The sequence below is a fragment of the Haemaphysalis longicornis genome, unplaced genomic scaffold, assembly GCF_048455015.1.
Source record: "Haemaphysalis longicornis isolate Haplotype H1 unplaced genomic scaffold, Haemaphysalis longicornis Haplotype H1 scaffold_11, whole genome shotgun sequence".
Taxonomy (NCBI): Eukaryota; Metazoa; Arthropoda; class Arachnida; order Ixodida; family Ixodidae; genus Haemaphysalis; species Haemaphysalis longicornis.
Genome location: NW_027526214.1, coordinates 60,136,342 through 60,280,520, shown reverse-complemented (window position 1 = coordinate 60,280,520; position 144,179 = coordinate 60,136,342).

Sequence of the window (144,179 nt, the reverse complement as noted above, 5' to 3'; positions counted from 1 at the left end):
CTGAAGGTTTACAAGTACAGAGTGGGACCTTCGCCTCACGAAGTGAAAAGGGGGTGTTATAGGATGTGTTCGACCTATTACTGTCTCTCAAGGACTTCTCACTAGATGTTGTGTGTTATGAAAGTGTTTGTGTAGCGTGCTGACCTGGACACTATTTGGAAGTGTTGTGCGAGTGTGTTAGTGTGGTCCTCCAGTGTGTCCAATTGTACTAACCAGGAGCAGGCTGTGTGTCGCTAGTCCTTTTAGTTTTTGTATTTGTGTCCAGACTATGGGTGTGTCTGTGGATGGTGAGGACGGTTAGAGGAGAGTCCTGTCGCGGACGCCATTTTGTGATTATGCTGAGGTTAGGAAGAACACATGATGCGGACATAAATGCCAGGGAAAAAAAATGCGACGCGGGTTCGATGAACGAGGAAAACAAACGTATATGTAGGATGACAAGTTAGGGAAAGGGTGGACGCTAACCAGGAGACGTACACTTACCAAAAGCTACAACCTACAGTTCGACGTCATTAAACTAGCGTAAAGAGGGGCATAGTCCCCACAAAAATATCATACAAGGTTCTTGTGACTAGAGCGAGTCTCACGTGGTCGTTGCACGGAGATGTTGCGGAGCTTGAAGGCGCGAGCGATGCAGACGTCTTCAGAAGTGACAGCCGGAAGAAGGTGCAGGTGATGAAGATGCGAGCGCCAGGCAGCGAATACACTGTGGCATCGTCAGAAGAACATGCGCACCGGAGGCGGCGCCATGGCACGGAGATGCCAATGGTGACGTGGTGTCTGGACGTTCTTTGCCAACGGTCGCAGAACACCTGGGTCCCCGCCGTCCTAACGACTGCCTTCCGGAACCCTCGGACTCCACTCGAGCATCTAGGCCGCCAGGCAATCTGTCTTCCGAGCCGGCTACTTCTTCCTCCTCGTATTATTCTTGCCTTTTTTCTGGTCCCTTCAGCGCGGTCCAGAATGACGATGATTTCTGTGATCAGAATAAAGTGAAAGCTTGTGCTGGTCTTTTTCTTCTATAGTTTCGTTTTCATTTTTGGCACCTCACCACAATACTCCTCACTTTGAGAAAGTCGCTGGGGGAAACCACACGCACTTTTTACGTCCAGAAATCAAAAACAAAACAAAATCAACGTGAAGGCTAAACGTCTTACACACTTTCTTTCACTGAATACATTCACCTAAATGTTGCACACAGAGTCCTAAACAGCAGCGAGTCCGAAAGTTCTTCTAACCACTTTCCTACAGTGGAACAATCGGCAGGGTATAAAACAAAAAATGTCCACAGTAGAATATTCTTTTCCATGCCAAGGTGAGCACCCGTTTTTTTTTTTCAGGCGATTAACTTGTTATTTGTCGTTTCTCTTATACATCTAGCAGCGCTGGCCATGGAATGCTTTCCTCCACAGGTACTTTCGGAGTCCGGGTACTTCCAGCTTAATAGTGCACCCTCTTAATTTGCAAGAACGCGTACCTCAAGCTGTCTGTCTTTGTCTCTTAAAGTCTGTCTTGAAGATCGTATGCTTCAAGTAAAACAGCAGATTCTACGTCTGGAAGCTTTGATGTGGTCGCTAGTAAAGCTTGCCCGTCCTGCCAGGGGTTTTTGACACCGGCTCTGCAGAGCTAATCTCACGCAGCTTTACCAGGCTTGCTTTACAGTGAACTTGCTTGCGAAGTTTATTCCTAAGGCATCTCTTTCTAGGCTTGACATTTGCACTGCTACTGGTCGTGGTCATCCCGTTTTCTCTGTGCTTTCCCCTCTACACTTGCGCGCTTTCTTGGCGTCTAGCGGGAGTACTTCACCATTTTTTTTTTCACCATTTTTTTTTCACCATTGGCAAAATTGCTTGCTGCACCTTTCCCAGGTAGTTCCCGAAGCGAGGAATTGGGTTTGCTTGTGGCTTGGCCATCTATACTGTACTCTGCACCAGGACCTCAGACAATACTTTGTCCTTCCTTGAATAGGACAAGTAAGGTTTATCAACCCAACTGCCAACATGGCACGTCTCTTCTTCTTCGTCACTTCAAAACTCAGAAAAAAATCTCTCTTGGTCGATGTGAGCTGACCTAAACGTGCTTTAGAAACTTTCACTTTGCTTAGGGTCTGCTCCTTCATTAAAACAGGTTACAGATGCCTCCTTTGGGTGGACGTCACCCAAATGTCGCTGGAGTTCGGCCACCTGCTCTTCATGGTCAGCAATCTGCTTCTCTTGGGCTGCTTTGAGCTCCGCTGCCTTTAGATCTTCCAGCTGCGCGTTTACAAGGTCATCATGGGCTTCTCTGGTGCTTCTTTGAGCTTCGATGCCCTTTCCGTCTCTCGCTGCGCTCTGCGTTTATCGCGCTCGGCTTCGACCCATTTTCGAAGTGCCTCTCTCCGGAGCCCTAACTTCAGTCCCTCAGCCGTAAGCTTCTCCAACTCTTCGATTCCCACTGTTCGCAAACTCACACTCCTGAATCCTTATTTCCGGTCATGGTCTCACTCTCCACGATGTTAGAGGAGAGTCCTGTCGCGGACGCTACTTTGTGACGATGTTGAGGTTAGGGAGAACACAAGACGCGGATATAGATGCCACGAGCAAGAAAATGCGACACGCGTTCGATGAAGAAGGAAAACGAACATTTATGCGGGACGGCAAGTTAGGGAAAGGGAGGTCGCTAACGAGGAGACGTACTCTTAATAAAAGCTACAACCTACAGTTCGACATCCTTAAACTAGCGTATAGAGGGGCTTAGGGGCCACACAAAATTATGATACAAGGTTCCCGTGACTAGAGAGAGTCTCACGTGGTCATTGCGAGATGTTGCAGAGCTTGAAAGCGCGAGTGACGAAGACGTCTTTAGAAGTGACCGCCGGATTAAGGTGCAGCAGCTGAAGATGCGAGGGCCAGGCAGCGAAGATACTGTTGCATCATCAGAATAACAGGCCAACTGGAAGCAGCGCCATGGCACGGCGTTGCCAAGGGCGACGTTGTGTCTTGATGTTCTCTACCAACAGTCGCAGAACACCTGGGTCACTGCCGTCTCATCGACTGGCTTCCGAAACCCTTGTACTTGACTTGAGCATCGAGTCCGCCAAACAATCCATCATCCGAGCCCGCTACTTTTTCCTTCTTGTTTTCTCTTGCCTTTTTCCCGGTCCCTTCAGCGCTATCCACAATGACGATGATTTTTGTGATCAGAATGCGGTGACAGCTTGTGGTGGTCCATTTCTTCTTTAATTTCGTTTTGATTTTGGCACCTCACCACACTACTGTCTCTTTTCGCCTAATGACGCACTCGCTTCCCAGAAGCCTAGGCCCGTTTAAAAGAAATGAGATTATCTGACCTGGGGTACCGGCGAAGGACACCCGACGCCTTGTTCTGGGCGTCTCGCGCACGCCTACAGTCCTCATTCCACCAGGGCCTCTTCGGGTTGCACAGGGCACCAGACTCCTGGGGAATGAACTTTTCGGCGCCAGCGAGAATGAGCGCAGTGAGGAGTTGGTCGGCTTCTTGAATGTGTATGTGCGTTGTGGATGTGTGGGGTACTTTGGATCTTTCTGTATATGTACTCCAGCTCACTCTAGCTTCATTGAACCTGTTATACTAAGGTGTATGGTTCGGGCCTTTACCTATGTATGTTATTGTGGTTGGGAAGGGGTCACTACCATATGGGTCAGTGACAACATCCCATTCAAGAGATGGAAAAAGTACTGCAGAGCCGATTGACAAGTCGAGGTGTGAATAAGTGTTGTGTCCTAGAATAAGGTATGTAGGCTTTTTTTATTGAATAGACGTACTCCCGAAGATTTTAGATATTTTTCGATAAGGCGACTTCGGGCATCAGTGCGAGCAGAGTATCAAAGAGAGTTATATGCTTTGAGGTGGCCTGAAACTATTGAAAGGTGTGGGTATCTGATCTACAAGGCCCTAGAAATCTGATCTGGAGAGCTGGAAATCAGGGGAGATTTGTTATGAGCATATTGTTACTAGCGTATTAAAAATTATGGTACGATTGGCAACAGCCTTAGAGGATGGTATGTAATTGGATAGCGTGACACGCCAAGGACTTTCTTGCAATGATGGCCACACCTCCGGAACATGTACCACAACCATCCCTGTCCTCCTTAACTAAAAGGTAGTTATTCAAAACAAATTGTATTTTTGGAATTTAAATGTGTTTCTTCTAGACATTTGACACTTGGCTGATTATTGTGCAGTATCTCGTACACATTGTCAAGATTATTGTAAGGGCTCTATAGTTTCTTTGAATTAGGTTGTCTCTTCCCATTATTTATGTGAAATGTACAAAATTGTGTATATTTACACAATAATAGGGCTATAGGATTGTCCTTTTTGGGCCTTTGTGTAGTCAGAATTCGGAGGCCGCTCCACGCAGGGCGTTGCTCGCAGGACCGGCCCGACCTCTATCTCCTCGTCAGATGTCAGAGGCGCCCGATGGACCCGGCCCCTCTGACTTGGCCGCCCTTCGGGGACCCTTCGTTTGACCCGCCACCGCCGTTGGCGTCGGGGGCGCCAGAAGTGGCATGGGGGGTGCGGTGGTGGTGGGAGCCTATGCAGGTCCCCCGGTGTGCAACCCCTCGGCACTCTTCAACGAACTGGAACTAGGGGAGGCAAGAGCGGGAGCAGCACCGCTCCCGACAAATGCGGTATACACCACAACCGCTGCTGCCTCAGCAAGCGGCGTGTTGGCGGGTTCGGCTGCCTGAAGCAAACCAGCGGGGGTGCAGGAGGGGCCGAGGTCACAGTCAGTCGCTGAACTGGGTTCCTGTGGAAACCAGACGCCAGTCATCACCCCGGCAGGCTCCAACAGCGTACATCCCCAAGGGGAAACAGGCGCACCTCTTTCGCGCCTCTCGGAAGGAGATATTCTCAGTTACCTAATGTATATTATGTTTTTTTTTCACTTGAAATTATTAACTTTAGCAGGAATACGCCGCATGCGGCCTCCAGCACTTCACACAAGTTAGGGTGTCAGATGGGCAGTAGTCGATCGGATGATCGTGTACCACGCATTTTGCACAAGTCGTTCGGTCACGGCAGGAGTTGGTACCCTGCCCGAACCACCAGCACTTAAAACAACGCCGCGAGTCGTGAGTTAGGGACGGATAGAGCACCGGATAAAGCCTGCATTTACATGTTGTGGAAAACGTGCAAGTTCAGAAGCCAAGATGGTGTGCTTGGTGGGAAGCTCCTTTTCGTTTCTGCGGATGGTGATACGTCTCACGGCAGTGACGCCATGATCCTTCAACCGTCAAGGACATCCGCATCGATATCGTTCAAAAAATCTGTCTCGGATATTCCATCCTGCGAGCTGTTGAGGCTGCGATGCGGTGTGACCTTGATGTCTTGATCCCTGATTACCCTGATCAGCCAGCCTAGTCTGAGCTAGAAGCAGTGTGGGCAGCTGTTTGTCATTTACCTCAATCAGAAGGTCACCAGTCCTTTCTTTGGCCTTTTATGATTTTTCCTATTATGGCTTCAAGATATTTTGCGATCAAGAAGACTGACTGCGAAGCAATAGGGTGAGCTGGACTGAGTGATGCCATGACAAAATATCGGGAGTGTTGGTCTGATTCAGGAAATGTTAAATATGGCACTGGTGGAGCACATTCTTTGGTGGGGCTCTTTTTAGCAGGACGATAATTGTGCTTGGGAAAATTATCAAAACGCATACTGCATGTAGAAAAGCAGTTTACGGGGGTACTTTCTTCGTCAGCCTTACCCTGATGGCAGAAGAGGTTCCGGAGCTCCCTGCCTGGTAAACAGACGAGGAGCCTATCCGCCGGAGCTTGTCCTGGGCTCGGACGGCTGCTGTTTGAGGTTTCTACCCTTCACCTTAAAACCAACGTCACGGTTGATCAAAACTTATGCAAGGGGGCTAAGGGTCCGCGGGGTCGCCAATACCATCACCGAAATAGCGCAAGATACCTTGTGCAAGGGAGCAGGAAGAGTGCGGATACTGCCCTGGAGACTCTCCTCTTGTACACATTTAGTGGTAGTCTCGGCACCCAGTGACCTCTGTTGCAGTGCAGCCAGGGATTGCAGCTAGAAAAAGACAGTTGAAAACGTTTTCAAGTAATTCTTTCCCAGACGTTTATCGCCAGCAGGGGCTCCACAATACACAACATTTTATTCAAAATAGGTCAAATTCAGCGTGTAAAATCAATGTTTGCAAATGTGGAGTTTACAGGTACCTCCCTCATGGAATTTATGCAGGCACATTTGTATTTCCGTTTTCAAATAAGACCGCCTTCTCACTATTTCACCATGGCAGATTGTCAGTAAGGACCTCTGGTATTTCGGTAGAAAAAAACGGCTTTTTTTCTTGGTTCTATATAAAGGGCACTTGGCTCATTTTCAAAAAAAGTTCCAAAGTATCTTCTAGAACACTTATGTAGGTTCCCTCTATACCCTGCTCTTTAAGCGCTTCTAAAACGGCTACTTTGAGTCCGGAATCAAAAGCTTTCTTGTAATCTGTAAATGACATGTAAAATTGTTTAGTGTAGTATAGGGATTTTTTTATAACTTTCTTGATGGCAATGACGTGCTTTTGTGATTTATTATTATTTCGTAAACCGAGCCTCCTCCCTAGGTTGAAGAGAAATTAGGATGTCACCTGTGCCGTTAATTTCTTAATGCTTCAAAATTCTGAATAGAAGGCGTAAGCCAGCCAGTCAAACCCATATAATTAATTTACTCCATACAATATCCTCTTTCTAAGGGCCCCAAATATATGGAAAGTATTTTCTGCATCATTAAAGGTTTTTGTCAGCCTACCCGATTTGCACGCAAACAGCTCATCGCTTTCGTAATATCAAAATTTACACTTATTTCTCTATGCTTCAAATCGTTGCTCGTTGTTAAAAAACGTTACGTGTTTGACCCTTCTACAGATTTTGTTCACGAAATATTGTTGCAATTTTCGCGTCCCTAATAAGTGCCTCCCAGCGCTCGACCCACACCTTGATGAAACTTTTTGCTCTCCAATATTTTTACAAACATTCGCAGCTTCATCCCAAAACACGACAATATTTTTTGATCTGGGGACGTAACATGGCAGCAACCTTTTAACATTACAGACATATGGCTTACGCCTTACGTAATAAACAATGACGTACTAGATGTCCTACCATATCTTGAATTGTTTCGAAACAATTGCAAAGGGCACGGGAAGTAGAGGCATGTACGTCGCCATCAACCATGTAATATCATGCGCACATGCACACATTGTATCCAACCTTAAAATCCAAGGCCTGGATGCCACGCCTGCACATCTGCACACATTGTATCCAACCTGAAAATCCTAAGACCTGAATGCCACGCCACACCTCACTCATTTCTAGTAGGTGTTTGCTAGAGGCCCCTTGATAGTAACCCAGACTCCTTTTTAAAGCTGAAGAACATCCTCAGTGAAATAACGACTCAACTTCCCAACGTGAATGTAATTATATTTGTGCAGTTTTATTTTGCTAATATAGAATGGTCAAGCCAGCCTGCAGAAGAGGCTACCTCAATGCACTCGAAAGAATTCCCTCAGGTATACTTGAACTTTAATTTCCCCAACTGTTCACAGAACCAACCCGTGTAACCCGCATGTGCCGAAATATTCTCCACCTTGTCTTAACAAGTAACCCCAAGTTGGTGTCATCCCATGTGTAACTCCCCAAAATTGTGACAATGAAGTCACTTACCTCAACTTAGTAATAAACCTCTTTGGCCTCGTACAGTTCAAAAATGATTACTTGAAGCACAACGGCAAATTTGAAGCAATTGATTATAAACTGACAAAGTTTTATCCATATTTTGAAATTGCCGTTTGTTATCTTCACTTATGCGAAAATTCCCATATCTTCAGAGACACACTAAGAGAACTATTTTGCACACACATTCCTAAATTAGCATTGGTTTGCATTTAGCACACCCCTGGTTCAATAAAACACTGGAACGATTAGAAAACAAATAAAAACATCTCTTTCGCGCAGGTAAGTGCCGTAACATCCCTCATACATAGAATAAATACAACGTCAACAAAAATGCTTATCATGAAGCCATACCCCAGGCCAAACACTCATTTTTTTATCCTGAAAAAACGAACATGCTCAAAAACAACCCCGAAAAATTCTCGAAAGTTGAAACCCACCGGACGCACACACTGTTTCCAAATCAAATGATAATGGTATAGTCCTCACCAACGCTGAATGTCTTCTCGTGTTTATGTCGCCTTTCAATCAGTTTTACTCCAGAAACTGATGGGATTTTCTGTTCGCCGTGTAAACATTGAAAGTGCCTTGTCACCACTAACATTTTTTCCGTGATGCATTTCAACTCTAATACACAACATCAAACTTTCATCGGCAGCTGTTGTAGATGACATTATATACGTCCAGCCTTCTAAAAACAATGAACAATTGTGGAGAAAAACTAGGTGTAATATTTTTTGGTCGGTATCAGCAGGCAGGCTGTCCCCTGACTGGAAACTTTGAAAAGTAGTTCCAGTTCATGAACCGGGTAACAAACACCCTCAATAACATAATAGGTCCATACCTTTATTCAGCGTACCCTGCAAAATGGTTAAAGATACCGTGTACACTCATATCATGAAGTTCATTGATTGTGACTATGTTTTTCACTCTGCAGTATGGCTTCAGGCAAGGTTTTGTGTGCAAAACGCTGCTTGCTATGTTTATTCATGACGTGGATGTAAAGCATTACTCTAGCTTTCATACTGGCGCCATCTTCCTTGACTTCTGCAACCCTCTGATAAAGTTCCCCATGAACGCCTACTTCAAAAACACACAGTTTTGCATCGAACTGCCCATATTCTAGCCTGTATTTCAGAATTTATAAGTAAACGATTAGAATCAGTGCTTTTAAAAGATCAAAAATTTAAATCTTAACCCCTAACCTGTTTGGATTACGGTGACTCGGGATCTTTAATGGTGTATCGTTCTTTTGCTGTTTGTCGTTCACAATAATGTGCGACATTCGGCTACAATTTTCAAAATGATCCGCGGGTTTTTCCACTTTATTTATAACCTCGTTTTTTGGCGGGATTTATTTCACACAACGCTCTAGCTCTTGCTCCGTATTTACAATCGGGTCTAGCCTTTTGCCTATGTTAGCTAGCCTTGTTACATTTATACTGTAATGTATTGTGCTATGTTTTTTGGGGTGACTTGGGATTGGTTTAATTTGATGGCCTGGGTTGGTCTCGACATTTCAGCATGGCAATAGACATTCTGATGAACATGCTTACACCCTACCACGATACAAGCCCTGGGCACGGCAGCACCAATGGAAATGGGTCGCTAGGTCGGCCGCACAGGGCCGAACTCCGTATTTCCTCTTCAATGAGAGTTAACGGGTTAGGAACCATGATTGGTGTGAGGCCATTATGCCTATACCTCTAGGGAGGAAGTGGAAAGCATTTTATAGTCCCCTGGGATGGCGGCGCTGTCGTCGTCGATTGATGCGATCAGGCATACCATTGCGCTGCTTTGAACCAGTCAGGGGTGTCAAAGGTGTCAGGTACTTGGTAGGTGTGTTGACGGGTGTTTTTAAAGGTGTGTTTTGTTCAATAAATATTTAGGGTAGCCGCTCCTGTCCTTTAGGAGGTCTTGTCCTAGCAGTGTAGTGCTCCTCTTGTTGGTTTAGTGTACGAGATTCCAGCGCATGTTATATATCTCCAGGTGGTCACAGTAATTCGCCACCCTCCACAACGGCGCGCATCATCGCCTACGTTGCGTCGGCGCCTTAAACCTCACGTTAATAAATCAATCAATGAACCAATCGATTCATCAATCATTCAATCAAATAATCAGCCTCTATATGGTTCACGAGAAGATAGTCTTTTAGCGACTGGGTCTTGTGTCGCCAATCACATGGAAGCACTTACTGGATATATAAATTGTCTCATTCAAAAGAAGCCTCGTTTAGGCAGAAAACAAGACATCTCGTGGTGGCGACACATAAGGAGCTGCCATAATATATAGGCCTTTCAATACCCGTGTTTTTCTTCGAATAAACATAGTCTGAATACTGATGCAAAGCTTGACTCCAAAAAAGGTAGGGGAATTCAGCCACGCTGTATTTGCAATTGTTCCGCTCAGAAAGGCATCTCTTAGGAAAGCTTTTCGAATGCCCTCTACGTGACCTTCACCATTATCGGTAATAAGCTGTACAACTCAATTCAAAATTGTACCATAAAGCCAAGACCCACTGCCCAAAAATACACCCACCGAAGAAAATACTGTCCCGTGGTGTTAGGCAATATACCCAAGCGAGCAAATCATCATCATCGTCATCATCATCATCATCCACTGCAGGGCAAAGGCATCACCCACTGCAGGGCAAAGGCCCCTCCCATCATTCTCCAATTAGCCCGGTCCTCTGCCAACTGTGGCAAATTTTCCCCCACTAACTTCTTGATCTCTTCTCCCCATTTAACTTTTTGCTGCCACCTGCAACACTTGCCTTCTTTTGGGATTCACTCTGTTACCCTTATAGACCAACTTTTTTCTTGCCTTCACATTACATGCCCAGCCCACATCCATTTCGTCTCCTCAATTTCTACTAATACGTCCGTAACACGCGTTTGTTCCCTCACACACTCCACTCTCTTCTTGTCCCTTAATGGTACTCCTGTCATTTTCTGCTCCATTTCCCGCTGAGTCATTCTCAATTTAGGTTGACCCCTTTTAGTGACCCTCCAAGTTTCTGCCCCGTAGGTGAGTACCCGTAAGATGCAGCTGTCATACCCTTTCTTCTTCAGCGACAATGGTATGGTGCTATTCATTATCTGAGAATGTCTGCCGTAAGCACTCCAACCCATTCTGATTCTTCTAACTATCTCTGTCTCATGGTTGGGATCCGGGGTCACAACTTGGCCTAAGTACATATAATAATTTACCACTTCCACTTCCTCGCCCCCTATCCCAAGTTGCTATGCTGTCCTGAGGTTATTGATCATTACTTTACTTTTGTGCATTATATTTTCAGGGCCACGGTTCCACTCTGTGCTGTCCAGAAAGCATGTTTTGCAATTCCACCTCCGAGTTACTTAGCAAGGCAACGTCAGCAGCAAATCTGAGGTTACTATGGTATTCTCTATTACCCTTACTCCCACCTGTTCCAATTCCAACGTTCTCAATACTTCTTGTAAACATACTGTGAATGACATTGGAGAGATTGTATCTCGTTCTCTGACTCCCTTTCTTATAGGCATTTTACTGCTCTCGTTATGGAGGATGATGGTAGCTGTGGACCTATTGTAGATATTCTCTAGTATTTTTTACATAATGCTCATCGACCCCCTGGTTCCATAGTGCCTAATGAGTGCTAAGGTTTTGACCCAGTCAAATGCTTGCTCATAATCTATGAAGGCTATAAATAGGGTATCAGTATACTCAGCGCACTTCTCTATCACCTGTTTGATCGTGTGAATATGGTTCATTGTTGAATAACCTTTACAAAACCGTGCTTGTTCTTTAGGTTCACTGAAATCTAGGATTGCAGATATTCTGTTAGCGATTACCTTGGTAAGTACCTTGTAGAAGAGTGACAGTAACCTGATCAGCCTGTAATTTTCCAAATTCTTCATGTCGCCTTTCTTATGTATTAGGATGATGTTCGTGTTCTTCCAAGATTCCGGTACCCTTGCGGTCATTAGGCATTGCGTATAAAAGTTGGCCAGTTTTTCAAGTACTTGTTCTCCACCATCCTTCAGGATGTCTGTGGTTATCTGATCCTCAGCAGGTGCTTTGCCCCCTTTCATTTGTTTCAAAGGCTTCCTTACTTCTTCAATCGTTACTGGTGGGATGTCTATCTCCTCTGAACTACTGTCTCTTTCGGCATTATCCTGGATGTCCCGGCCACTGTACAGCTCCCTATAGAACTCCTCGGCCACTATGACTATTTATCCCTAGTTGTGATGACATTGCCTCGCTTATCTTGAAGTGCATACATCTGATTTTTCCCCACGTCAAGACGCCCCTCCACTGCTTTCAGGCTACCTCCGTTCTTTACAGCATATTCGAATTTCTCCATAATATACTTCCGTATGTCAGCTGTCTTACGCCTCTTGATTAACTACGAAAACTTCGCTAGTTCTATACTGTCAGCTGAGGTGGAGGTTTTTATTGTTTGCCGTTTCCTAATAAGATCTTTGGTCTCCCGGGAAAGTTTACTAGTATCCTGTCTAGCCATCGTGCCGCGACTACTACCGCACACGCCGTGATAATGCTTGTAAGGTTGTCGCTGGCTTCCTGTGTCGTAAGCTCGACTTCTTCCGTAAGAGCTGAATATCGGTTCTGCGGTGTAATCCGGAATTATTATACTTTACGCCTTACGGTGAGCTCATTATTCGGGTGCTTTCGCACTAGCTTGCTACGGTGCCTTCTCAAATCTAGCTTAATTCGAGATTTAAGCATACGGTGGTCACTACACCTTACCCTTCCGAGCACTTCCACGTCCTTTACGATGACAGGGTTATCGCATAATATAAAGTCTTTTTCATTTTTATGTTCCCCATTCTGAGTCTCCACGTCCACTTCCAGCTTTCCGTTTACAGAACAAGGTTTTCATTAAGCGTAGGTTATGATGATGGTTTGATGTTTATGGCGCATGGCCAACTGGGGCAAAGAGCGCCAAAACAATAGTCGTATATGAGAGGTGATACCTTATACACTAAGTAAAATCAGCAAAAGCAAAAGTAAAATCACAAAACGACAATGAGCATGGCTGGAGTATAGGGCCAGATTTCATGATGCGTGATAGGAAATGAGGTTTAAAAACTTGACTTCTGACAAATACTCAAACACACGTTTCACGGAAACAATGGCTTCGTCACCTAGAAAAACGATGGATGTAGGGGAACATGTTGTCTCTAGAGTTCTCTGAAGTGTTTGTGTCGTGTTGTGTGAAGTGTCTTGCAAGTGATTAGTATGTGCACTACGGATAGGGCCTCTCCGCGCCTGCTGCACTGGGGTCTACAAGATCCCGTCAGTAGATACGAGTGCGTCGCATGGGTGTGCCCTATCCGCAGCCTACCCAAGGCGACTTCCGTGTGTTTGTTGTGTGAGTCAGATGTGTACCGTCCCAAGTGTGGCTTTATTACATGTAGTTTGTTGTCTGTCTGTTCATCCCAGTGTGTTTGCCATTTCCTACGAAGGTATTGTCGAATTTATGGCTTAATGTCACTCTGTGGTAGTATGGTTATATCTACTGTGTCCCTCAGTGCAGCAACTGCGGCCTTCTGATCCGCAACCTCATTGCCAGCAATTCCAGCATGGCCTGGAACCCAGCACAACACCAGAACAAGTTTTTGGGCATATATAGACATGGTAGTGTTGAAAATCCATACGGACAATTCTGTTTTTGCATGGCTTGTAGGATGCCAATGCGCGCACAACGCTCAATGAATGTGTATATATGATGGACTTCGAGATTTTGCGTTCAAGAATGTGTTGTGCAATTAGTAAGATGCCATATGCTTCAGCTGAGTAAATTGTGGTGTATGTGCTCATGGTTCAGCATGCACCAAAGTTTGGTCCATGAGCAGCGCAAGACACTATGGTTGCAGTTTTTCATGCGTCACTATAAAACTCTGCACATTGATAGTTGTACTGCAGGGAGAAGAAGTGCTGCAAAATTGCAGTTTGTGGTACCCTGGTTTTATCAATATTCATGAAAGACAAGTCACAACACACAGGTTGAAGCTGCCAGGGTGGTAAAACATCAGTAAAGGAAGATGTGTAAATGTCTGAAAAGGAGATGTTGAAATCCTAAGCTTCCTGTCTCACTCTAAATGAGAATGGCAAAGGAACGGACGGGCGATTTACAAACACTAGTGATGTGGATGCATCATTAAAAACAGGTTTAAAAGGATGGTTATTCATCGATGAAATTTTGAAAGCTTAGAGCAAGTCCATGTATGTTCGTTGGTCCTCAAGGCACCATTTGTTACATTCAACGTATAGACTGTTTGCCGGGCTAGTGAGGAACGCACCCGACGCAAGGCGGAGGCCCAAGTGGAGTACTCGGTCAAGCATTTTTAGTGCGGTTTTTGATGCCGACCCATACACGACGCTGCCGTAGTCTAACCGGGACCCGACTAAGGCGGTAAAGACCCGGAGAAGTAGTTCCTTGTCTGCACCATAGGATATTGTGAGAGCACCTTGAGAATGTTTAGTGTTTTTAGGCATTTTTGTTTAGGTGCTTTGACGTGAGGTATGAACGGGAGCTTGTTATCAAATATGACACCTAAAACTTGTGCTCCCTTTTAACAGGAATAGATGCACGGCAAAGAGAAATCTGAGGGTCCGCACTAAGCCCGCGCTTGCGGGAGAACAGAACACAAGTACTTTTGCCCGGGTTCAGTTTAAAACCGTTAAGGTCCGCCCATCCAGCAAGCTTCTTAACACCGAGCTGTACTTGACGTTCTCAAATTGACAGGTTACAGGATTTAAAAGATATTTGAACATCGTCTACATAATGGAACAGGAAATGGTTGGTGGCAATGCCTTACGGAGGGAGTTCATCTTAACTATAAACAATGTGCAGCTTAAAACTCCACCTTGCGGCACACCATTTTCCTGCACATGTATCCCGCACAGGGATGAACCAACCTTAACACGAAATGTCCTCGTGGACATGTAGCTAGAAATGGTATTTAACATGTTACCTGACACACCAAAGGACTTCAGGTCGCTAAGGATGCCGTATCGCCAGGCTGTGTCGTAAGCCTTTTCAAGATCAAAGAATACCGTAAGGCAGAACTGCTTATGAGCAAATGCATCTTTTATGAAGGATTCCAACGCAACAAGTTGATCGTTGGTGGATCGCCCCACCCTAAAGCCTGCCTGGCAGCTCTCGAGAAGACCGTTGTACTCAAGGAAGTACACGAGCCTGCGATTTATCATCTTCTCGAGCAGCTTGCACAGGCAGCTTGTCAGGGCGATGGGACGATAACTGGCGGGAGAGGAAGGTTCCTTCCCTTCCTTCAGGAACGCCACTACTATGGCCTCCCTCCAAGAGTGTGGAATCTGCCCCGAAAGCCATATTTTATTGTATAGGTGTAGGAGTGTTTCAAGAGTGTCTGGGTGTAGGTGTTGTATCATGGTGTATGTAATATTATCTGCCCCTGGAGCTGAAGGTTTACATGTGCTCAGGGCAACCCTCAACTCATAGAGTGTAAATTCAGAATTGTAACCAGATGTTGACCTGTTAGTGTCATGTAGGGACTTTCTTCACACGCTGTTTTATGTTTCAGGAAAGTGTTTGTGTACTGTGCAGAGCTGGAAACGTGTTGGAAGTGTTGTGCAAGTGTGTTAGTCTGGTCTTCTAGTGTGTCCCCTGTCGTACTGACGAGGGGCAGGCTGTGTGTCTGTTGTCCTTTAAGGTTACGTATTCGTGTCCAGACTTTGTGAGTGTCGGTGTATGAGTTAATGGAAGTGAGGAAGGTGCGCCAACTCTCCCTTTTCGCCTCACGACGCACACGCTTCCCAAGAGCCTTTGACCGTTTAAAGGAAATGAGATTATCTGGCGTGGGGTACCGGCGAAGGACACCCCACGCCTTGTTCTGGGCCTCTCGCGCCCGCCTACAGTCCTCGTTCCACCAGGGCCTCCTTGGGTTGCGGGACGCACTGGAAGCCTGGGGAATGGACTTTTCGGCGGCGTCGAATATGTGTGCCGTGACGAGTTGGGCTGCTTCCTCCACGTGTAGGTGTTTTATGGTTGTGTGGTATAGTTTAGATGTTTCTGTGAATGTACTCCAGTTTGCTTTTGATTCATTAAACCTGTTATGGGAAGATGGGCTGCATGGGCCTTTACCTATGTACGTTAAGGAAGTGGGGAAATGGTCACTACCATATGGGTCTGTGCCCACAACCCACTCAAGACATGGAAAGAGAACTGCGGAACCAATCGCCAAGTCAAGATGCGAGTATGTATTGTGTACTAAGTTATGGTATGTAGGCTGTTTTTTGTTGGAAAGGCATGCTCCGGAGGATGTAAGAAACTTCTCCATCAGGCGTCCCCGGGCATCCGTTCTGGAGGAGCCCCAAAGAGAGTTGTGCGCATTAAGGTCGCCTGTTAGTATGTATGGTTCGGGCAGCTGGTCAACCAGTGCCTCGAAATCAGAGCTCAGAAGTGCAAAATCAAGAGGAATGTAAATGGAGCATACCGTTATCAACCTATTAAATATTATCGTACGGATTGCTACAGCCTCGAGGACAGTGTTCAGAGTGACAGGGTCGCAGGCTAAGGATATCCGGGCAATTATGGCCACACCACCAGAAGAGTGTGTGCAGTAATCCCTGTCCTTTCTGAAGACCATGTAACTATTCAAGAAATTTATGTGCTTGGAATTCAAATGTGTTTCCTGAACACACAGTACACTTGGCTGATTAGCATGCAGTAGTTCGTATACATCGTCAAGATTTTTAAGAAGGCCTCTACAGTTCCATTGAATTATGTTTTCTCTTCCCATTATTTAGTGTGAGAGCTACTGGAGTGTGTGTGTTTGTTTATGTGTCGTCTTTCGGGGCTGTGACTCTCGCCTTTTTTGGCTTGTCGGGAGGCTTTGGCGTCGGGACGCGTTCCCTGCGCTGCGTTGCAGGCAGGAACGGCCCGACATCCATGTCGTCGTCGGATGTCCGAGGGGTGCCCGACGGACCGGGCCCCCCGGTCTCGGCCCCCCCTCGGGAGCCCTTCGTTTGAGCCGCCACCGCCGAGGGCGTCCGGGGCGCCAGAGGTGGCACGGGCGGTGCCGTGGCGGTGGGAGCCGGTGCGGGGCCCGTGGTGTCCATCACCTCAGTACCCTCCAACGCACTGGAGGACGGGGAGACAGAGGCGGGAGCGGCACCGGTCCCTACAGAAGATGTTGTCACCACAACCGCTGCTGCCTCAGCCACAACCGCTGCTGCCACAACCGCTGAACTGCGTCCCTGTGGACACCAGACGCCGCTCCGCCCCCCGGCGAGCAGCGTCGGCGTACCTCCCCAGGGGGAAAGAGGCGAACCTCTTTCGCGCCTCTGGGAAGGTGATGTTCTCAGTTACCTTCACATTAATGATCGCCTTCTCCTGCTTAAACTTTTCGCACATTCGAGAGTAGGCGGCATGGGGTCCCTGGCAGTTGGCGCAGGTGAGGGTTGACGATGGACAATTATCAGAAGGATGATCATGCTGAGCGCACTTTGCGCAGGTCCGACGACCACGGCAGGAGTTGGTTCCGTGCCCGAACGGCTGGCACTTAAAGAAGCCGCGCGGGTTTGGAATGTAAGGACGAATTTAGCATCGGATGAACCCTGCGTTGATATGGTGAGGAAGTGAGGAGCAGTTGAAGGTCAGGATAATGTGTTTCGTGGGGATTACCTTATCATCTCTCCGCATCGTGATGCGGCGCACGGCTGTGACACCCTGATCCTTTAGACCTTCAAGAATGTCGGCATCTGTCTCATTAAGAAGATCGGCATCAGAGATCACACCCTGCGAGCTATTCAGGCTGCGGTGGGGTGTGACCCTGATGTCCAGATCGATCATTTTCGTCTGACCAAGAAGTGTGGTTGCCTGCTGCTGGTTTTTTACTTCAACAAGGATTTCACCTCTGCTTGTTTTTTGACATTATAGGTTATCCCAATTATTCCATCAAGGTATTTTGTAATCAAAAATACTGATTGTGAAGCAAGAGGGCGGGCTGTGTCAAGAGATTCGATAACAAGAAAACGAGAGTATTTGTCTGGTTTTGGGAAGCTCATGCTTGGAAGTGGAGGGAAAGATACTTCGGTGCGGCCCCTTTTCACGGACCGATCACGTTTGGAAGGGGGTTTTGAATTTTCCATACGGCATAGAAAAAAAGCAGGGGACGGGGGTACTTTCTTCTCAAACCTTACCCTGATAGCCTGAGAGGTCCCGGAGCTCCCTGCCTGGTAAACAGACAGGGAGTCCATCCGCCGGAGCTTGACCTGGGCTCCAACGGCCACAGTTTGAGGCTTCTACCCTTCACCTTTAAACACATCACCACGGTAGGTTACAGTTTATGTTGGGGGCTCGGGGTCCGCGGTGTCGCCAGCACCGTCACCATGAATACTCAAGGTGCCCCGTGCGGGGATTAAGCGTAGGTTATTCCGTTCTGCCAACTCAAGTAGTAGGTCCACCTGCAAATTCTACAGCCCATACTATAACTCCCAAATGCCTTCTCTTCAGCCTGATTCTTGCCTACTTTACCATTGAAGTCCCTAATAACTATGGACTACTGTGTTTTGAATTTACCCATTGCCGATTCCACATCCTTATTGAAGCGTTCCACTCCCTAGTCATCGTGGCTTGATGTTGGTGCATAGCCCTGTACAACCTTGAGCTTGTACCTTTTATGGAGACTAATTATAAAACCTGGTGCCCTTTCGTTAATGCTATAGAATTCTTCTATGTTGCCAGCTATGCTTTTATTGACTAGAAATCCTACTCCCAGTTTCCTTCTATCAACTAGACCTCGGTAACAATAAGAACTGTCCTTTTTTCGAAACGTAAAGGCTTCACCTGTCCTCCTAACCTCACTAGGCACTATGAAGTCCTATTTATTGCCCTTTATTTCCAGAAACAACAGGTCTAGACTCGCTTCACTCGATAGGGTTCTCGTGTTAAACGTTGCCAGGTTCAGGTTCCAATGGCGGCCTGTGCGGGTCCAGGTATTCGTAACACCTTCTGCTGCGTCACAGGTCTGACCACCGCCGTGGTCAGTTGCTTCGCAGCCACTGGACACTGAGGGCCGGGGTTTTTTTGGCGTATTCATTTGAGGTAACCGTTCGATGATGGCTAGAGCTATGTGCGGGGTGCGGTAGCCATGTCTGTCATTGCTATGACGATGTACTACTACCCAGATATGAGCAGAAGTGGGAGCCGGGTATGTTCTGGGGTATTGAACCGGTGGTGGGAAGAGCACGAAGGCGATGTATGACTTTGTAGGAGTCAACGCTGCATCGCCGGCTCTGTGTACTCCAACTCTGCAAATATCTGCAGAGAAAACTGCCTCAGAACGCAGTAACACCTGCTTACTCTAATGATAATGTCTTACAAAGTGTAACCTAAATGGTCTAAATTGCATTTTAACTTCGAGAACCGGAGAAGTTGTACTTTTTAAATACTCAGTTTTGCCTAATCTCTGAAAGATTTCATTATATTTAAACCAAATTAACACCACGATTTTACTTCCCCGAAAACCGTAATAAAGAGTATTTACAACATGGTACTGGCAGGCAAGTTTGAACTTGTCAACTTACAACCTTTTTGACCCCAAGAAGCAATGTAAATATTTATTGGGTATATACCGGCTGGACAAAACGGCGTAACTCGGTGTTTTATTGCGGTTAAAATTCCTCAGTGTAAACCGGGTTCCGCATCTCGTCACTGTAGGCGTGTGGACTTGTGCTCTAGAAAAGTGCAAACGTTCTGAGAAAACGTTTCAATGAGAATGCATCGCAGCACTATATACTGTGAAGGAGAGAAATTAAAACGACAAAAAGCAGCATTTATTTCACAATGTACTCACATCTTCGTGCAAACGAGAAACAAGGAATATTCGTTCACGGTGTGTTAAAATAGTAATTTTTTTTAAAAAGCAGTGCCTTTAGCTATTAATATAAGCTCCTCACCTGTGTTTAAAAAAAGGTAAAAATATTCACAAAACAACTTTAAAAGTGATAGAATTTCTGAAACGTCACCCGTTAATTTTATAAAGTACAAACCCGAGTTGAAATGTATCTGCTTTCTTCATCTAACAATGATGCGAAGCATCAGAAATCGGGTCGCCTTAGAGTGCGAAATTGCTCTCCAGTTTTAGGAACAGAGGGAAACCCCCAAAACGCTCGCTACGTTGAGCGAAACATTGTTTAACTACAGGCTGGAATTAACAGCAGTTACAGTGAACACGAAATATGCAGACTCCTTAAGGCCCTCACCGTTGGCAGCGCAGAAGTGAGGAGAAATAACCGCATTTGGAAGCCGACCTGAGTTTGTGTAATCACCCTTCTTATTACAAAAGTCACGATCCCTGCGGTTCCTGAAAACCATGGCAACAGCGATGAAACCAAAATGAGAATGGCTACACTACTGAACTAGACCTGCGAAGGATAGAAAGAAAAAAAAACAGAATTGGCATCGGCAGCCAAGCTAAGCTCCGATGGGGGACCTGTTTTGCGACGGAATTTCGATCGTTTGACTAGTGTTGCCAGACTGCGTCGCGGAACCTGGGGCGGCGAATTACACAAAGAACAAAGGAGGAGGACTCAAAACGTTTTATTGAGCAAAAAAAAGAAAGAAGAAGGTGGGTGGCGTCCTCAGTTCAGGAAGCCGCGCGCTTCCGCAGCCCGGGTGGCCCGGTTGATGAGGCGTTGCTGGTCCTCCTGGTGCAGCCTGGTCAGCGCGCGTTCCCACCGCTAAGATGATGGGGAAGGAAGGGGATCGGGATGGTGCGGGCAGAACCATACAAGATTGGCTGTTGTGACGAGGAGGTTGCAGGAATGGCAGAAGTAGGATAATGTGGTAGGGGAGATGTGCGAGGGTACGGTACAGTTGAAGTATGTGGCTCTCTGTAGCCTGCGCCACGTCCGGGCCTCTGCTGTCGTGAGCGACGGGTGGGCAGGAGGGTAGTGGAAATGAGTGTGGCGGTAGTGGGCAAGCTGGTTGGTGTATCTGAGTGGCAGAGGGTGGAGGTGCGGATGCCAAGTCGTCTGTCCTTGGACGAGAATCCCGGAAAATGAGTTCACGGGCAGCGGCATGTGCCGCCTCATTCCCTGGTAGGAAGGTATGCAGTGGTGTCCACGCTATCTGGATGGTTGGGGGAGTGTTGAGGGATTGAGGTATCTTGAGAGCCTGGTAGGGAATGCGGAAAAGAAGGTAGTAGCGGCCGGCCTGCTGAGTGACTGTTAAGATAGTGAGGTGGCCCGTACTTGTAGTGGTGGTGGCTGCCAGGGCTATGGTGGTTGCTTCTGCTGTTGCAGTTGTGGTGTTAGGTAAGATGACCGAGGTGAGTATAGCACCTGCAGAATCCGTGACTGCTAGGGTGGCAAGAGATGTGAAATTGCAGTGCACGATGTCGGTGTATCTGTTGCCTGGTTGGCCAGAATAACGTTTGTTGCCTGGTTGGCCAGAATAACGAAGCTACGTTTAGGTTGCGCGAGATGCGGGAGTGTCTCTGCTGGTGGAGAGGTTGGTCGATCCAGAGATCGGAGAACGGTTCTGCCGGTAGGTGTCAGAGCCAGGAGGGAGAGTTTGTTTACCTGCTGTGCTTCAAGGGGTTCAGGGAGAGTGTTATGCACTCCTAACTGGAGTAGCTTCTGGGTGGGTGTGAAGGCAGGAAGACCGAGGCCGATTTTGTACGCCCGACAGATGAGTACATCACTCTTGGAGTGTTCTTGAGGCTTTAGCTGTACATATTGGGTGCCGTACGTGATGCGGCAGGTGTCTTGCTCACGAAGACCGTGCTGGTGGGTGCAAATTCGCTTAATGAGATGAATAAGTTGTGTGACTGTACGATGTAGTTGGGGTAAGAGGGTAGCACCAGAGCCGTCAGCCTGAAAGGTTACGAACAGTATTCGGAGTGTCGAAACTTGAGGTACAGGGGTGCCTAAAATGAAATCTGTCGGATCCAGAGTAGGTTGTGGGGGGCGTCCTCTAGTGCGGGCTCGAAAGATAAAAAGTGAAGACTTTTGAGGTGCGCACTTAAGCCCGCGAGTGGGGAGGTACGTCATCATTTGCCTGTTGTAAACTGTCTTGCTGGTGCCAGGCAGAACCATAAAGTGAGGTCATCTGCATAGAATGCATGATGGAGGTCCGGAATTTCGGCGAGGAGCTTAGGGAGGCCCAAAAGGGCGACATTGAACAATAAAGGTGAAATGACAGAGCCCTGGGGTGTCCCCTTTGCCGGTGTTGCAAAAGTTGGTGTCTGATGAGTACCGAGACGGATGGAGGCCGTTCTGTTGGTTAGAAATAACTTGTCGTAGTTTTACGTGGGCGGGTCGCAGTGGGTTTCTTGAAGGTCTTGCAAAATAGCCTCGTGTGTCACGTTATCAAAAGCTCCCTGAACGTCTAGGGCCAGGATACAGCTGGGGTTGGTTTTACTAAGTTGGCCGATAATGTGCTCCTTGATTTGAATTAGGACGTCTTGAGTGGAAAGGTGATTACGGAAACCGAACATAGTGCGGGGGAAGAGGTCACGGTTGTCCAGGTAGTTGGTCAAGCGGTTGTGTACTAGATGCTCAAAGAGCTTGCCTAGGCATGAGGTCAGTGATATTGGACGGAGGTTGGTCGTTGTTAGAGGCTTGTGAGGTTTGGGGATCAGGATAATGTCAGAGTGGCGCCACCGAGGAGGTACAGTACCATGCTTCCAATGATAGTTGAAGAGAGCCAGTGTGTCCTCTTGGGCCTCGTCATCAAGGTTGCAGATTATATTATTGGTTATCTTGTCTTTTCCTGGGGTCGTGTTGCGTGTTAGTCTGCCGAGTGGTTGTTGCAGTTCAAATGAAGTGAATTGAGCGTCCAGTGAGTCATTTGAGGGTCCAGTGAGGGCCTGTTCAGATGGGGGTGGGTAAGTTGTTGGGTGCCCGAAGAGGTGGGTGCGAATTGAATCGAGCAGCTTTTGGGGGGGAAGGTGGTGATTATGAATGAGGCGTATGATTTGTTCCTGTCCTAGTTTGTGAGGGGCTTTGTCGCCTAGGAGTTTCCTGAGAATAGGCCAGGTTCTTTTGGTAGTGAGCGTGCCCTGAAGCTGATCGCAAAAGGTACGCCAATTTTGATTTTTGAGGATTTCGGCATAAGTTGCTGCCTGTTGAGTAATTTCGGCTATTCTTTTTTTGAGGGACCGGTTGTGCTTCCTTTTCTTCCAAAGATTAACTAGACCGTGGTGGGCTGCCCAAAGATGCTGTAGGCGGGCGTCTGCTACTGGGTTTTTGTCGGTACAATGGACAGGGCCGGTGTGCATTCGCACCAGACTTTCAATGGCTTCTGTCCAGGCTTGGAGGTTTTCTTTGATTGGAGGAAGAGATGTAGGGTCTCTACGGAAGGCTGCCCAGTTTGTTATGTGGGCTTTTCCGGTTTTGCCACCCGTTTGGAGGTTGGGAAGCTTGATTTCTATTATATAGTGATCGCTGCCAAGGGTATCCGTACGGAGGGACTAGCTTAAATGGGGAACGTTCCGGGCCAAGGTGAGATCAGGTATTGTGTCTCTAGAGACATTGTTTCCAAGGCGGGTGGGGGTGGTGAGCTCATTGTATAGGATTAGGTAATGATTTTGTGCTGCATGAAGGAGGGATCTTCCTTTGTTAGAGGCTTGATGATATCCCAATGAGGGGGGGGCGTTGAAGTCCCCTAGTACAATGAGAGGGCTTTGCTGCGACTCTCGGCTTGCTTCATGAATAGGCAGGTCAACGGTCTTGAGGGATGAGAGCGGCGGACTGTACACGTTCAGGATGTAGGCACGTGGGAGATTTGGGCGGGGAGGGAGAATTTCCATAAAGGTGTGGGCGATTTCTGATGCAATGAGGTGTTCTTGTGCAGTAATAGGCTGCGCTACTAGAACAGCTGTTCGGTGGCCTGGGTGTTGTGTATACGAGCAATAGCCGCGAAGCTCGGGTTTTTGGTTATCCACTTCTTGTAGCGCAATACCTTCGATCGGCTCGGGTGCGATGTAAAGGTTCGGTTGCGCTTTTTTGCTGTTGAGGGACCTGCAGTTTCAATGGTAGATGTGCAGCTGAGAAGGGTCAGACATTATCCTCCGGGAGGGCTGTGTCCATTGCTAATGAGTAATTGTCGCGTGTGGGGGCCAGTTTGACTTTCTTGGTTTGTGGAGTAGTGGTAGAGGGTGTTGTGGGGAGGGTTTTTTTCTAGAGCATTGAGGTGGCAGGTCAGGGCATCAGTGAGTCGCTGAATTGTTGCCGTTGAATTCGTCATTTGTTTATTGAGTTCGGGTAGGCCTTTTAAAGGTTTAAAAGGTTTTAAAAGATATGTGAGACCCTAATGGCGAAATGACCCTAGACCAACTGAAGTGTTTTAAAAGCAAAATCAACAACGATAGATCAGAATATATTTTAAGAGAGGTGTGTGACTACAGAGAAATTGATAAGTTCTACCAAGAGGAACAATACTAGATAAAAGGCAAGTTGACGTCATTCATTTCCTAAACATGTAACTTCTTCTTTTGGGCGGCTTTATGGGGTCACGCTTAAAATGCATGAGCTCTTGGTCATGCTTGCGAAAGCTCATGCTCATGCTGATGCGAGAAAAATAGATGTGTTTATGAAAACGTGGCTCTTCCCTAAGAAGCAGTTCTTAGGCTACTGCATTTATACCGCAAGTAGCCGCACTCCCTTGTTGCATATATGCAATAAACACCATTTACCGAAGGTATAAATGAGAGTGAGAAGTAATATTAGTCTCACGTCCACGTGGTGCAGCAAGATATAGTTTGCTACGCTCCACCACCCTTTGGAAAGTCTTCCCTCATTGAGGGTGTATCATGTCCTTAGCAATGCTGGGATTTGCAACAACTTTTCTCAATGTGTTCCTGCTCCTGGAAGAGGTGTTGCTAAACTCTTTCAGGAAAGCTTTGTAGCGGTGTCGGCAGGGTAAGCTCCTGTTTGGCGCTGTTTACACTAAAGCCTCTAAAAGGTTGATGGCTAGAAACAATGAGGGGGTTCTTTTTATTTCATACTAATATGCAGTGTAAGATGCTGAGTCTGATTTGGGACCCCTAAAAGTAATGACGTTTAAAGCACGTCCAACCTTTTTCTGATCAGCGAAGAATATTACGGGATGCTACAACTGAGTAAATGTATGGGCATGTTTTGTCTAATATTTTGGCCGCTAATATTTCGTTCTCAACCACACTATAAGGCAACGCTTAGTGATCAGAGAAAAACAATACCATTTTCTTTATTTAGGCGCACTGAAACTACAATTGATACGTTTCCTTTCTGTAGGAAATGGCAATAAATAATTGATAGCATCTTGAAACCTGCAATACAAAGTTGAATATTAATTGTTTGTTTCTCGCCTTCATTACAAAAATGGCTGCCGCTGTCCATTCGCTGTTAAACCGCTACCTTTGCTTCAGCAGCATGACACCTATGACACTAGGCGGGCAGAGCACTTTCCTTAGATACAGACACATTGAAGAGAACCTAAAAATAATTACTAAATCCTCGGGCGCAACTGCAAGAACACCCCATAGCAATTGAGAGAATTGACATGCAGACGTTATCAATTGTGGTCGGTCTTTAAAATTGCTGTTGCATTCAAAACTCGAGAGTTCACCTTTTTAGTACAGCCGAACCATGCGAGTAAGATTTTTAGCTATGAACAGTGCGTTTGACCGCATCATCACCTTTACCCGCCTCACCTTGACGGCACCTTCTTTCCATCTATAGCACGCTCGTGCAGTTGGGAGCAGGCGAAAATGTAGCTCAGTGCACAGTACCGCGTGCCGTGGAAGGATCACGAAGTGTGTGACAGTGTAGAAGCGTGGAAGATGTTTAGTCTCACTTGATTTAATCCTAGTCACTTGTGAGATTCTGTGGGCAGTACCGAAGACACCTGCGCGATATCGGAGTGCGGCTCTGTTTACAGCTTTTCAAGGATGTTTGACCCAAAACAATTCATTTTATAGTTTTACACCTAAAGGCAAGCATAACAGCTTTTTGAAACATTACATTCCGCAGTAGAACACAATTTGCAATCGTGTAAGAAGTTCTTCGGTTCACAAATTACTTTTTGGGAGGTACACTGCCCCATTCTTTATGCCTATACCACACTTTTACGTAAAATTACGGGTTGGGAGTGAAGCTTACAGGTTAGTTCCACTCAGCTAAGCACAATCAATTTTTGCATGAAACTAAACTGAATAACAGTGAAAACCAGGAAATATTTCCAAAGCTAGTTCAGCAGCGACTTTATGACAAAAAGAGATCAAGCATACCCGTTCATCCGCACCTTTTCTTTTTTCTCTACATATCTTGAGTTATGTGCACTCCAAGTAATATTCCAAAAATAACGTTTTTTTTCTCCCCATCTGGTACTTCGCTAAAAAAATTGGAAATGTGTCACGAATGATGGGTCTTTGCCAAAGAATAGTTTTTCAAACTTTGTGGCTTTGCTTGTGCGAAAGAATAAAGTCATGTCCACTCTTGCGAAAAAAAGCTTTGCCATTTCACCATAAATATCAGGCACGTCTTCATCTAACGATGACGATGGTTGAACACGAAGGTTTCTTTTGAGAAAAGATCATTGTCTTTGCCATTTGGGGAGCCCGTTTTGATGAACATTGCGCGTCCATGCCCCCCTGTCCCAATCCGAACAGCTTCGAACATGTGGAAGTAGAGCAATGGGATGGACAATTGCTTCGCAATGCAAAAGACCCAGGTTTGATTCCTGCGAGAGAAAACGTTTTAATTTTTCACTTCCGCTGTTTCTATTGTTACAGACAGAAGCAGTGAGTACACGAAAGTTTTGCTTTAAAATTGGTCCAGACCGAACGGCAAAAGCGATCGACGGGCAACTAAAGCGGCATACAATAGGACGCTTCTATGTCTTTGGTTGTTCCAGTCACTAACGTATATTCTGCTGAAGGAATAGTAAAAAAGTATTGCAAACGCAATATACCCGAAGCAGGATTGAGGCATACATACTCTCGACAGCCTTGCGTTTAGAGAAGCAACTGTCCTTCAATGTTTTTCTTGTCACAAACCTATGCCATCACACTATAGCAGAGCTTTGTGTGCTGCACTACAAACATGCCACAATGAATCACAGGGCAGAACAGAAGTGGTTGGAGGTGCATTACCCACTGTACAAAGGCTCGCTGTGGTACTACCAGTTCACCTTGGCTTTTATTACCACGTGTAAATAAAACAAGGCCTAGTATTTTTGATTGCAAAAAATCTTGTGAGAATGGTCATGCCATTAACGTGCTGCTTTCAAAACTGCCTATCTGGCTACAGCGGGTATTGTGAGAAAGCGCCGCTATTTCACTCTCCTTATGACGCACAATTTTGCGCGAAATAGTAGCGGGCCATTCTCTAAAAAGGGGTTACAGAATTTCCCTTTGTTTTACGGCATGTACGTTTTTGTAGAAAAAAAACTCCTCAAAAATAAAACATCAGTCGGTTTGACAAGTGCCTAATGAATGGAGGAAAAAGTGTTATAATGTGTGCCCAGATATTTTAGAGAGCACACTTCCCAGTTAATTTACTGTGGAAGGGTCGGATGCATTTTTTATTTTCCAGTCAAAAGTGCAGAAGTTAACCACGTTTTTTTTTGAAGTTCTGGTTGTAGTTTTTACTCTTGTAACGAATAGGGCTTTGGTAACAAGGCTTGTTAGGACCACCATTGGGAGTTGTCAAGACCACCACTTTTTTTTTCTTAAGAAAGTTGCCCTTCTTTTTTTACCGCCCTGCAATCTTTTCCTTCTGTAGATTACGAGGCCAGAAATGGTATTAAAAGACTTTCCTACCATCTGCCTGCGACTATGTCCACACTAGAAAATATGCTTTATCAGACAAATATGTAAACATTAAGTATATAAATCGTCATTGCGAACGCAATTTTCTACTGCCTGTGGAGCGAGCGTAGTACAAATCTTTGAGGATCATCATACAATACTTCAACTGCCGTTCCTATTTTAAAGTTGAATTTATTAAACACCTTATTTCACCACTCCCAGAAAAAAAAACACTTCTGAGTAAGTTCTCATTTCACAGCACTCATTATTTCCAAGGCTTGAAAGGCTTTAAAACTTACATAGTGACGCCTCATTGTGCCCTATAGTTCCAACAATGAAAAGGAATCAAGAAGCCTAAATAAACCGAAGCTGGAAATAAAATATTGACCACTTGTGCAAGATTTCTCTTTCGCAAAGCAATGCCTCAGCTGCTTTTTGTGTGGGTTTATTCCTAACAGGTGGCAGAAATTCTTTCCACTTGTCTAGCACTATATTTCTCCCATACCATGTAAAGAAAAGATAAATAAATGTCTCAAACATTTATGCCGATGGAATGGGATCAAATGTCTGGGGCGATGATATTTAGGTTTTCGTGGCACATTAGGTTGGCCTAAAACCGAGCACCATTGTTTGGAGAGCTTACAAGAAAGTGCTGCGGAATTGCTTATCCTGGTTCCGAGCGACCGCTGTGCGAGGGTATCGGAAACCTGTGGTCGAAGAGAATAAAAAAAATTAAAGCAATATGCGACATTACTTGTCCAAAATGCCCCACGAATAAATATCGCTCGTAATGAATTGAGCAGGATGAAATTCAAACGCTAATTATTCGTTTGAAGCATGCATTCTGCCTAACCAAGATTTCCTATAATTGCTGCAGTTGCAAGATTTTCCTGCTGGTTTCATTTTGTGGCAACCTTGATGGCATATTACACATCGTGGCTTTTAAGACAAAGAGCAGCCAAAAAGGGTGCGGATAACGACACCCGGCGACACTTTGATCTTCAGTGCCATCCATCGCGCAAGTGTTGGCTCCAAATGAAACTTGTGCGGAAGTTTTATGACACTATAAATTCTTTGGGGCTGTGGGAAAATTCATGTACGCACAGACACTGGAAGCAGGCCGTATTTAATAAAAGAAGTACGTGGAAAATAAACTATATATATATATATATATACACATATATTAATGTATATATCTATTTATAAAGAGAGAGAGAAAGAGAAAGAGAGAGAGGAATAAAAATTGGACGTCAACTCTTGTGTAATGATAGCATTAGTTATTTATATCGACAGTTGCTATATAAGACACAGAAAAAGAACCAAAACAAAATAAGGGCATCAGTTCTTCATGTGGCTAACTCTAGTTAGGAGAGTTACGATACCAAAATAAATAAACGCATACCTGTATTCACATATTGAGGACCTGCGGCCCAGTGGGCCTACCAGGTTTTGTTCAGTGCGGAAATGGTTGGAGATGTGTGTGTTATGGTTGCATGTGGTGGTAACCGGTTCTGGCGACGTGGCATTAGACTCCATTGTAAGGAAGAAGCGGGAGACACGTAGTACGACCCGTGGTATTCTACTGGAAGCAGGAGGAGGACTAAACGATGATCGGTTTCGGATTCACCTACCTCGCGTTGGGACTTTTGCTGTACATTCCTCTTCCTCAAGCCTAATGCAAAAGGGGAGGCATCTGTCGAAGTTGTCCGCATTGTATTCTATCTTTACTAGCAGGCTATCTGTCTCCACTGTATAGAGGCGAATACACTGTTCTCTGTTTTAGGTACAATGTGCCAGAAACACATAAACATCTTCGTCTCCAATATGGAAACAGACAAGAAGGGCAAGGAGAACGAAGAGTTGGCAAGAGGAAGGCGGAGATTTGAAATTGAGGTGTACAAGGTAGGAAGTAAAGAAGCATGAAACGCAAGTGCAAGGTACCATTAGCCAGAAGATAGGGCCGCAAAACGATTACAGAGGAAAATTGGGACCTTTACAAAAACCAGTAACGGTAGAGCTCGGTTTGCGATTATAACAGATAGACAGAAGCTATATGGCCTTTATTGTGTAAATGTTTTCAAGTGACTTCGCTATAACGTTACCATAAAGTAATCGAACGTAAGTAATGCACGACATGAAGGGCTGTGTACGTTTACGTGGCACATAAGAGTAAATCAAAGAAAGGTCATGTTTATGACGAAACGACTGAAGAAAACCCCCTAGTCTCAGCACTTCCAAGGAAACAATACATACCGAAGTAAAAGCAGATATAGGTCCCTAGAAGGAATTGTTATGCCCAAATCCCATTTGCAAGCTTACGTTCTTTTTTGGCGCCTCACAGTAATTTGCCAGCCGACGGGCTTTTAAAGTTTTTTAAGTAGACTGTTCTATCAACTGGGGTGTTCCTACTTGTTTGTTGTGCTTCCTGTAAAAAAAATTTCATTCTTCATGTTTTCTTTTTCCCGGTTTTGATTCGAAGCTATTTCTATTTCCCTCATTTCTCCCCTTTCAAATGAATGAGCATTTTATAAAGACCCTAGCCAGAAATCCTCTTACGGCATTAGGCGTAATGTCACAGAAAAACGGAAGCAACATTTGTGAAGTTATGGCGGCTATGGTGCCAGCTGTTCTGAGGTATCATACAAGTAATACAAAAATTCACATCAGGGCACTAAGGGCTGCTTCAAGCACCAGCTTGCTTCAGTCAAAACAGCACACCTCAAAAGCCAAATGAAAAAAATATCTGAACATTATTGGTGGATAGAATTTGTGAATATATCGTTTAGCACCTAAATGTCTTACACAGCCCAATGAAACTGTTTTTAGCTAAAACAAATTATCTTCCCCGCTATCTTGGAAATCCCCAATGCACCTTCTGAAGAACAAAAGAAATGGTGTGTAATGCCAACCTGTACACAGGTGGTTCTAAGGTGAACATGGGCATTCAAAGACCCTTGGAAGTGGCAGGAGCTCCCCAGCTGGTGTAACCAAAAGTAAAGACAACACGATTAAAACAGCGGGGAGGGCAGAGTGTAATCGAAAAAATAACACATCCACACAGAAGTAATGGTCGAACCGAATGGCGCGATCTTTGGAGCCTGTTTAATAAGGAGGCAAATTCATATTGTCGAAAATCTACGATTAGAAACAGCGGTACCAGTGCTTTTTAAATTCAGAGCATTTGTATAACTCACGATGCCACCCGTGCGTCGGCGTCCGCAGCAGCCAGCCTCCCCCTACACAACAAAAAGAAATAACAGTTACCGGCGCCTGGTTTCGATCCCACGACCCTGCGGGCGGAACGCTGCGCCACAAAACCGACACAGAATGAAAGGCTACGAACGCGCCTTATATCATTGACTCATTCAAACTACGTCAAGAAGCTGCTGATGCAACGCATTCATTACCTGTGGGTGGAACGCGAGGTACATGGTGCTCTTCCCACTGCGCCACAAAACCGACACAGAATCAAAGGCTACGAACGCGCCTTATATCCTTTACTCATTCAAACTACGTCATCAGCGGCGTGCGTTGGCGACTCAGCGGCGTGCTAGCGGCGTGATAGCTGCGTGGTGTACACGTGATAGCAGCAACCCCTCCAACACTAAACGTTAACGCAATACACCCACCCCCTATGCGACGCATTTACTGGAGTCCCCCTCGCGGGGAGATGGGCCCAATTTTTCAGGTTACTGGAGACATCCATGAGGATTTTATAGAGTTTTCTAAGAGAAGTCATATCAATTTAGAGAAGTTATGACAGAATATCAATGGTATCATGTAATTTAAATAGGTTTTGATTTATTGCAGAGAACACACAAAAGTAATTTACACATTAAACATAGTCTGATTGAACTGGATGAAGTTCGGAAGATGGCAGCTACAGTTTCAGCTGACTAGACGAAATTCTGGAGGTGAGGGCATGTATAGAAGTAGTTTTATATTTGCTTCTGAACGCTAATACGTCCCACCTCAAATTTTGCAGTATGTTTCTAACTATCTTTTGTCACTATGCGTGTGCTGCCTAATAATATCAGAATTTTTCGGATATCCACTTCCAGAAGTGGTTGAATAGGGAGCAGTGGTGAAAGATTTTTCGGAATAATGAACAAACCGAGGCAAAACCAAACGAGGCGTACTAAAAGGAAAGCAAACACAGCATCGACGGCCCAAGAGTGGGCACAGACCAGATGTAAATGTTCCCAATATATGGGGGGCTGGTCATGGGGGCTTGTCAGTGGTTGTGTCCCCCATAGATGGGTACTATGACGTGGTAGGCCATCCAAGGGGGAATATTTTGTTGCTGTCAGCTTTTTTTACCCCAGAGAGCTCATCTTTGCCATTCCTCCTGTCGACACTACATAATCAAAGCGGAGTGTTCCGTGTTTGTGCTACCTACCCGCATAATTATCACTCCACTTCTATATGTGCTGCTGTCCCGTGCTTGTCCAGTGGCAAATTCTGCATGCGAAACTGACACGAACAATACGCCAGAAAGGTAAGTGAACAATTTATGGGGACAGCGGTTAGTCCCTTCCATCTCTTTGTGTACTGGTCCTGTGTTCCTTGCAAAAAGAATGTCGATATAAAGAAAAGCCCCCAAAAAAGTTTTCTAATGATGCCTAGTGACTCCTCTATGGTGGTACTGCCGGAGTGTTGGGCGTCCATTTTCTTGGACAGCGAAACTATACGTTCGGAAAGCCCCTCTTCTTTGCCACATACTGCACACGGACCGCTCTACTACATTGTACGCCTTAAATTTACGCTTCAGGGTTCTTAACAATCGACAAGTATGAAAAAAAAGCACAATTTAGAAAACAGACGATGCTCTTGATACGAGGCTGGGAGATATTTCTTAAGTGTCGCAAATTGAGCCAGCTAAACATGAAGCCAAAAAAGGCGGTAAAATAAAGCCGCTTACAGGATTTAAGACTCATGCTCATTTCTGGAAACCGATTTTGGTTACACATAATTTGCTAAAACAATACGTCTTTGAAATAGGTGAAGACGGTCTAGCATCACTGTGACCAGGCACTCATCCACGTTTGGTTCATTCAAAAGTTTGTGCCGTTAACATCATACTGACTTCACTTTTAACGTTCACGTCTCTCATTTATTGTACGTAATTAGGTTAAAAAGTGAACGGCGTTACGACTCATTACTCATTCCCCGCAGTAGATTACATGACGTCTTATTCAGATCCGTGTAACTGCCCTAGGCCCGCAAAAAGCAAACCAAGTCAGGCAGGCCTTTAAGCTTGTGAAAAAAGTTTTTTAGTTTAACGGTAATGGATGTTCGCTTTACAGCAGCAAGAATGGTGTCGTCAAGCAATAGAAGTCAGGAGAGTACACGTAAACATATAATACCAGTGCATAGTTCTCTTACTAATGCGCGCACGCAAAATGCTTGTTACGGCTCAACAGCAGTGCGGAATTTGGGATTATTTCAGACTACACTGCCACATTCGGGTAAGCAAAATTGTCCTACGTGACCGAAATTTTTCAACAAACACCATATTTCACGACACGATTATGGCAAACCGTAGCAAAAAGAACACATGTGAAAATAAAATAAACAACAAAATAAGGAAACTAGCTGTGCCGAATTGTATGCTGGCGCCATCTAGGAGGACTCATGGTAATCAAGGCTCTGCGGTCTGGTGTAAAGTGAAAAGCGCAATTGAAGTTCGCTTGAAGACCCTTTCTTGTGACGTTTTGGCCTATGTCTCAAAACACACGCTTCTGTGGGAAATGAAACATTTAACTTAAATAGAAAAAATTCTTTCGGTTGGAAACGGGATCGGGGGAGTCTCTGCAGCTTCCCTAGCAATCGATCCGTTACGGTTTCCCCAGAGTTCACGTGGCGCTGCGAAAGCACGACCCAACCTCTCGGCCCTTCTGTATGGAATTCGCAGAAACCCGGAGGTGCTCTGGCAAAGCAAATTAGGAAGGTGCGCTTGGAAAAAGCGGAAGAAATACTGCGGCATCCTTTTCAGTGGCCAAAACCATTGACTGCCTCTTCCCCGAGGAGCGAGCCGATCTGGCATATCGGCGGTCCACTCTATTTCAGTTAGGGACATTTGTGGCTTCACTTCACCATTAGTTTGAGCCTGAGATGCGGCGGGGGCACTATAAACACCGAATCATTTGAGTAAAGCAAACTTTTTTTCCTGAATGGCCCTTTTATGGCTTTTGGCCAGCGTCAAACTTGAGCGCGGCCAAAAAAAAACATCATGGATCTATTCTCACCTTTTTCTTGCTGAAGAAGTTTGACGTACTGTTCACGGTACTCGCGGGAAGTGATATTGAATAAGATTCCTCAGTATCTCGCTCCACAGAAACCCAAAAAATTACTGTTTTTCAACAATGGAAAAGAAGTTCCATAACTCGGAAAGCCTTGAAAACCGAACTTTCATTTGTAACGGTTTTGAAGTGCCTTTCCGCAATTTATGCTGCAGCATGGCAATGACATGTTCTTGTTGAAAGCTTCATTGAATTTTTGGTCAGTTGCGGGCTGAAGGTTTAGCTTGTCACTATTGCTGAATGTTATTCAAAAGAGAAAGTCACAAGGGAGAGTACACTTCAGAACATTGATTTTCTATATACCTATAATATTCAGAGCAGCATTATCAGGCAGCATAAAATTGTCACGGGTGTATAGGGTATCATGGCCTTAGGCCCACGAGCATATACAACTGATTCACTAATACAGAAAGCGTCACAGCTTGACAACAGACCGGCCTTTTAGTCATCGTGCAGAATTCGTGCATGGCGGGATTAGCTTTTCTCCATGTTTTCTAGGGATTCACTTGGGGTGAAAATTTTCAGCGAAATATTAAAGTGGCCTTAAAACGTCGCCAAAAAGCGAAACAATGCACCTAGAGATGAAATTTCCGGGTGAAGTATTTTGTCCAGTACATTCAAGTTTCTAGAAGTGACTATTCTTGTAAATTGCCCACGTTAAGTGCAGGTTACCTTTAAATGTGAAGGACAGGTTGTTGTGGTTTTACGCATTACTGAACATTCGCATAATAAGGAGAATCCAGTATGAAACAGTCCGCGCCACGGAGGCTCGCAGAAAAGGTTCCAATATTAAAATTACTCTAAAAAGCAAGAAGATACTCATCTATTCAGAAAGCATGTTCTCGGTGGCAGAGTTAAAAAAATTCCCGCTTCTCTTTCCTACATTAACAAACACATTCCGTTCAAGTCCTAACTTCGGTCTATTGGTAAGGCACACTCGTACCTCAAGGGCAAACGTAGCGACACTTGTTCCTTATTTTTCAGTACAGGATGCATCAAAAGCAGCAAGTGCGATTGTTTATCTTACGGAAGCATACCTCCAGTGAACTCTTCTTTTTTATGTTTTGTAAACAGCCAGCGGTCCGTCAAATATCTTTAAAAACTGCAGTCCATAGGGTAATACAAAGGCGTTCTCCATCCTTGTACATTATTGGATTTTTGAATACCTGTTCTCTTCTCCTCTTCAGTTCTTTTCAAGCAAGGTAATCCCGCCTTCATTCAACGGATTAAAGTATGAAAGGTTGAAGCCTACTCTGTACTGGATCACGTTTCGTGGCTGTTAGTTTATAAGGTCAAATGTAGGTTTTTAGACATTCTGCTAATTAAACGGATGCTTTGGTCATGGTAATACAACGTGTACTTTATGTGAAACAATGCCTTGTAATTCGAACAAACCAGAAAAGACGGGTAATTCGAACATAGTCCACCAATAAACATTGTATCACCAGCCTGCGAATCGACATGGTACCGCCTTGAACTAAAACATGTGGCTGCCATATTCCACGCCCCAGCTCCAGGTTATGTGTACTCTAAACAGGCTCATTTTCCGACCCTTCACATTAACACCAAATATGTTGATGCGAGCAACGAAATTCCAACCCCTTCCACTTCCCCGAGTGCAGTAATGAGCATAGAGCTTGCGTGCAAGCGATCTGTGATCTTTGGTTAGACAGAACACTGCAACGCATCACCAATTGCTTCAGTTTGCAATGGGCATAAATAATCCAAACGCAACCTAAGTCAAGTAAATCGAAATGTAAAGCTTAATGAAACCCTGCCTATCAGGGAATATTTCGGTGAAACCTGAAGCATTCAGAACGGCAGGGTTAATGTGAAAAAAAAACAAGTAAGGTCGAAGAGAAATTAAAGACCAAGTTACGCTCCAAGAATAGACCCGAGCTTTCTTCGACCCTCAGAAAGGCCAGACTGCAGCTCAGGCTGCGATCGTTAGGTGAGGCCCCATCGGAAGTTTCTGACTTTGATACAAGAACTAGATGTTGTGCTAGGCTGGGATGCTTGAGCTTCGCAACCACGGCAGTTCCAAAATGCACAAGGGGCTATATACGCCCCAGTCTCCTGAAGGATACGGTTGGGCTCGCTGCAATGACGATTTACGCCTAACGATTTGTGTCTGCATGACACTAACAAGACAATGTAAAAGCAACCACTACTGCAAATGTGAGATACTAGTATTTAAAAACTACAGTCCGTGAGATACAGCTATCAGAACCTTTAGCCCAGCATACCCTTCAATTTCTCATGTAGACTTGCAGAATATCATCTGTGTATATTTTATCCAGCGGTTATCTGATCTGCTAGTTAGAATGGTGCTACAATAGTGTGACACTATAGACACCGATGAAACCATGCCCAAAGGCGTTCCAAAGAAATCAGGCGTGTACCCTGTCAGAGTCGCGCCATTGAAGTATATATACTGCAAGAGCACGGCGAGGTAGGCTAGTTCGTATGTTTGCAATAAATAACCCCTAAAAACAACTCTGAAAAACTTCTCCTAATGTCCTTTGAGTCCAATGTTTTTAGTGCTGCTCGTTTTAAAGATTTCGACGTGAAATTTAGATCCTACCGCAGTGAGATCCAAAGTAATGCGGAAATTCTACACTATACAATTATGCTCAAACTTAAGCTTCCCCAAATTAAACTTATGTTATGTAAACAAATTCTCGTGGTGAGTGTACAGTGTGGTTTTGGAACTGTTTCATTTTATGAAGAGTAGTTTGCCTATGTTTTGCGCTGGTCTTTACGTTTTGAAGAGTCTTTCATTTTATTAAGTGTATTTGGATCATGTTTTATGCTGGTAATTGCGTTTTGAAGGAAACAACTGCCATGTGTTGGTGGCGGCTGAGGCAGTGCATGAATCTTGATGGGGATGAAACCAAAGTACCAGAGCTTACCCCACTTACTGTTGCTACCACTTCACCGATATATTTAGGTTCACAGGAGGCAGAACATTTCTGCAACTCCCCTTTTCATCAAGTGCACAGTTGAGAAGCCTACACAAGAAAACCGGAAACATAATTGCTCAATGCCGTGATGGGCTGGGCAAGAGATTGCATTTGCTTGTACCAGGTGGCTACATGGGGGAAACAGGTTAACAAATTTGTGCCTGAGTAATGCAGCCCATTGTAAATATATTCACAAGGTAGGTTCAAGTGACCCTACGTGTGCAATGCATAACAGAATCACAAAAAGACACATGATATGCAAACGCATTAAAGAACACACAAACATGATGCTAGCAAAGTACAAAATGATGCACACAGTCTGCATTTGATGGTGCCTATATTTACGGCATGCCGCAGACTTTGCATATTGCATATATGACGTAACTTTACTTGTTATTGCATGCTATACCTGATGAGTCTTCCACAAAAAAACACTCGCAAGTCAGTCTTATTCTGAGTTTCGTATTAGGTTTGTGCTAGAACGGTAGGCATAAAGGGCACACCTACTTGTGCGAAAAGGCGTTTCGCAATAATGGGTAGAGGGGTGTTCCAAAATAAAAATTGTCCAGTTACATTCCCTAGAGATATGTATCCCCAAACGATAAACGAATAAACTGAGTATTGCTGCACGTTTTTATTTTAAATTTTGTCTACAGAAACAGTGAAAATATAGACACATAGTATGCAAACCTGAAGAAGAGTTGGACCCGTGTTCACCGCATAAAGAAAACTCATCATGGTTTTACGATTCTTTTGAACACCCGATTGCTGTTGGTTCCTATTTGTGGCGACTTTAGCACACTGTCACAATAACCCGTCTTTTTGAGGCACGTCTTGCACCAGTTTAAACTTCGCTTGTTTGGTACATATCTTCAAACCAAAGCGACTGCACCACAGTCAAGCGGCCCGAGGAGACAAACAAAGCACAAATTTTGTTTATCTCTCACCCCGTCTCGTCCGTTGCGCAGATTTTTTCGTTCGAAGGCATTCTTTCTACTACCGTGGGCAAGAAAATAAAGCGTTTTTGACTTTTCACAGATACACTCACAGAGCTAATATAAACAACTCTGTCATTTATACTACTGTTTATATCTACTATACCCACTAGAGAAAGGCGACGACCGCAAGTGAGAACTGTAACCCTCCACGACTCGCACAACTGTTGCAGAGGAACTGGGATAGTGCGCACGACACAATTCACAACGGTGCACAACTTCTCCTTTAAATTACATTACCAACAGCAGGAGTTTCAATAACGTTTGATGCTCCCCTTCAGTCATCAATTTAAACTTTATTGGCGTCACACTTCATTTCTATCTGAGTGAGCACTCACCCCAGTAGTGGATTAGATTGGTTCATACGGTTTCGATTTATTTTATCGTTGGTATTCTCCACTTTCAAAACAGCATATGACACAAAGTACTTTTCAGCTATATAACTCTTTTGTACGTACAAATTTTGCACATATACTTGAGTTTTTACCCTAATAAGTGACATCATCAAAGCCCCACCTTCGAGAAGATACGAATAAAGAAGACGAAGATCACGCTAGACGCAAATGAAAGATGATTATTCGCCGCCATCCTAGAGCCGTAATTCAGCGACAGTCATCATGAAGTATCTTCCTCAATAAACATGATGAAAAGAATGACTTATTTGCCTAAGATATTTTGGAAATACAAGCCGAATATACACAAACGCTGGAAAATTTTACCAATGCAATCAAGCGCGCGCCCATTATTTATTTGATATCTCAAGAAATGTGTAAGTTCAAATTTATTATTGTAGACAACGTACTAAACTAATCTATTACTTCATGAAGCTCTACTAAACGTGTATATTCAAAATCCTAGAAAGTGATTAAACCACACAAAAAATAGCGACCACCAGCCCTGTTTTTAAGAGATAGTGCGTTGGTCATTATCGGCTAGTTAGCTGGAGAGTTCTTGAAATTTACGTGTATGAGGCTTAAGAAGGCAGCTGTGTTATTTATAAGCAACTAATAGCCTAAAGAAAAAAGGCCGCGTTCTCTCGCGAAAAATACATGAACCCTGCATTTTTGATCAGCCGCAAGGGTGCACCTTTATTTTTGACAAACCGCACCGGTGCACACCCTCTGTTTTCGGGAAACAGGGGCGCGCAGTTGTGGGGCAATTTTCCGTCGCGCACTCGCCCACTGAGAGAGTCGGCCGAGCGCCGGTTGTGGAATCGACATATGCATCATGAAAGACGGTAGGAAAGCGGCTTCCTCTGCATTCTGATGCAGCGACGGTGCATTGGGGAAATTTTGTGAATGCGGATTTCGGGTGCCAGTTGTTGCTGACGAGGCTGAATTGATCGCGAGTTTACGAGACAACGATGCGACTGGCTCAGAACGGGTGGTAATACCGGCCAGAAATTACAAATCAGGGGGCGAATGTAGCGTTCAGTGCTGAAACTTCGTATACTGCAAACAAGGCTGCACGCCTGCCAGCCTGTTGTAGCTTTCATTTCTTTTGCTTGATTTTTCTGTAGTGGAAGCGGCGAACGTGTAGGAAATGTGACGTGCGTCACAAATGAAGACAAGAAGAGACTCGTAGGTAGCTGGTAGCTGTTCAGTTTTCAATGTATAAAGGAAATAGTTGTGTGTCTATGTATCGTTGGCTTTTGATAAATCATATTTTGAGGTAGCGCTGAATGAGATCGCGACGCTTTATTGACACGTCTGAACATTCCTATTATTTGGTCTCACAGCCTAAATAACAGATGGCGCTAGCTTAGAAAAGCGCAGTTTGTCATCGAGCAACACTCCGTGCAGGTGCGCCCCCCGTCTTCGGACACTGTGCACGTAGTGCATGCCGCGCTGATATAACTTACATAAATTGTGTTTCTTCACCTGTTGAATAAGTGACCACTTGAGATTCTCTTGCAAACAATTATACTTTTACGACAAAGATCAACAGTTGTGCACAGTTACAAAACTTTAAAACGCACACTGCACCACGTCAAGTTCAAGTAGTTTTCCCAAGCTGTGCTATGAATTCTGATGCTCAAGCACTGCAGCACAGTGAAACTGAGACTGAAATTGCCTTGCACAAATCAAAACGTCTCTCACGTATTAAAGTACCAAAACTACTACAAAAAAGGTTATAGATCTTTTAGAGAATCTGAGATATCCATATGTTTTTCAAACACGGTATTGCTACTCCTTTTGAGCCCGCCACTTCGGCTAGGTGGTAATATTTCTTAACAACTCGTAGAAAGATGCCCTTATGTGGGCCGCCTTTTTACAACATACACAATATATACAGCATACATACACAAAAGTGGTGTTCCTCGGAGGGCTGTAATAGGCTGTAATTTATTTATAATTAAAATGAATTCGCTTCGAAAATCATTGCCACCCTCAAGCTCCAGCTGAACGTACGTTTACGATGTCCAGATTACCATTACGCCATGCAACCTCACCGTATGTGAAAGGCAGATAGTTAAGGTGCACAGGCTTGGCAAATGGACTGGAGGAAACGGTTTTAACCTGAATCTCTAAAAAATGTACATGTGTTTTATTTACATGACCCCGCGGAAGTCATTCAGAAGTTGAGGCCACACTGAATGAAGAATGTATTCCCGCCAACAAAAAAAACACAAGTTTGTTGGTGTTATATTTGACGAAAAGCTAGCGTGTGCAAACACATCAACTCAAGCAAAAATGCTCAAGTACCATTACATTTTAAAATTTTTGTGGCATCACTCTTATGGTGCCAATAAAGACTATTTTCTGCGTCTCTAGCAACCTAGTAAAGTCACGAATCGACCATGGAAGCGTAATAATTCCATGGAATCGACCATGGAAGCGCATGGAAGCGCCTAGAAATTCTTTAAAATCGTTATACCGCGGACTATATTTCGGCTTTCGCCTTGCTTCTGCACCTTTCAGGACAAGTCCAATTCTAGAGTCCATATGTGTAATGCGAGCATTGGTGTATACATCACCACCGGGCCTATACAGATCTCTGCTACAGAACAATGCCTACAGAACAATAGATATAAACGCGAACAATGCCAATACCTAAAGAACAATGCCTATAAAGAATCACGGATGCAATAATATTGTGAATGACTTTTCGTCCACCTGTTCGTAATTACCACACCCATCGATTCCTGTCCCTAGGTCCTTGCGTGCCATAGTCCTTCCCGAGGAGATGTGTCTATTAATGATGGCATGAAAACCTGTATCGCCGACATAGTCCAACCTTGGGAGAGGTCAACTCATTGTTGCGACGCATTTTGGAACTCATCTACCGGTGTCGTGCGCTCCTCGATTTTATCTTCCAGCAATTTTTTATTTACAATACAGATATCCACAAACCCCATTTTACGCGGACGTCTCCAAGTCTTCTTCCTGTGCTGCACATGAGCCATACTTTTTAAGCATGAGACCTAAATAGTAGCATCCTTACAGCAGAGCCCTAGGATATTTATTTCAATCAGAGTGGAAGACATTTACCGAACCAAATACAAGTATCAATCATCTACCAGACCTTCTATACGTTGTAACAGTAAGGGATCCCGTTAAGCCCACAAGAAACGCTGTCATAAAGTGCATTTTAAAGCTATTATGATCGTCTTTAAATCAAAGATAAATTTACGTGTTTGAGGGACCGGTGCACACAGCGAAATTTCAAGAAATGATATTGCTGACCAGAATGCCGCCATGGCGGCCCTCCATACTGGTGTTACATACTACAGGTACCTTACCTCGATTTTAAATCATTTATCCGACGAGCAATTATAAATATTGGAAACGCAGATGGGACTCAGACAGAGATAACAAACTCCACTAAATAAAACCACGTCTGGGAAGTACACAAGAAAAAAAACGAAATTAATTAAATTAAAAACGAAGCAGCGATTCGAAGTCTGGGCATCGGTCACACTTTTGCCACACCTGCATATCTCTTGAACGGCATGCTCTCACCCGTTTGTCACAACTGGGGGAATGGCTTTCCGTCCTCCGTGTTTTATTTGAGAGCACATCCTAGAATGAGGCAAAAAAGGGGCACTTTTTAAGTGTATAACTACAACATTCCGCTACGTCCCTCACTGTTTTTAGAGGATGATCCTATGTTTACGAACAAATGTCTTTTAAGTTGTCTTGCTGACGTCTAGGTTTTCAAGCTTTTCTCATACAGTGCTTGCCCTCAGAGCGTTCGAACATTGAGCAGGGAGCAGGGCTCTAATGTCGTTCGCACGGAGAGCCCGCTCACGTAGCAGGCTCCTAGGCCCGAGGTGCAGTCACATTTCCATCCATAATGCCCTTCATTAGCGATTACGACGATCTTCATATTTTAATCTGCTTGCCTCGTACACCCACATATACAATATTCTAGGATATATCACACTCATCTCCTGTATATTTTATGATCAATTCTGACCAGTGAAATAACGGAGTAACATAGCTTTGGCACTCTTTGGTTATAGATACCCATGCGCAAATGAACACATACATGCATACATACATATTTTAACCGCGTAATGAGTCTGTTTTGTATATGTAGAGTGCAAGTCTATCCTGGCGTGTTTCTACAAAGTCATCTATGTACTCAAGCTCGAATACAATTAGGACGCCCAACGGCAGTGCTACCCAATCAAACAGCCAGAGTTCCCAAGTACCATCTCATACAATGTCACATATCTATTCCGAATACATTTTTGTGGTCACCACAAAACCTTCAAACCTGGCAGCGCCAACCTCCATGAAACAGCTGCTGATCTTGTGTTTAGGACACTGCCGCAAAATAAAGCGTGCCGGCGGTTTTTGGCTGATCGGCAGATTAACAGCACTATATTGCAAACTCTATCATCTGTAAGTCTGTGATTTATCTCAGCAAAAAAGTTTCCAAGACAGTACCATGTAGTTTGAAATAGTCGAACGAAGGGCTTTCAAAAGTACAAGTGTGGCCGCACTTTTATGTGGATGCCGGGAACAAATTTTGCCCTCATCTTTGTGCAGTGTGCAGTGGGCAGTCCACTTGTGTGGACGTGTTTTTTGTGTGCTCTGAAAACAGCGTCTTTCTCCAGTGAACGACTTCGAAATGTCAGAGACAGCGGAGGCCAGCCGAAGCAAGTGTTTACCAGCGCAGTTCTTTCTCGTTGTGTCTGGTTTACAGCCGATACGACGAACAAGCGTAGAAAGCTGGTATAGTGTGGTAGCGGTCCTAGGCAAGTAGATGCAGAGGAGAATCAGCGGGATGGCGGCGAGGCAGACAAAGGGGCAGGCACGTGTTGTTCATGGTTAGTGGTGTCGCGGCTACAACGTGTAGAAACAGATAACTCGGGGTTAGCTACGCGCTTTGCAGAACAGGAGGTAACACTAAGTAAAGAACGCATTGAACGGAGGGGCGTTGAGGTAAAGTTACAAGAAGCTGAGAAGAAGCTAGAAATTATGGTCATTTCGCCAACAAATGACTAATACCTCGGCCTGTGCAGCGGAGCGGATGTATGCACGAAGAAAAAAAAGCGAATCGCGCGTGCAGCAAGATAGGCCAGCAGAACTGGCCGTTAAGCAGGGTACCAAGAAAGAGCAGCCCGTGGCAGAAAGCGCAGTATTCATATTTGTGGATTATAATACTAAGAGTACCGGCGCTGCCGCTGTATAAAGGGTAGATGAGAATTGGCGTGTAAGCTTAGCTGTTAACCAGACGGATATGCAACGGCTCATAAATGTTAGCGGCCGGAAGCCACCGACATAGGGTTACATTTTAGCGCGGAAAACTCAAGAATAACGATTTTCAATGGCACTACAACTGACGCAGTGTCTATCCAGCGTGTTCAATTACACAAAATTGAGGAATACAACTATTTGGGAGTGTGGATAAATGAATCGGATGACTACTGAACAACTCTCCGGGAGCAACTTAAGGGTAAGCGAAAGCGAGATGCAGCTATAAGGGAGCATATGGCCCTGTGGCGGTATAACACATATGATGTAGTGAACGGAACGTGCAAAGAAGTAATAGCCCCGGCTGTTTCATTTGCGAATGCTGTACTCTGCTAAGAATCAGAATGTTCTATCTGGACTTGAGGGGAACCAGAGAACTGTAGACCGTTTGGTCTAAGGAGTGCGTGGAAAAACAATTAACGAAGCAGTGCAGGGAGATGGGGGATCGCAGTGAGATGGGGTATCGGTGTCATTTGAAGGTCAAGAAGCGCAGAGTAAAATATGTTTTTAGAGCAGGTTGAGAGCACTGGATCAACGTCAGTGTGCAGCTAGTGTTTTGTGGTACCTACACTTCAAAAGCGTCGACACGCAGTGGTTAAGGAAACCAGAAGGCCAACGATGAAATACACAATGAGCATTACAGAATCCAAAAGTGCCATGTAACCAAATAACCGGCAAGGCAGGTGGAAACGATAATTGTCGTGGGACGTGTACCGGGCTGACAAATTAGACAACTGAAACAAAAAATTATTTGATATTTCTTACGGCAGTGCGCTACTTTTTGAGGCCAGAGCAGGTTGCTTGTGAACTAACAGCATTGTGAGGAAGTATTAAAAAAAATGATGGGGCACGCGTTGTCTGCGGACAAAAAACAGAAACGATGGGTACATAGTGTTATTGCGAGAGTATCCTTCCAAATCTGGAGTAAAATACTCAGCCTCTAGAAGCCATTGGATTTAGGCTAGCATACAGGAATTACCTTCAACGGTGTAGAGACGGTGCAATGAAGAATAGAATGCTTGTGGCCGAAACGCAGCGAGAGTAATATTGCCAAGGACAATTACCACCTGTAACGAGAAAAAAAGTATTCTGTGCGTAATAGGTTTTTGTTCCTAACCAAAGCAGCCCTGGTTTTAAACCAAGGGCATACAACATAGGTATATAAGTTATTTTTGGACAGAAGGACATCATCGCCCTGTTACATAAGGGAAAAAAAAACAATCCTCGTCATCATCATCGTGGTTGTTTCTTCTGTCAGGCAATGTAGACGCTCATGAGAGAAGCGAAATGGCAGCTTACCTTGTTAAGTAAAGCTGCAAACGTTACGGTGATTTTCGCAGTGACTAACAATGTTATAAAGGTGGAAGAGCGAGGACTTCCCCAGGGCATAGCTAAAGCGGTAAACGACCTTCGGGCGATGGCCCCAAATGTGTTCATTGCAGTCTGCACTGTGCCGGAGATGCTAAAGCAGGGCTTTCACACCGAACGGACAGTACTCGCGGCCAACAACGAGAAACTGAGGCACAGCAGGGAATTTGGGTTTGAAGTAATAGACGTGAAAATGGTAGTTGCAGCTTTGGACACAAACAGGCTTTCCAGTGGGACGGGAGTCACTTAAGCGCCAGGCTAGTAACAAGATGAAGAGGTGCTGAGGAGGGAGAGCAGTTGCTTTTTTAGGTGGCCCCGAGGAGCTAAGGAATTCGAACCTAGCAACAAAGGGGAAGCGAGGGAAGTATGCACACTCAACGATGGGAGGCAGCAAGGCCTATAGCTAACCGAAGATCCTATAGATACAGGTAAGAACATAGACAGATCAAATTTAAGTGGAAACAATAGAGCGAACAATCTTGTAAGATACAAAAAGAGAATCCGCAAGCTGAAAGCGAAAGAAAAAACCAATGCAAAAATAATAAATTAGCTAGATAAATATTCAGGGCAGCCAAAACGTGATCAGTGGGTAGAAATTTCAAATTAACTTGAACGGGAAAAGATAAACTTGTAGGCTTTCGCCAAGACTCACCTCCGAGACCTAGACGCCCCACCTGTCATAGACAGTAGTCACTGGTAAGGATTCGACCGTACCACAGGAATGAAGAGAGAGGGAGGCGTTGGAATGCTTATTAAACAAGAAACCGATTCGAAGAGAGTTCATGAAAGCTGTAAACAGTATCTATTGGGTAGAGGCACCATATCAGGGAAACATACCTGGGTAGGAGTTGTGTATCTGGAGAGGGGAAGCAAAGCTAGGGACGAAAATGAGGAAATGGTAAACTGTTTGAGAAGAGATATAGACGAGTTCGAAGATTCGGGTGAAATATTCTTTGTTGGAGGAATGAATACCCAAATAGAAGATTTCGATAGATACACAGATCACTACAGTTCTCTAGTGATAGGTGTAGGTAAGGAAAGTGGGCTTGTAATAGTAAACACAGAAAACAAATGTGTGAGGAACAAGTAATGTCTGAAAGCGGTGAAAGATAGTCTAGCATAGACTATAGTCAAATCTGCGAAACAGTACAAGAAGTGTTACCGGAAATGAGCATTTATGAAAACGGAACAGGCAGCCTAGGAACCGACCACAAGCGAATTATCTTACACTTTGGATTTAGAAATCAGTGAAACAGAAGTAAGAACTTGAACGATGAGCAGTTAAAGTTTATCGCTGGTATGATGGAAGAGGAAATCAAGAAGTACCCTGACTAGGATTGTGCGTACGACGAATATGATGTTGTTTATAAAGCATAGGGTGAAGAAAGCGAACAAACAAAATGGGTGGAAATGGAAGAGAAAGCCGTAAAGTTTGTAAAATAACGAAATAAAAGAGGCCATTGACCAGCGAAAAAATGCGTCCAGAGATTATAGAGGTCCAAAAAGTACTGGTATGTAACCGGAGGTAGCAAAGAAAAATAGGGATATCTACGGGTAAAAAAACTAGAATTGCAGAACATAGGGCAAGCTAACTTCAAGCAGAAAAGCGAACAATGGATGGCAGAAATACAGAAGAAAGACAAAAGCGCATCCAAGAAAGTTTTGGAACAATGTAAAATTACTAAGCTCAAGAAACGATATCCATCAAAAGCTCTTGATCGATGAGGAGGGGAAATATTTTGGATTGCCCCCGTCGGCGCGAAATCATTGAGTGATTGGTGACCAGTTCAGGGAATAAAGGTAGGTAAGCCTGCACCGATAGCATCAGCGCCACAGAAGGCTGCGGGAAAGAGAGTAAGTTCGAACAACCTTGACTGGAAGAAAGCAAACAAATGGTGCCCTCCCAAACAGAAGTGGGCCAAGATGGGATACAATAAAGCTTATAAGCCTGCTTGGACCTAATAGTAAGGAATCGTTTATGAGGGAAATCGATATGGCAATACCAAACAAATGAATACTGCAGGATTGCTAGAAAGTAGTATGAATTTGATATATAAACGCAAAGTCAATAAAGCCAGAATTGATTCATACAGTCCACTCACAATCACGTCAGTGGTGTATATATTCGTATGTTGGGGATAAAATGTTTGGGGATAAAACATTTGTTAGCATGGATGAAAAAAAATCCTGAAGGAACAGCAGAATGGTTTGATAAAGACAGATGATGCATGATAATTTGCTAGTGATTAAAAAGTGCATTGAAATGGCAAAAGCGCCGAATACACAATTGTACAATACGCTCTTGGACATTAAAGAGGCATTTCACAGGGTAAACAGAAAACTGCAGTTCAGAATGCTAAAACTAAAGGGATTAGAGGACGGATTATTAGAGTTCCTTAGAGCGATCTGTAAGGGATATAGTGCAGTTGATATGGGACGGTCGAAAATGCGCCCAGCCGGACAACACCATCGGGGACTGCAACAAGGATGCACTTTACGCCCAATTTTATTTATGATTTACATGGCTGGGTTAGAAAAAAACGAAAAAAGTCAATTATGGTTCAATCTAAAGCATATGTTGCACGGCGAAGTGGTACAACAGCGTATTCCGGGAATGGTATACGCAGACGACATTGCTCTTTTATATCATACCCAGACCGATATACAACGGCTCATAAACATTAGGGGTCATGAAGCCACCGTACTCCAAAAAATTTTATCTAAAAAAAATTGGTTATAATGGTTTGCATTGACACCAGCGCTGACTCAGTGCCAATCGAGCATATCGAAATAATAAGAGTCAGGGAATATAAATATTTGATAGTGTAGACAAACAAAGGGGATAAATACTTGAGAACTCACGAGGAGCAACCTACGGGTAAGGAAGCTCTAAAAGCCGCTACGATGAAGCATACAGCTCTGTAAGAGTATAACAAATATACATTTTTCGGAGGAATGTGGAAAGAGTAATGTTCCCGGGTCTCACATTTGCGAATGCAGTATTCTGACTAAAATCAGATGTTTTGGCAGGCCTTGAAGTGATCCAGAGAACGTAGGCCCTTTGGCCTTAGGAGTGCATGGAAAAACAGCTAAGCAAGCAGTGCACGAAGATAAGGGCTGGACGTGGTTTAAAGTTCAAAAAACGCAGAGGGAGCTAGTGCATGGAAAAAGCACTAACCAAGCAGTGCACAATTTATTAGGGCTGGACGTCGTTTGAAGTTCGAGAAACGAAGAGGAAACTCTGCCTTGATAGAAGGCTGAGCGCAATGGATCAATCTAGGTGGACAGCTAAAGTTTCTAGGTAACTATATTTGAAAAGCGTGAACACGCAGTTGCTAAGAAAGACTAGCAGGCTAACGATAAAATACGATAACAGTGAAGACTCAAAGACAGCCAAGGTAACCAAAAAAGGGAAAAGACAGATAGGTAGGTAGGTTGGTAGGTAGGAATAACTTTACTGGTGCCGGCAACCGGCGGTTCAACTCGACGTGTCGTTGGCCTAGCGTCGACCCGGTGTTATTCCCTACTCTGCAGTACCCCAGTTCGGCCCGTTTGTGGTGGGTCGTGAGGCTTGTGCTTTTCGAGTGCACCCAAGGCCTGCTGGAAGGCCCATAGTAGAGTGTCCTTGTCCTTCGACTCCCCTGCACTTTGAAGTACGGGCGGGTATGTCCTGGAGGTATCTTCAGTCGGGAAACTGGCGCAGTCCCACATGATGTGCCATTGATCCGCCAAACTCACTGCACAAACACTGCGCATACCACTGAGAGAGAGTTCTGGGTGAAGCACGTGTAGCACTGCCGGGGCGGGGAGTGACCTGGTCTGTATCTGCCTTAAGATGACGGCCTCCTCCCGACTGAGTGGCGTGTGCGGAGGCGGCATTATCCGTCGAGCTAGGCGACAACAATTGGTAACTTCACTATAACGGGTCATTCAGTCCTTGGTTTCAAACCACCACACAGAACGGTCACTCTCGAGGGAGCGGAGGGTAAGCGCTCGCGCCGCCGTATGGGCCAGATAGAAACAAACAAATGGGAAGAAAAAATGGTAGCTCAAACTTTGTCAGCGACCAAGAGGGCTGAGAAATTAGGCATCACAAAGGAAAGTTTCTACGATAATTCCAAAGCCAGTAATGTGCTTTTTGAGGCTAGGGAAGGTGGCTTCCGGAATAAGAGATGTGTGGTGAATTATACGCAAAATGAGGGGGTATGCATTGTCTGCAGAAAAGCAACAGTAACTATGCGGCACATATTGTTCAATGCGAGAGCATCCATCCAGATCTGGAGGAAAACGTTCGACTTCCAGAATCCCTATGATTTAAGTGTAGCGCAGAGGGAGCTAACTTCAAGGCTCTCGAGGTGACAAAAAAAATCTGAATGCTGCTAGATGAAAAGCAGACCGGGCAATATTGCGTAGCACCGCTACCACGTGTAAGAGATACGAAATAAACTTTGTGCCTAGTACGTTTTTGTGCTTGCCCTAACAGCAGCGCTAGGATTAAACAAAGAGAATAAAACTTTGGTGAATTAGTTTGTATTAGTTTTTTCTGGTAAGATGACACACGTCATCACTCCACTAGAAAGGGGTCACCACCACCAATCATCGATCATCATTGTCATTGTGTCAAGAAGATTGGCGGTGTCTTTTCAGCGGCACGAAGACGCCGAACGCTTCTTCTTTAGCCAGTCATGTACTAACAAAGCCGAACGTAATTACTCAACAGTTGAGGAGAATATTCTGCAGTGGCTGTGCCAAATAGCTCTATTCGCCCCAGGTTGAATAAACAGCGGTATTGCTTGGTTTCCTAGCACAGCTCCCTACGTTGATTGCTAAGCTAAGTGATTCTGGTAAAAGATATATTCTGTGGGTCCTATTCCTTCGGGAGTGTTATTTTGCTATCACCTAAATCTCAGATCTTAAGCGCAGGGACACCTACTGTGCATCTCGAGCTGTATAGAAGCAGCCCAGCCGCATTCCAACAATGAACATTACACCTTCCTTGGTGGGTTAAATATCTGAGCATTGCTGCAAGACAACGGCGTGATTCTGAGATCTGTAAATTGACTGCGCGTCCTAATCGACAATAGCTAGTCGTGTTCAACTTCTCACCGGCCACTTATCTACAAATTACTCTCAAACAATGCACGTTGAACAACGTTTAGAAATTGAACTTCCTGGTTGCTGGCCATCCCAGACAGCGTATGTGAATAAATCGTACTACATTCCGTTCCTTGGCGACTCAGCTTTTGCGCCACTTGGCTGCATTTGCACACAAGCCGGAATGCACTGAAAAAAAAACAATTGTATTCACTTTTAAAATATGGTGTTTATTAGACAAGCTAACAGTGACACCTGCAGAAGGCCCCTGTTGTGTGCTCTGTCAGTTTTCGCCGCTCGTTGAGCCATCAATGAGCAGCTTAAAAAAACTGGGGAAGACTCTGCGGGGCATTTTTAAATATCTCACACGTGCAATCGTACATAATAGACATATGATTTATTTTATTTAATAAACAGAATTCAAAGCATTTTCACCGCGAAGAATAATAGAAATCGCAGACGTCTTCATTCAATGTTCTATATTGCGACAGAGCGCCAACAAAGTTATCATAACCCACCCCGCCTTCGCATTCAAATGTTACCTTACAAAGGGCCTCCTGCGGATAAATAACGTTAACAACCCTAGGACAACACCGCAACGGTCGCACATCAAGCGACTAACTAAGAAACGGGGGAAGACCGTCATTGAATTTATCGCCATGTTTATTGGTATGAAGGCATCCCCCGCGTTACTTTAGCAATCACACGGCTAACGGAATAAAACAGTGTTTTCTACTTCAACCCTTTGCAAAGACTGTGTTTTCGCGATGGCAGACGCACTGAGTTTCTGTGAGTAAGGCGACACTACTGACGAATATTCACAACTGCCTTTCTATTGATGGGGAAATGCTCAAAATCTAGATAAAGGCGGGAGTAAACAGCAACGTGGTGACGCAGATGTCTCCAATCATCGCCAGGGACACGTAGGTTTCACTAAAATGAACAAAGTTTTAATGTCGATCTCTTTTCGCCCCTAACATCTTGGCGAGAAATTTCTGTAGTGCTCTTTCAGCACTGATAATATCTCAACTCCCACGGCAACGTTCATTACAAAACGACTCCTGGCGAACTTCCTGGCTAGTAATAGAATGCCGAAGTTACAAAGAGTGGAGACTATAGTGCCAAAAACTCCTTACAAAAAACAGCATGACAACTTCAGCCCGGCGAATTTCATTCGGTTCACAGTAATCCAACCTGAAATCGAGTAAGCAATTTTAAGAGAGGAGGGCGGCGAGCTATCATTTGTTTGTTCTTGTGTCGCCCTGAACGCTTCCAAATGATTGCTCATCACCGATCATCATAAAGTGAAACCCTATACTGAGTTGCGAGTGAGCCTTGTGTTTTTCTTCTTTATGTCGTCTTTTTTTATTCGGGAGCTTAGTTTTACCAAATTACCGATGATTATCAAGCGATATCTTCTCAGATAAAAGAAGAGGATGGTAGCGACTGTGACCAGCTGTATCGGCAGGCATGGATTCTGTTCTTCAGCAGTGAGTGTCTAGTACACATTCTTCTTATTAACGTATCACTTATGTTCCCAGAATGTCCCATAAATATTATTCTTAACCTAAAATATCCCTTGGCAAAGACCTTACCGATTCTTTCCCGATAACTATCCAGAACAATCGACTACCAGTTGGAATATTCAGGACTTTTTAAGAAATGCCTATCACGGAGCGAACGTCTTGTTCATGTAAAGTTTAATGAACTATAGCGGCATTTCAGTAGTTCATAACCAGAACGTGTATAAGATTTGGAAGTAGCAATATCGTTAACCCAATTTATTTCACAGAGTATTCTCACATAACTTGAGGCACTATATTATTGCAAGTACGAAAGATAAGTGGTATACATTCAAAAGTAACACATATATACCGCAATGCACAAGTTTGCTTTAAATACTGTTTGGCTCGAAGTATTAGAAGAACAAGTGGAAGCTTCCGACGCACAAGTACATACATGTCTCAAACCTTGCAAAAAACTCATGTGATAAAGTTATCACCCGACTTTAAATTCTAGTATCTATCTATTAATCATAAAAGGTATATTCGTATTTCAATCGCATCTAAATGGGTTATATATTGTTAGCGTCCCTGTTTTTGTGTCTCAACATGGATAGTGCGTAGGGTCGGGGATCGTGGCCCCTACTCAACGGGCACTCAATGAGTAGGTGCCACAATGCGTATGTTAAAGGAGCGATGCGTGTGTTAAAGGAACGCAAAACAATAAATAAAAATGTTGCGTGGGTGTCAAAGCTAAAATAATAAACATGGGTAGTGTATTCTAGTTCCCCGCACGGGGAACATTGAGAAATCTTGGTGACGGTACTGGCGATACCACGGACCCCGAGCCCCCCCCCAATAAGCTGTGACCTACCGTGGTGATGTGTTTTAAGGTGAAGGGTACAAACCTCAAACGATGGCCGTCGGAGCCCAGGTCAAGCTCCGGCGGATGGGCTCGCTGTCTGTTTACCAGCAGGGAGCTCCGGGACCTCTCTCGGTATCAGGGTAACCCGAGCGAAGGAAGTACCCCCGTCCACTGCTTTTTCCGATGCCATATGGTAAATCGAAACCCCCCCCAAACATGATCGGACACTGAAAAGGGTCCGCACCGAAGAGGCATCTTACCCACCTCTTCCTGCCATCAACCCCCGAAACCCGACAACTACCCCCGCTTTCTGATAGTTGAATCTGTTGACAAGTCCAAGCCTCTTTCTTCACAATCCGTATTCCTTGTAACGAAGTTTCTTGAAGCAATCCTTGGCAAGAGGTAAAATGCTAAAAAACTAAGAACCGGTGAGGTCTTAGTTGAGGTGAACACGCAGCAGCCAGCTATAACTCTCATCAGCCAAACCCGCATGGCAGACATTGATATCAGAGTCACCCCCCCCCCCCCGCAGCCTCAACAGCTCCCAGGGTGTGATATCTGAGTCAGCTTTCCTAACCGAGACAGAGACCGATCTGCTCGTAGGCTTAAAAGACCAAGGCGTGCCAGCAGTAGGGCGCATCGTCATTAGGAGAGATAACAAAGAAATAACCACCAAACATCTGATTGTGACTTTCGACCGCTGCACACTGCCCAAGCATGTCAACGCAGGTTTCATTCGTTGTTCTGTCCGGCCATACATCCCGAACCCGCGGCGCTGTTTCAAGTGCCAGAGGTTCGGGCATGGTACCAACTCCTGTCGTGGCAGAACAACACGTGCCAAATGTTGCCAGCATGATCATCTATCCGACAACTGCACTACAACCAACCTCACCTGCCCGAATTGCCAGGGTGAACCTGCAGCATACTCTCGCGCTTTTGACAAGTTTCAACTACAGAAAAAAATCATTAACATAAAGGTATCAGAAAACATCACCTTCCCGGAGGCGCGAAAGAGGTTCGCCTCTTTTCCCCTGGGGAGGTACGCTGATGCAGCTCGCCGGGGGGCGGAGCGGCGTCTGGTTCCGGCGTGGACCCAGAATCCCAAGTCGGACTTGGTCCCCCCCCCCAGCCCCCCCCCCCTCCCCCCAAGTGTTGCCCCGGGCAGACCAACCAGTCTCTGCACCACTCGCTCACCCAGAAGCGGCTGTGGTGGCAACAACTTCTGTTGGGGATGCCGCTGCATCCACTGCTTCCTCTCCACCGGCCCAAAGAACATGCAAGGGCACGGAGATGGAGACGGAGGCAGTCGCAGCGGCCCCCTTCCCCGCCTCACTGCCTGTGCCATCTGTGGTGCTCCCGACGCCTTCGGCACTGACAGCGCAGGCAAAGAATACCCGCAAGGGTACCACGTCAAGGCGGCCCAGTCCGCTGGGCACCCCCTTGCCTTGACATGACAACATAGACGTCGAGCCCTTCCGGATTTCATCGCAGCGGAAGGAACGGGCTGTGACGTCCAGGCCAGAAAACCCCTTCCAAGAGTCCAACCCCGAACGACCCTACATAAATAATCACACTCTAGTAGCTCTGAACACATATTAATGGGAAGAGAAAATATTGTTCAATGGAACTGCAGAGGCCTTCTGAATAATCTTGACGATGTGTGTGAGATTCTGCATGCCGATCAGCCAAGTTTAATGTATGTCCAAGAAACACATTTAAATTCCAATCAATCAAATTTCTTAAATAGCTATATGGTATTCAGAAAGGATGGGGTTCGCTGCACACACTCTTCGGGAGGTGTAGCCATATAGCCAGGAAATCCCTAGCATGCCACCCTATCACTCTGAACTCCATCCTTGAGGCTGTAGCAATACGCACAATAACTTTAAATAGGTTGATTACGGTATGCTCCATATACATTTGTCCTGATTTTGTGATTTCTAGCTCTGACTTCGAGGCGCTGGTTGACCAGTTGCCCGAACCTTATATCCTAACAGGCGACCTTAATGTGCACAACTCTCTTTGGGGCTTTTCACGCACGGATGCCCGAGGTCGCCTGATAGAGAAATGTCTTACATCTTCAGGAGCATGCCTCTTCAACAAAAATAAGCGTACATACGTTAATATAGGACACAACACACACTCATATCTTGACTTGGCTGTTGGCTCCGCAGTTCTTTTTCCTCTTCTCGAGTGGGGTGTAGGCACTGACCCATATAGCAGTGTGCACTTCCCCACCTCACTAACATACCTAGGGAAAGGCCCATGCAGTCCATCTTCCCACAACAGGTTCAACGAAGCAAGAGCTAACTGGAATACATTTACAGAGACATCCAAAATACACCACACATCCATAGGACACCTACACGTTGAAGAAGCTATCCAACTGCTCACGGCGCACATCCTCGACGCCGCCGAAAAGTCCATTCCCCATGCCTCTGGTACCCCACGCAACCAGCGGAGGCCGTGCTTGAATGAGGAATGTAGGCGGGCGTGAGAGGCCCAGAACAAGGTGTGGGGTATCCTTCGTCGGTACCCCACGTCGAGTAACCTCCTCTTCCTCGAACGCGCAAAGGCGTTTGGAAAACGTGTGCGCTGTGGGGCAAAACAAGAGAGTTTGCACTCCTTCTGGACATCCATACTTTCGTACACAGACACACAAAAAGTCTGGACACACATACGTAAGCTCAAAGGACAACAGACATACAGCCTGCCCCTGGTTAGGACAACAGGGGACACACTGGAAGACCAGGACAACACACTTGCACAACACTTCGAACACGTGTTCATTTCAACACACTACACAAACATTTTCATGAAACACAGAACATCCTAGGAGAAGTCACTGCGTGATAGCAGCAAGTCGCACACCTCTTAGAATTCTCCTTTTTTAATTCATGAGCTGAAGGCAGCCCTGGCAACATGTAAGCCTTCAGCTCCAGGTGCAGACAAAACCACATACACCAAGATACAACACCTGCACTCAGACACCCTTGAAACACGTTTATATCTATACAATAACAAATGGCTTTCGGGGCACATTCTTCGCAGTTGGAGGAAGGCCATAGTAGTGGCTTACCTGAAGGAAGGGAAGGACCCTTCCTCTCGCGCTACCTATCGGCCCATCGCCCTCACAAGCTGCCTGTGCAAGCTCCTCGAGAAGATGATAAACAGGAGACGTGTGTACTTTCTTGAGTACAACGGTCTTCTCGAGGGCTGCCAGGCAGGCTTCAGGTCGGGGCGATTTACAATTGACCGACTTGTCGCCCTTGAATCGTACATAAAGGACGCTTTCATTCACAAACAGTTTTGAACAACGGTGTTTTTTTACCTTGAGAAGGCATATGACATCGCCTGGCGCTACGGGATCCTCTGTGACCTGAAGTCACTTAGTGTCTCAGGGAACATGATGAACATTCTTGCTAGTTATTTGTCCGTAAGAACTTTTCGTGTGAGAGTTGGTAGCGCACTCTCAAGGGTTCGTGTACAAGAATACGGCGTTCCGCAAGGTGGAGTTTTAAGCTGCACTCTTTTCATAGTTAAAATGAACTCCCTTGGGAAGCCATTACCACGTACAATTTCTTATTCCATGTATGTACACGACGTCCAGGTATCTTTTAAATCATGCAATATGTCCATCTGTGAGCGTCAAGTCCTGCTAGCTATCAAAAAACTTGCCAGCTGGGCAGACAACAATGGGTTTCAACTTCATCCAGAAAAAAAGCACCTGTGTTGTCTTCTCTAGGAAGCGTGGGATCCGTCCGGACCCAGACATTACACTTAATGGCGTTTCGCTTCCTGTGAGGAAGGAACACAAGTTTTTAGGAGTGGTGTTGGATGAAAACTTACATTCATCCCTCACATTAAGCAATTGAAACATAAATGTCTAAAGGCTCTCGACATTCTTAAAATCTTGTCATACCAGTCAAATGGAAAGGACAAGCAAGTCCTCTTACGTATTTTCACAAGCCTAGTGGGGTCCCGATTGGACAATGGAAGCGTCATTTATGGGTCTGCAACAAAAACGGCACTGAAAATGCTCGACCCAAGGCTGCATCTGGGTCCTCGCCTTGCATGTGGTGCTTTTCGCACTAGCCCAGTCGAGAGACTATACGCCGATTGTGATAAATGGTCCCTATATCACCAGAGGGTTTACACGGATTTGTTGTATGCCTCAAAAATCATGGCCCTGACTAACCACCCTTTTAATTCCACCATTAATAACACATCTTCAAAAAAACTGTTCCTAAATCGTCCATCCATCTCTCTGCATTTTTCACTTAGGGTAAGAGAGGAAGCCTCCGAGCATGAGGTACCCTTTTTAAACATTCACCAGACATCCATCACTGATTCCTATACCACCATGGAATCTGCGCCCTGTGCTCTGTGACCTGTCTTTTACGCACCTTGATAAGAACAGTGCACCGAGAATTGCGATTCAGAAGCAATTCAGGTGTCTGCAGGATAAATACAGGGCTGCAGAGTTTTTCACTGATGCTATCAATACGTTCATTGTGGTGTCTTGTGCTGCTCATCGACCCAATTTTGAAGGAGGTAGAACCATGAATGCAAAGACAGTATTTTTTCGGCAGAAGCATATGGCACCTTTCAGGCTGTAAATCACATAGTTGAACATAAAATTCCTAAATTTATCATCTATACAGACTCGCTGACCGTCGTCCGTGCATTATCATCCGGAAAGTCATCTAAAAACCATGTAGTTAACCTTCCTCTTAAAATCAATTATGCTGGCGTATTCTTCAAACATTGAGATGACTGTGTGTTGGGTGCCAGGCCACTCTGGCATCGGCGGAAATGAACTGGCGGATAAAATGGCCGCCACTGCTTCACTCCGAAATACAGTAAGCATTACAACACTACCTTACACTGACCTCAAGCCACACATAAGACTCCGTAAACTTGGCAAGCAGACTGGAGCGAACAGAGAGACAACAAACTACACGTCATAAAACCACACTTGGGAGAATACACTACTGACTCACACAACAGGCACATTGAAGCTACCTTAGCTAGATTACGGATAGGACATACACATGTAACGCACTCGCACCTGCTCACGGGATCTCCAAGACCCCTGTCAAGCAGGTGTGGGGAGGGCCTGTCCGCAGTCCACATACTCATACAATGCAAGGCACTTGCCACAACACGACACAAACACTTCAGAGAACTCTACAGACAACATATTCCCCTACACCCATCGTTGTTTCTGGGTAACGTTGCCGTGGTTTCTGTGAAACGCGTGTTTAAGTATTTATCAGATGTTAAGTTTTTAAACCTCATTTCCTAACATGCAGAATCAAATCTGGCCCTATACACCAGCCATCACCATTATTTTTATTGATCTTACTATGTCCGGCTTACACGTTTTATACCTACATTTTGTGGTAATCATTTCTTTTCATTTAATAACTTCTCTTGCGCTCTTTGCCCTCGTTGGCCTTGCGCCAATAAACACCAACCATCATCATTAGTGTATTCTAGTTAGGTGCAAATGATTATTTTTAAAGGCAGAGCTTTGCCGAAGAAGCGCTTCATTAACGTTAGGTGTTGGTATCCAAGTATTCTGTCCTTTATTTAACATGTATTCATAGTTATTGCACAAATAAGGTGGCTCGTTATGCAAGCCTAGATATTTCAATGACAAATCAGGGTGAAAGCAACGAAATTGAGATACGAGTATCGCGTAGATTAGTTGCTTTATGCAGACAAAATTTAGCATCCCATTTTTATGCAAGTAGCAAGTTCTGGTATAACAATTGGTAAGTGTTCTGATTAGTTTCAAACGCCTAACTACTGGTAGGCGGCTGCTACAGGAAAAAAAGACCAAATACGAACCGGAAAGCTATAGGGTTGTACAAAACTGATTAGAGAATTTTCTTTAAAATTATATACAAAGGAGTCAACTTTCTGCAATATTTTAAAACAGTTCTGGTATTTTTATGATCTAGAACATGTGAAATCGTGGGTAGTGTAAAATATCCCAAAGCCAATACCAACTACTAATTTGTTTCGGTGCAAACGGCGCCAGGATGCAAACGAAGAGTGCGATTTCTTTGTACAGAAAATTCATTCATAAAAGTTTATAACAGCTCAAATTAAGACTTGTGCTTTGTACAGGAACGAGACGTAAGTGATATGCGTTTTTCATGCAGTGCTATATTTATGTAATAAGTATTTATTCTCAACCCGCCATCTCGATCTTCCATGGAGTGTGCCCGCACCCTTGTCAACTTTCTGTAAGAATATTTGTGTAATACAAAATATCACCAGGCACGAGCCATTTAGCAAGGAATGTTTAATAGTGCCCGAACAAGAAGGAGCTAAGAATTGTAAACAAGTAATTATTGTCGGTGTTTCAGTAGAACAAATCCATATTTAGGTTTTTTTTGCTACGACAAAAGACATATGTCGTACTTAAAACATTTGTAACGTTACAAAAGTGTGGCGAAAGTAGATTGTTTACAATAATGGAGCGTTGGTAATAAAATATGGTTTTCTTAATTATCTTGTAGTCGTATACATCGATATCTTTTCTCACAATTGCGTTGGAAGTTTTTTAAGCTTCAACTGTGATAGTATTATTTGTATATGTTTCACGGAACTCCTGACTGTAGTTTTCAATTCCTTTCCGTGTTTTTAAAGCGTCTTGAAGGCGCTCACAAGAGCCCTTTTAGAGAAATTTGATTTATGTAAGACCAGTTATTTATGCGGTAAATGATCTGGAATATCACTGAAGTTGGTCTACATGATGGGAAATATGTTTGCTCAAAAGGTTTGTAATGCAACAGGCACCAGTACAAATATACAGTGAGATGCCATTTTATGTTTTATTCAATTACATAAAGAAGTAATCTTTTGTCGGGATTCCCGCTCATTAGCTGTTTTTAGATGCGACTGCATCTCATTTACTCGCCTTGTCCCTCTATACGCCATTGTTGTTGTCCGTCCACACCCCTCCACCATTCTCCACGCCGCGCCAGCTGCGCTCTCCGCCGCTCACCCCCCTCTTCTTCGATAGCGAACACCCTCTCGCGAGGGGTATAGGATTAGATTCGCTTAGGTTTGCTTGGCTTGGCTTGGCTTGGTTTGGCTTGGCTTGGATTGGATTGGATTGGATTTGTATTGGTTTGGATTAAAGTGGATTGTGTTGGATTGTGTTGCGTCATAGCCGCGCCACGTTGCGTCATAGCCACGGTCGTTCCAGCACCAGCGTTCCGATTTCGGGCACGTGCATAGACTTCATCTTCGCTGCAAATTGCACGGTGGTCCCGTTACTTCACCATCCACTAACCGTACACTTCAGCGACCACAAGGCCATCATCGTTAACGTTACGCCGCGTGTTAAATAAAGAATACACCATAGGCGTTCCTCACACGTTTCACGTTATTTTTGAGAATCAACCCAACGGAAACACCAAGTGAACCCCCAAGATGCATCGCATCTCCACAGGGTTCCCCTGGCGGGAAGGTTGCGGAATTTTTTTTATTGGTTCCGGAAATTTTACACCTAATATTCGTAGTCACAGCATATAGACGGAATATGGTAATTTTATATCAGCCCTACAAAATACGAGGGTAATATTTCAAAGAAAAACAAGCACTGAAGACCGCCAGAGGTAAATAGTGTTGTGGGGTAGATGTAATACAGTTTGTTTTATTTAGGTTAGTATAAAGCTGTGTAGGGAAGAGAATACAGCTTAGGTCCACAGATGTTTGAAAAATTTGCATAAATTTAATAAAAAATTTTTCTTTCGGTAAAGAGGAGTTGCTGATCAGAAACTGAGGATATCTGCGATATTTTGGTATTACTTTGCTGCTTTTAGGCCCTTCCTTTATCAATTTCAGGGAAATTATTTGTGACCAGCAGTGGACGTTTAAAATAAATTGATAAATTTTAAACTCCATTAACACCCATTATATTTCGCTTAGCTGCTATTTGCCTGGATAAATGATAAAAATACTAGGAATGGCCTCAAAAACACTCCCATGTTTATATAAAGCGGGATCACTGTCGGAGAAATAGACACTGTATTGCCGGTCACAAAATTTTGACACAAGGTTGAGCCTCACTTACTGATAGCTTCTTCAAAGTTAAAAAACAGAACCGAAAGGCGTGATACCAGTTGACAACTTTCACTTAAGCATGTACCAGTTGTTTGTGTTTCTGCAGAATGATTGTACACTATACTTTACTGTAGCCACGCCTTGTGACTGCATTAGTTGCTGAGCCCAAAAAATTGGGTATAAAGTGCATGTTAGTGGCATTTCGCTCACCTTTAGTGACTTTGCCGAGTAGTTGATTTTAAAACTTCTGTGATAGGATGTTGTTGATTGTGGGTTTTAACACGCTGACGCAACGCAGGCGATGAGGCGCGCCGTAGTGAAGGGCTCCGGATTAGTTTTCACCACCAGGGGATCTTTATCGTGCGCCGAAATGTCGTACACACGGGCGTTTTTGCTTTTCGCCTGTGATAGGATATCCTTATCCTTTAATTCGTGGATGGTTAGTATAGAGAAACTTTCACCTCCTTGTAATTCGAAGTTTTAGTTGTGTTAAGACAGCTGCTCTAAATTTAGCAGGTCAAAGGTTCATGCGGGCACTTGATAGTTTTTTGAAAAATTAAGTTCAGGCGACACTTACTTCATCTGTCGTGCAGGCATCAACAATCGCTTATAAATCGGTTGTAGCATTCTGACCTAAGTTTGAGCTCATTTTGGAACGACTGCACCCCATCCTCTTGTGACGTTAGTCGGTGAACGTACCCTTCGTCACTCGCGCTCTATCAGACTTCGGCGCATGTAGGTGATGGTGTGACATAAAGACCAATGTTCAATGCACAAAAAGCCCACGAAAGACAGGGCAAAGTTTAAGAAGACAAGAAAGTCAAGCAGTAAGTCGTTTTTGATTATAACACACCACACATACGTCACATTTAGAAGCAGAAACCGAAGAAGAAGAAGAAGAAGATGAATAAGAACGAGAAGAACAAGAAAAAGAAGTAGCCCTTTTGCCTCTTATTTTGCTCGTTCATCTTTGATGTTAAGTGCGTCACGGGTTTTTAGGATGACGTACACAGTAAGAGTTGTATCGGTTATCTGGTACTGTTATGTTACGCGCTTTTATCGAATTGTTTTGTTTTGTTTGTTGCAGTTGATTTGTGATATTTGTTAAGACCTAGCGGGTGGTGAAACTGCGGATAGTAAACAGGGGGACACTGGTAGGGGTATATATGTGTCTTGCTATTTCATGCAAAGTTAAGTTGGAAATTGCGCTCAACGTGTCCTCTCGTCTATTCGCCCTCGTCTTCTACGCAAACTTATTCCTTCGTACATCATAAACCAACTAACAAGTAATCAAGTCCAACTAAGAAGAGAACACTTTTTCATACAAGATACAAAAAACTGTGCACTGGGGGTCTCATCCGAGATGACTATTAGGAACTTTTACACAATGGGTTTTGTGAATCATTCTTTCATAATAGCTTAGATAACAATAACCATCAATTGGTTATGATAATTATAACAGTCGGCAAACAGGAATGTATTTTTTGCCAGTTCAAAATTTGACCCCCACCTAGTATCTATAGGTACGTGGTTCCTAAAGGAACTCTAAAGTGATTTGTAAACACTGCCGGATTTCTAGCGCAAATTGTACTCTAGAGTCGAAAGGCCATGTTTCACCACTCTGAGTGAGTTTACGCCAAATTATTTACTAGAAAAATTATTTGAAAATATTCTCCCCCTCTCTGTATCCTCGCCTTTTTTTGTGGCGTTTTCGTGTGACATCAGGAGAAGACTTTTCTTGACTGCACTAGTGCACGGCTCACCGACCTTCCGACAGAGTCAGTCGGCCTAGCGTTTATGGCACAGCGTTTTGGTTTAGTCCGTCGGCCGTCGACGGCTGGTTGCAATTCGTTCGCTCAGTTGAAACTGTGCCTCGACACGCTTGTGAATAAAAAAATATGCGTTTATTTCGTTTGTTAGTTTTTACGCTGAATCAAGCTCCAAGTCCAAGCGCAAATGTTACGCTTCGCCGACTGCTACGCTAGTAGGAAATAGTAAGGCCACTTGAAGGCGGTAGTAGTCAGCGAAGCAAAATAGGTACTAAGGATATGAAATCAACTTAAACTTTTACCACACAGAGTAAAACTAGGGAGCAGAGAGCACATTTTCCTTTACGCTGGGTGAACAAGCACACCGGTCAGCAGCACGACTACTCTTCTGCGAACACGTTTCCGCCTAAGAAATGCAATTGCTAGACGTGGGATATTGTGGAAATATGGGGGACGCTCACTGCACGAGCGCTGCACAAGAATGTCATCTAAGTGCATAAACTCTAAATTAAAATGTGTAGACTGGTTTTACATTATATACATCATAATATCCTCGCTGGCAGCCCTGGCAAGCCGCCGAAAAAAGATGGCCGTCCCAGAAGCCATGAAAACATTTTTCTTTAAACTACACACCGGTACACTTCCCGTTAAAATCTTTTTGCAGGAGAAAGGCTTTCTTTTCGCTTCTCCTGCAACGTGGTCATGTGCAACAAACCAGAAACTGTTGAGCACGTTTTCTCGGAGTGCTGGGACACATCTTCTTCTGGGATGTGTTGGAAAGGACCTTTAAGATAGACCTGCCCGTTTCACCCCAAGGCATACGATTTCTTTGCGTACCTAGTGACAACAGTGTGCCGTATGACCTCGCCACGGCTCTTGCATTGCATGTCATTAGGAAGTCGAGGACGGCGGTGCACCACGCTGACCCGCACGTTCTTACTGTGAGCAAATACTTTGCAGAGAGTATTAGTTTGCTACAGGAAGTGCATATGTTGCAGACGGCCGAAATATAATGGCTACCTGTACTAGAAGAACTGTGTATGCAAGATGTTTATTTTAGGTTTTTCCATCAGCCGAAGTTCGCCCAGCGGTTTTTATTCAATCCGTCACGTGTATTATGTGCGAAAAAATTGTAATAAAAATCAAAGCAAGTGGCCGAATGGTCAGGAGCGCAAGGTATAGTATTTTGCAAGTCGCAAGTTCGAAGCCCCGATGGTACGTTCTTTTTTTTTGTAAGTTGATTTTTTTCGTTTTAGCCGATGTTTTCTATACTGAGTTCACCATTTTCGTGCCGTAATGTTCATCTGTCCACGAACAAGTTCGCAGAACACGAGCAGACTGACACTGACGCGCTAGTGAGTTCTCGTTGGCGTGCTGTTGCCATAAGCACCGACTGCTTCCGGGAAGTGGGCACAGGCCATAATCGCAGACCCTTGGCCTGGTGTGCACACGCCTTTTACGATACAGGCATGAGTCAGGCAAGCTCCAAATATTAAGGAAAGGGGCATAGAATTTAAGCGTCTGCGGTGACGCGGTGGGAGTTCATCCACTGCGTAGACCTCGCTTAGTGATTGCTGCGATGCCAAGCCGTCAAGGAAGGCCCATTTGAGGTATTTTACAGTTGACAACATGGCAGAAGCGCAGACTTACGATTACTCACTATCCAGAATGCACATCCACCGATAATGGAGTTCAAGCACGTCGTTTTAGAGGACTGAAACGGAAATTTTTTGAATGGTGATCGTGGGCATCGTCCAATCACGGTGCACCTACTTTCATCGTCACAGCGTTTAGTTGGTACTGCCGCCGCAAAACGCGCTTGGCAGTTTTTCTTCTTTCGGGCTTCGTAATATATTTATCGACTTTTCTAATTAATAAACTATGAAAACTGTGTTAATTTCAGCCGGTCTACCCAGTGCAAAGCTATAACGGGAGCTTGACAAATTCACTTCAGTGTCCCTTTAATTTTGCACAGACTATAATGGACAAAGACCTGTGGTACCGGGGTTCTTGCACCCGGCCACGGTTCCCCAGAAAGACACTGAGCCCCCTCGATCACGCCTTTACTGGGAGTCCCGCTCCGCCAAGGTCCGCTGCTCAGCCGATCCGGCTGCACACGCGTAGCCCAGCCGAGTCCGCCATGTTCCATCCTAGCTCATCTAACGCCACATCTTCATACTCCGCCGGCACATGTCCATCGCGTGGGATTGTCCACCGCCACTATTGCCGGATTACCACAGACCATACAGGATATACAGTTTTGAAAAGTTGAGGTTGCAATGTCCTGAATGTTGCATGTTACGCAAAGGCACGTCGTTGTTATCACGGATAAGGTGTATCCAAAGTCAAAATTCCGTTTACGAGAAAAGATAGTTAGGTGGCGCAATAGTTTAAAGGTATTACGCAGAGTTCGTTAAGAATGGTGCTAAATGCGGTAATTGGAGCTGCATCCGGAAGCCTTGAGGCTTTTTAAAGATTCTTTATATGTTTTAACTATTGCCATGCACAGCTAAAACCTCATGATTTTGAATTATAAGTAAAGTGAAAGAAGAAGGACTAAATTAGAGTATGCATAATTTTGGTTGAATTTTTTTTGTAATCAGTGCTTATGATTAGTAAGCTAATTTCCGGCAAAATTCTTCTGTGCGCTTTGCCAAATCAAGTGAAGTGTCTATTGTTATGGTCAAGTATTTTATTCTGGCCAACCTTGTCTATGTATAACTCTTCTGTATTAAAGAACCCATCTCCCGCTCTCGGTTAGAGGTGAACGTTATGGTGTTATTTATATGTGTAAAACAGGTTGTTCGCGTTGAACGAATAAAGTGAATTTTGCAGTACTTGAATTTTATGTGACTGAAGATCGGTATTTGAAATTATGGGTAATGTGTTATATTGAGCCCAGTTTCAGCTGCATGAAACGTGCCTGGCAAATCGTAGAGGGAGTAAGGGTTATTATTATAAAAAAGAAAAATTGTATTCAATCTTGAAGAGAAACCACTGGTGCTTCGTCGGTTACTTGTTTTAGTGATGAGTTCTTTTTAACAATCTGCCCGATGTGTTTCCGATTAGTTAGGTAGCATCTGAAAAATTTATAGCTGGCCCTAGAAGCCCAAAGCCTTCAAATTGAGGAATAAGAATTTCATGATTTACACACACGAATGCTTTCAACCGAACAAAATATACCTAAGGTGATTTGATTGTTGTTAATGTCATTGTACATGCCTTGCGTGACTTAGTGGACATCCGTTACGGTGAAATAATTGCTGCGAAAGTCGTATTGTTTTGGAGTTAAAATATACTTTATAGTGCACGACCATTCACATAGCTACAATTTTCGGAGTAAGATGTTTACACAAGAAAACAATTGTGATGGGGCCGTAATTTCTGATGTTATGTGGGTCATCTGCTTTGATATAAGGGTAACCTCGCCACTTTTAGTCCCTTCCAATTACAATCCTGCTATATACAAACATAAAGCCTAGGTGTTCTGGCTTCACATTGCGCGGTGTTTCTGCGTCACGCCCTCAGTGAAAAATTGCCCGCAGTTTTATCAGCACAGGCACCAAGGCGCCCTCGGTTTTTTTTGTCAGACCCACCAGGAACATCTATGCCGGGCGATTTCCACAACACTGCTGGGGGGACCAGTTGGCCCAAGGTTCTAGATATTTCGATACAGGCTGAATATAAGGCACGTTCACTGCTGTTTGTGACGTGACGATTACTTTCACAGGCGTATGGGTCGTGAAGCACCCAGCCAAACATTGTTTCAATTGTGCAAAGGTTGTCGTAAGGCACCCTACCCGCCCGCTTACCATCCTCTAATGGTGGTCCGGAAAAACTAACAAGTTTAGTGTGGGTGTTAGGAGTTTCCCATCTTGGGATTCATAAGCTACGGCTAAGTTGCTGTCGTTAAGCGTCGCTACGGTAGGGGTTTCCAGACGCGTATTCCAGACGCGTATACGCATATTCCAGGGGTTTCCAGAAGTGCAGACTTCTGGCGCTTCGAGGGTTTCAAGGAACTTCACTCAAATGAAAACGGCTGCAGAATGTGATAGCGAACTAACGGCACTGATGGTATTGCAGCGGAAGGTTCGAGCTGTTAAACAAGAAAACCGTCATGTTCCCTGTTCCAGAACAACAGAAGTACAACTATCCAGACAGGTCGCTGCACACGAAGGTACGTTGGCTGCCGGTGTCGAGGTGTATCCTTATTTAAACTCGACCGCACCTTTTATATGCCCACTCTGCGGCAATTGGCAGCAGCTCCGCGCGGCGAAAGTACTGCCGGCCGGAACAGCCGTAATACTGTCGTCTGGTTGTTAGACCTACTCATGATTGCAATCTGACAAACTGCGTCTAATGAGGGTAATTGGTTACCATGTCCCCCACATCTTTCAACTAACCATATGTGTCGCCTCGGACAAGAGTCACAATTAAGGCACATGTTAGTAAAGCAGTGGTGAGCCGCGTCCCCTTTTTAAGCTCATTTAGATAAAGTTGTAACAATGCGTTCCGAACTGTAGTTTGCTGTGTCAGGTCTTCTCTTCTCTCAACAGTAGGGATGTGGTCCGCTACATTTTCTTGTAAAATTCCGGCTTCAGGTGTGGCGGGCTTCATATCAGAGATCATAATAAAAATAACCAATGAGAGCGATTGCGAAAGGATTGTGGGCTTTAAATTAGAGTTTCAAAGCCCTAACAACGCGTAATTGCTGATACATGGTGTTGTGGTTGTCATTGGTTTTTTTTTTATGAATGCATCCCAGATATTTACTTTTTCATATCCATTCGTAAGAATTTTTAATACGTCCTCTGGTATTTAAAAGAATACTGGTACTCTGAAATAGGTTTGCTTGTATACTACCCCTATTGTCGTCATTTTGAAGTTTCGCGAACAGCATGTCAACTTCTGAACCTGCAATAGCCGAAGAAAAAGACCCAATTTTGTATAATTAAGTGAAAGCCGCTGACGTAAATCTTTGACACAGCTCTTTGGCAGCATTTTTGGCTTGGAGAAACCACAACACAGCTTTTGCCACCACGTTGAAACGCAAGATCAGGTACAAGGCAGAAATCGGCCTATCCTGTGTTAAAGGTAGTGGGTACGTGACGTCTTTGATTCATACAAAAAATTATTGTATTTTCCAGTGTAGGAGAAACTCTGGCAGGGTGTTTTTTTTCATACCGCTGCTTTCTAGCTAGTAAGAGAGTCTCTTGTGCATCATATGCACTAGAGCTTGCTTGCGCACGAATTGGGAAAAATTAGCCGAACCTTCTGCAGAGTATTATCTTCCGCTTCTTCGAATTCGGGGGGTGCAGCATTAACTTAGGTCGGCGGTATTGTCCCCAATCTCAAAATTTATCACTCAGCCGTTCTCGGCTTGTAGGCAGAAGCTTGGACCTGACAATACCTTTTCGATTGGTGGTGCGAACATAGCCGGAAGTCCCTTATGGTGGGGTTCTACCATCGTGTATAATGGGCAACTTTGAGAAAACCTTTGTATTTATTGGTAAACGTCGTTTAAAAAACGCTGAAAACTATACTACCCGAGTTCAGAGACTCTAAAAACGCTTTTTAGTGTTGGTAGCCTGTTTATATGTGTTCTCTACTGCATGAGCACTCCCGCCTTGAGCGGCGCGTAGAGAGTAGCTGGTACTGCAGCAGCCCAGGTGAAGAGTTGTCGCTGTGCACTGACACGTGTAGTAAGCTTGTCGAACATGGTAGGGGACGTTACCCGATTGGGGTAGTGCCCATTATGCGACCAGGCGCACACTGTATTTAGAGTGCATGCCCAGCTTCTCATTTGGTACCTGCACATTGTACTGATGCCCGCGCTCAGAATTTTCTTAGTTGTGCACATTTGCCTAGGCTTGTAAAATGTGGTCGAAACATTTCTTGCGCTGAGATGATCCTGGCTTCCGGGTTCGCAAATAACGTTGTAGCGGTGTCTTCTGCCTCAACCAAGCGTAAAGCAACCTTACGAAACAATCCAATTCCTTGAAACGTGCTCTGAGGATCAATCTGTCCAGGTAGTGGTCAGCATTTTTAAAATGCCACGGTGGAAAACCTTTTCAATGCCTTATTACCAGAACCTGGCCGTTCCCGTTCTTTTGTGTGGTCATTGTAGCATCGGAGGCTCCCCTAAAACGACTCGTTAAAATACAAGTTTCATAGAGAGGCCTCCAAGCAAAATGCTGCAATGATAATAAAAAGGACTGAACTCATGATTAAAATCAGGCCTCCTGCCGAACGGCTTTTTGCATGCATATATGGGTTATTCTTTAAACTACACCTAAAATAAATTCCCATGTTTAAAACTGCAAAATTTACAAAATAAATAGTTTTAACCGGGACGAAGCGCCTGAGCACAAAACGAATGACGACAAAAGCCTTCAGTACAAATCGACTTTGAAAACTTTATGCGACTTACGTCACGAGGTAATTTTTCGCTGTGGCAAGAGCTATCCTGCTTCGATCGATCATCGCCGGGAGGCCCGAGCTCTGGCCGCCCAGTTGGTGTAAAATTGTTAACATTGTTAAGTCCAACCCATCGTATCAAGTTTAATGGCGGACTATTCTTCGATAGATGTAAAAACCTTTACAAATATATTTATTACAACTATGGCTTATGTATGGTAGTCTTGCTTCTGAATCAACTGAAACCCCGACATTTGCCCTTACCCTATGTCGGTAGTTCTTAGATTCTGCCTTTCGATTCACATACTCAAACAAGACTTAAGAGAATTTCTGGCAACGGCCTTTCTCGGGAAAAGCCATTCGAGGCGTGTAAATCTGGTTATATATTTAAAGCTTTTAAAAACCAAAGAGTAAACAATCTAACGTAATTTGAGACAAGACCTCAGAACATAACTCGTCATATGCAGGGTTAGGTAATTGAAGATATATAGATGTTTTATATTTCAAAAAGCACAATCTGGGCGTTCACAACAATGTTTTCACTTAAAAAAAAGGCTTGGTGCTGGGATAGAATAACATGGGTGGACATAATGGTAATGTAACGGAAAGTTGAATACATGGTGGCGGAGGCATAAAGGTTAAAAAAATAAACTGATTGAGGCGGATTGTAAAGAGAAGCGCATTAGCACCCGTTGAAAACATCAGTAACCGGATACGCAAACTCAATGTCAGTACCGCAGTATTAGCATCTGTGGTTGCCATTTGAAGCGCCAAGTACCGTGAGCTACGAGAACAGAATGCGAGCTATAAGGCCGCGAACGCTGTTCAGAGTGCTTTTGAAGGCCGAGCTGGCAGTCGCCGCGTGCTCCTCCTTAGTCACTCCCGACTGGGCGCAAGCTCAAGTGTGTTCAGTATTTTAAAGCTGAGCTGTGAACATTTTTTTATCATGTTTATTTCTTGGTAATTTTGGGTGACGTCCTCAGTTGCCACAAGACCAGGCGCAATTTTGGGCGACGCATGGCACTTAAAGCATATTTTTCAAAACGAACCAAATCCACCTAAAGCGAGTTTGATAAAAAAGCCGTTGCTAGTTACCAGACCTAAACGCAACACTCTTAAAGCTATTATAAGTTTTATGTCTTAGCGAGGGACGTTTATGGCCCCAAGTAGTTGAACATTGTGTTGTCACTTTGAGGAATATTGGGTTAGCTGTTTTGTGTTTGCCTCATACGAAACGTAATCGTTCAAGTTGACGCGTTATTCTTAAAAACCGTTTAGTGAAATTTACTTTGAAAAATGGTGTGATGGCGTTTGGGCAGAAAGGGTACTATATATGTGCAACTGGGATTCAAAAACAGTAAAACTATATGTGAAGAAACGGGGATCTTTTTGGCACCATTGGGAGGTTTTTCGGAAATCTTCTGTGGGATAACTTCTTTGGTCATCCACAAAGGCACTGACAAAGCAAGTGTGAAGCAGGGTATTTTCGTGGATAAGGAGGTTAAAATTTACCGGTCGGACAGTAATCGGGACAATTTGGCTGCGGACATAAAACAAAAATATTGACGGGACCAATTAGAAAGTAAGGTGCACAAATGAAGATGAAGCTAATCTAACAACAGTCCAAAGACAAAACGTCCCATCAAAACAGTCACACTTTGAATTGCTCGGGCTCATTTCTGGGTCCCTGTCGATAAGCTGTCTCGGTGCGCAGGGTTCGATGCTCTTGTCAGGCGTGATGGCCGCTGGCGCTGTGTACCCTTGCCTCTGGTCGCAAAATATTTTTGCCAGGGTCCACGTGCTGTTGCATTTAGCTCCCCCGCATTTTCAGGAGGCTCTTCGTCGACTTCGAACAGCTAAATCGGAGGGTGAGATCTGAGTACGTTATGCAGCTCAATACACGGCTGCGCACTACTGCCCTTGTCGCATCCACATAAGGATTGTCGCATCCACATAAGAACACGTGCACCGCGTCGTTCCTGGAACAAGTCTTTTACCGGCACGTGTGGGTTTTCTAATTTTTGAGATGGTACGCACCTTTTCCTCTGAGGCATGTCCCTCCTGCGTCGGCATGGGCGGCGTCCGCACGCCACCTGCGCATGAGCGATTCTCCTCCGCTAGTCTCTCCGACAGCTGTGCGCAACACTCTCACTCCATCTCATTATCATAAACAACAGCTGCGTGCTCGTGGTTCGCTCGGTTCGCTCCGCCCCCGCCGCGCAAGTGAGGGCATGCGCGACTCTCCTCCATGTCTCCTCTCCAGGCACTGTGAATATAAAGCGGATAGCGCGCTGCGGCGGTTCAGTCAGCGCTCGCTCTCGTTCCACTCCGCGTGACTTGATGACGACTTCATGCTTGGCTTGATTCTTCCGATGAAGACGTGATGGAAGCGACAGTCCCTTCAGCCAGTAGACTGACGCAATCCAATACCAGCGTCAGTCCAAACGCTCCCCCCTGATGCGTCGCATCATATCAGAGTTCCTCGCGGGAACATGGGCGTAATTTTTGCTTTTTCTTCTCTTCCGCACGTGGCCTCATTACTTCCAGTGAACCGCATGCCTTCTTTCCAACGTGCTTTGGGTTCGATACACTAATGCGGTGCCCTGTCTCTCAATTTTTGAGGTTTAAATCTGGGGTCGCACGGATATTTTCTTGGGGCTGTATCTCGGGGTCTAGCTCGTCGTATACAAGCTGAAGCCTGCGTATTTCGGCCTGTCTTGCAAGCGATTTTTCGGGCTCCATTAGCTTCTCTCTCTAGCCATTACTTTAATTAGGTGCCCACCAGACTTAACCCCTTCCCGATCACGAGTAGTTTTGCCAGGTCCATTTCTGGTGGCACGTTCTTGACCCTCCTTCAAAATGTTTCTCCTCAACTCTCTGAACATTTATCAGAGAATTCCGACGTGGACGCCATTTTTGTGAAGCGGGTTGTTTTTGTGAATGAGAAGTTTAAAATTTACCCGGCGGAAAGGAATCTAGACAACTTGGCAACGGACATAAAACAAATATGTTCACAGCACCACTATAAAAGTTGCGGACATTGCGTTGCGGAAATTGCGGTTGCAAGGTCTTGCCAGGATCAAAAGAATGGAGGACGAAGCGTTTGGGCGTAGAGTCTCAATGGCGTTCCCGCCCAGCCGGGAGCTCCCAGGAGGAATTTGCGGCTTCACAGCGAAGATCTCCTAGGCGTTCTCGCCCAGCATAGAGCTTCTAGAACCGCCTTCTCCTTCCTGCCTTCAGTACTCGCCATGTCCACCTCCCCCTATTTTCCATGTCCTAAACCTATTTACAAATTTTGATCTGCATATTCATCATGTCATGACTTTTGTACGCCTGCGATCTTTGTTCCTCTTTCAAATTACGTTGTATGTTTTTTTATACTGCCAAAAACACCCCGTTCGTCATTGTTCATTGTTTGTTAGTTCACGGGTTGTTTGTTTCAGTTCGTGAATCGCACATCCTTTTTTACACAACGTGCGAGCTATTTTCAATTGCATGAATATAGAATGAAAAATGAAAATGTCGTCTTACGTGGCTCCTAGGTTCTTCTGTGGGGTGGCAGCCAACGAAATGCATTAGTGACATACTTGTGGCCGAGACACGGGATGACTGCATGGGACTTGTGGCTTTAAAGGGTTTTTTGCATAGGCGGCGACAATGCCGTCAGATGCGGAGGCATACTGGTTTCATTTCTCGGGTCCTCTTTTAACAGCAGGAAAGTTTAGGCTCACAGTTATGCATTGATCATTGCTAGCAAATAAACAAAGACATTCGCTTGTGGCGTGGGCCTTCTTTATGTTCTTTTGAGGCAGACGTCAAGAGCAGCCGTCACCGAGAAGAGACGTCGCAGAGGCTTTAGAAACAGCGCTTTTATTCTGAGCATCCACCCGGAACTCTATCACCATGAATGATGATGAGTATTGGTATGAAGAAAAGATCAGGTACGGCGTGATGATAATAATTGTCGTAAGAAAAGGAAGAAGTACAAGGTAAGTGGACCACAACAGTACAAGGGCTTTTGTAGAATTAGTTCATATCTACTCCAAGTGGGCACACGCGCATCCTACAGATTGATGCTCTCATTTTCCCCCTTTTCTCGAAAGCGACCGCCTGTGAACAGTTTATGGAGTGCGAGGCGTCAACGGTTTCCGCCGGCATACATGCATGATCTCTGTGCCCTTGTAGCGCCGATCCGAACGAGAAGAACAAGGAATGATCCGAATATTGATGCGGGAGGTTTCTTATAGGATGGTATAGAGACCCAGAAATAGGTGAAAAAATTTCTCACATAGTCGTGGGTTGCGAATTGTCTTTCAAATCAATACTTAGTCACGATGACAAAACTGAACAGCACGAGGCGTGGCGTCATATCGAAGTTTCCGGTCGTTTGGGAAGGCTTCAGTGCGCAGGCGAGCAAGGTGACGGCTGTGCGCAAGACAGGAGACAAACTGTTCGGAGAAGGGGCTGGATGGAGACACGGAAGCACAAAAGGTGGTACCCAGATAAAAAAATGGTGGCGGCCAAAAAAACTAGGCAAAATGGCACATAACAAGTGGTCGTTTGAACAGCGCTGTGGTGTGTGAATGTAACATATTATATAATTGCGTACCGATTTGAATGATGAGGTCAAATGTACATGCAAATCATGTCCGACAAGTTACGGTGGAAGCGCTTTGTTAGTACATTTGTTCGCGGGTGTTATGCGGACGTAGTTTTGTGTACTGTATAGGAGGCGTGGAGAACTTTTCCCAGAAGGTTGGACAAAAAAGTCGTGCCACGTTCGCACAAGAGTGCTCGAGGGGCGGCATGACGCAAGAGGTGCGCGCGTAAGAAGAAGGACATACTCATTCGGTGAAGGATCTGGAACAGATGAAAGCGTACGAGCTTGGTTTTGTCAGCCTTTATTTGTATTCCCCATAAATGTCACCATTCTGATAATTTTGTTAGATCGGACGGCAAGATGGTTACGTCGTATAGTTCAGTAACGTTCTTGTATTATATGCAATCGTCGGTAACGAGACGCAGTGAAGTGTTAATGTTTGATCCGATGTCATCAATATGGATTGAGACTAGAAACAATGAAGAGACTAGCACGGACCCCTAGAGTACTACAAATAGGTCGGGTCCGGGACTAGCGATAACGTTGTTAGATTTAACTGACTAAGCCCTGCTAGTAGTAAAACCGCTTGCCACTGCGTTGTTTTATCTTTAGGTTGTATATTGCAAATTTTAGTCAGAAACAGTTTGTGTTTCATGCGGTAAAATGCCTTAGAGAAATCTATAAAAATTGCGTCAGTGTAGCGAGAGTTATTCAGAGAATCTTTAGGGTCAGTTACCAATTCAAACAGCTGAGTGTTGCAAGATCGGTTGTTGCGGAGGCCATGTTAGTTATTTATTAGCCGGTTATTTCAATTAAGGTATAGTACGATGGGCGTACACAGAATATGGTCGAGTATTTTCCACGGAATAGAAGTAAGAGAGATTGACCAGCAAATATTAGCGCATAATTTTCAGCGAGAGCGGATAATAGGTATCACTAATGCTGATTTCGAATCACCTGTGATGCTACCTGTGTCAACCATCTGGTGAAATATTAGTTATTGTAGGTATGATAATTTTTGATAATTCAGACGTTTAGCTAATTCCATCAGGGCCTGGACTCCTGTTGTATTTAAGTCACTAAATGGCACGTGCTGCGCCATTACGGGTGATATTGGCAATATGTAATCATGAATGATAGTATCTGGAAGGTCTTGCGAATATAATGGAAGCTCATTTGAAAATACTGAGGCAAATTGATCGTTACCTATTTGCGCGGTTTCTTCAGTCGACAGAGAATCGCCATGCTCGCTGTCAAGCAAGGTCGGTGATTGAGTGGCTTTAGGGTTTACTAATCAACAGAATTTTTAGGGTCAGGTTTCAGGAGGTTAGGCAGTGTGAAATTCGAAAAAAACTAATGTCTGGCTTCTTTCTGGATCTGGTGTTTTCGGTTTGCCTAATGTCTGGCTCTGGCTTCTGGTGGTTTCGGTTTGCCTTGAAAAAGTTTTTTAATTAAGCCAGTCTTCAGTCGATTTATATGTGAAGCCTTTCATATGCTCGCTTCTTTTTGTTAAGACTTCTTCTCACATCCTGTGGGAACAAGGGATCATTTTTTGTTAAAATAATGGTCACTTTTGGAACACAACTACCTTTGATTGGGTTTAAAATTTTATGAAGTTTCCCCCCCTTTTTATTTGTAGTGCAATCTTTAAAAGTGGCTTCGACATGGGGTGTAAACTCTGCCAGCCGGCGAATAATTTTCTCTATATTTACGGGTGCGTAATTGATAATGGGCTTCGTACTTATGATTTCAACGGAGATTGGTATAGAGAAGGAGGAATGTACAGCACTGTGATCACTGATTTCCTCCAGTACACGAGTAACTGCACTATCAGGCTGATAAGGGATAATGAGGTCTTTTATGTTTTCGCGCGTTGGTTCTGCCACGCCATGTGACATTTTGGGCACATGAGGTAGGTCTACAATCTACAGGCGTTCCTGGCGACGGCTGGTACCGCTAACAGTGGAAGTAAACCAGTCTATATGGGGGTAATTCGGGGTAATATGGAGCGCCTGACGTCAGAGTAGTGAGGAGTGCCTGACGTTGTTCAAGCTTCCGTTGTCTTGAAGCACTTGCAGGCTAATGCGCAGCACCTGACGTTAGCAAGGCTTCCATGGTCCTGCAGCACTTCAGGGGCTTTCAGAAACAATACCAATAAAAGGGCCAGCAAATCTGCTGATAAAACAGCACAGGTGAGCGAGCGCCTCGTGAGCAGCCTATAGAGTTAGTCGGCTTGACATTCGAGTACAATCTGCCAGCGGCGTGGGCGTGAACTATCACGTGCGATTGTCCTCTATAGTTTCCGTTTGTCCTTCACATGCCAATTTTTTGAAGCCTGTTTCTTCTGAAGCAAAAGAATGGTAACTCGGCCCTCTTTGGGAGAGATGTAAAATCCCTCGGTCGGTAGGATCCGGGCGTGCGAATCATGGGTAACTTTCAGTGGCAAGTTCACATATCCGCGTGATATGCAAAAGCCGGCTCCCCGTTCAGCGGAAAAGCCTGCCAGCTATTTTGTTTCTCCATCCTTGACACAATACCGTAGCTCTGCGTTTTTTTTTCCTCCACGTTTGTATTTCAGTGTACCCACTACATATGTCCCAGTCTTTACGTTTCCTGTGCTGATGCGACTAGTTGCTGACATAGCACTAAGACATTGGGCTAGGTTCTTGTAGTGACAAAATTTTTTGTGTGTATTTTTCTGAATGCTATAGCACGGCGAGGGACGCTCGGTGTAGGATGCAGCTTGTGTGCTCCTCGCCCTCGATCCTTGCTTTTAGCGGCGCTGAGGTATATAAATGACTTGGTTGCACCAGAAAGCATTAAATGATAATTTATCTGCTCTTCGTTATTCAGGTCCCTTTGTGCCCTACGGGTCATATCGCTGTGGCCAGTGATCGAGCCTGCGAGCTAGTCAACGCCACAGACCTTGTGCCGGACCAATCCGCCATGGACACTACGGAACTGCCACCACACAACATCAGTGAAAGCATGCTGCACAGATAGTTCCGGGATAACACAGTGATGTCAACAAAAGGCCCTCATCTCCACCATAAAATTACCTAGCGCACGAACGGATCATTCAGTGTATTTCGTTTCACAAGAAAGGATGGGATGCTAATCCATCTGCTCTCCGTTATCCAGGTTCGTGTACAATACACTTCTTCCATTTGAGATGACTGCTTATGTAAAATCTGTTTTTGGACTAGTTGTTGCATATTGCTTCAAGGTAACCAGCGCTCTAAACCAGGACAGAAAAACAAAAAACCAGACAGAGATGGGCTACTAACAACAGGTTTATTCCTAGGTATAAGAGGGGTATAAGTAGCTTATCTTCGAACAAAATACACACACTAAAAATCAGAGATGCAAAAAGATACAATAAAACAAAGTAGCCACTACTGTAGACCTCAAGCACATCTTTTTAACGCATGTTGTCTTGGATTCGATACTCATTCAAAAACCGTCATAGCGATGCTTCGCTAACACTGCCTGCGTTCGTTTCTGGAATAAATAGGCTTAACGTAATTCTCGCGTTATGGTGTCATGATTCATTGACACAACCATTGTTACAGCCAGACATTCAAGGCATTTATTGCCACTCTCGCTGCATTGTTTGGGCAAATGTGACCCGGGGCCATTTAAATGGAAACATCAGGCTCCCTGAGTCGGTCGTTTACGCATCGGCAGGTTTTTCGATGTACACCTTACCGCAGGTAAGAGGAATTTGCTAAATGATGCCGAAACAGCAGTCCACATACACAACCGTATCTGCCCAACCGCAAGCAGTTTGTTGCTGTGAACAACACTACGTCCGAATAGCCTCAGTGCCCTTTCCGGCGTAACTCAAGGATCAGTCTTAGGACCAATTTAATTCCTTATCTACATCGACGACTTTCTCATGGGCATTGACTCAGCCGTTCAAATAGGGGTTTTCACAGATGACTGCTTCGGGTTCTCGCGAGTAAACTGAACTGATTACCAGAAACACTGAAATTACTCGTTAGCAAAAACTATGGAGTGGTGTTTTGAGTTGGGAATGACATTGAACACCAGAAAATCTGTAGCCGAAACTTTCAGAAGTAACAAAAAAACCACTCAACTTTGCTTGTGCATTTGACTATTTGGAAAAATACTAAAACCAATCAAAAGAAATATTTGAGAGTTGCATTAACATCCAACCATATTGGGAACCAAATTTAACTTCTGAATGTTTGAAAACCCTAGGTAAGCTATTCTAAAAATAAAACTCCGTAACAATCTCCCAGCAGTAAGCACAACAGCCTATAAGAAAGTGATTACACCCAGAGTAGATTATGCAAATAATATTTAGTGTTATATAAAAAATTTTGTAATAATATTGAGAAAGGGCCACAATTAGCACTTCGATTTCTGTTTTCAGATTACTGGAGGTACACCAGTAAAGCTTAGTGAAATAAAAAGCAGAACTTCATTGTCTTTCCCGTAGAGAATGCACTTCAAAATTCATGTATCTTCTTTATCATGAGAAATACACAATATCAAGATCACACCACTTTCTTGAGCCTTTCAGGCATTCCGCACGAACTAACCACAATAAGACAATACGACTGCCCAAAACCCACAAAAACATCAACAAAAACTTTTTTTCATCATCAATTGCATAACGAAATCAACTTACATCAATGGTAGTGAACTATGACACAATTGAATGCTTCTTTCAAAGAATTAGGAATATTTTTTCTATAACATTTCATAATGTTTGAAAAGTAGCTTTAAAATTTTGAGAATAGGTGATTTATTGTAAGCAATATTTTACTTGGACTGGATTGCACTTTTTAGCATGATTCTGAACTTTTCATTGTGACACGTCTTGTAAGCTACTGCGTATTCAAGAGTTTTCTTCTTTACTTGGGTTGTGTCTCTGCCTTTCTGTTTTTGATACCATTGTGTGTATACCCTATGTACCACTCGTTCTTAGATGGAGGAGGTCTGCAGTATACTCCAATAAAATTAACAACAAACAATAAACTTAAAACAACCATATCGCCCATTTTCTCGTATGATTGTCTCATTTTTTTTCTTTTACTTGTACAATTTGAATGTGTTCGTTTTTGCACACCCCCTAATATCTTTTCTATACTATGTTTTTAAAATGCCAATAATTACGAACGGTGTACAAATATTGCTCCACATAAAAATTTCGCTTTCAATTACTCACATTTTTTTATTTTTCAGAAGTTGGTAAGCCGATTGTCTAGAATTTGAACGTTCCTAAATCAATCATGTGCTCAACCAAACAGGACACAAGAAATGGCGATTACATTTTTGTGATCATATTGTTTACGGAACCACCAAAGCAAAGTATAACATCATATTTTTTCAAGTTGCGTGTAGCTTCGGTAATCTTGATAGGACAACAAACGTTTTAAAAGTGTTTACGACCTTGCCGTTCGGAGAATCATGTCTGAGTGGTAGTTCTGGTTGTTCCGGTAATCATTTAGTGCATAAATCTGTCTGTAAAAGAAAAGAATATCTGAGGGAATTCCAAGGGAACCAGCTATTGCGGTAGGGTCAGATGAGAAACATTGCATATATATTGATAAAAGTATGTTCTGTAGAAACTCTTCAAGTAGACATATACAAGTTTTATTTCAGATAACACAGGCATATTGAAGTTAGGGAATAAAAAGTGCAATAAATTGTTCAGAACTGAGTGAGGATACAGGAAGTCCCCTGAAAAAATCTATACAGCACTACGGGAACGGAGCGCCCGCCGAGTCTGTTAAGGTGATGTGAGGTGAGAATTGTAAGGCGCTGTAGAACAGCATTCCGCGTTCTTTGATCTCGTCCAGTCTAGACAACCAGCCGTAATCAATAATGTAGCGGAAGTAAATGTGGTTCGTTTTTCGGCTAGGAGACATCAAATATGTTTTATTGGGATTTCAATGTAATCTGTAATCTGAGAACCTTTACACAACAGAAAATATTGCGCTCTAGTGTAGCACATTCATTGGCGGACTCAATTACTTTGAATATATTCATAGCGTCCGCATAGAGAAGAACAGAATACTTTTTATTGCAACTCACATATCGTTTACAAAAATGGTAGCAAGTAATGACCAAACTCGTAGGCTTGGGGCACACCACTAGATCATCCATACATAGTAGACGTCTGTCCGTTAAGGCTTAAAAAACTAAACCGATTCTTCTCTAGATAACTACCCAGCAATATCTAGATTGTTGTATCAATGCCGGACTGCAAAACCTTTTTAAGTAACAGCGCATGGCAGACACCATAAACTGCTGCTCTCAAGTCCCGTAGAGATTGTCCAACCGGTCTTTCTCAGAAAACACACCGGAGGCCTTCTCAATGATGCCAGTGAGAGCATTGGTTGTCCACCTTCCTGGCGTAATACCCTGTTGTTTACTTCGAAGAAAATGCTGTAACGACCTTCACAATGCCTTGTGGAACGTTGTCGAAAAACACTAGAGGCAGCACAAAGTAGAGAACTTCGATATAGTTTTTTGTGTGAGATTTGGGTATTTGACCTGAAAATGGACCGCACTCGAGATATTCTAAACTGTTGAAGGAACACGTTTGTTTTTAGATGGTGCCTGAATATCCAAATTAAAACATGGGAAAAAATGCTGATGATTGTTTATAAAATAGCAGGAGGTATTCCGTCAGGGCCACATGACGGCGATGGTTTCACGCGGCTCAGACCCTCAAACACCAACTGCTCGTCCAATGTACATGATGTCATCAGCCCTCTGTACATGATTCAATATTGCGTTTATTTCACTGTCATCGCGCTGGTCACATGCACTACTAAAGTGCTGCGCAAAATGATTGGTGACATCATGAACGTCTTGGCCAGAGGAATCCACAAGACAGATTTGCCCATGTGACTTATTTTTACGCGATCGAATATATCCCCAAAACTTTGCAGGCTGAGAATTTACGCTGCTTTCCACAGAAACGAGATAGGAGCGCCAGTCCCGCTCTTAAACACTGTTACATATTCTATGTTAGGAACGGAAATTCTATTTCTATTGATCAAACCCGGTTTTTTATATTTTCGGTGACCGCGGTCTTTTATTTTCAATTGGTACCAAGTTTCTTAGAGAACCAGAAGGGGTGTTTTAAACAGCATGGTTTGCACTTGGGAATAAATCGATGGATGGCGCTTTTGTCGATTTTAGTGAACCTCTCAAAATACCCACCGCAATCAGAGAGTTCAGAAATTGCTAACAAATCTAACGAACAAAACATGGTATTCGATCCAATTTATTCACCATGGGCATAAGAGAAGGGAATGAATTCGTTGTTCTTCAGTCAGCCACTACAACACTGTATTGAGAATGGAGTCTATCTAAAAAAGTACAATGAAGCTTGTAGTGTTTGGAAAAACAGATAACGGACAACGAAAACGGGTGTTATGAATGTTTCAGAAGCAAAGATCTAAGATATTTTGAGAGCTGTTCTTGATACTGTTACGGTGCAGCATTCCTTGGCGAAGAGTATCTTTCGAAGTGCAGCTTTGGAAGCCGGCGAAGTGCAGCCTTCCTTGGCGAGCCTGTAGATGTAATATTCAGTTGAGCCATGGAAGTGATGTCTACGAATCCTAAAAGTATTCTGGATTTCTACTGCATGTAGCTAGTGTAGTGTTGATTGGTATTGAAATAACCCAGAATTGTATGCCGGTGATTCGGTTGCGATGAGCAAACTTGTTTTATTGATGTAAGGACCCTAATAAACAAAGAAATATGAACCAGAGGTACAATACAAAAAGCCGATACTAAATCCTTCTGGCCACCAGCCAGTTAAACCCGTTGTCGTCCTCAGGTTCATGACGCCGCATAGATTGAAGAGCATTATTCACCGCAACAAATGCCTGCTTCCCTTTTGTTTAGCCCAAAAAAAGTCCTTATGCTTGCAAGGAACTTCGGAATTTCTTTCCAAATATTCAAATACCCATATCTTTAGCGGAAGCCAGGTTTCAGAAATTACAATAATTGGAAAATTTGAAGAAATCGCATTTGAAGAGGATACAGGTGCTCTGGTGCGAAGGCCGCCCGCATTCTTATTAGGTATTTGCGGCCTATCGTTTCCTTTTGTCAACATTTAGATAATCGGCGGGACAACGTTTAGGAATGTAGCTTTGGATGGAAGGGTACGTAAAGGCCGCCTATTGCCAAGAACAACAGACCACCCAGGCGCTGGAATAAGACGTTGTCAACAGTCACACAGAAAGAAGAGTAGAAGCTTTACTTATATCTTAGCCGCTGGCAAGCCAGAGGTACGACTTGCGCTACCGACAGGTGCTCCGACAGTTGAGCTGAGGTGGCGCAAGGTGATAGTTTGGGTACAAATATGTTTGTCGGGTGCTTTGAACGATGGACGACAAAGATTCGACACGCATCAGACGAACCCACACACACCGCACTCCCACTGACTTTGTGAGGGCTAATTCATCTCAAGGTACTCAGCGGAGACACAGCAGTGGGCAAAAGCAGGGCGCATACTTTGGCGGTGCTGGGTTTAGCTGCTATAGCGTTGAATATGAAGGTTTTCATTCTGTTTTTGCCAAAAGGGTGGTAGACGATGAATGAAGCCCACGCTGCCTCGTAGGGGTCGTCGGCATCTTATTGAACTCAGGTGTCGACTGAGGGCAGCCCGCTCGGCACCAAAGGGACGGGCCTGCGCTAGCCGCTTTCCTTGATCGTTTAAATTCGTCGTATACACGGCGGCACTTAAGGGAACAAAGACTACTAAAAACGTAGTGCATCAGATTTCCTTTTAGTGCGGCCGGGTATATTTCCGATAGACGAGACGCTGCCTCTACGACCGGCTGCGTTAGCATGTAGCGGCGCTGGAGACAGGAACAGGAAGCAATCTGGCGCTTCACTGTAAGACGGAATGCAAGCGAAGGGTCTGCATACCAGCGTTCGATAGGACTCGACTGCTACATTCATACCGCAAAAAACAAGAACGGGAAATGCTCGAGGCCTACGTGATAAAAAAAGGTGGGGGACCGATGTGTCAGCAAGCCTTCAGACGAACTTCTTTCGAGCGAGGTGAGTTATCTGGACGATTGGTGAGGCCAGAGCTGCAGCTGTAATCGCTTTCACACGTGGTGCAACTATTTTTGCATGGTGTTTTTGTGCCTTTTTAATAGCTTTCGATGGGAAGAAAGCTGAGTGGTTTTTGCGCCCCTTTCCGGTCTGTTTTGCTTCCTGAAGTTGTGCATGGCGCTTAACCTGTTCCCCTAAAGAAATACCAACTAGTTCGCATCGACACATTATTCAGTTAATTAGTGGGTTTCTTAGTGGGTTTAGTAGGGCTTCGACCAGCTGGAAGGTGTTTCGAGGTACTGCTGGTCACAGTGTTGTACAGTTGACCGTGGCAAATGGCTTGATGACAAAGAAAGAAAACATCGTGTTTTCGAAGTTTCTTGCCATCCGACGCTACATCAATTATAAATTGTCTCAGCTGCAACTTCGACTCTTTTTTAAACAGTACTGCGGATGTGAAAAGCCTTAGGGACTCGTTTAGGGACTTGTTGAATAAATGTATTGATCGCTTTGTTCAATGTTTTCCTAAAATAGAGAAAGAAAGGAACGCCTAGATTTGTCGGGACAAGTTGCATCTCAAAGGCGGTTGAAAAGCATGAAAAAGCGTCGTAATCTTGGGAATATCAGTGGTATAAACAAAAAAATTTCGGAGATTGCTACTACGCTAAAAGAAAAATCTATGTTGACAAAGAGCAGTAATATGATGAATGGTTACCAAGCTTTATTAGAAGTGTCCTGAGGGATTTTGGAGGACCATTAGGCCTATATTAACCTAAATCAGTGTTCTTTCATTCGATGGAGGTGATGTTTATGATGGCAGGGTTATTTTGAATGTCTTTATAAACAATTGAAATCGGTTGGGTACACAATATTTACACTAACAACACGCAGGGACGAGGACGAGTTTGTCACTTCTGCCCTCCTCGTCTCTGCACCGTTGTTATTGTGAATAATCTATACCTGACCTTGTTATCAGTGAGCAGGGCATTTTCATCATGCTTCTTGAACTCAATGTTAACGACACGGCTACCGGAATAAATTCACAGCGCATTTTGAATGCGACATGTGGAGTAAATAGGCAAGTATCTGAATAGTTTATTTTCAAAATCACTTCATGAAGGCCGATTACGAGATGATTGGATGGCCCGCAGAGTCAAAGCCATTTACAAATCTGGTAGAAAGCAACTCATCTGCAATCACCATCCAATTTAGTTACGTCAACTACCTGTAAGCTTCTAGAATACATCAGTCATACGCTTATCTCTGAGTTTCTCAGTAAGCATACCATCCTAACAAAACACCATCACGCATTCAAAAAAAGGGTTTTCTACCGGTACTCAATTTGTCGAGACAATACACGATTTCGCAACTTCAGTTAACAATGGGACGAAAACGGATGCCACCTTTATGGACTTTGCAAAAGCGTTTGATAAGGTCTGAATCAAAACTTTGCTTTCTAAATTAGAGAAAACACTTCAAATTCGCGCCTAATAAAAGGGATAGCAGTCTACCTTATCAATTCTAAGCAATTAGTTGTTTTTAACAAATACTGCTTACAGAGGCAGCCATTGACTCTGGCCTTCCACAGAGTACTGTTCTGAGACCCCTTTTGTTGTTCATTTTTATCGGTGATATTGTGAATAACGCTTCTATCGGTGATATTGTGAATAAAGCTTCTGTACAAATGAAGTTGTGCGCTGGTGACTCTCTCCTATATTCTGAGATATCAAATGTAACTGATAAAAACGTTCTCGAAAGTTCCTTTAAAAAATTGTTCAGTAATGTGATTTATGACAGACGTAAATTAACGTCAATAAAATTGTATTTATGAGAATTATCCACAAGAAAAACCCTTACTGTTTATTTATTCCACCTCAAGCTTCGCCATTTCCGAGGTAAGTAAAATAAGGTATCTTGGCCTTTGGATTACCAATGATATTACCTGGAAAAAACATATTGACTGCGTAATTACTAGCGCTAACGAAAACTATTTTTTCTTCGTAGAGCTTTAAAACATACTAATTCCGCCGTACGTTCCCGAGGTTATTGATCATTACTTTAGTTTTCTGCATATTAATTTTTAGACCGACGGTTTTACGCTGTTTGTCCAGTAAGGAAAGCATGCATTGCAATTCGTCTCCTAAGTTACTTAGCAAGGCAACGTCATCAGCAAAATTGAGCTTCTGAGGTATTCTCCATTAACCTTTACTCTCACCTGTTCCCATTCCAACGCTCTCAATACTTCTTTTAATCATGCTGTGAATAACATATCAGAGATTGTGTCTCCTTGTCTGACGCCCTTCCTTATAGGTATTTTGCTGCTCTCGTTAAGGAGGATAATGGTAGCTGTAGATCCATTGTAGATATTCCTGTAACGTTCCCCTTTATTGGGTCGAGTTCACTAAGTAGTCAAACAACAGTCCAGTTCTCATCCTTTCACCTTCTCTTCTTCCTCCTCATCTGGCTTCTGCCCGGCTCGTCGTCGACCTCTTCCTCTTCCTGTTACACAAGCCGCCCATCTGTTGTCAACCCTCCTGGGTTGATACAGCACTACGTTGCACATAGGCGGGGCTTCCACGATGTATTAGGTCTATTGTAGCGTATGTACTTCAAAAATCCTTGTCTGCAAGCAGTCTTCACAACCATTTAAGGCCCTGAAAAAGGAGCCTTTTAACCCTGCAAGCCTTTCAGAGAAGCACATAATCCCCAACGTTATTTTGGGAACCTTGGCCGTGTGAAGACGGTCGAAATTCTTCTTCATGGCGATCCGGTACCTTTCATTTTCTCTCTCGGGCCTTTCTTGTTCACAGAGTATTACACGAATTGGTAATCCCCAGGAGGTGATCGGCATCCAGCCACCCAGATTTACCATGATATGGAAAGTATAGACTGCATCCTAAAGCTTCTGTGTCCGAGTGGTTGTGGTGAGCAACCGCGGCTTCTAGAGCTCATTTCCATTCCCCTTTGAAATCTGGGTAGAGAGAAATGAACTGCTTGATGTCACGTATAGCACTCTCAGCTAACCCGTTGGCTTCAGGGTTGTACCGCCATGAGAAGCACCGCTTCACATTGGGATGGAAAGCCCAATTCTTCAACTAATCACTCCGAAAGGCTGGTTCATTGTCGGCCCCAATTGTTTTGGTGTCCTAAAAGATATCCCGGTTCAAGAGAGAGATGACGCTTTTGCATATTCCTTTCCGGCATTACACTCGACCATTCGCGTGCGCTCTTCAATTGCCAGTAGGAACGCTTCCGTGCTGCCACTTTCCTCCCCTTTTTTTCATAGCTCCGCGAAATCAAGGTGGATTGTTGCGAATGGTTCTTTGGAATTTCCTGCGTTTATAATTGCACTATCCCTGGATTTGAACTTGGCCTTGCAGATTTGACACTGGTGGCAGGTCTGTAGGTAATCAGAAAGGGCATGCTACATGTTGTTCCAAAGAATTCTTTGTATGATTTTTCAGAATGTGAGCCAAAATCCGTCGTATCCGCCAGAGGGAGGTGAATCGTAGTAAAGACCCAAGAGTTTTGATACACTAGTCTTCGGCACGTGTAAATGACTATCTTTGGCCTCTGTGCCGTTCATTAGGAGCGCGGTCGCGTGGTGATCATCACATGGGGCAGGTATGTGGAGCCGTGACATGGCATCGGCCCCCGGTAGCTTGTCACCGTGTCTGTGAGCAGTGTCAAATGCGAACTGCTGCAGTTCACTGACCCACTTTGCCAGCCGCCCTTTTGGATGGGACAAATTCAGTATATAGGTCAAGAGAGAGAGAGAAAATAAACTTATTTATTAGCAAAAAAAAAAAGTGGAGTGGTGTCCTCATTTCAGGACCCCATTCGTGGTGCCAGCTGCGACAGCCCTTTCAACCAAGCGAAGCTGGTCTTCCGGACTGGAACTGGACAACACGCTCTTCCACTGCTCATAAGACGGACAAGGAATTCTGTCCAACTTGGGGTTTTTCTGGCAAACCCACACCTTATGGTAGAGCGTGCCAGGTTCGCCACAAAACTGACACATAGCGGAGTACTGGGTCGGGTACACTAGGCGCAATTTCGTCAAGTGGGGAAACGTATTAGTTTGAAGCAGCCTAAGCATTCTTTCCTCTGCTTTCGTTAAGGATTCATGGGACGGGGGGTAAATCGTGCGCTCGAGCCTGTAATGCTGACTGATATCGTGGTAGGTGAGCATTGGGCTCTCAGCCTCTATCCCTCGTGATGCCCGGCGGGTTAGCTCTCGGGCAGTAATATGGGCGGTGTTGTTGCCCTGGAGGATCGAATAGGCTGGAGTCGAGAGTATTTTGACTCGTCGGTGAAGCGGGTGTTGAAGAAAAATATTTAAGGCACATTTTGATATTCTTCCATGCAGGTAATTTCGGCATGCCTGCTGGGAATCTGTGACAACTGTATCTGTGGCGGTCTGAGAGATGGCCAGGGCAGTGGCAGCCTCTTCTGCTTGGTCAGTGGTCATGCAGGGTAGGGTAATGCTGGTAATATGCGACGTGGCCGTTGTCACAACTGCAGTCAGCGAGCCCCTTCTGGCGTAGTCAGCCACATCAGTATAGACCGTGCTGGCCATGTTGTCATTGACCCTTCCGATTGGACTCGCTCTTGCCTGTCTTCTGCCTGCATGATGTACTGGATGCATGTTGCGCGGTATTGGCGCTACTGCAATCTTCTCTCGCAGTTCGTTTGGCGTATCTCGATACTGTACCTCTTCAGGGGACGTCATTCCTAGTCGGCCTAGGAGGCTTCTCCCAGTAATACTTGACCCCAATCTTTGTCGCTGGTTTGATAGATGAGCCTCGATGATTTCAGCCACTGGGTTGTGAATACACAGTTTTAAAAGATTTTCATTTCAGGTGCTTACTAGGAGGCCCAGAGCCTGCTTATATGCCTTTCTGAGTAATGCGTCCAATTTCCCTGTTTCAGTCCTATTGAGTATGGCATATGAAAGGGGGTCAAGGCTTAATTGTCTGAGAATATTCTGAAGCGTCGGCCTTCCAAGTGCGTTCGGAAGCAACGTAGCGCCATCACTACCGCCAGGACCTCTTTTTCGGTCGTAGATTAATTATTCTCTGCCTTGGTAAATGTGCAAAAATAATTGCCCTGAGCTTTCAATGGCCCTCAGCTTTCTTTTCGGTGATTCCCTGTCATCTGTTTGGTACAAACGTACCCCGGCTTCGTAATGCGATGCATCTTTGGTCACTTCAAATGCTTTGGTGAAGTCTGGGAGTGTCAACACTGGGTCCCACGATATTATTTTTGTAAGCTCCTGATATGCGCTGTCGCATTCTTTGGTCTCTTCAAAGGAAACATCTTTCTGTGTCAATGCTGTGAGGCATTTCGACTTAGTGGAGTAATCCTTGATGAATGCCCCGAGGTGGCCGGTGAGTCCAAGAAAGACGCGTAGACAATGCACGTCATGGGGCTTACATACCTGTAAAATTTGTTTGACAGATTCCTCTGTCGTGCTTTTCTTTTTGCCATAAAAAATAGTTTTCCCAGAAACACAACACAATTTTTAAAAAACTCGCTCTTGAAATAAATCTTCAGCTTAGCTTTACTAAGAGCATCTAGCACCTGTGAGAGATGTGATGTGTGCTCGTCTCTGCTCCTGGAATAGATCATTATGTCGTCGACGTACAACCAAAAATTGTCCAGTGAACTGTTGTAGGATGGTGTCCATCCTTTTCAGGAACCATGCTCCAGAATTCTTCCATCTGAAGGGGAGTCTGTTGTACTCACATGTACCAAAAGCAGTCATGAATGCAGTGAAGTTCTTGTATTCCTCCTACAGTGGTACTTGCCAATACCCTTTTCACAGATCGACTCGAGAGAACCAAGAGCAACCGACAGTCTCATTGATGATGTCGTCTATTCTTGGCATTGGGTACGGGAACAGGTCCGTCTGGCAATTCACAAGCCTGTAGTCTGTGCACAGAATATATGTACCATAGTCCTTGAGAATCGTTGCGATAGGTGACGCAAATGTCGATACAGAATATCGGATGAACGATACTCCGGCAGACTTTGCAGTTGAGATTTTATTCACTTGTTTTTTGCTGGGACATGCCATATGGTTTTTGTCGTACAGCAGTAACATTGCGCAGTTTAAAAGGCACTTCCTTGACTCCTGCGGCTGGCGGATAAGTTCTTACGCGCTAAAGTTCGGGATATTGTGAACGGACGATCTCGCTAGTCGTGACCAGCCTGATTGGCTGGTCACTTTGTATGGCTTTGCGCGCATGTCGTCTATTTGGAATGATCAACGAGCACCTCATCCCTCCAAGAAAAGTTGAGCCTCAATCGCTTCATGTCAGGACGGGCTAGAATGAATTTAAACTTCGCTTCGTCTATTAGTAATCCTTCTACGACCACTTTACTTTCCTGGTGCTCGACTTCCACAGGCGTCCATTTATCAAGCACCCTAGCAGTCCCATCGTAGCCATGTACCTGGACAACCCTACCAGCAAATATGTCATCTGGCGAGGCAAGTCCTGTACTCATGATGCTCACTGATGCTCCGGTGTCCACTAAAAGGTTTTATAGTCACCCGCTGACTTACATTGGTGCATACAGCGAATTTGGATTAAGATATAATAAGGTACGAAGTCTCGCTTGGGGTCTTTGGGTTGAACCTATTACCCTCTTTTATTCGTTTTTTGGCTGATGAGCACAACTAGGCGTGCCGACCTATAGTATGGCATTCCGAGCAGTGTCGTACTGTCGGGTCTGGCATATTGGTGGCAGAAGGTCGACGCAGACGTCCCTCAGCGCGTGGAGTCCTTCCGCTGTGGTAGGAGCCTTTGGATGAACTTGGCATTGAACGGCTTTCGTCATACCATGCATGATGACTTGTACAATGAACGACTCGGGGAGATTAGGATTGGCAAGCAGCAGGAGTCTACGCTTCTCGGTGAAGTATTCACCAACGTCCTTTCCTTGTGTTCTGAGAAAATGGCCTAATCTAAACGCTCAACGGGGTTCAAGTCGAATGCGCAGATGAAGCTGGCTCGCCAGTCGGCCCAGGGCTTGTCAGCGTTCCCTGCCATCCGCAATTCATACAACTTCTTCTCGTTCCCCGAAAGGTATGTTTGTAGGTTATTCATCCGATCAGAGTCTGTTATCCAGTGATTGTTGGAGCACGTGTATTCGTAGAACTGAATTCATGCCGCAGGACCTGAGGTGGTACCATCGAAACAATCAGGCCTAAATTCTTGTCTGTAACGGGACGAATCACGACTCAATTTCATGAAAGAAATAAATTGCTCTTGCTGCTGAAGTTGTTGTTCTTACAAACGGAAAATAAGTTCCATGATTCGCACGCGTCCCACTGGATGGTCTGACCTTCCGTTCACTGATTCACTTGGATTAATTACCGAAGATTGAAAATCAGTGGCGTGCATGTTCACATTGATGTTACTGTTCAACGCTAACTCGTCAAGCGTCAGTTTAGCTTTCCTGGCAAGGAAATATATAAAGTCAGGTGTGCTGAACTTTTCTGGGAGGATCACGGTCGCATCAACCCCGTCCTCTTGTACCCGTTGACCACCAGACGTCAATCTTCACGCTGGGTCAGATTGAATAACACCCACATAGTCCGAAAAAGTCGGCAGCGCCAAATGTAACATTCCCTTTATTGGTCGAGTTCGCTAAATTTTAAAACAACAACCCGGTTCTCGTCCTTTCACCTCCTCTGTTTCCTCCTCCTCTGTTTGCTGCCCGCTCCTCGTCGACCTCTTCCTCTTTCTGCTACAATTCTGTAGTATTTTCACATAATGCTCATGCATCCCGTAATTCCGTAATTTCTGAAGGGCTGCTAGGGTTCGACCGAGTCAAATGCTTTCTCATAACCTATGAAGGCTATGTATAGGGGTTCAGAATACTAAGCGCACTTTTCTATCACCTGATTGATTGCGTGAATATGGTCCATTGTTGAATAACCTTCACGGAACCCTCGTTGTTCTTTAGATTGTCTGAAACCTAAGGTTGCAAAAATTATCTTACCGATCACGTCGGTAAGTACTTTGTAAACAACTGACAGTAAGCTTATCGGCCTGTAATTTTTCAAGTCCTTCAAGTCACCTTTCTTATGGATGAGGATGATGTTCGTATTATTCGAAGATTTCGGTACACTTGCGATTATTAGAAATTCCGTATAGAGGTTTGCCAGTTCTCTAGGTACAATGTCTCCGCTGTCCTTCCAGAGGTATGCTGTTATCTGATTCTCACCAGGTGCCTTTCCCTTTTCATTTCTCTTAAAGCCCTCCTTAGTTCTTCGGTCCCGGTCTCCCCTGCGCAAGCCACGAGAGCTACGAATGCACTGGAATGCACCCTTAGAATTCTGGCGTTGATGACGCTTGCTCGTCACGCACCGATCTTGCAAACAAGCCACCTAATGCAATGCTGGATGTGATGTAATCAGAGCTCCCTCATTTAACTCATACAAGCTCAGTGAGTTTTCCTTTGTGAATTAGCTTATATTCATTACTGGGATCAATAGGGAGTACGTTCTAGAACTTGTATTCTTATAGTTCTTTATGAGACTTGTTGGCGTAGACATATTTGTCGAGGATCACGCTGGCGCCTCCTTCTTATATTTCTTTATGAGATTTGTTGACGTAGACATATTTGTCGAGGTTCACGCTGGCGCCTCCTTTGTTTCCAATCAATAAAATGTATGAGAAATTTACCCGTCTTGCCTAAGATAAAAATTTCGGTTGCATTTCTCCCGCTACTGTTGTGCCTGATAATTTCTTTCCCTCGATAATATTCTCCCATAAGTTGGCGCCCCTTGTAGATGGTTATAGTTTCGTGCTAGGACCGCGTTTATTGGAACAATGGCTTTGCTAATCCAGGTTTGACCAGCACATCCGGACATTATGTTCTAGGCACAAAGCTCCGGTACCGTTGTTAGCTTTGATACTTTCGCCTTGTAATCAATTTGTGCATGAGAGCGTGTAATTGCTTACCTGAGCCCTTTATTTTTGTAATGCTGTTTCGTAATATTCGTCGCTGACCGCATCGGCGTTCCCTAAACTTGTACCATGTGCCTTCCAGACGTGTACCGCCTGGTGCCGCGTCATAGGCATGCACGTGCCTTCTGTTGTTTTTGTTTTCATGACTTGTTTGACACTTTCTTTTTCTCCTATACATTTTTTTTCTTTTTTCCTACTTTTTGTGCTATTTGTATGCGATTGTAAACTCATTTCCTGTCGAAACTCCCCGTCGTACTGCTTTTGTGGCGCAATCCTTGCCTCCCACAAACAGAAGCCAAGTTTAGTTCTCTCATGTTTCAATCACCTAACCCCGATTCTTAGAACGAGTTATTTTTTTGCGAGCATGGGCGTATCTTCTTTGGACCTTCTTCCTATCGCATGAATGTTATTTTTTACCGATGTCAAATACGTGCATGGGCATACCTTGTTTTGGCCCCTGTTTTACCCCATATGCCACGGGGGAACGAGGGAATTACCTTAGGAATGTTTTTCTTTGTTTCTTACCTTGCTTGCCTCTTTTTTCTCATGTTCCTACACCTTGACTGAGGGTTCTTGTTATCCTTTTTTACCTGTTCCACTTCTCTCACTCTTTGCTGCCCACCAACCATCATTATATTGTACAAACTCACCCTTCCCTTGCCCTGCCCTAAGCCTTTCTACATATTCTGTGTATATGTAACGCAGAAAGAACCTTATTCTGTATTCTGAAGAAAGGAAGTCCTCTTCTTGAAACGTCAGTAAACATTTATTTTTATTTTTTGTTTTTATCGTGTGTCTTCTTTTTCTCCACATACCTTATATATATATATATATATATATATATATATATATAGATAGATATATATATATATATATATATATATATATATATATATATATATATATGTATATATATATATATATATATATATATATATATATATATATATATATATATATATATATATATATATATATTTATATATATATATATATACATATTTATATATATATGTATATATATATATATATATATATATATATATATATATATATATATATATATATATATATATATATATATATATATATATATAGCGCAGAAAACTTGCGCATTGTACACGCGAAGCAAAAATACCCACCACCCATAGTCACGACGCTATTTGCAAAGCGGTCAGCCTTGATCGCCAAGAGTTGCTGCACCATGAAAAGGAACTAAACCAGAAAGGGAGAGGCAACCTAGTTTTGACGTTCGGGGGCAACTCCCCAAACATAAACAAAATCACTTCATAAACTTCATAACATAAACTTCATCACTTCAGTGCTTCATAAACAAAAAAGCACTTCAACATGCTACAACAGAGTGAACGGCTTTCGAAAATCTTCCCCACCCCTCATCGGGTCGTATACAGGCGCCCAAAAAATATTAAAGATTACCTTGTACACGCCAAAACTGAGAGGGCACCCAAGGGTGGGTGTCGACCATGCAAAAAGGCACGGTGCCGCACATGTAAACACATGCAGACAACCACGGTGGCAAAAAGCACCAACTCAAATTTCAAGCATCAAATTCACATGACACTCGACTGCGACTCTTCTAATGTGGTGTACCTTCTGGAGTGCGGTGTTTGTGGCATCCAATACAATGAGCAGACGGACACGGCATTCCGCATGCGCTTCAACAACCATCGCGCACATGTTCGTTCAATCCCGGATCTACCCTTATCACGACATATTAACTCCGAAAACCACCCGTTCGACTCCATCAGGGTCACACTTTCACAAAGTGGATTTTCTACTACGAGAGAACGCGAACAACGTGAATCTTAGATTATTTACAAATTCAACACCATAAATGCAGGAATGAATGTTTGCCCGGGCATTATGTCGTCTATACATGCTGTTAATAATCTGGCTGCAGAATAATCCCCTGTCTAAATTGTAAGTCTCTGTGTTGTTTAAACAAGTATTCAAGCTATTCTTATTTTATTTATTCCCTTCCTGGGGTGTCCGCACAGGCGGCATATGCCACAAACAAAATCGAGGCGCCCGCTGCCGTTTACTCCAACAAAGGACCCGCGCGACTCCCGCGTGTGGTTAGAGGATTAGTTAAGCTCCTTCTCCCTGGTTCATGGTCAGGGACGACCCTGTCTGCTGCCCGGGCAGGGCAGAAGAACAGAGGTAATGATGAATGGGGATCGCCTTGTCCGGACGGTAGGCGAAGTCGTGCATGCTTTGAGCCACAGTGCGGAGATCGTACCTACACACTTAACGAGCCTGCCTGTTTGTTTTGTAGGTTTGGCGTCACTGAGATATGTGTGCGGCTGCGACCGCTTCCTGTAATCTCTTCCCGTAAGGTCACTGACCATTAAAATTCTGTGCCTCCCAGTGATGGTGTGAGAGCGTCCCTGTTACTGCTTTGCGCTTTCGTTTCTTAAGCGTCCCCCCTCTGAAGCGGGCGCTACCTGTCACTCGTTCTACAAGCTTAGGAACGATGGAGGACAGTGTTTTTGAACGAGTTGTGTACTCCTCTCTCTTTTCTGCATGTTTAGGTTTGCTTTTGTTTTGCGTTTTCTTTCTTTTTTCTTTTTTTCTCTCTCTCGCTCTTTTTTGCAAACCTTCACCTCACCTCGCCGAGAGCGTGTTTGTTGCTACCTTTCTCCCCAAATCCCCCCTCTCTTTTTTCGGCGTCGTTGGACGACGAGCTTATAAATACGTGCACAGAAATACGAAATGTTGTCTTGAGAAAGATCGGCATCCGATCGAAACGTCGACCAATAAACAGTTTTGTTAGAAGCTATACCCATTTTTACTATTTGCTACGGCAACCAAAGACAGCCCTTCTCGCAATCAAAGTATCACTTCCAATGGCTGCTGTCAACGCTTCTACGAAACGGATCATCCGGAAATTCCCTCAGCATGCACCCGCCTGTGCCGTCGTGGATGATTCCCAGACGAAGCACCCTCACACGCACTTCGAGCCGTCAATCCCGGACTCCCCAGCGTTCATATCGCAGCCGGGTGGCCGAATTGACGACGTCGGGGCACTGCTGGACTTCGTGCCACGAGGGGTGTCTCTCCTCGTCCTTCACGTGGGCACTAAGGACATCGCGAGGACGAGCGCGGAGACAGCACTTCAAAGGTACCGTACCCTCCTTCACCACATCAAGGCCGAAAGACCGGACATTGGAACCTTTTTTGTGTCATTGGTGCTTCCCCGTGGCCCTAACAAGAGACTACGCCACCCCAACTTGAGAAGAGTAGGGATCATTAACCAGGAGGCGCACACATTCAACTGCCGGCTCGTGAATTTGTGCAACGAAATGGCCGGAGTATTCTACCTCGATAACGCTATGCAGCACTTCTCCCCTCGGATGGTGTTGGCGGAAGATGGGTTGCACCCGAACATCACGTGAGTATCACTACTTTCGTGGAACTTGTAAAACCTGCTGCTGCGAACCCGGAAACCCCAAATCGGAGATTGGAGAGACCACGCCCTCCCCCGTGCCACTGTCCAACCACCGCCGACGAGCCCGGACGTCCCCTGCATGAACAGCCTTCACATGAACGATACGGCCTACCCCACATGCCCCAGTGCAACTAGCCAGCTGCAGCCAGTGATACCATCCTTCGCCCAGGTGGTCAGCTCGAACAGTCCCTCTGCTAGCAGTACAGAACCGGCGCCCAGCCCAGTCGCTCGTCCGAACGTCCACCAAACGCTTACAGCTGGGAGTGCGCGTGCAACTGTGACCCCCCAGAAAGGTGACGCAGCGTCTGCGGACTCCACGTGGAAACCCAGCGAAACACCTTGCAGCATTCTTTCTGGGGCTATCAACAAAAAACCCAAAAGCCTCGTAAAGCACCGCAACCAGCCAAACCCATCGCCAGATCAAACAGCGTACCACCTGAATAACCCCAAGGCCCGGACCCAGGGCTCTCAGCCACAAGCGCATCTCCGTCGGAAAACCTGCAGACGATCGAGCCCAAGCCCGGGAAATCAGAACTCAACCCACGGACTTCAACGAGCCCACAACCTTCTGACCCCCAGCCGGGCGCGAGAGATTGCGAGATTCTGGAATCCAGTTCAAAAAACGAGAAAAGCCCTGCCACCCCCGCCGTCAAAAGGTACGATCTCCGAAAACACTGGGGCTCAGCACGTCGCATTTGCATGAATTGACATCCTGGCCGCGCAAATGTTCCGACCTCCTCTCCCTCAGATCACACGCGTGATCAGCTGCTGACGCCTAATTTTTTTAAGATAAGGAAAACAATCGACAAGCGGGTGCGCCATGATCTACATGTGCGTACACTCAAAATATACCTAAAGGCTGGGATCGCCCCCCGGGACCTGCTTCTATCATTAACACCATCGATGCATACGTTTAAGGAACGTGAAACACAAAATTGGAACGAAACTCTTAAATCCGCATCACTTCAGCGAACTAAAATCGTAGTGGATCATCGTGATAATACACTCGCGTCTCTGAGGGCGGAGGAGCTTCGTGCTAGGAATAATATTGTCCTTTCTGCGTTGGAGGCCAGCGAACTGTAACTTTTCGAGAAAAAGAAGACAGATGAAATAATGAGAATCAAAATTAAAAAATTGTCAAGGGATAAAGTTCCATACTCAAACGAGTTTTCTGTTCCATACTCAAACGAGTTTTCTCAAATGAATTCAGCTCCGCACCACACAGACATTAGAAATTCCAAAATTACACCCCCAATTCCACCCTGCAAGTCGAAAGAAATCTCAAAAACTCAAAAGAACATAGATGAAAACATAATTAACCTCTCCGGGGTACAGCTTACTATTAATGAGCGGTCGTTAATCTCGCGCGGGTTCACATTTTGCCCAAGTACCAGCCGATACAATGAGTATAGCTTTCCGAAAGATCTGGACAATTTTTTACAAAATTTACGCCTAGAAGATTATTTTTTCGATAAGCCGGACAAAGAGCGCACTGCCCCAACCTTCGTCAATGTAGGGCGGCAGTGGACACCGAAATCAGAGCGGGAAAAACACTTGGACTCGTACATTGAGGCCGTTCAAAGAGACGTCCTGCGGGCTTATAACGCTCGCAAACCAGGGGCCCAAAACCTTTCTAAAAAGGAGCGCGAGGCATTTAAGGCACTGGGTGAGCGAATAGACATTGTCATAAAACAAGCCGATAAAGGTGGAGGCATTGTAATACTTAATAAACCAGACTACATTCAAGAAGGCCACCGTCCTTTAAATAACGAAATTTTCTACCAAAACCTTGACGCGGATTCAACTGTTGAACATCAGGAAATAATAACAACAACACTGAATAATCTTGTCAAAATTAGTGAAATAGAGCCACGCCTCTGTAAAGCACTTACAGCAGCACACGCAACGCCATGAAGGTTTTACATGCTGCCTAAAGTTCATAAAGAAGGGAACCCTGGTAGGCCCATAATTTCGGGAAGAGGCACTCTCACCGAACCAATATCAAGCTACATAGACTCCCTGATTGAGCAAATACCCGCTACCCATTCGTCGTATCTTCGTGATACTAACCACTTCCTACGGGAAATCGACAACATAAATATCTCTGATGGCGCCTTCCTGGTAACTCTTGATGTAACTTCTCAGTACACAAATACCTCACCGAGAGAGGATTGAAGCCCTGGTTGAATCCTATAGCATACATCGGGACCATGAGTCGCCAAGCCCACACGTCATTGAAACTTTGACCAAGCTAGTGCTGGAATTAAGTAGCTTTGAATTCTACAATCAGTATTACCTACAAATAAACAGCACTGCGATGGGTACTCGAATGGCACCCAACTACGCTAATATATTTATGAATAATCTTGCGCAATGTACACGCGAAGCAAGAATACCCACTACCCATAGTCACGACGCTATTATCAAAGCGGTCAGCCTTGATCGCCAAGAGTTGCTGCACCATGAAAAGGAACTAAACCAGAAGGGGAGAGGCAACCTAGTTTTGACGTTCGGGGGCAACTCCCCAAATATAAACAAAATCTTGAAAAAGCACTTCAACATGCTACAACAGAGTGAACGGCTTTCGAAAATCTTCCCCACCCCTCCTCGGGTCGTATACAGGCCCCCCAAAAATATTAAAGATTACCTTGTACACGCCAAAACTGAGAGGGCACCCAAGGGTGGGTGTCGACCATGCGGAAAGGCACGGTGCCGCGTATGTAAACACATGCAGACAACCACGGTGGCAGAAAGCACCAACTCACATTTCAAGCATCTAATTTACATGACTCTCGACTGCGACTCTTCTAATGTGGTGTACCTTCTGGGGTGCGGTGTTTGTGGCATCCAATACATTGAGCAGACGGACACAGCATTCCGCATGCGCTTCAACAACCATCGCGCACATGTTCGTTCACTCCCGGATCTACCCTTATCACGACATATTAACTCCGAAAACCACCCGTTCGACTCCATCAGGGTGACACTTTCACAGAGTGGATTTGCTACTACGAGAGAACGCGAACACCGTGAATGTTAGATTATTTACAAATTCAACACCATAAATGCAGGAATGAATGTTAGCCCGGGCATTATGTCGTCTATACATGCTGTCGATAATCTGGCTGCAGAATATTCCCCTATCTAAATTGCAAGTCTCTGTGTTGTTTAAAGAAGTAATCAAGCTATTCTTATTTTATTTATTCCCTTCCTGCGGTGTCCGCACAGGCGGCATATGCCACAAACAACATCGAGGCCCCCGCCGCCGTTTACTCCAACAAAGGACCCACGCGACTCCCGCGTGCGCTTAGAGGATTAGTTAAGCTCCTTGTCTCTGGTTCATGGCCAGGGACGACCCCGTCGGCTGCCCGGGCAGGGCAGAAAAATAGAGCTAAGAATGATGAATGGCGCTCGCCCATCCTGCCGGTAGGTGGAATAGTGCATGCTTTGAGCTACACTGCGGAGATCGCACCTACACACTTAACGAGCCTGCCTGTTTGTTTTGTAGGGTTGGCGTCACTGAGATACGTGTGCGGCTGCGACCGCTTCCTGTAAACTCTTCCCGTAAGGTCAGTGACCATTAAAATTCTGTGCCTCCCAGTGATGGTGTGAGAGCGTCCCTGTTACTGCTTTGCGCTTTTGTTTCTTAAGCAGAGCGGCCCCCCTCTGAAGCTAGCGCTACCTGTCACTCGTTCTACAAGCTGACGAACGATGGAGGACAGTGTTTTTAAAAGAGTTGTGTACTCCTCTCTCTTTTCTGCATGTTTAGGTTTGTTTTTGTTTTGCGTTTTCTTTCTTTTCCCTTTTTTGTTTTCTCTCTCTCTCTCTCTCTCTTTTTTGCAAACCTTCACCTCTTCTCGCCGAGAGCTTTTTGGTTGCTACCTTTCTCCCCAAATCCCCCGTCTCTCTTTTTTCGGCGTAGTTGGACGACGAGCTTATAAATACGTGCACAGAAATACGAAATATATATATATATATATATATATATATATTATTTATTTATTTATTTATATATATATACATTTATAAGAAAATGAGTTTTGGAACAAGGCAGAAGCAACGATTGTTGCTAACTTTTCAGCGAGGAGAATTATAGGTGTGCTCGGGCTCGGGCGCACCCGAAAAACCGGGCCCAACCAGCCTGCAGAGCTCGGGAACCCGACTTTTCTCCCGTGCCCCGGCCAGACTCGGGCCGAAGTGTACATGCTTCGGACCGGCCAGGCCCTCCTGACGACCCGAGCTGGCCCGGCACATTAAAGAAATATTTAGGTTTTATATAATATCACTGAGCCTACATGTTGCTGATGTAGAAAAAGCACGGGTCAGGTTTCTTTTTACATTGCATGAGACTTATCGTTTGGCTCTGAGGAACATGTGTGCTATTGCAAGCGGTAAGTGTGCGAGATCTGCTACTGCATGTCTTGAAATGAACTGAGCTACACATGCGGCAACAGCGACACACAACCCTGCGAAGTTCCACGCATGACAATTCAGCGTTACTAGTTTCCACCTCTAAGTTAGGGCGAGAACAAATGTTCATAATAGAACGCTTGAAACTGCAAACGCTGCTAGAAAAACCTGCGTCTCGATGTGTTTTCTGTAGCAGTGCCTTAATCAGAGTTGCGTTTCCTTCTCTGAGCCAACAAAAGTTAAGCTGTCAAAGACTCAGGTGGCAATTCAACTTTAGTTTTCTATTTGTATCGGCGGAAAAACATCGTGGCGAGCGTAGCTGGTGGTAGGAAGTGGCCTGTACCCTGGTTTAAGTGCACCAACAGCAGCCTAAACAGTAACCCCGAATATGACTGAAACTTTTGAGATAAGCGATATCAGACGGTATAGAACGTAGTGAAGTGGCAATGATAAAATGTGCATATAAGCACGCGTATACTTTGCGTCTCGATAAAAAGAAGCAACCGAGTCCGACCGCACTATATACTCTTGAGAAAAGGAAACGAATACGGACAAAACAATAACGCAAGTACACACCCTGTTTAAACAAACACGAACCGGCTGGTTCCCTGGCATACAAGTGCCATTTCTGGATAGCAATCGCAAAAATCTCGTTCAAATGCCCAAGTGGCTGGTATATTTATAATTGCTTGTTTTAATTCATTTATCGCAAATTATGAAATTCTGCACAAAATTCAGGCTGGTTTTGTTTCATTTAGGTGAGCTCCAGCTTTCTGTTTTTACTTTCCAGTGGTTTGGGCTATTTCGGTTTCCGCTACTTTTCGTGACAATTTTGCAATATAACCATGAATTTGTCCATGGTTGGGGGGGGGGGGGGGTTGTGGTTCATGTTTTTTTAGGTTGGGCGGTTCCGTCACCTTCATGTCGGTTTCAATTCTTTTCTATGTAGCTGAACGAAGGACAGCAGCTGTAGGGATATGTGCATGATTGTTATGTTTACTTGGAGTTGTTTTGCCGTTAAATGATGGTTTTGCTGTTTATCATGTCCCTTACGATGCGTTTTACTGCATTTATGTAGTTTTGGCTTCCAAACGAGCCCCAATCAGGCGCGGGCCCCTACGGTATTTCTGGTGGAAACACGCAGCCGGGGTTGGGCCGGGTCTGGCCATAAGGTAAAGGTCTCGGGCAGGGCCGGACCAGCCCGTGAGACATCTTCGTCATGTCGGGCCGGGCTTATGGCGATTAGCACCGGGTCCGGGCTGTGCTGGAGCCCAAATTTTCGGCGCGTCCGCAGTTCTAAAGAGAATTACCTTCGTCAGGACAACCTCTCGCCTGGCTGGCATACTTTATGTAGGTCCGATCCCCAGGCGAGAGGAGAGAACGAAGTGGAATTGGGAAAGCGGATTGGTTTGGGGGTATGTCGGGGGAGATATTGAGGGAGAACCAAGTTTGAGCTGCGAAGTTGGTCCGAGGGAAGACAGCCGGGGGGTCGATAATCCCGGAAATTCTTGGAGAGTAAGGATGGGAGGGTGTTTGTTGCCCAGCCGCGCGGCATATTGAAAGGGTCTCAGAAACGCCTAAAGCAGAACAGGTGGTGAGAGGAGTCCTTATCAGAAACTATCTGCAAGCCTCCCACCAGAAGAAAAGGCAGAGAAGGGTGGGAATGACTAGGTGCAGGAAAAAAGAAAAAGAGAGGAAAACCACACAAACACCCACACAAAAGAAAGAGCAATAACATTTCCACTGTAATGGCACGTGTTGCCAGCAGCAATATTCCTGGAACGGGCCTGTCCAAAAACTCAAAAACCAAAAGGTAAAGTTCGACGGACGTACGGGGCAAAAGACAATTTGGAGGAAAAAAACTGCAAAAAAAAATAAAATTGAATTTCACAGAAAATGTTGGAGGGATGTCGGGCGCGTACCGAACTGTACGCTAAGGAATGAAAACAAAAGGAATTAGGTGACCATGTAATGAGCAGAGGGAGGGGTCATAGCCTTTGGATAAGGTATATGCAAGCAATTCCTAATGTTGCATTCCCTGTGAATATCGCGAGGTTTCCAAGTTGCCCCTATACGCAATAATTACAGCAGCTTACATGGAGTTGAATTTATGAAATAAATAGCATTTTCAGTATTTTGTGTGCCTAGGAGACCTCATGACTGAAGTTATACTGAAGTATATGCAACCTAACGTCAACAAAAGTGTGGGCTGGTTGGTTGAAATGCGGCGCTGAAGCTATGGAGGATATGCTAATAGTCTCGGTCCGATGATCGTTGAGACGTAGACTCAACGTTTGACTCGTTTCGCCTATATACTGTTTGTGGCACATTGAGCATTCCAACTTTTACAGAGTGTTGGATGAAGTGCACGTAAAACTTGAATTAATCTTGTGGACATAATTACTGGCAGCGCTTTTTACAATACAGTCTGTGTGCAGGTGGCTGGCTATGACTGGTTGCTTTGAAGGCCATGTTTCAGCATGCACTAAAATATTTTTTTATATTTTCGGGTTCTCCATTAGGTAAACATTAGAGCTTCCGGGAACATCTTTTTAAGTCTGTCGTTACTGGCTAAAATGGGGGTTGTATTTGCGCAGTACATTGTTAACGTTAGGGAGAGTGTTTAAAATTATATATTAGGGCAGGCGGCCTGGCGCTTTTGTCTAATCGCTGATTGTTGATGATGTCATTCCTTTTGAGATTAGATGCACGTTTGTACGCCTGATAGAGCGAGCTTTTTGCGGTGGTTCCTATTCATAAGGGTGGACTTGCGTTCGTCTAGTTGCTTTACGTAGTCCCTGTCATCACTGCACACTCTTCTAAGTGTGGCGGCTTGTCTTAGAAAGATTCCTTGCTTGCAGTGTCTCGGGAGATGGCTCTTATAATCTACGTACTGCTGCCTGTCTGTTGGCTTTCTAAAAAGCGAGGCTTTTTTGGTTTACCGTTGTCTAGAATGACGATAGTATTCGGCACGTTAACGTCTTTTTCAAAATACCTGCTACAGAATTTTATAGTCAGATGCCAAAAATTGAGATGAGATACAAACGTTTCTAGACTAACGCGGCCGTGTTCCCAAATCATGTATATGTGGTCTATGTAGCGGAAGTAAACATGAGGTTTAGTAGGATATGCGCGTAATAGGGTGGCTTCAACTTGCCCCATGAAAATATTGGCATAGTTCGATGCTAATGGAGTACCCATGGTGGTTCAGACAACTTGCAAAAATTAAGATGAGTCAAATTCAAATTATTTGATAGTAAACTAGTTTTAACAACGTTATGTATACTTCCTCCGCAAGTTGGTGCGGGTTCTTTGATAAAGCATTTGAAATAGCTTCGATTCTTTCGACGAAAGGTAAGTTTGTATACAGTGCGACAACGTCAAGTTTAAGAAAGAGGCTTCCACTGGGTAAGCGCTCACCCTTTTGGTCTGCTCTATTATGGGGAGGAAGAGGGGGGTGTCTTGAAAGAATGCAGGAAGAGCCGGATTGTCGGTTTCGTAACGATTTAAAAACAGTGATAATGCTTTGTTTGGGGTATTGTTCTTCGAAACAATGAGTCTGCCAGGAATGTCGGCAGCCAACAATAATTCTACGGGGAGTTTGTGGACTTTTGGGGGGAAGTGAAAACGTCCGGCATGCTAATTATTCGGTTTCATGAAATTTAGGTCAGTGGTTCCTAATGATTTTCTAGATCGCCTATCGTAGGCTCATAGGTTGACTCGTTTCGCCTATGTAATATACCAACAACGGACCATATCGACATGGTCAATCAGGTGATAGAAAATTGCGCTCAGTATACTGAACCCCTATATATAGCCTTCATTGATTATGAGAAAGAATTTGACTCTGTCGAAACCTCCGCAGTCATTGAGGCATTGATTAACCAGAGGTTAGATGAGCAATATGTGATAATACTAGAGGATATCTAAAATGGGTTCACAGATACCATCATACTCCATAAAGAGAGCAGTGAAATACCTATAAAGAAGGGCGTCAGACAAGACACAATTTCTCTAATGTTATGCACAGTGTGTTTACAAGAACTATTCAGAACGCTGGATTGGGTACAGGTGAGAGTAAGGGTTAATGGAGAATACTTCAATAACATCAGATTTGCAGATGGCGTCGCCTTGTTAAATACCTCGAGGGCGAATTGCGAAGCATGCTTTCCGCACTGCACAAACACAGTAGAACGGTGGGCCTAAAAATTTATACGCAAAACAGCAGATTAATGATGAATAATAACAGCACAGTGGTTTGAGATAGATGAGGCAGTGCAATTGGTAAGCGAATGCACCTACTTGTGACCCTGGATTCCAACCTTGAGGCAGAGATAATATGAAAGATGAAAAATGGGTGGATTGCATACGGCAGACATTCTCATATAAAGAATGGCATCCTACGATTGTCGCTTAAGAAGAAAGTGTATGACATCTGCGTCTTACCTGTACTCATCTACGGGGCAATAACTTGGAGGCTCAATAACAGGGTTCAACTTGAACTGCGATACGACTCAGCAGGAAATTGAGTGGAAGATATGTTTAACATTGAATGAAAAAACGAAAGCGGAGCGGTTCAGGGAACAAATGCCTTTTAAGGGCATAGTAGAGACTAAGGAGAAGAAATGTACGTGGGCAGGGTATGTATAGCGAAGGCAACATAACCGTTTGTGATTAAGGTTAACAAAGTTAATCTCTAAAGCAAGCAAATGTTGCATGACGCAGCAGAAAGTATAAGGCTGGATGAGATAGGGAAATGTGTGTGTATAAATTTTTCGCAGTCAGCACAGGACTGCGTAATTGGTAAATAATGGTAGAGGCCTTTGCCCTGCAGTGGTTCTAGATAGGCTGGTGATGATGATGATGAAGAAGGGTTATGAGCAAGAAACCTCCAAAAGTAAAGGGGAAAACGTACTAGGGTATTGAGATAGATAAAGAATTTGAAAAGGCAGAAAGTAGAGAAAAAATGCCCGCAGGAAGGGATAGAGCCAGTAGGTGTAGTGAAGCCTGGTCTGCAGTGCCCGGCTCAGAATAGTTCCGGTTTTGGCCTCTGTGTAGGTAGCCGCAGCCGGGGACGTCTTCGCGAGGCCCAGGCAGATGGGTATGGCCCGGCGCTGGTCCATCTCCAACTTCTTCCACCGCAGGAGCTGCAGGTGTACCAGTGCTTAAGCATACGGAATAGCCGATGACGCCATTCCATGAAACACAGGCAGGGCCACGGAGTGCGAGCAGCCCTGGGCTCATGCGAGATGCCTCCGCACGCCCCGCTGGAGTAGCACCGTGCGCAGGGTGAAGTGCCCATAACCGCTGGTATCCAGGCCATCCGGCCGTCAAGGAGGAGCCCGAGGTTTTGGACCCTGACGCACCACAGGAGTGGCTGGCTACTCAGGCTAAGATGGGATGTGTACCCGCTTGCCTGGTAGCCACGTTGAAGGGCCTCTGCGAAGTAAGGCCGTAGTTGTATGTAGTGCCATCCCGCGCACCAGGCGATGATGCAGCATTTTAGGATTACAGAAGACGAGCCGCGCACCGGATATAATTGACTAGAGGATTTTGTCACTACGCGTTTTTTTGTGTGAGCACGGCTTCGGTGCTCCCCAAAACGAAGTACTTCCTGCTTTTTCTGGAAAACGCAGGAAGACAAAAAACACGCATCAGAACTAGCCGCCTTCTTTGGAAAAAATGGATACCAGTATAGGTAGTATTATATTATGAATAGTGGTAATATTACGAATATTACCCATAATTAAAATACAATATTACCATAACGAATGAATGAGTACTATATATGGGTACTCTGGAACATCCTCGGGGTCTGTGGGCTCTCACACGGAAACAAAAACGAACGAAAGTGTTTTATAAACCGTAAATAAGAATAAAAGGGTTATAGTACTGGGTAAACATGGCGAAAACTAAATATTCCCGTAAACCCAAACACGCACTTGCAAACCCCACTCATACACACAAGTAATGCTTAACAGCGAGACATGTTTGACTGAAGTAGGACGACATAAAAAATAGTGGATAAAAATAAAAGAAGAAAAGGATGGTTGATGCAGAAATTACCGCAAACATTACAGTCAAGTTCATAAACACAGAAGGAAAGGGCAAATAAAGAAAAAGAAATGTTGGCAGTAACATAATACAAACTCACAGACTTTATTACGCAAAAGAGTATGACAATCAATATTATATCCAGGTAATCTGAGTGGCGATTTTACGTCCATTGCAATCATAATATCGTGCACACGACACCTTTATATATTTGAGATTATAAAAGCTTTCATATTACAAGGTCAAAATTTGTTGCACGTAAAGAGGAACCGGTTCTAACAACTCACCACAAGACACTTCGTGGATAACTTTAAAGAGGACGAGAATATCGGCCTTTTTTGCATTAAAGGTTAAGGAAGACAGTTGCAGTCGAGAGAATGATCCAGGGTTTAACTTTCCTCTATCCTGGAAGCCATGTTTGATCATTGATGTATCCATAATTTAGACTGTTTTGTTAAGCATAGTGTTGGCTTTACACGTGCTATTTCGACTACAGATGACTCCTCCAGCTGTGGAAGACATATTTGGTAAGCATTTGAAATGAGCATTCGGATCCATGTACTCCTTCGACACGCCAGATACAATAGCAAGCAATATTTGAGCTCTAGAACAAAATACTTGGATATTTATCGATAAGCGCAGTGTAGTGTCGAGTTTGACGTCTCGGTAACTAACCTCTAGCCCACCTGCCGGCAATTTACTCTTGATGTGTAGGTCAAAAGATGTAGGTTTTCCACCTTCGTTCTAGGTGTACTGATGAGGCTGTTTCTTGCACAAGCATCAATGCGAAAATGACGAGATTGCTGTCTGGAGAGCGGTACAGCTGACAGTACTCGAAACACAGTTTTATGTTGCTACATCATCGGCATATAAAAAAACAATCTTAGTTACTGGTGAGGAATCATCTATAAGGATTGAGAAGAGAAGTGGCGGGAGAACTGCGCCCTTCGGGACACCGTATGCGGCCTCGTCGAAAATAGGAAATTGCCAATTTACACGCATGAAACATGACCTATCACATAAATGCATATAAGGAATATAAGGTTTAGAAGGACTTGTTGTTGGGCCAGTTGGTGCATTTTCTTAGAAGGGGTAAACTGCTCTAATGAAGACGCTACACAGTAAGAGGTACACAAAGACAGGCGCAGTTGCAAGCTGCCCCCTTACTTTGTGTACCTCTCTCTGTGTAGCGTCTTCCTTAGCGCAGTTTGCCCCTTCTGAGGCGGATATTGGCGATGGTTGAATATCAAGATGACACAGTTTTTTGAATAAAAGCTCGTAGCACACGACATCGAAAGCATTGCTCAAATCAAAGTAGGCGACACCAAGTTGTGTTCTTTTTGCGGAGCTTCGGAAGCATAAGGCATAAAGTTGACGAGATTGGCAGTGGTTGATCGCCTCAGCTGCGCCTGTCTTTTTGTACCTCTCTCTGAGTAGCGTCTCCCTTAGCGCCATTTACCCCTTCTGAGGCGGATATTGGCGATGGTTGAATATCAAGTTGAGACAGTTTTTTGAATAAAAGCTCGTGGCACACATCATCGAAAGCATTGCTCAAATCAAAGTAGGCGACACCAAGTTGTGTTCTTTTTGCGCAGTTTCAGAAGCATAAAGCATCAAGTTGACGACATTGGCAGTGGTTGATCGGCACGTTTAGAATCCATGCTGCAAAGATATTATTTTTATACTGAACGTGAGTAGTTTATGCATTAGGAACTCAAATAGTTTGGAATCACAACATAGAATACATATCGGTTTCTTTAAGCATTTTTCGTAATCTAGATACAGTTGAGGTTGGCAAGCTGCACTTTTTTGTTTATGTAAGTGGAATGGAATTGTTGCGCAAAGGCAATCGAAATGTCAGATATCATCTCTCCTCGTTCTTCAATTACGTTAGCGTTTCTAGGTGAATATTTAAGGTTCGTGAGCGGACGTGTCCCCACGAAGCCTTGGCATTCCGTGTCGCATCAGCTTAAACTGTGCCAATAGAACACAACCTATCGTGCTTTTCCGGACATTTGCAAAGAGATGTGAGTTGACGAAACTCATTCTGCACTCCTTACTTGCCCCATTTTCCTAGCTTGCTTGTGAGCTTGGTTTTTCTTTTCGGGGACTCGTTTACTTCAGCAGAAGACCAACGCAAAAAATTTGCGTTCTTTTCGTTTTTTTTAATTTTGAAGCGAACTTACTCAAGCCAACGTGAATAGATTCAGTAAAATTCGGTGTGTTCGTGAACGTCGTAAGGATTCCTTCTGTGCCACCAATCTGCGTGATCTGGAAGTGCAATAAACCACTGTAGCCCCTACGAGAAAAGCCGTAACTACTGCTTCCTAAAGTGCAAAACGGGAGACTTTGATGAAGAAGACATACGGTATGTAAAAAATTGTGAACTGAAGCACAAAACTTGTCAGGTTTACAACGTTAGTATTATGGCGCAATACCTCGACAGCTCCCAATTCATTCAAACACAAGAGTTAGACATTCCCACATGAATTCCTAATAAAGTTGGACTGCTGCAAAGAAGTAAAATAAATTTAATCTAGTAGAAAATTACACTTCTGAGATACTTGCGATAATGAACAGCGGAGTCTCCTATAAAATTCTGCGTAAGTTAAACTTTTCAGTCACCAGAAAATAGTGATCACTTTGAGATATTGGCGTAGTTTCGATTGTGCTTAGGATATTTCGAAACTTTGTGGCATGTGGTTCGGGTGAAATGCAATAAGTAAACACACAGAACCTCTAACCAAATGCACTGATTCTCTAATTCAAGGTCAAGGCGGCGTTTATACCAAATGTAGTAAAGTAGAGCTACAAACACACAAGCCCCAGTTTTTACATCGCGGAGGGGCGCGGTCATGCCGGTAAACTTGGTATTGTGCATGAAACAAGCGATTGAAACTTGTGTCCTCGCACGACCATGGTTTGATCAGAATAATAACATGGGGGCAAGAAGAAACAATTTTTTCGAACTAATCCTCTGACCCTGTTCATAATCCACCTGCGTTCTGATTAAAGTTTAATTCTCTTCAAACTAGGCAAGAAAGGAAATAATGTGGATGCGTTTATTGTGCTATTATGCTCTCATTGAACATCGATTATTTGGTCGCGCTATACAGGGTTTGTAGGAACCGTCACTTACGTTGACACGATACAAAACCGCAGAGACCTCTATTCATAAAAGGTACGTTTTCAATAAAAATGCTTTTGTGCGTGTCTGAGCTGGAGAATTTGCCGAGTATGCTAGGCTGAAAAATAAAAATCTGGGTCCTTGCGAGGAATTTACAAATGAAACACAAAGAAAACAAAAAGGGAGATTGAAAGCCGTTTGCGCCAGTTGTACGCGACCAAAAAACGTCATCATAAAGTCGCTATGTCAATCGCTAGAGAAACCCCTAAACACGTGGAAGACAAAGGCACTGGACTCGAACGTTGAAGAAGAAACGCTTAAGTTTTTTTGTTTGCGCACAAATCAGCGAAAGTGAAGGTAGCATGTCAACAATGTCAAAGACTTCTACATATAGCATTTTTAGTGTGTTTCGGGATTACCCATGTATAAAACTGGCAGTATTGTTGTTGGTACGGATTTATTTGGCTCTAGTACCACCAACACAAAAGAGGAAGAAAAAAGGCCACAGTACTATCCCTTACTGAGTGAAGCTTTTACTACCAAAAAAATGGCACAGTTGTTCCTGTGGTTACATCGCGTTGATACACGGCACAGGGTTATTATTAAAAGAAACGGACCGAAGTAAGTGACTCGGAGGTACTTGTAACCACAAGGACCAGTTTGCCAGTGACATATAAGAAGTGCTTATTGGTCAAACTATGGACACTTGTGCAAGCGCGGCCTCAGTCGGGATATCAAATGACAGGTATTTATTTTGCACAACTAATTCATTACCTGCGGGCATGGGTCACGTGATTATACGCTTCTTTTTTAAGCCCAGAAGTTATGTGTCCACTCGTGTAATTTAGCTGCGTCCCTCGCCGTCGTTCCTCGTTGTAACCGAGAGAAAGAGGTGGACACTAAAGGGAAAGAGAACAGAAAACAGAATGAAGGAGGAATGTGAGACTTCGCTTCGGTGCAGTCCCCCTGTACAGTTGTTTTTTTGTGCCTTGACAACATGGTTTTCGGCCGTTGAAGACGAAATGACCGGACAGAGGACAGCCGAAGCAGACTATTTACCTCATCGGTTCTTTCTCACTGTGTCGGGTTTAGAGCCAAAATCATGAGCACGCCGAGATCACTGGTACAGTGAGGTAGCGGTCCCCGACAGGTACATGCAGACGAGCTTCAGCAAGATGGGGGCGAGGTCGACGAAAGGGCTGGTACGTCTCGGTTATGCTTAGTGGTGTAGCGGCTAGAGCGCGTGGAAGTGGATACGTCGGCATAAGCTAAGTGGTTTAAGTGACTGGAGCCATTCTTAAGCAACGAACGCGACGAACGCTAGGCCATTGAGGTCACGACAGGCCGCCTACAGGAAGGTAGAAAGTGTTGTCCTTTCGCCAAAAAATGCCGAAGACCATGACCAATGCAGCGAATTTGCGACATGCACTTATGTGGAATAAAAGCGCAAATACGAAAGAAAACAGCTACTTCCACGTGCTGAAAGATACGCAAATGAAACAATCGCAAAGCAGTGTAAAGAGCAGCACATAGCAGATAGTGTGGTAATCATTCGGGAGATTCGAACTTTAATACGAGCAGCACTGCCGTAAGTAAATGGGTAGACGGGGATAAGCCCGCGAACGTCAGGTGTTTCCCCGGTCGGATGGTAAAGACGATGATTCCAAAGCGAAGGGGCAGCTGGCCTTGTCCTGTAAGGCTAGAAACCTTGTTGTGATTGCCATGGGGCTGTTTGATGTTCTGGAAGGGAAGGAGGAAAACTTGTCCAGGAGATAGCAAAGGTGGTAAGCGACCAGCGGGCCACGGCCAAATGTGCTAATTGCAGGCTGTACCACGCTGGAGGTGACAAAGCAGGGCATGCACACCGAATGACCAGTACTCGCTGGTAACAGCGAGAACGAGAGGTGCGGCGGGGAACTTGGGCTTGAAGTGATAGACATGAACAGATTAATGGGCAGCATTGGTAACAGGCAAGCATTTTATTGTGACTGGGTTCCTTCCAGCCCAGGACAAAAAAAACAAGATTCCGCGGCTTTTAGGTAGGATAGCGGTAGCCTTTTTAAAGAGCCCAGCTAAGCTAAGGAAGGAAAACTATGCGACAAATGAGAAGCGAGGAACTTATGCACACTCAGCGCTCTAAGGGAGCCACCCCTATAGCTGAACGCAGACAAAGGCAAAATAGGTGGAAACGATGTGTGGAAATATTTTTAAAAGGCATAAATAAACCACTTAAGTGGAAATAGATAGGAAAAAAGCAAATGTAATAAATATATCATCAGCTAAATAAATTTGGGGGGATGCAGAAAGCCTGATAACTGGGCAGAAATTCAAGACCAACTTGAACGAAGAAATAGATGTGTATGGCTTATTCAAGCATCCCCTCCGAATCCTAGACGCCCTTCCTGTCATAAAAAAATTATGTCTCCAAATTAATCAGCGGTACGTCATTTATTAAGACAAAGGGATGCTTTTGTATGGTCATCAGACAAGGAACTGACTGGCAGAGGGTTCACGAAAGTTATAAACAGAATCTAAGGTAAAATTCACGATAGTGTGCAAACCTTTATTGTTAGGAGTCGTGTATCTGTGAACCGGAAGCGGAGCTACGAAAGAAAAATGAGGGAATGTAAATTGTTAGAGTAGAGACATACGAATTCAAAAATTTCTGTGAAATATTCTCGGTATTAGTTATGAATGCCGAGATAGAACAATTTGAATGCATGCAACAATCGATGAATTCTGTAGTGATATATCTATCCCAGGAATACAGGCTAGTACTGGTCAACACAAAACACAGGTGTAACAGTGAGTAACGTGGGGAAGCGGTAACAGACAGTCCAGCATAGAATGTAGTCAAGTCTCCCAGACGGTATCCGTAAGAAAGCGGGAAATGCGGATAGATGAAAGCGGAAAATACGGTTTAGGAAGAAATCACAAGCGACGTGCCATGCACTTTGGTGGCGCAACCTGGAGAAAATCTGGAAATGAGTACAAACTCAGAAAAAACTTCAACTATGAACAGTAAAAAATCATAGCTGATAAGATTGAAAACCAAATCGTTAGGTACCCAGACAAAGCTCTGGATTTCCATGAAATGATTGTATCCATAAAGCATAAAATGGCTGAACATAAGCAACGAAAACGATGAAAACGGAAGAAGACGAGTAGTTGGTGGACTAAGAAAAAAACCGGCTATTGACCAGCGGAAAAATCTGTCGAGAGAACATGTATGGGATCAGAGTTTAGGAAGAAAAAATGGGTAACTAGCGGGGAAAAAAGCTAGAAGTTCCAAAAATATTACAAGTCAATACAAAGCAACAAAGCAAACATTGGATTGTAGGAATATAGTAGGACTTATCTACGTCTGTGAGGTTTAAAAACCATGTAAAATTCCCAACCTCCAAATATGATAACCATCAAATGTTCTTAATTGAGAAGTGGAAAAATTATGAAAGAGGTCAGTCACGACAGCACATTTATCAAGTGAATAGTGATACGTATAGAGAAATAGAGGTAAGAAAGGCTGCGCCGATGCTATTCGTACCACAGAAGAATGCGGAATGAGAAGTAAGCTTTAGCTACCCTGATTGCAAAAACACATAGTAAATGTTTTCTCAAAAACAGAAGTGCGCCTGCAGAGAATACCAATGCAGCTGAGACAGCTGCGTGGACCACAAAGTAAGCCATTGTTTATCGGGGAAATAGATAAGTTCATGCGAACCTCAGAAATACCGCAGGCATGGCAAAAAAAACCGCCTCAATTTAATAAAAAAAGCAGAAGCAACGAAGCCAGTATTGATTGATACAAACCGCTCACAGTAACGTTAATGGTGGCTATATTCGTATTGCAGGCAATAAATTAAAACTTCTGCATAGATGAAAGAAAATGAAATCCATGGAGAATTTTCGAATAAATTGAAAAGACACAGGCACTTCGATGATGATTTGTTAGTGATAACAGAGTGCATTGAAATTGCGAATGCTCAGAAAAGCACATTAGAAATTACGTTCTTGGTCAATAAAAGGCATATAAAACCTAAATACGGAAATACTGTACAGAATGCTAACACTGGAGGGAATAAATTGCGAGTTATTACAGTTTCTTGTTGCAATCCATAAAGACCATAGAGTGCAGCTGGCATGGGAAGGGCGGAAATGCGCACAGCATGTGGGCACCGCTCGAAGACTAAAACACGGATGCCCTCTGAGCCCAAAAGGGTTTATGCAATACATGACAGGGTTAAAACATAAACCAGAAGAACGCCAGTTAGGGTTTATTTAACGCATATGCTGCAAGGCAGAGTTGTACAACAGAGTTTGAAGCTAATGTCTTATGCAGACGACATTGTTCTTTTAGCGGATTACCAGACTGATGTGCAACAAGGTATAAATCTCATTGTTCAGGAAGCAACTCACCTCTGGTGAAATTTTACAACTGAAAAACCGTGAACAATGGTTCTCAATGACACTGTAGGGAAGTATGAGATTTTAGTGTTGGTGCGCAACGTGGAGTGTCGAAATGACGCAATGGCCAACGCCTCATCTGAGAAATCGCTGTAAAATGTGAATGACGGGAGTGACCGATGAACAGCAGAAAGAAGACGAATGCACGTGAAGGAAGAACGGGAAAAAACGAAGCTGCTCGTTTCTGTGTTCTTGGAGCTCGGGGATGGCGAGTGGAAAGGGCGCACCGATCGCTTCTGGGTTATTGAAATTACGGGCCGGTGAGCGGACCGGGAGTATCGCTCGTTCCTGTGGTCGTGGACCTCCGGACCGGGGAGCTGCCCTGACCTATCTCTTCGGGTCCATTCCTAAGAAGCACGACGACAGCCCAGGCGCCCGCATGCCTCGCGGCGTGAATCCGATCCTGGGAGCGTGATAGCGTGTGCGCTCCAGGCGTGTCATTGGCGCAATCCGACGCCGTGTGCGCTTCGCAGCGAAGGCCCGACGAGCACCACCGCATCGGCGGTGTTGCCCGGTCAGCGATCCCCGAGGCATCGGCATGTGGACCTCTGTGGGCTGTGCCGCCAGCGGGACATTTTGGATGCACTTTTTTGGCTGCAACTTTCCTGGTGTCCCGTGAGGTAGTCGCAATTGTGCTGTTTCGGCGGATTTTGCGTAATTAGAAATACAGGTGATGGTGATGGGTGTCGGAGCCAGTCGTTAGGTCTGGTCCGAGGTTCTGGTTGGCCCTCTGACATATACAGACTCTAGCACTGCCGTCACGCCAATCGAACATAGGGGATTACCAAGAGTCAAGTAATACAAAAGATTGGAAAAGTGGATAAACGAAGGGTACAAATACTAAGAAGTTACGAGGAGCAACTTCAGCGTAAAGGAAGCCAAAACGCACCTCAAAAGAAGCATAGTGGTTGATGGGGGTATAAAATAAGAAGTAGTGGAGCAGAGAGAAAACAAGTAGCGACTACACTTCTCACATTTTCGAATATAGCACTTTTCTTAAAATCAGGTGCTCTATCATTCCTTGAAATAAACCATTAAACGGTAGCAGGTTAGGCCTTAGGTGCGCATGGTAAAACAACTAACCAAGGATTGCAGGGAAATTTAGGCTGGGCGTCGGTTTAAGTTGAAGGAGCTCGTACTAAAAGTTTTCAGGGAACTTAAGGGCAATGGATCAACGTAGGGGGACCGCTAGAATTGTTAGGTACCCATACCTGAAACTCATTGACACACTGTGGATAAATGATAATACATTGGTAATGATGATCTACGGAAACAACAGCATTGAATCACAGACAGCTAAGGGAACCAAAAATGAGCAAAGGCAGGTAGATGCTAATAAATGGAGAGAAATACTGGAAGCTAAAATGGTGTTAGTTATGCACACAGCTGAGAAATTATTCATCAGAAAGGTAAACGTCGACGATAGTTTGGAGTGTATTGCTTGGCGTTTTCCCTCTAGACAATGTTTCTTGCAAACTAAATGCTTTGTGTTGAAGTATACATAAAATGGTGGTCTGCATGCTCTGCGGAAAAAAAACAGAACCTATGCGATAAAAAGTGTTGGAATGGGCACGTGTCAATCCACATCTCACTGAAGAAAATAATCGCCTCCATCAGCCCTAGGAGTAAATGGTATCCAAGAAAGAGATAAGTTCCGGGCTGTTGAGGCGATGAAAATATTACAGTGCTGGTGGACGACACGCAGATGGGAATATTGCCTAGGAAAACTACCACCTGTGACAGAAAGATGTATTTGTGCCGGCCATAAGAGCAGCAGTAGTTTAAAAGGAAGACAGCGAAACGGCAGAGACAGCAGAGGACAGTCGAAGCTGAGTATTTACCTGCACGGTTTCCTTCTCGTTGTGTCGGGGTTTCAGCCGAGATGACGCGTAGAAAGCTGGTACAGTGTGGTAGCTGTCCGCGGCACGTAGACGCAGAGGAGTTTCAGCGGGAATGCGGCGAGGCAGATGAAGGTGCAGGTACGTGTCGATTATGCGTAGGGGTGTCGCGGCTAGAACGCGTAGAAGCGGATAACTCGGGGTTAGCTAAGAGGGTTGCAGAACTGGAGGAAGCGCTAAGTAACGAACACGATGAACGGAGGGCCGTTGAGGGAAAGTTAGAAGCAGCTGAGAGGAAGCTAGAAAGGAGCGTCATTTCGCCAACAAATGACAACCACCTCGCCCCATGCAGCGAAGCGGAGACTTGCGCCGAAGTGACACCGGGGGTGGACGCGACAATAGGCAACAGCTACTCCCACGTGCTGCGAAATAGGACAGCAAAACCAGTCGATAACCCGGGTACCAGTAAAGAGCGGCACGTGGCAGGCGATAGCGTGGTAATCATTTCGGTTGACTCTAACATGAAGAGGAGCAGCGCCGCCATAGTGGAAAGGGTAAAAGGGGATAAGCGTGTGAAGGTGGGGTGTTTCCCAGGTCAAACGATGCAGACGGTGATGACTGCAGCGAAGGGGCAGCTAGCCTTGTATAGTAAAGCCAGAAACCTTGTGGCGATTGCCGAGGGGCTTAACGATGTTCTAAAGGGAGAGGAGGTAACATTTGGCCAGGAGATAGCGAAGGGGCTAAAGGACCTGCGGGCGACGGCCCCAAATGTGCGCATTGCAGTCTGCAACGTGCCGGAGGTGATGAAGCAGGACGTGCTCACCGGACGGGTAGTACTCGCTGCTAACAGTGAGATCGTGAGGTGCGGCAGGGAACTTAGGCTTGAAGTCATAGACGTGAACAGGGTAGTGGGCAGCATCGGACATGGGCGAGCTTTTCAGTGGGACGGGATTCACTTGAGCCCCAGGCTAGGAAACAAGGTGGGGTGGGGCTTAGGTGGGAGAGCGGTAGCTTTTTTAGGGGGGCCATCGCAGCTAAGAAAGGCAAACTAGGAGACAAAGGGGAAGCAAGAGACACATGCACACTCAACGCTGGGAGGCAGCCAGGCCTAGAGCTAAACGGAGAACCTACGGACGTAACTGAGAGCGTTGACAGAAGCCATTTAAGTGGAAACAATGGAGCAAACAATTCTGTAAAAGTCAATAACAGACCCCGTAAGCAGAAAGGGAAAAACAAATGTAATATATATTGAATCAGCTACATAAATATGCAGGGAGGCAGAAAGCCAGATAAGTGGCTAGAAATTCAAAAGCAACTTGAACGGAAAGGAATAGACATGTACGCTTTAGCCGAGAATCACCTCCGGGACCTCGAAGCCCCACCTATCATAAACAATTATGGTTGTGAAGGTTACAACAGGACCACAGGAATGGAGAAAGGGGGGGAGGTGTTGGCATGCTTAATAAATGACGGACCGACTGGCAGAGAGTGCATGAAAGTTGTAAAGAGCATGTATGGGTTACAGGCACCATAGAGGGTAAAAATATATGGTTAGGAGAGGTGTATCTGTGGACCGGAAGTAGTGCTAGGGAGGAAAATGAAAAAATGGTAAACTGTTCGAGAAGAGCTATAAACGAGTTCAAAGATTCGGGCCAAATATTCATAGTTGGAGATATGAATGCCCATATAGAAAGTTTGAATGGATACACCGACCACAATGGTTCTCTGGTGATAGATCTATGCCAGGAAAACCCGCTTGTAATAGTAAACACGGAAGCAAGTGTGACGGACAAATAACGTTGGAAAGCGGTATCAGACAGTCCAGCATACACTACAGTTTAGTGTCCAAGACAGTATACGGAAGGCTGCGGGAAATGAGGATAGATGAAAATGGAACAGACAGCTTAGGAAGCGACCACAAGCGGTTCAGCTTTCACTTTGGAGGCGCAACCCGGACAAATACAGAAATAGGCAAAATAAGAGGAAATAATTTGAATAATGAGCAGCTAAAGATCATCGCTGATGGATTGGAAGATTAAATCAGTAAACACCCAGGCAAAAATTGGGATTACGACGAAATGATTGTGTTCATAAAGGGTAAGACGAATGAAGCAAAGGAACGAAACCGATGGAAAGGGAAGAGAAAGCCAAATAGATGGTGGAATAAGGAAATAAAAGAGGCTATTGTCCACCGAAGAAAGGTATCGAGAGAACATAGAGAAGCAAAACGAACTGGTATAGAACCGGAGGTAGTGAAGGAAATGTGGGATGTCTACCGTGGGAAAAAAACTAGAAGTGCAGAAAATGGTGCAAGCTAAGATCAAGCAGAAAAGTGAACAATGGATGGCAGAAATACGGAAGAAGGACAAAAGCGCATCCAAGAAGTTTTGGAACCATGTAAAATCACTAAGCTCAAAAAACGATAACCATCAAAAATTCCTGATTGATGAGGAGGGGGAACATTTAAAGAAGAGCGCGCGTTGGCGCATATTCATCGAGTGATTAGTGAGAAGTTTAGGGCAATAGCGGTAGGGAAACCTGCACCAATAACATCAGCGCCACAAAAGGCTGCGAAAGGGAAATAAGTTTGAGCAACCTTGATTGGAAAAAAGCAGAGCAAAAGGTTCCCCCAGACAGCAGTGGGCCCGGATGGAATACCAATGCAACTGATAAACCTACTTGGGCCTAAAAGTAAGGAATCCTTTATGAGGGCAATACATAAGGTGATAGAAACCAAACAAATACCAGAGGACTGGTTCGAACGTAGGATGAATTTATTATATAAAGGCAGAGAAAACAAAGCCAGTATTGATTCATACAGACCACTCACAGTAACGTCAGTGGTGTATAGATTCGTAATGCAGGCTATAAAATCAGAAATTCAAGCATGGATGGAAGAAAATGAAATAGCTGGGGAACTGCAGAATGGATTTAGGGAAGACAGGCGACTGGATGACAATCTGTTCGTGATAACGCAATGCATTGAAATTGCGAAAGCACAGAATAGATCACTATAAATTACGTTCTTGGACATTAAACGGGCATATGACAACGTAAACACAGAACTGCTGTAGAGAATGCTGAAACTCCAGGGATTAGATGACGAGTTAGTATAGTTCCTTATAGCAATCTATAAAGACAATAGAGTGCACCTTACTTGGGAAGGACAGAAATGCGCCTAGCAGGTCAACATCCATCGGGGATTGAAACAGGGATGCCCTTTGAGCCCAATACTGTTCACGCTTTACATGGCAGGGTTAGAAAAGAAACTGGAAGAAAGACAAGTAGGGTTTAGCCTAACCCATATGCTGCAAGGCGAAGTGGTGCAACAGTATATTCTGGGAATGTTATACGCAGACGACATAGTTCTTTTAGCTGATAACCAAACCAATATGCAGCGGCTAATACATATTTGCCGCTAGGAAGCCACTGACCTCAGGTTAAAAATCAGTGCAGAAAAATCAGGAATAATGGTTTTCAATGACGCTACCACCGACGTAGTGCCTATATAGCAAGGCGAATTACCTAAAGTGAAGCAATATAAATATTTGGGAGTGTGGATAAACCAAGGGGATAACTACCTAAGTACTCACGAGGAGCAACTTAAGGTTAAGGGAAAGCGAAAAGCAGCTATAATAAAGCATAGAGCTCTGTGGGGTTATAACAAATATGAAGTAGTAACAGGAATGTGGAAAGGAGTAATGGTTCCGGGTCTCAAGTTTGCGAATGCTGTACTCTGCTTAAAATCAGATGTTCCATCAGGCCTTGAAGTAAACCAGGGAACGGCAGGACGTTTGGCCATAGGCGCGCATGGAAAAATAACTAACGAAGCAGTTCAGGGAGATATGGGCTGGGCGTCGTTTGAAGTTAGAGAAGCTCAGAGTAAAATATGCTTTGAGATGATGTTGGGGGCAATTGATCAACGAAGGTGGGCAGCTAAGGTTTTTAGGTACCTATACTTGAAAAGCATGGACACGCAGTGGTTAAGAAAGACTAGAAAGCCAACGATGAAATACGGAAAAAACAGTGGGGAATCCAAAACAGCCAAGGTAACCAAAAAGAGGCGAGGCAGATTGAAACAAATAAATGGAGGGAAAAAATGGAAACTAAAACGTCGTTAGAGATGCACAGGGCTGAGAAGATGAACATCAGAAAGAAAAATTTCTACGATAATTCCCAGGGCAGTGCTTTGCTTTTTGAGGCTAGAGCAGGTTGCCAGCGAACTAAGAGTTTTGTGAGGAAGTATTCACAAAATGATGGGGTATGTGTGGTCTGCGGAAAAGAAACAGGAAGTATACGGCACATAGTGTTAAAATGTGAGGGTATCCATCCAAATCTACATGAAGGTAATGTTGGGCTTTCAGAAGCCCTAGGATTTAAGGGTATCAGAGAGGAAGTTAACTTCAAGGCTGTCGAGGGGACGAAAAGGAGATTAGAATGCTGGTGGAGGCAAAGCAGAGAGGGTAATATTGCCTTGGACAGTTACCAGCTGTAACAGGGAAAAGAAAGTATTTAGGGCCTAATAAGCTTTAGTGCCTGCCCTAAGCAGCGCTAGTATTAAACCAAGAATGTAAAACATGGTTATATTAGTCCTTTTTGGTGATAAGACATGTCATCACCCCGCCTCAAAGGGGAAACCAATAGGAATCATCATCATCATAAGTTAAAAAAAACATAGATATTGTGAGCATGGGGACCTTATTGCCACGCATTATTGCGCATACGCAACATCGCCATCATCACTTGTACTGTGAACACAAAGGGGTGTGTTGTCCGCTGTTGCTATATCTGTGTACTCATCGCCATTATCAGCCGGAAATATTTATCATCTCCTCGTCTCGACTGCTGAGGAAGATCTAGTCCCGGCGGTGGAATAGAGGTCTTCTCGCGAATCTCATTGTCTCAAGGGGTGGAGGGTGCCTTCGATCCTGCCGTCTAGCTCTCCCGGTCGCCAATAAGGTGGCCTCCTACCATTCTTGTCAGCTCTGTAAATAATATACGTCACCCCCGGCCGGTATGCTTCAACCCCGTCCGTGTTTTTCTCGTGGGGATTGGTTTGCACGGACCTTTACCGTCAACATCAGACAGTTTCCGTTGGAATCTAAGGTTATTCTAAGGTTAGAATCTAAGTACTGAAGGTTATTGCTAACTTAGAGTTGCTGACCATGTTGTAGATGAGTGCTGACAGCAGGGGCAGGTCTGGGGTAGGCGAGCGAATAAAGACTTCTCACGAAACTCCGTTCCTCAGTATATTGCTTTTTTGGTAATATGGGTCCTCTCAATCCCTGTGCAAATGAGATACAACTAGAAATCATCAATCATCATAGTTATCAGGGTAGTATTTCGGCAATGTGAGGAGCAACCCCGATACCCAGGCTGCCTCACGAGTCCTTCTCCGCGCTGCCAACATGCTGAGAGATAACGCCATATATAGCGCACCGAAACCTCACCTATGGCGACATTCGTTCGTAAGCTAAAGATCGTACTTCGTCTGCCACTACAACTACAGGAGCTTCCTCAGAAGAGGCTCAGCGCCGCCGACACTTGACTTCCGGCATGAATGTTGCTGATGCAGCAGGTACATGCGGTGTCCGAGAACACCGTGCCGTTCGAGCCGCCAACACTTATGTTAATTTTTGCGGTCCAAACGTATATTTCTGCCGGAAATTTTTTACCTCAACGTATTTCTCAAAGCCAGCACATCTAAACAGTGCCCCTCAATTTTCCCATTACTGAATATTCTATTCGTCAGGCCTTTTTCATCTGCATTTACCAGCCTTAGCTGGCTGAGCGAGTCCTTTTCCTTCCATTTAAATATAGACCTTTTCATGATATAAAATATAATTTGAGAACACATTTTGGGTTCTTTTTTCAATTCTTTTTTTTTGACGCAGTACGTCAAAAATGACTCACACATCAGTTGTTTCTAGACAGTGCAGCCAACGGTCCAAATTGGCAGCAAGGAAGGTTACACATTCATGCTAGTTTTAAAAGTGCAAACGTCGGGGCACTTTAGGTGTATGCATGTATCAATAATGTGGTAGTAAGAAATTGGCAATGTCCTCTCCGGTGAAAGCAACTAGAGGGCACTGGAGCTGTGGCACTCTCTGGCGCGATGCTCCGAAAAGGTCGAAGCACAAAGTCTCTAGAATTCAATGTGCCACTCGACCAGAACGCGACCCTTTTGCCTAAATGGCGCCAGGCGAGAAAGACGCAAAGTGAAAACTTTTACTGAAACAAAGGCGTATGCGGTAGAAGAAAAATGCTTTTAGTGGGCATCCAATGCAGGTAAGCCGATTGTGGCGGGGCAACCTGTGCCCGAGAAATCATTACCTTGTTGTTCTTGAACTGCAGGTGGGCAGCCCACACTGCTACTTCTCAACGGCTGCAGCGCAAGCTGGTTGTAGGTGGGTGGGCACGTCCAAACGAGATCAACGGCACTGTTAGGTTTACCGCAGTGAGGTAGTAGGAAGGGTATGTATTAGGAGAATTGTGGAGAAAATAGAGGCCATTGTGTTACGTTTTTTTATTTTTTTAATACTCGCCAAACGGTGGCGACTCAAAAATATTTGGCAGTGCTAGGCAAGGGTGCGAGTCCCTGAAATGCGAATTTTATAAAATATGCGTTGCGGTTTTAAAATGTCCAGGGTGTAACCTATTTAAACTTTTCCTCCCTTTATTACGCGATGTTGTTTTTTGGCTAGCTGCTGCTTTTTACCACGTAAATCAGGGTTGTTTACCACAATCCAAATAACGCTGGCCTCTGCTTCCCCGCCCCAATGGCTGGCGTGGCTGATAAGACAAAAATAACCTTGACTATCGCAGTTTTTTATTATGTTCAACGGCCTTGCAGATTGCGGCGTCATCGCGAGAGAGATTATCAGTAACAATGCCTTTGCTTGCGTAAGAGGCACGCCCCGCTGCCCGCCCTTTTAAAATGCCCACTAAGTGAAGAGCAACGGCACACTAATGATGCCCCATGAAATTTTATTTCAAAACAGTTACCCATGATGGGAGCTTCAGTTTACGAGTATACTTCCTAAAATGTTTGTGTCATTTATTTCAAATGGTTCAGTGGCACCTAAATTTTTTCTTGCCCGCGGACCACGTTTCAGCAGCTGCAGACTGAGAGTATTGTTTGGTCGTTTTTTTTGCATTAGGGCATTTTTGCAAAGAGGGGTGCAAAGATATAAAGCACAAGTGTATAAACATTCGAGGCCCTAAAACGTTCGAGGGCCCTAAAAAATTTGGCCACATCGCAAAAAAATGTTATAAATGCAGCATCAGTTTTACATTCAACAATTCTATTCTGCGACGTACTTTAAACACATTTATTGTGTGAAAAAGCAGTGTCTAAAAACAAATTACGACAGCTGAATTTAGAAAGTTTGCAATTATAGTCGCTGCGCGCCAAAATAAAGTCATGGTTTATGAAGATACAAGCTTTTATCAATTCCGCTGTAACACAATCGCATAGGATAAAAACGTTCCACTTTTTGTGAAACCGCCTTCTGTGTAACTTCTCCAGTCCCAAATAGTTTTAATAGTCGAAACACTGTGGCGAAAGCACAATCATAAGGCTACGGAACGGGCTGCTAGGTTTTTTAGCGTTCAAGAGCGTCCTATAGGGTTACCATTACTGGGTCCTACTCCACGCTGGCGTATTCTAGAATAGGTCTTACGCGAAATCATGCAATACCTCTTTTAAGTTTGATTGCGGTTTTCGAAAACATCGCCGGATAAATTTGGTCGTCTGGAAACCTTCGCCCTTTGCATAATTAACATGTTTGCTACGCCCTAAACTTTGAATGCGATACATTGCAGGATACATAACATTTGATTATTTAATTATAAGAGTGAAGTGAAAAATACCCGGGATGTATCCAAGTAGATTTGCGACTGTAGGAATCTCACTTACCGTTAAAAATATTCATTGACATATTCCAATTATTATCTGAACCATTTATACCCTTGTCAAATAGTCCTGCAGAAGAGCAACATTGTGCATGTTTTTAGTGTTGGTGTACACTACGCAGTCATCAGCTTATAGACAAAATTTCAAACACACAATTTCGAAATATTATTAGCACACAACGAAATTAACAAACGCCCTAATACCGAGACCTGAGGTACTCCACAACAATGCAGTCTGATTTAAAGCCAATTATCACTCCATACAAAAGACACTGACGAAAGGTAAGAACTGGTCCAAGTAATGAAGCCTGTATTCAAAAGAGGACTCGTTATCTAAGAAAATATTATGTCTGGACACTGCAAAATAGTTTCCTAAAATATAAAATAATAAATGTTTGGTCTAAGCTAGCAGCAGTGATATAAATGATACGGTAATTGCACTAATTCTGTCGGGCACAAAATACCGGACCGAATCTATGTTGAGCATTTGTAAATATATTCTTTTCGATCTGCTCCCTATTACAGCTGTAAACAATGTGTTTTAGTATTTTTCAACATGTGCTTGTGAGCAAGGTTTGCTTGTAATACTTTTAGAACCAGTTTTTAAATCATGACTTAGTAACGGTTTTACATTTGGCGGGAAAGGTACCCTTTCCTTAGGGTCTTGTAAAAACCAAGAGAAGCTTATGTGCTAACATCAATGTGAGAGCCGTCAATGTGCGGAATACAGTTGTGTCAGAGGTGATTGCTGGACAAACATTATGTCCACGAAGGACTATTACGACGCCGAAGTAACTAATTAGACTAGTGGCATAGATTTAGTAATGGTTTCTGTGCTTTCCACGAACATACCACGGAAAAAAGCTCTAAAGACTGATTCAAAGAATGAATTACATGGTCATCGACGACATGTACACCATCCACAAATAGCGGTGAAATTCCGCACAGTTCTCAAATGTTGGTTTTTAAGAACTTTCGCAGTTCCTGCGAGGTTCAATCTATGCTTTCCCTAAGGAAGCCCATAGTTGCTCTTTTTTTATTGTGATTGTAGTTTTTGGTTACCGGGGAAGGCTTTTGTTTAATAAATACGCGTATTCTGCCATCATTCGATAAAAGTTGAAAAAATGGCGTCGTTTGTTTACTATAGGGCTAAGGCTCCGTATAAATCACGAATTAACATTATGTATTTTACACGACAACACATTGGATGGTAGGTATCTTTATACTAGTTAACATACATTTCGCACGAAACATAGACAGGTGCTTTCAAAATCTGAAGGCAGGCTTGTATTAGACAAGTCGCGTAAAGAGAAATCCAGTTCGTGTGATAGCCCTGCATAGTTTTAATATTGCAACGGTGCATTTTCTCGGTGCTTGGGCGTTGACCTGACAAGGAATTTTGGAAAAGGCAATAAAATGGAATCGTGCTCTCCTGAAATAGAAATTATTGCAACATTTTGATCCACACACTCAAATTTGAAGAAAAACGAGGTGTAAAAAGAAAGGCGTTCATATATGCAATATTGTGGCTTTAGCAAAGTGCTGAGTCAAATTGTTCGTTGTAATGAAATTACAAAAGCTAATCGCAGCACTGTGTTGCCTTCTAACACTGGTTTACACTCTATGCAATAGCAACTGGGCATATTAAAATTACCTTGCATGATAATATCGTTCCATTGTGTGAAGGATAATATAGACAACTCATTGAAGCATTCGGGGCGGTTTGAGCCAGGGGCGTGTTATATTGAGCCCATTGTAAAAATTCCGCCAATAAATTTTTTTTTTTGAAACTACACTTACCCCCGGAAGGTAGATGATGCCGTCCCCGTAGAGATGAGAAATTTTTATAAACTGCGAAAACAGCACCCGCACGAGTGTCTCTATCACGACGACGAACGTCATACCCCGACGGAAAATCTTATGCGTCAGTGATTGACGGCAGAAAAGATTGTGTCCCAGTTACAACATCACGGAATAATATTGATACCATCGCAGCGAACCGATCAACTTTATTTAGCAAATCCATAGACTTATCGTGTAAATAAGTCCGAAATGAACAAGGACGAACGAAGTGACACGACGCTTTGTCCCTTTTCACTTCGTCCTTGTTCATTTCGCGCTTACTTACACGATGAACGACCAACTCGCCCAAGAAACCACAATCGACTTATTTCCGCGTGGTAAAATCAGTTCGTTGGGTCCACAAGATCACTGCGACGTTCCCAGACACGTGTAGTTGCTAGTCTGGTGTTATCATTTTGGGGGTGAGCTCATCAATACAAAAACGCCGGTGTCACTGGGTGGCTGTCTTATCAGCAACTTCCAATAAACTGCCAGCGTGAGCATCACTGGGGAGGAGCTGGAGCAAGCCCCACGAACCTGAAATGGATTGTACTTACAGTAAATTAGCAAACAAATTACTAAGGTTGCGTGGCAAACCTTAGCATTGAAAAGTATAATTTTTATGCGCAGCGGAAAGCTCACACTTTTGTAGCAAAGTGCGTCGCCGCGTACCCCATTTTTTCTGTGTATTTGCGGAACCGGAATTCAAGCGCATGAATGTCAGCAATTCTCCCGTCTGCATCAAGAGGAGAAATCATGGTATAAGGCGGCTTTTCCTCTGACATTCGACAAAAAGAAGTGTTGCCTGCTCAGCGAAGGTGGGTCGCAGTGGCTGCTTTGGTTAATTAGCGCTTCCAGCAGCACGCTTAACGCTGTCTTGTTAGTCAATATTGATATTTTTGCTCCCATATGCTTTTCATTAGCAAGAATTGGCCAGGTCAGAACGAGGACAACACGGTGACGACGCCGATTTCTGTTTTGTGGACCACCTTGTCACGCGGCGCTGACGCCGACAGGAACACACTCGCCAATAGAAGGCCCGGGTTGAGTCAACGGCCCGCCAACCGAAGAAGGCGACAGTACCCATCGGCCGAACGGCCAACGGCACGTCGAGGATCGATCGAGGAGGATAGCCTGCGCCCCCTAAAGAATAGGTGGTATTCACAGAAAAGATGAGTGGGCGATTTCTTCGCTTGGCAACAACGAAAACAATCATGTCTGTGGCTGCTGTGCCAGCCCATGTGCTTATCCAGAGCCTGCATTAGATATCGTCAGTTCGGAATTCAATTCATTGAAAGCAAAGTTTTATTTTCCTGGGCAAAGCATTTGACAATTTCCTGCACGTAAAAACCGAACCGAACACAACATGACCGTTTGAGTAAAAAAAGAAGAGAGAGGTATTTAGTAGAAGGGATAGATATTGCAGTGCTTTTTTAGATGAACTGTGGCTACTTTATGGTATTTTCACACAGGTAATTGCCGACGGTGCTCTGAGGGTACGAGAAAACAACAGGCCATATCTACAGAATTTACGAAGGATATTTTAAAACACGTTGTACATTCTCGTCAAAGCTAACGGGCTTAATGCAGTGGGCACTGAGGGATGTATTTTAGTCCTACCATACCTTCCTCTCAAAACTGTCATGTTCTGTATTACAAATAATGTGATCACAATGTTGTACAATTTTTTTGATGGCAGTGTGTACTGGTGTGACCACAGTATAAGTTAAGATATCTGCCCTTGAAGCTGAAGCTTTACAAGTAAAAAGGGCAGTTGATAGCTTCATTCGAAAAGATTGAGATTTGTAAATTTTATCAAGGCTTTTTTCTCAAAAGTTTTTACTCCGCGGATTCATTTTATTTATAAAAATATCCGTGTAATAGGTAGATTTTGACGCCTTTTCCAATTGTGGTTCAGGGTCTTTTTGTGCTCTAGTGCATTAGCTCTGGTGCTGACCTTGACAGGTGTGCATGTCCTCTGTCTCTATACATTTTAGGTCAATTTCAAACATTCTGTGTACGCGAGTAAGAGTTCGGTCAGCTGACGAAGAAATGATGACATGAGTGCTGCCCGCCGGCGATTGCATGTCTACTGTTCCATTCCACGAGGTAAAGAAATGAGGTTTTTGTGGCGGTGAAACTCAAAGTTGACTTCCCATCATAGAGTCTGGCGTGCGCTCCAGTACTCTTCACTATCTTGGGTATTTTTCGTTCAAACTATCGCAATGTGGGTATTGGGAATTTAGCTTTCGAAAGCATGTACTACGTGTTCTATCGCCACGTAACAGTCCGAGGCAATGCCTAGTTGACTGAAAGATTTGCACAGAAAAAGTAATGATTGGTTTATTTTTCCTCAATCATAATTGCTTCATTAAGTCTTTGTAAATGAAATGGGTAAGGCCTTTCTCATTGCCCTTCCGGTAAGGCATTTCGTGATAACTGCAAAGTGCCCTGTTTGTGTTCATACACGCACTGCGATACGAATGACAGGAACACACCATGGGATTCCACGGCACTGTCTTTATGTCAATGGGTGGACATGTCGTGCTATGCTGGATGTTTTCTTAAGAAAAGACAAAATCGAGGTGCGTGCACTCTATTTGGAATCAGGCAGCATTGTTCCCGCTGTAGCCAGAGCCTGTAAGTGCTAGGTTATTATTAGTGACCTTACTTTCTTTCGTTATAGGCCAACGTGTTCAATGCTCTTGCTACGTAAATGGGCAAACAAGCGTTTTTCTAAGAGTTCTTAAAGCACTCTGAAAACGTTTCATTATAAAATATGTTTACAGCAAAGCGGATTTTTTACCAAAGGATGGTCCTAGATAAGTCAAACAATAGCTTATCTTATGCAATATGGTATTCCATGCATGTGGACGAGGTTTAGGTGTTTTTTAATATAGGTGACCTGGCAATACAACAACATCATATATAAACCGCTGCAAACAAATGTACTAGCGTTACAATACATCCGAGAAAAAATACAAATTGTACCCAAGAAAAAAATAGAAACTAAATTTTAAGGCCAATATTTTCCCCACATTTACTTTCGTTGGCCACGTGTAGCCTACTCAGAACGCTTATCGTGGTCTGATTGCAGCACGGTAATGCCGCAGGGCTAGTTATTTTATTGCAAACTTTCGAGTCGTCTGCAAATAGGTGAAGTTGGTAACTTTTGTTGAACGCTATGACATTATTGTATATTAAAACAAAACAAAACAACAACTGAGGCTAGTCAAACACCTCATAAAAAGCTAGTACGGTTAACATGGAGTTCTCTTGTTACAGATTGTGGCCACTTTGAAATTCTAGGCTTCATTCTGTTGTCCTATTTGTTTGTAAGGGATCTTATAAAACACCTCAGACAAATCAATAAAGATGTCGTCGACACTAAGAGAAGACCTAAGCAGAGAAGGCAGGTCAGAAATTTGTCAAGGAGTTTTGAAGAAAACCATGTTAGTTGCTTAAGAGGAAGTTACTTAGATTGAGATCCGCAATAAAAATTGTGAATTGGATGTGTTCAATAAGTTAACAGGATGTACATGCCAAATAAATTCTTCTGTAGTTTTTGGGCGGAGTATCATCGCCAGATTTGCATGTTGTAATTACGTGAGCAGATTAATAAGATTTGTACGCTGTATCTAATCATTAACAGCAGCAACAGCAGCCTACTCATGTCAACTGCAGTACGAATGCCCCCACCCATGACTTCCAACTGCTCTTGTACTGCGCTCCTCGAGTACACAGTTTGCAACCGAATTTACTTCATCTCTCAATCGGAATACTGGGCTTCCCCTTCTTCGTGACAGGCCTCTTGGTATCATTGTACACGGGTTCTGGGTTCATCTCACTACATGGCCAGCCCAAGTTCATTTTTTTCTTTATTTGAGCAACGATATTTTCTAGTATAGTTTCTTCTCTGATCGAAATAGCTGGTTTTGAGGATATGAGTGTTACGCTTAACTATATTCCTTCTATGCCCATCGAGCCCACCCAAGTTTCTTATCTGGTTGTTTAGTTAAGCTCACATTCAGCTCAATGCGTCATAATCACCAATTTGCAAAGATAGTACATTTTTGTTTCGACTGACAGAGCTACCTTACCTTTTATGTTTGGAAGTGATGGCCGAGTGGCCCACAAATCTTACCTAATATGCGCTGTATGGTTCTCTTGTGGTTGAGGTCATCCCTAACTATCTGTCAGAGATAGGTGAATTCGTTTACTTCTTTAGCATGTCATATCCTAACCTGAAGAGAACGTTGTTGGCATCCTTATGTTATTACTTTATATTCATAGTTGTTTGTGTTTACGTGTACTTCGTGCTTTTTAATTTTTAAGCTATTATATAAGTATTTGGATGTATCACTCAGCAATATTACGTCGTTCGCAACCCACAAATGGCGGAAATATGCCCCGTTAAACCCTAATTATAGGTTTTCCAATTCGAGACTTGTAACACCCCTTTCCAGACATGCTGTGAATTGTTTTGGATAGATAGTATCTCTCAGTTCTACTTTATTTTAGAATCAGAATTTTTTCGCTTGGCTTGTGAAGTGTTGTCCATCTCGTGAATTTCTTATTTGCGTCTTTCAGATGTTTATTGTAGATCTTCATTTTCTGCTTTTTTGTTGCTTCTTGCGCGGTTCTGGTGACAACGGAATCAAATGCTTGCTCATAATCTCTAAATGCAATGTAAAGGGGTTGGAAGGTGTTGTAAAGGTGTTGGAATTTGATGTAAAGGTGTTGTAGTTAGAGGTAGTAGTTCGATCGCTTGTTCAAGTTTATTCACTTGAAACTGCCTTCATCAGATCGTTCTGTGCATCTTTTAGACATTCAAAAATAAGAAGCAGTGATTGTGAAGCGATGATGTGTCTTTTGTCTACTGACTTTATTACCAAGGTACGAGCGTAGCTCTTCGCGTCCGAATGACTGGTAGTGACGAGATGTGGACACGACTCTTCCGTACGGCACCTCACAAGGTCCGAAGTGTGCTTTAAGAGTGAGTGGAGGTTTTCGTGTGGCATAGGAAACAAAGTCGAAAAAGGGTACTACATCGTCCAGTGTGGTCACACCTGTGCCCAAGCGAGTCCTCGCAGTTTTACACTGCTAGAAGAAATGGAGAACCTAATAAGATGCTTGGTGAGTGCTACGACGGCCAGAGTTCAGGCTTCTTCAATCCACATCTTGATATGTCGCCTGGGTCAGTCACAGCTCATTTAGTGGAGCTCGGGCACCGCGGTGTCATTACTCACCGTAACTTTGCATACTCAAGTTGCCTCCAATGCGTCGCTCAGGCGAAAGCCTGGTGAAGCCTTCATTGATGCTACAGAAGAACAGTCATATTAGTATAATTTCTAGTGAAGTTTTAACTCAGTTGGCCAATCAAGAAGCGAACTAATTCCCGACTACTGTGGCCGGTTGGTTTCGTTTCTTTTCTATAATGATTGCTAACATCCCAACCGGATTCCAAGGTGTTAAGGCCCTTTGTCAAAAAAAGCATGAAAGCCCAATTTTAGGTAAAAATATATTCATTGAAACAACAAAGCTTCCACTGAACCATATGTGCGAAATAGCCTTGCAAATTAAACAAATGTTCGCGCGTCCAGTTCAGAAGTGCAGAAGTGCGACACTGCTCTTCTACATAGTCAACATCTCCGAAAGCTTATGTCAGTCTTTACTTAGTACAGGTTTTAGTAGGTTGAAGATTACTCAGAAAGGTAAGTTGGTGTCATAAAAAAACGAAAACTGCAAAATTTTATACCATGATAAATTTTAAAGTGCATTTTTGTCCGTTTTGCAACTTTTTGTTGAAATTGCCTTTAAAAAGACGTTGGTACAGGTTTTTTGTAGGTTTGCGTTCATTAGGAACAGAAAAAACCGGATGTATTTTTATTTTTGATCCGGGTGTCGCAAATATCACGTTAAATACTTTTTTTTTGCTTGCAGTACATGGTAAGCCAACTATGTGACATTAAACCTTTTTGAAAGCCTTTTTCGTTGTGAAAACTTTAGGATAAGTGCTGTACGTACAGCGAACCAAAATATCATGCATAGCAAAACCAGTTTTAGCCAATAAGAAGCGACTATGCCAGAGATTACCACAACGTTTTTTCCGTAGGCGTATCTCGTGTTTTTTGTCAGTGGTGTATCTTGCTGTCAGCCGTAGGATGACAACGTCGCAAGAAGATGAGCTGAATGGAACCGTTAAGACAGTTGGTTTTTAACACAGGCATTTGCACGTTAGGACACCCACCTAACTGGTAATTCTGGCACGACTAGTATAAATTGGTTACAACCTTCCAAACCCCTAGTTGAGTGAGGGCAGAGGCGATGGCTCCCTGTGCTGCGGCCGCCGTGTCTTCGGTCTTGAGTGAGGCACAAGCAAGGACGTGGGTTCTTGAGGAAGCCAGGATGATGGCATACTGCTCCCCTCGATATTGGGAGGCATCTGTGTAGATAACTGCCCGATCCCCACCGACGGTGTTGTTGCGCGCTTGAGCCCATGCTTGTCAGCCACCCTCGTTATGTGAGGGGCCCTTATTTCTAAGCAAAGAGAGCATCCTTAGTTCTTGTCGCCAAAAGTCCTGGATTACATCAAGTGAAGTGACATTCTTTGCTCCCAGCCAGTCTGGTGAAGGATGCGGCGACCCACTGCAGTTCTGCTCATTCTGAGCTTCTGGATAGAAAGATGGCTCTCCATCAGTCTTTCTACCGTGTTGTAGAGTCACGTTTTAAGAATCCCCTCTGTGGACTCACTCATGAGACGGCCGATGGCTTGCTCAACCGCCTTTCTGATTATATATAAAGCATCTTTTTATGCCCTCCTTGCAGAGAAGAAGACAGGGTGTTGATGTAAGTGATTCTCGAGAAGACAAAGTCTTGAACTCATTGAAAGGTATCAGATTCCTTAAGGCATCGCTTCTTGGTGGCAACTTGCCTGATCATGTGCATGATTTTATTGATGATATGCCAACACTACTCAGGCCAACACTACTCGTGTTGGCCCGAAGCTGTAAGGCCACGATCTTGATTCCGTGCTTGAAGTGATTTCCGGCAATCAAGGAGTATTTGAATGTGTTCCTTGAGGTGTCGTTTCGCATAAGGGTGGACGACAAAGAGCTGAGATGTTTTACGTGAGCTTTGGAAGACACAAGCCATACGCCCACTGAGGTTCAACAATGGAGATGCCATGGGTTGGTGTGAGCTTTCTTTATTAGCTATTGCGTGGAATTCAGCTGGAATGCATGGGTTAAACACATAGATATGCTTGGAGAATGCACCACTCCTCTTCCCCGTCTACGCGTGGGCTCGTAGCTAAACTAATATTACAACGGGCTCTGGCTCTGTTACTCTGCCGGTTCCAGGTTCGAGTCCAGGCGGTGCCGTAATTTTTTTTATTTGCTTGCAGTAATTTTCTGTTGACACCGACGGCCGCAAAAAAACCCTTTCGGGGTAGAGGTAAACACTTGGCTTTAAAACAGCCATTGTAGCAGTGTGACAAACTATGCCTTACAGATTTTCGTTTTGGCGCCGCTAGAATAATGTCCAGGAGTAGGTGATGGTCAGAGGTGTTGTGTGGCTGACGCTCAAATCTGCGACACTATTTACGTCACTTTGCCCAATTCTGTGGTGGCTCCATAGCTGGCCGTTGTGTTGCTGCGCTGGAGGACGCCAGCGTTGCTTCTGGCCGTGGTGCCCACTTTCCTTAAGAAGGCCACTCACGAAAACACTCGAACACACTCACCGGTGTGTTAGAGATTTAGGCGCACGTTTAAAATGACTAGTTGGTCAAAACTAATTGGAGCCCTCCCGGAAGGTGTATTTCATCGCCAGTGCAGCGTCGGCGCGTTACACCTCATTATCATTGGCTACGTGAATTTCTTTGACAAATTCAGTAAGCGCCCTCATATGAAAGCGATGGTCCTCGGTTCAGCTGGTCACCAGAAATGAGTACTTCCGTTTTCGCTGCGCATGGTGCCTTTTGCTACAGGGACACCTCCTTGAGAAATACGTTCTGCAGGCAAAACATACGTGTGCTCCAGTGTCAGCCTCAGAAACTGATTAGGACTTTGCAATGAGTGGCCTTGCAGTCGGAGCCCAAGTAATGTTTTCAAGGCAATCCCCAGAGGAACACGTTGTTATAGGCTTCGCTTCGGCTTCGAAATGTACTCTGCAGAAAAAGCACTAATTTTGATTGTGAAGTTTAACGCCGACGCAACGAAGGCAACGAGGCCCGCCGTAGTGGAGGGCCACAGATATTTTCACCACCTGGGGAAATTTAAAGTGCGCCTAAATCTCGTACACACGGGCGTTTTTGCTTTTTGCCTCCATTTGAAAAGCTGCCGTGGTGGCCGGGAATCAAACCCGTGTCCTCGTGCTCAGCGGAACAATGCCTTAATCACTAAGCCACCGCAGCGGATGAGAAACCTTCTGAATTGACATAAAATCACTAATGGCTGTGAAGGTAGTAAGGAAGTGCGTTCTTAGAATTATGCCGCAGGAGCAGTTGCGTTAGTGCGTGTTGCAACCCGTTCCGTAGATTCGATGTTCACCCACCGAGAAATATTTACACTATGAGAGCTGATGAGAAATTTACGTTTTTGTAGAGTAATATTCACTAAGGAGCAACAGTGCCCGTACCCGTGTTTCTTCCAAAATGTAAAACTTCTGGTCTCTTTCTCACATGCTAGCCTTTAAATTTGTATTCTTTGAGGCAAGAAAGCAGGACTAAACTTTTTTGAGTGCAGATCATTGTGTGCCTACTCGCCTTCCTCCAAAGAACGTCTAAGAACATTTACAAAGAATAGAAAAACGTACGTCATCCGGGTAGAGGCAATCTTTTATTATGTCTTTGATTTGGCAAAGCATAAAAGTGTGAGAAATCTGGTTCGCTAGCTCTCAGGGAAGCACAGCCCAACAAAAAAACAAGATTGCTCAATTATGCCACATGTGCACGTGTTGTTTCACGGTTTCATAAATATGGCGGGACGTTACGGAGTAAACTTCGTGTTCTCTGCCCCTAAAATAAGAAGATATTCTTCTTTATTATAATATTTAGGATATTAATAATTAGATAGTTTTCTATAAGATAATATTTTTATTAAGATATTATTCCCCTTATTATATTACCTTGGGCTCCTGCAAATCGCACCCTTGGCCTAATCTAACGAACCCTCAAGCAAGGTCCTCAACTCATACGAAAGCAGGCATACATCACAATCATCCGCCCAAAAATTGAATACGCGGCGGCCATTTGGGATCCCTATTAGCCCTACTTAGCTACTAATTTCGAAGCCCTGATTAACCGTGCTGCGCCTTTTATCTTTTTAGATTATTTCACATTCACCAGCATTACAACATTATAAAAATGCGCCGATTTGCAATTCTTAAGCCTTCGTCGCAAACGCGCATTCTTTTATATAATTCATAAAACTTTCCACGACTGCGCACTCCATGATGATTTTTTTTAGTCCCCTCCGCTAATCTTTCCTCCTCGCGATCACCCTAACAAAGTGAAACGCGTTTTGTCTCCGTCATCCACATACGCATACAACTTCATACCACGCACTATCATTGATTAGAACGATTTACCCGCACACATAGCAAGAGAACCTGATGTAGCTAAGTTCAAGAAATTCATTTGTACTATAGTGACGTGCTGAAAAAATGTTGTCTTTTCTTGGTTCTCCGTGTATTTTTCATAATTGTAATGCTTTGTATGTTGGTGCTGGCTCTTAACCTTTTTATATACGTTGTTATTTTATTTTGGTTACTTTTTGTGTCCCTTCACTTCCACATCTCAGTGATGAATTGAATTTCTTTGTTGTGTTCTGACGCACTCACAAAATAAGTTCTGGTGTTTGTTTATCTCTTTATCTAATTCCTTTATGTAAGCTGCACCTGAATGGACATGTATTCTGGTTGTTTTTCGAAGTCCCCTCCTATGCAATACCCTCATTCGAGGGCTTTTCGGGGTATTTTAAATAAATAAATAAATAAATATCCGGTGTGCTACATAAAAAGTTGGCAGATGCAGGTACACATAGACAACTTAGTGCAATACGTCTGTCACGGTTTGTGCCTTGTAGTTTTGTTGTGGTAACGTTAAATTTTTCAGGCACTCAAGTTTATATTCAGCAAACTACTCGATGACTTAACATTTGACTCATGCGGCGGAGACGATCTTGGAAGGGGGATGAGTATTACCGCATTGTTGAGCACTGTAAAATGTGTATTCTTTATTTTTCTGTCATTAAGGCTTTAAAAGTAGTCTGCCAACCTAAAGGGCAGCCTGTCAGAGATAACATGGTCTTCTATATTATAAGAAACGGCGTAAGGGAATTACAGCTTCCTCTGAATCTTTGCGGCACTAGTATTGTTAATTTATTATGTTCTTGCCGAGCGTAATGTGTTCTCTTGTACCGAAGAACGTTACGTGCCGCACTCTTCGGGGACGAAGTTGTGGATGAGAACATGCACTCTCCGCGTTATCTGTTCCCATAATTTACGCCTTTTGTATGAACACATGACTTCTATCTAATAAAAACGCAGTTGGTCGTTTAGCTCTTCGCTGTGTACCCTTCTATTGTCGCTGTGTTTTTTGTATTATTTTGCAACATCATTAAGCAACATTGGAGGCGTAGGCACATGCACAATTCATCGGAAGTGCAGTGTTCAAATGGTTGTAGCCCCTTGAAGTGTTCGCACAACTTCAAAGTCTAGAGTTAACAGAGTGCCACTAAAAAACGAAGGTATTACCTAACATATACCTTCAAAGACTCGACGCCCTGAAATTGTAAGGTCTTGTTCACTCGTCCAAATAAAAGAAATACTGTGAAGTTAACCCATTTTAATATTGTAACTAATTTTTGAAAGATTTTTAGTGAAGGGAAAGAAAAATTATTCCTAACGTTTCAAATGCTGTTCGAAATATAGAGCACAAAAAATACTGTCACCAACAAATATAAAATCCCTAAGAACCACACATTTACAAAAGAAGGAAACCCACGTCAAAAGGGGAGGAATGACATGTTTACCCAGAAAGTAAAGTAACGCAATAAAGCGCAATTTATAATAAAGAGACGCGCTAAAGTACCTCAACAAGACACTGCAACGTAGTATGAAATACTTACAGGCCCTCGCTTGGCATTTTGCTATAGTACTGCAATGCGGCTATTCATCAATGTCTTGAAAAGAAATAAGTATAGTCTTTTTAAATCCTTGAAAACAGTAAGGTGTTTGTTGTTGCAGAACACTGGCTTACACATTAAATGCACTTAGAGTGGTTAAAAAACATCTTAGTCATCCATGCAAGTATTCGAAAACACTTGTTACGTGGTCGTCAACGCTTACCAACTGTTGTTCACTTCTTCAGCACGCGCACGTTTATGTCAATAGAATGTAAACTTTATTCGACAAACCAACATTATCATATTCCTATAAAATATTGTTTGAGGTGTTCTTTGTAGCTGTTAATGTGCGTGAAGCGTAGTCTCTACTTTCTGCTTCTCTTATATAGAGCAACAGCAAAGTTGGTGGATTTGAAAATGACGTAGATTTGAAATAGGAATCCTGTGTGGTAGTTTTTTTTAGACCTTCCACTCTAGTTCGGTGCCGTCTGAACCGAAAGCCCTGAAGATAGTTGCGGACAGAAAAGTGATCCGGCAATGTCTCGACTCCACTAACATTGTATTTTGCGTGCCCATATGTGAAATGCTTTCCGGTGCTTGTCTTTTATGCATTTTTTGGGACACAGCAATATTGCAACGAACTTTATTTACTAGTACATTGATTCTTCCTATACTTTCAGAAGTCGGCTGATGGAGCTTGGTCAATGCATCGCAAGCAGAGATATGTCGCTAAAAAAGTCTACGTCGTGGTAGGTGACGGCAGAATTGTTATTTTCAAGGTTTATTCGTTTCACCATGAACCGAAAAAGGAGAACATCATGGCCATCGACATAACAATGCCACCATTCGATACAATGCTGTTTGTACTGAAATTGATCTTCGATAGCCAAAATATCAGCAGTAATATAAATATTTATATTCAGACGACCCCCCCCCCCCCAGTGGCTGAAGCATTTCGAATAGGTGCGCATGGGTAGCAGGTCGGACAACGAGGAGACACAGGGCAAGTGTATATTAGGCTCCGATTAAGATTCAAAAATCATGAGAGGTACCTGTCATCGTTAAGTCTTAAATTCTCAACTACCAAATATATTCACTCAACGTGCACAAACACAGGGCAGGCTATTTGAAAAATAAGACATTTTGTTGAAAACCTACTCGCATTACTAAGTATACCACAACAGGTCACTGAGCGCAAGGCCGGTGCATGATCTCCTATTTCAGATGGAACATAAAAACATCCATGCAGCACCAAAAGCAGCAGTGAAACATTTGCCGCATGTTATCGTTAAACGGTACTGAAATAGCTTATCCGTGCATTTTTCGTCTTCAATATACCACATTGAACAAATTCCGCGAGAAAAAAATATTTGAAAATGTGATGATAGAAACTGCTGAGGGGTGGAATGACAAGTACAGCATGAAAACACGGGGTTCAAAGAAATATGAAAATGTGGCTGGCAGTTCAGTGTGTATTCACAGAGATTTTGTTAAAACTAGTTAAGGCACGCGATGGTTTTCCTGCTATGAGAAAAAACTTCCCGGAAATGGCAGCCACAGCAGTGGTATTTTACGTAAGAGTAGGTTGCTAACCGAAGCGAATCTGGGCGAGTTTAAACATTTGAGTTCTTTTTGGCAGAGTTTGCTTAGTCAACTGGGGTATTCATAAATTTCTACAGTAAAACCATTAGGCTGAATTTGACCAGATTCTAATACCGTGAGCTAACGGTGTTTTGCGTGTAATAATGAAGCTTAATCGTGTATGGCTGAAAGCAAATGGTTACCTATTGAACTTGAATAAATCTTCAACAGGACGATCGGTTGTAGATTGGTAGCTTTTTTTGGTAGCTTTTCTTGCTTTTCTTGGTTGAAAAAGAAAACTGTGTTAATTATCATTGTGGAGATTACACGTAAGGGTATCAACTAATGTACTAGTCAGAAATATAGCAGTGTCATGTGGTTAAAAAATATCCTTGGAACGTTTAAAGATGAATAATTCAAAATAAAACAAAAATGGTACCTTCGCAGTGGATCAGTTGCTAAGCCGTTGCGCTGCTGAGCACGAGGTCGCGGGTTCGATTCCCGGCCACGGCAGCCGCTTTTCTGATGGAGGCGAAAAGCAAAAACGCCCGTGCGTACGAGATTTAGGCGGACGCGAAAGAGCCCCAGTGGTCAAAATAATCCAAAGCCCATCACTACGGCGTCCCTCCTTGTCTGCATTGCGTCGGTGCGTTAAAACCTACAATCAATGAACAAAATGATGATAGTATTGGTATTTTTTGGACACCGTAATTAGTGGTCTTCATAAAGAGAAAGCCTGCTTCCTATGTGCAATAAGCTTAAAACAAAAGTTCGGCTTAAATCAACTGCACATTTTCTTTGAATTTTAGCTAGCAAGAAACCGCAGCTAATAAAAGCAAAGGCTAGGCCTACGCCCCGGCATTGCATACCAAGCCTGTTCTGGCTTTATTCTTGGCTGTGAATAACACCAGTCTGCAATCACTCGACAATCGCCGTTCAAATTCCAAAACATAGGCAAGAGAATCTTTATATTTCACAAATATTTCTTCAAACAATTCATAAAACACTTTTCAGAAATCTTGCTAAAGAATTGCAAAATAAGGATGCGTTTGTATTTGGGAGCCCATTCTCTCTTTCATAAATAATAAATGGGCGTTACTTGTGAAGGCCTTTAGGAAAAATGTGCTAAACAAAAACATTACTTGATTACAGGACTAAAGGGAATTCCTTAAACTTTATAGGATAATTACAATCATTTTGATTCATATGGTCAAGTCCGGCACTCCCGTTTTAGTTCGTTTATTAGGCAATAATTTTTTGCCAAGGAGACAGAAAAAAGAAAACAAAACTCGGGAGGTTGTGGTAACGATTGTGTGGGAGCTGGTGTCAGGTAGAGTCGATAAGGCCTAATTGTTCGTTGAATATCTCTTGAATGTCGAATGAGTCATCGTAAAAGACGGTACAGGATTATTTTTTAATTAGGGTGCTGCGATTCGTTTTATAGTTAAGAAAACTGCGAAGGTTGTCAATGCAAGCACTATTGTGTGCACTGACAGGATTAGTTTTTGCAGAAAAATTAACAGCCTTCGTAATTATACGGTTTCTTTTTGTTACAATTTATTTCCGACATCAGTTATTTTGGAAGGCTTTGCTTCACGTAATCGTTACATCTACGTTGACAACGTACAGAAGCGGATTATTATCATTCGTATCGATTATCAGTTGCGCTTCGGGATATATTTTGGTACATCATTGAGGATGACTATAAAAACAGCGGATCTAAAACAGTTCTCTGAATCGCAATATTTCAACGCTAAAACAGAGTGTTTGTAGTGACGGATACAAAGTAAATGGCATCTGTTTTTCAGATAACTTAAAAAAACGCATTCCTTACCCACAAGTGCATATTTTAAGCTATGTGATAGAAACGTCGTGATTGATGCAGCCGCAGGTTTGTGACTGTGTGAAAATTTTAATGCATATTCTGTAATTTTTTTTCATTTCTTGCAAATATGTTTTTTTGTACTTTCCGGTATCCAGATATAAAAATCGGTCAGAATATCAATTCCTTCCAAAAACGTAGCCTGCACGAAAACGTATTTGCTTTCATTACACTGGAAATAAAACAAATTTGTGTAAGGTAGGACTTGCTAAAATATGTCTATCCCCACTTTTGCAAATAAAGAAACCTAGGTTTGGAATATTGCTTCAATATTATTTTACGTGCAATAAATAAAATGTGCACGCCCGTACTAGGAAAAAAAAGAATATTTTGCTCACGCTATTTCTAGGTTGCAACGTCTCTAACTCAACTCCTTGGAATGTTTCTCAACGAAATTATTTCAGTTTTGTCAGTTCCAGCCTAAAAAGCAGCTGAAGAGGGCGGATTGCTTACTCCTGACATATGGACGATCGGCACTAGGTGTATAGTAATAACAAATCCATCAATAAACCTATCCAGTAGTGTCTTCCTAGACAATTCAGAGTAGTCGGTATTTGTTTTGTTTGGGCCGGAGGGCATGCAAGTGGGACCTAAAGTTTTATTGAAAACATTCGCAGCACCAGCAAAGGTCTTTTGATCGACGGGAACAAATAAATTTTTTAGAAGTTATAGCAACTCTACTTTCGCGTTTATTTCTTCGGTGTTTGTAAATTGTTTCAGTAAGATTCCCATTGGGTACAAAGAAACTGCACACTGTCTATCCGATCCAATTTGGTCTAATGTCCTCTGGAGTTTTTTATTCTTTTAGGTGGTTTAGAGTCCTAAGATGGAAAAATTATCTGCACAAGCGCACAAAAATTTGAAATAAACTATTCTCGTCATCTGGTACTCTTCTTTTCTCGTAACACCGAGGAGCAATCATCGTTCTCTCTGTAAATGCACAAACTCTCCTTCGTAATTGGTTGAAAAGCTACATTATCGCATAAATCACTCTTTTTATGCCTGTTTCTTTAATGGAACTACGGCACAATGGGTACTGATGTGGCAAAACACGCATCTGACTATAAAATTCCCATTTCAAATATAAAAACGAATTGCAGATAACGTAGTGCGAGTAACCTTGTTCACTTTTCCAAATACAAATACCGCCAGCAGTTCTTTATAGAGCGATGCTTTATTGTCCCTTCTAATGTCGTTGTACGCCAAGACGACTTGCATTAGAGCTAACGTTCGCTTACGATGAATACAAATGATCGTTGATGAAGTGAAAAAAAAAACGGTTCCAGTGGCGTGAATCGCCACTGGGTCTATCGGGTGATGAATGCAGTATCAATTCTATTCCTCCCTTTCGACATGCCCACGCAAACGCCAAGCAGTAGGCACCGATTCGTGCCGCCCACACAACCCCAAACTTCAGGCCCAAGGAGAGTTGCAGTACGTATTCCTTCAGAGTGGTGCGTACCTGTAGAGTAGCCCATACTTAAAAAATCCGTCACAAGGAAGCGTCACGTTCATTCGTCGTCATACTTTGACGGAGGGGTGGAAGATTTGGCTGATAGGGTAATATCGAAAGCACCCGGTGCTGACTCTCAGGGCTAATGCGGCTTTGGCAGGCCTGCCACTCTGTTTTTCTCGCGTTTTTCTTGAATAAACATTATGAGAATTATTATATTAATAATAATAATAATATTACCCAAACAGGTGGGTACGAAATTGCTTAAACAAAAGTTTTCTAGAAAGTACATAATGAAAATACAAATTGCAGCAATATTCTATTTATAAGCCTCCACAGGACACGAGAAGTCTTGTTGTAGCAAAGTGAAAGCTGTATTCAATATTAAGTTTAGTGAATTCTGCAGAAGTTCACAATTTCCACTTCAAAGAATCATAGCTGCTACATATTTGTATGCATATCCCGCTAAAATAAACGAACCCATCCTGGTAATTTAAACATGCCCAGATGTTGTACGAAAGCGTTTTGACATAAACCAAAAACAATTCCCTGAAAAAGCATACCGTCGTCGTCATCATTCCCACCCAGTACGCATTTAAAAGTGAGCCATATATAATTGATTAGCATGCACTTTTAGTATATCGTGGTGATACTACTTTGTGATATGCTGTCAGAGCAGAGGGGTGTAAAAAGGCCTAAGACACTGCGTCGGACACTCGCTTACGGCGTATCATTGGGAGATCATTTTGTTTAGCCTGGGCGAAATCTAGAAATCAAAAGTACGCTTTGTTATCATTTCCTACCAAGTGACGAAGCAAACTACATCAGCTCAAGTGACTACGCAACAATTTTCTGAGGCTAGGGTGGTGTCTAAGCACTGTTGTGGCTTGATGCGTTTCTGCTCTGCAATACTTTGTCCTGTGTTTTGTTGTTACGATTCGAGGCTAGTTGAGCACATTTTTGTCTGTGGCTCTATGCCCAGTTCCATGAAGGCAAATCTATAAGCGGCATAAGTGTATATACATGCTTCTCTGGACGTCGACATGCCAAATTTCTGTCTCACTTCAAGATGTATAGAGTTGATCCGTGGTCGTTTGCCCCAAAGTTATCTTCTGAGGTCTGCAGTGCGTCTGGTGCTGGTGATCTATACACCTGCTAAAAAGCTTAACTCCTTGTGCTGCTTCAACGGCGCCGCTGGGACTTCGATTTCCACTTTTCGGGAATCTGTGCGTTCCCCAAGCGAATGGCCATACTATTTAGCAGTAGTGATGACTTGCTACAGCTTTCGCGGTTAAAACCACAAGAAGTGCCATGGCAAGTGCTTTAATTTCGCCAGGAAAAAAAATGACTCAAAAAAGGAACAAACCGCTACGTTAATAACAAAAAACGTGTAGTTTGATGGGTCAGCTTGAATAAACCAGCTGTCAAATGAATTACCAGACGAAAAGCCCACAACATGAATGCGTGCAACGCGGCAGTGATTCAAGAACTTCTGGAAATAGGGCGAAGGCAAGCAACCACAAAAGTGGAGCTAGCTATAGCCAAGTACAGAATGTACACACAGCCATGCGTGCTGGGTTATAATGAACAAAACAAACACGGAATAATAAATGTAGCTCAACGATTTTACGACATTCTAGTTCCAGCTGCCTTAGACCACACAAACTACGCCGGTAAAAGCTTAGCTCGCGAATTGCCACTACAAACCAAAAACAAAATTGAAAAGGCCCTCACGGGTACGCAATTTTTAAAGCTACAGGTGACGCAGCGTAACGATGGTTCTTTCGAAGAAAGAATAGATTGTATTGAAAATACCTGCTGCGCTATTTTCGGACTGCCTAAACACTAAAAAATTGGAAATACCCTAGAAAAATGCCATCGTAATTCTGATAAAAGTAAGGGGGACACCGAAAACGTTTAGACCTATAGCCTCATCCGCCCACACTGAGCTGTGTACAAGCTGTTTACCCAAGCAGTAATAAATCTAAAAATAAACAACGTACATTACTGTTACCGGGAGACCAGTTGGGGTCAAGAAAAATGCACAACAATGAATCACAAGCATGCGTTAAAAGAAGCGACTGAAAAATTCACAGAATATATATAAATTCGGAGATGACATTTGGAAACGACGAAAAAGCGTTTACCTCAATGCATTGAAAGAGGACGGGATAGAGGAAACCTACACAGGAATCCCATGTAAAGGATGTTAGGGCATGAGAATACGAAGCCAGACAAGAGAAAAATTCCGCATCCGCAAAAGGGTTTGGTTAGGTAAAATCATCTCTTTAAAGGTGTTCACAGCCTGCGTGGAAGGAGTATGTCAGGTAAAATGAAGAATTTTGTCAAAACGGCGAATACGTGAACATTTTAGGTTAACAGACAACATGTAATGGCTACGCCTGTCTTCAAAACATATCAAAAACATTTGTGGAACTGTATTTGTAAACGAAGAGTTTCATACTAATATACACTAGAGAAAAATCTGGCGCCACTGTCAAGGGGAGCCGCTCTTCACAGACCATTCCATCATGTTCCGGACAGGCACGTTCTCCTTATCCTTGGCATGGCTCCCGAACAGGCTTTAATGTTGCCTCTGGCTGCACAAATGAACCAATATTATTGCAGAAGATCAATCTAATTAGTTTTAGCTTTATGAAATTGAAGCTGTATGAGGTTGTATATGTCAGGGATTATTTAGAAGCTTCATGCAACATGAAGAAAAAAACAATGTTACCCGTTTTTATTTATTTTGGCTTCAAGACGAAAAAGACGCCTTGTGGCTAACCAAGCAAAGATGGCGAGGAACGTCGCTAGCTGCAATGACGCTACCTACGGCGACACGGGAATGCAGCGCCATTTTCCCCTTTGCTATGTAATATTATGAAACTGTACGTTTGTAAAGTAAGGATCTGTGATTAAAACATTCTCAATCATTTTAAACAGTAACTTATCTATGACCAGAAACCATCCTGTTCATCATACGTGGGGAAACACTGGAAGAAGCTTTAGAATAGAGCTACATCGTTCGCGTGAACTCTACTGACCTCGACTAAGAAAAAGAGATCTCGATGAGAGCAAGTGTAGACTCGGGTGAACTCAGCAAACAACATGAGATAATGAAAAGTAAGCTGCTTCTATCACTGACAAGTAGAATATACAAAGAATTTATTCCGCCGGTTAGGAAATAGAAGCGGAGATTCGTGGCTCACAAAACTCACAAAACAACATAAAAGCAATCCTAGGTTGGCTCATGGGGCCATAAAAATGGACTAATGGGAGGAACGTTAAGAGAGTGAGAGTGATCTTCCTGCTATAGAGAGCAGAGTATAGTTTTTATATATCAAATAAGAAAAAAATATATCGAATGGACTAGTGCTGACCCTGCCGTTAAGTGATATGACAACCGCTAGGGCATTAGGGTGACAGGGGGAATAATCAGACAGGTCTAGAAGAAGTAACGCCTTTAACTTCAATAGAAGGAGGAAATAGGAAATTTGGGACACAAAGAGTTTTCGGACACAAAAAAATTTCGGACACAAAAGCACGGGGAAGGAGTGGTTGGAGGTGGATGATAAATGCCTTAAACCTGCAGTGTACCTAATAGGCAGTTGATGATTATGATGAGGTAACTACCACCTCAACAATTGTTTTCATTACAAACTTTCTCATTTCTGGGTAAACGGTGCGCCGGTCAATTTTGTACATTTTGTGGGATTGTTCTTTTCTTGCATGCGATCTTTTGGCGTTTTTTGAAACCTAATACAGACAGCTAGTATGAAAAATACAGGAGTAGGGTTTTAATTGAAAAGCTATAAAACATCAGTCA